The sequence below is a fragment of the Takifugu flavidus genome, chromosome 2 (assembly GCF_003711565.1).
Source record: "Takifugu flavidus isolate HTHZ2018 chromosome 2, ASM371156v2, whole genome shotgun sequence".
Lineage (NCBI taxonomy): Eukaryota > Metazoa > Chordata > Actinopteri > Tetraodontiformes > Tetraodontidae > Takifugu > Takifugu flavidus.
In genome coordinates, this window is record NC_079521.1 from 15,375,554 (window position 1) to 15,496,063 (window position 120,510).

A 120,510-nucleotide genomic window follows, 5' to 3' on the forward strand; every position below is an offset into this window, starting at 1 on the left:
GAGACTGGGAGTTCCCCGAGTTGTCTTTTATTCACGATTCTTTCTGTGAAACTGGATGAAATGGTGGCCAAACAAGTGCATACATCCCGGACACACAGGGCGTTTATTTCTCCTAAAATTATACTTCACACCCAAAATCTCCTTTTGGCCTTTGTATTTCTGATCTATTTTAGTTATTTCCATTAGATTAATAGTTAAGAGGACACTTCACTCTAGTGGTCATTCTATAGGACTGCACCCGAGACACGTTTTACAGATTATGATTTTAAAAAAAGACAAAAACACCCCTTAAAAGCTATGTTTCAAAAAGATTGGATTTCTTTTCATGGGAATATAAACATTTCTTATCTCATAATATCAGGAAGCTGCGAAGCAAACATATGAGATTAATGTTATAACTTCAAGAAAATACAGTGGCAGAGCTGAACAGTGATGACAGAGCAGCAGGAATTGGGTTTCACATGATACTAAAAGCTCTGGAATGCATTCTTAGGAGCTGAAACACCAAATAAGTCAACTCTCACCAGTGTTTGTGGCGTCTCAGAGGGAAAATCCCGAATTCCAAAATCTTTAGGTGGCAGAGAAGTAAAAAATACCGAATTTCCAGGATATTATAAATTATTATACAAACAAATTGCAAGCTTAATATATTTGTGATCCCTTAAACATTGGAGAATTAGCCATCATTATTTTGGCTGAAACGTGTCATACAAATAAAACAATTAAAAAGCTTCTCTAGTTCCCCAAAAAACTCAGCGAAACTAAAACGTGTTATAGAATTACACCGATATTTAAAATAACAGAAAGAAAGATATTGTCAGTAAAATAATGCACTTGTAACATTATGACATCCTAATCATAATTTATGAATAAATGTCAATACCAGTCCAAAAATTATGATGAGAAGAATCATTTTCATCGTTTTCTTTTTGTCTTTAAGTTGAATGCTGCCCTCTACTGGACACATTTTACAATTTAAAGTCGTGATGAACAGAATCAACAGTTCTTTCGGACGTTGTAGCAATTATATGTAAATATGTGTGAGCAACATAGAAATTATATTATTTATAGTCATCTTTCTTACGAATAACGTTTATTAATTATTTTTTTAATTTATTTTACAACATCTACGGGAAAGCTACGAACCTACTTAAAACATGTGGGCGGCTCGAATTCCTACGCAACGTACGGGTCTTTGAACGCCACGCGCCCTGTGCCGCTTGTAAGAGGGCGGGGCCAGTGGTGGCTAAGAAACAGGGCCTTGCCTTTGTGGCTGTTGAAAGAGAAGATGGCTCCCGTTTTGGAGAAGCGGCACCCGGGCGCAGCCGGGACAGGCGAAAACAACAACGAAGATGAGGAAGGACAAAACCTTTGGCAAGTCCCGCTATTTTTTTTTCGCAAACGTATGCATGCGCTGGTGCTTTTATGTGAAAGCACGGCCGTTATGCTTTGTCACTACCGGTGCCTCACAATTAAACACCGGCCCGGCTAGCAGCGACGTTAGCACTAACTAAAGCTGGACGGTCAGTGTGCTAGCAGCTAAATTGACGTCAATTCTGCTGAAAGAACTAGCACTTAACATTAGAGGCGTCTAACCAAACGGCAATTGACAAGAGACCTGCATAACTCCGGTTTTTGTAAACTTTCCAGTCTGGCTTGATAAAGCCATTTACTTTAGTAGGTGTCAAGACACCACCCAAGTACCAAACGTTAGCGTCTCTGGGCAAAAGAAGCTAGCAGAAACGCTGTCATAAATGTTTACAGACAAGCGTTAATGCAACAATCATACAGTCAAAACAAGCAGGAAAACAATGTGAGCCTAATCCAAAGCCAGTCATCTGAATTAACTCCTAAATCTTTCTAACTCCTGGCTAACTAGTGCCAGAGTACCGGTCAGTGGAGGTGACATCATTTCCTGACGTTTTGGACATGGAATTGGTGTAGCGGTGGAATAGACGTGATGTTTAAGCTTAAAGCATTTGACTAACTAACTTTATGGTTTGAGCCAATGTGTCCGTCGATGTGCCTCATGACCCGGTGTAATGGCTCAAACCTTACGTCATTGTGTGTCCGTTTTTCTCAATGTGCCATTGTGTAGGTCGTCGATACTGAGTGAGGTTTCAACTCGATCCAGTTCAAAGTTGCCTTCGGGGAAAAATATCCTGGTGTTTGGTAAGGATTCAAGAATCCCCCGCGTAAATGTCTGTGTTTGTGCCGTGTTTTCACCGTACTGGTCAGCCCAGCTCACGGAGGGTTTCAGACTGCAACGCTCAAGTCATATTAGGGATTTTCTGACCCCTCAACACCCACTTCTGATCTTCCACTTGTTCTTCTTCCTCTGGCAACGGTGACACAATAAACAAAATATCATTTCACTAAGTAGGTTGTTTGTCAAAGTCTAGACGCATTTGCAGCCTTCTAAATGAGGGTAATAAAGCAAGACATGCTGTGTCTGACAATTGAATAATGTGGCATTGTGGTGAATAACAAATCAATCCTGCAGGTGAGGATGGGTCTGGAAAAACAACACTTATGGCCAAACTTCAAGGAGCTGAACACAATAAGAAAGGAAGAGGACTGGAGTACCTGTACTTAAGTGTCCATGATGAGGACAGAGATGGTGAGTTTAACAGCCTTCTTCTTTCTGTGTGTCTTTCCTTTAAATGAACACCTATGTGTTGTTTTTTATCCCTGTGTAGACTTAACTCGCTGTAATGTCTGGATCCTGGATGGAGACTTGTACCACAAAGGCCTGCTCAAGTTTGCCGTTTCAGCCCAGTCACTGTCAGACTGCTTAGCTGTGTTTGTCGTGGATATGTCCCGGCCCTGGATCATCATGGACTCGCTGCAGAAGTGGTCCAGCGTGCTGCGAGACCATGTGGACAAGCTCAAGATTGAACCTGACGTCCTGAGAGAAATGGAGCAGAGGAGTGAGTCCGGGTTTATTTGTTGTCTTACGTGAATTTGCAAAACGCGCTTGACGCCGACTCCTGGGAAAGAAAGCTCTCGCCATTGAAGGAGAGCAGCGTGCATTGCACTTTTGCACGGATGATTCGAGGTCACCATCAGATGATCCTCAGCTGTGTGCTCTGACTGGAGGCTGCTTGTGCAGATCAATGGTACAGTGGTGTTATTCTGATTAATTTTAGAACTGGTTGTTTCTTGCTCATGAATAGTGTCTTGTGTTTGGAAAGGTTGTTGCATTTTAGACATGTTTGTTCAGCCTCCGTTCTTTTGGACATGAAGTTCTTCAGTCTGTAGCTTCTGCCTTCAGCTCTGACGTTACACTTGTGATTCAATCAAACTCTTGGTGCTTTGAGTTGAATGCGGTGGGACGGGTTCAAATGTCTCCTGTCATTGTTGCAGTGCAGTGAATAGAAATAACACACAATACGCTTTACCATTAAATATGTGGCATAAGGAAGTTTGCTAAGCAGTCGGTCTTATTTCCTCTTCCTAGCTCATCCAGATCGAATTAATTTTGTTTGTAGTTTGAAACAAAGAATGGTACTTCCTGGCGTTCGTCTTAGCATTAGCCTAAGGAGACATGCTTGCAGATAAAAACATCTCATACAATAAACTTTTTAGATTTTTCTGCAGCGCCTCTCTCTTGTTGACAGTTGCATAGTCACATTTCAACTTTAGCTTGAGCCCAATCAGCTTGATTAGTATCTGTGTGGTCGGGGAGTTGTTATTGGGCTCCCCATGGATCTGAGCATGTGAGCGAGAAAGACGGTGTGACCGTCCGTCTGTCTGGCGTCTGACCAGGAAGTCTTGCAGGCGTCTTGCATCATAGTCCCTCCCTCCCTCCCTCGCTCCCTCCCTCGTCCCGGCACCCAGTGTCAGGGATAGAATCCAAACCAGTCTGCCTGAAACGGGCAACGGGACAAATCTGACTCGGCTGTAGCAGAAATAGGCCAGCTGCTGGATTCATCCCAGGCTAAATTATAGGAGTGAAATATTGTTGCTGTGAAGCGTATCTGGAGAGGGTTTTTTGGGGGGGGTGCAAATTTAGATGAAATTTAAAATCGGGCATGTGTGACAACGTCATTAACCGCAGCATTTACTGCACAGTTGTACAGAATTTGGCATCAAGGAGTTCGGACATTTGCTTTATTGGAAAAAAAATAAAGGTTTCCATTTGTTGTGCTAGTGCACTCTGACCTCACCTCCTTTGTGAGCTCTGTCCATCTCAGCAGACAAAGCCCGTCACGTTAATGCCTTGATTTTGCGTGTTGTTTTGCAGGCTGTGTTACAGTCTCAGGGTTTACCTTTTAGGTTTCCACATGTACATATGCGCATGTGCTCAGGCAGGCCCAGTTCAAACTTCAAGTTTGATCAAGCTAACTGTACGTTACCTGTAATCCCACGTACAAGGAGTGGATTCTTGTAATTTTCAGTGTTTAATCCCGTGTTCAAAAGGGGGTCTGAACGCAGCGAGTCATTTTGTGTTTGTGGGCGGTTAACATTTCAGTTCCTAAGCTCCTCAGGAAGTAGGCCAAAGCTTCCTTCACACAGCCTCCCCAACACCCTAACCCCTGCTGTAAAAGTCTAGACAGCTGTAGGAGCAAAACCTAATAAAGGAACTACACCACTTCTTTATTCAGCCGTATTCACTGGTTACAGCTGAATCAGATCGTCATATTTTTTAGCAGTGAGCTGCGGCAGAATTGAGCTATGTCATGGTTAAAGCAGATCAGGTCAGACAATAACGACATTCCATCCATCCATCCTCTACCGCTTATCTGGGGTCTGGGGTAGAGACTCCAACCCCTCTCGAGAAGACTGGTTCCAGAGCCCTTGCCGTGCGTCGAGGTGAGGCCGACTATATCTAGTCGGAACTTCTCAACCTCGCGCACCAGCTCAGGCTCCTTTCCCACCAGAGAGGTGACATTCCATGTCCCTAGAGCCAGTTTATGCAGCCGAGGATCAGACCGCCAAGGTCCCTGCCTTCGGCCGCTACCCAACACACAATGCACCCGACCCCCTGGCCCCTCCTGCAGGTGGTGAGCCCACGGGAAGGGGGTCCCGTGTTGCCTTTTCGGGCTGTGCCCGTCCGGACTCCATGGGCAGAGGTCCGGCCACCAGGCCACCCTACCCCCAGGCCTGGCTCCAGGAAGGGCCCCCGGTGACCCGCATCCGGCAAGGGAAACGTAGGACCAATGTTATTTATCTTCATTAGGGGGTCCTGGGCTACGCTTTGTCTGATCCCTCACCTAGGACCATGGGTGGCCCTACCAGGGGCATAAAGCCCCAGACAACGGAGCTCCCAGGATCATTGGGACACGCAAACCCCTCCACCACGATAAGGTGGTAGCCCAGGAGGGGAATAACGACAGTGTCATGTGATTTTTGTTTTTGTTTCACTTTCACTGAGATGGGCTGCTGAATATTTTATGACATGGACTCTTTATTTGGTAACAACCAGGGAAGGACTTGTTTGGCAAGGACCTGACTCAAGTCCACAACTGTAGTTAAGTGAGCTGTGGTCAGTCTCTCTGGAAACAGAGTACACCTAAACTTATTAGCTTTTCTTATCCTGTGTTAAATAATTTCTCCAAAACTCTATGTAATATAATGTATGTTGTTGGTTTTATACAGTTTTTTTTAATGTAGCTAAGCGATTCAAATAAACGAAAATATATATACAAAAGTAAATTATTCAAATTCAGTTTCTGCTGGCTCATATTTCAGCCCATAATTATATTAGAGGACTGAATTTCTTTCTCTTCTGTCCCCTTTATCTGCCCTCCAGTGGTGAAAGCGTTTCAAGAATACTCTGAACCTGAGGATGCCAACTCGTCCTCCCCGCAGAGACGGGCCCCAACAGCGGGAGAAGACGAAGCCGTTGTCCTCCCCCTCGGAGAAAACACCCTTACACACAACCTGGGCGTTCCAGTACTAGTAGTTTGCACAAAGGCAAGTAAATACTCACAGCCCATGTTATCTATTCATTACTGATAAGGGTTTAATCTTGTGTTTTATCTATGTTTGAGTTGTGCTTTTTTTTTAAGAAGGTCCCTCTTTAACAAAACACAGCCATTTTGTTGGACACAATGAGCTAAAAATAGTGCAGAAAAAATGTGTTATAACCGTCAGCAGCGCTTCACATGTTAGCTGTGACTAAAAAAAGATGAATATGCTTTTTCTTCTGTGGTGTCTGTGCACAAACCTCATTAGAGCACAGTATTGACTTCGGCATCAAAATAAAAAACACTGTTAAAGCAGCGTGTTACAAGTTTCCTTTGCTAAAGTTGGTAAAAATGACATATTTTGATTCTAAAACTTACAACACCACTATAATTTCCATGCAGTTGCATTATTTCTGTAATGAACACGTTTGACAATTGCCCGTTTTCCCTTTTCAACATTTACTTGTGCAGTGTGATGCAGTCAGTGTTCTTGAGAAGGAGCACGATTATAAGGAGGAGCAATTCGACTTCATCCAGTCCCACATCAGGAGGTTTTGCCTACAGTGTATCCTTTCATGAGGTCATTTACAGAAAATACTCACCTAATGCTGTATAGTTTGATACTATAGTTTTGTCTGTTTAAACTGTTGTATCCTTAGCTGAAAAAACAGATGGCGCTGGCCTCTTCTATACTTCAGTCAAAGAGGAAAAGAACCTGGATCTCTTATATAAATATATTGTACATAAGTTGTATGACTTCCAGTTCACCACATCTGCATTAGTGGTAGAGAAGGATGCAGTGTTCATGTAAGTAATATTTCAGGTGCACTACTAGTGTTTAAGAAACTACTTCACACCGCTCGCCATAAGAGATTGGTTCAGCTGAGTCCCTGCCCATTTGGTTTTTATCTGTCGCTCTGCAGAGGTGCCAGAGTCACCATAGAATTTAGAATTTAGCATTTGAATATGCTGCTCCACTAACAAGCCAACCCCATGTAGATGGTGCCGGCTGTGTAAATCTATGCTAAAATGTCCCGCTTCCTCCTTTTACTCTGCCTAATATAATAATGACATGAAAATGTAATGTAGGTACAGTCGAAATACAGGTTTTGTTCTGTGTTTTAGCTACCTTGTAGAATTTCCTACTCATTACTATGAATAAAAGGTCAGTTTTTGTCACAAATTGAGTTCTGCCTTGGTGGTCAAAAGCTGGATCCTCTTCAGATATCCTCATCACTGACAATGAAAACAGTCCATTCCTATTAATTACCATTCAACAGTCTTTTATTGATATTTTTCTTCCAGTCCGTCTGGATGGGATAATGAGAAGAAAATTGCAATACTGCATGAAAACTTATCAACAGTCAGACCCGAAGATCCATTTGAGGATTTTATTACCAAACCTCCAGTCAGAAAGGTAAGACGAGGTTAAAGGTCTTAAATATTGGCTTTCCTGTCCAAAGTGCTAATTCAAGCCCTGCTATCTTTTTCTTCATAGCTGGTTCATGACAAAGAGATAAATGCAGAGGATGAGCAGGTGTTCCTGATGAAGCAGCAGGTGTGCCACTGATTTCTAGTCTTTAAAATCTTTTTCTTGATTGTTTTAATGGCAGGAAAATCTTTTTTTATTCCATGTGATAAATGTTGAGTGTCTCGTCACATGTATCCTTTGTTTTTGGTAACCACGTCCATCATACCATTTGTTGTCTGCAGTCTTTGTTAGCAAAGCAGCCAGTTACGCCAACAAGAGGAGCAGCAGTAAGTCACCTGACCTTCCTTCACGTGCAGAATTTTGAACAAGGCGGCGATACATGTTTTTCTTCACCATCTCGGTTTGATTTGTTTTGCAGGACTCTCCGGGACGGACAACCTCAGGATCACCCAGGCCCGCTGGACGTGCCGGCCCAACGACGGTGACCGTGGCTCGCCAATGGCTTCTGTTAAAAAGCCCGACCCCAACATTAAAGGTACCAACTCTGGGGGCGTTACAAAGATGGCCCAGTCTTTTAGTTTGGGTTGCTGTTATGCCACAAATTTTATTTTAGGTTTCATCTTGTGACTCAGTGTTTTGAAGTGCTGCAAAGAAGCCCCCAATAGGTTTCACTTGGAATAATCTATGTAACAGTATTTATGAGAGGACAGCGTCACGATCATGTTTTTAATAAGATTCTCTTTAGTCTGGGGAAAAACCGTTTTTCATACTTGTCCGTTAACCAATTCCTGCTGTGGTTTTAAGTATAACAGCAAAGCTTGTCTTATGATTCTGGCTTTGTTTCTTGCTTTCCAAGATGAAGACATGGTTTTGATTTTCTAACACAAATCAAATAGTTTACAATGAAAACAAGGTAAAGCAGGGCTTGTCTCCTTTGCTCAATTGGCATCATTATAAGATTTCGGATGAAAGTAAAACAGTCTGTCAATCAGCAGTTTTGTTAATAAAAAGCAGAATTCTGTTTCGTCGTTATTGTCGCAATTAAAGCAGGTTTCTGCTCTGATTCTCCTGCAGCAGGGGCTGCCAGTGAGGGAGTGCTGGCTAACTTCTTCAACAGCCTTTTGAGTAAAAAGACTGGATCCCCTGGGAGCCCAGGAAGCGGAGCAGTTGGAGCTGGAGTTCAAGGGTCTGCCAAGAAAACAGGTATAACCTCTAATACCAGCGTTCACTGTGTGTTCCTGTTTTTCAACTTTCTTCCAAACAGGCCAGCAGATGTTCTGTAGCTCCCTTTCAGCAAATACACACTGTAAGCCCAGAGGAGGTAGAAGGTATTGTTTCTTGAGGCTTTGTGCTGTTTTTCTGTTACGTTTTGCCTTTGTGCACAGCCTGAAACAAACAGGTAAAAAGGAGAATTAGTCCTTTTTGACTGAACCACTGCTTGTATGCCAAAGCCTCTGATCATAAGTCTCCTCCATAAAATCATCGTCCTTCAGTCCACGTAACTGTTTTCCTGCTCATCTCTCCACTCACATGGTTTTTTCTAGCACTGAGACGTGCTAACACCTTTGTCAGGCCTAACTGAAAATGGCTGCATGAGCACGTTCCCCTTGTCTGACAATTAGTTTTGCATGAGTCGACCGTGGCAGCAAGCCGCCATTTTTTAGCATAACCTTTCATCCACCAGCTTGCTCGCCATAGATGACTTTTATTCATGAATACACACAGAGGCTACAGGAGATTACTTTGGGCTTTGTCTCCCGTTTTTCCAAGGGCAGAAGCCGGGTTTGACTGACGTCCAAGCCGAGTTGGACAGAATGACTCGCAAACACGACTCCATGGTTTCGGCTAACAACGTATCGCCGCCAACAGAGAACGAAGCGTGAAGGCAACACAAACGGCTGCATCGTCCACTGCATTGATACTCTGGAACTGTACACGTACATTTGAGCAGGAAAATTGACCAAATCCCCAACGTCTGTCATCGCACACAGTGGTTTCACCAAAATGATTTTCGTATGCTTTCAGATATTTTGGTGTTCTGGTGGGATGGGAAGAGGGTGTGTGGAAGTTTGAATGAGAGAAGTACTGGAGCCTTGGCTTTGTTTTTGTGCTTTCTTCCATTGTGAGTGTTATTTTGTGAGGGGCATCAGCTTATGGAAATATGGCCACACTACCTGGCAGCCAGGCCGATGTGCTGAGCTGCTGGCCCCGCTCTCCAGGTTATTACTCCTCCCTCCTGGTGTGGAAATATTACTGGTCCTGTGGCTTCTGGTTCAACATATCTCACGGAAGGAATTTTGTTAAGATTGGGAAGGTATTTAAACACAAGTAATTGAAATACTTGGAGACATATAGTATGTAAAAACAAATGTTGACTATGAGACTGATGTATTTATACAAATTTCCTCCATTTTATTTTATTTGTGCAAAATTTATTGATTTAAGAAAACAGTCCCGTTGTATCCATAACATGTTAAAATGCCACTGATGTCATGACTCTAATATAAATCCAGATGGGTGACAGCATATCTCATCATTTGCCAAGATCATCTAAAAGGATTCTGTAAATATAAATGCGAGGAAAAAAAAAATCTATTCAGGTTGACTTTGATTTTGTATAAAGGCGATTTTGCCCATCTTCAGAAAAATAGCTTCTTTGATTAAATGTGTCTAGCTGGGATTTGTTGAGCTTGGAGGTTACAACGTGACTTCTTTAGCTGCAGGTGTGTATGTTTAGGGAGGGGGCTGGGCAGCAGCTTTCCTACTAGAACTCCTAAGTGCCTCGCTCAGTTAACTGTCTGTGATGGAGAGGAGGTGCTGGCCTTTATTAGAGGAAATCCACTGTGGCACCATCATTGAAAAGGTCTACCCCCCCCCCCCCCTCCTAATTTATTTTACAAATTTGCTAATGCACAGGAAGCAATCTGTTATGTGTCAGGAGAAACCGTTTCTGTGGCCTGGTTGATGGCGTTCAGCCGAGCTCTGGATTGAACACCTTCAAACTGTAGATATTAAAAAATAGAAACCAGGAGGAGTAGTTTTTGGGAGGCGTTAAACGCTTAACAGCCAAAACGCACATGGAGATTTGTGTGTTGAACAAAATATCGTATCCTTCAACGTTTGACAGCACTGCCCCCCCCCCCCCCCCATTGTACCTCACGTCAGTTGAAACATTCCTAGTGTCTACGCAGATCACCTGTAGAAAACACTTCCTTTTGGAAACCTGCTTATCCATTAAGGTCTTTTATAACACTCTTTCAGTGCCCATTTAAATCTACAAACTTTGCCTTTAATGTACAGCTCGTCACTGAACACCCTGCCTTTAAAGGAATGTTCCTTATTCATGTGTGTCCTTAAGGGGTAGCTTAGTAGTCTTATGTAATTCCTCTCTTGCCAGAGGAAAACCATTCATCTGTACCATATCAAGTATCTGTAATATGTATGGATTCCGGACTGCATAATCCAATCAGACCTTAGTGTACATTAGATTAATTCTATATGCAAGGCCCGAATTAATCGTATGGATATGTAGCTTTTATAGAATCGGTGGCAAGTGTGAAGAGAACAGGCTTTTGCTATTAGTTTAGTAGCAAAGCAGGTAAACTGGAAAGATTTGGAACCCGGAACCAAAGATGCACATTAACATTTCTGTTTATGTGGTTTGGAATCATCCATGAGATTAATCTGATGCCATTTTGTCCTCACGTTGGGAGCCCTTGCATTCCAAGTGTCAGACCTGCCAGTGATGTTTTGTTTTAAGTCATGAAAACAAAACCCCAAATCCCAGGTGTGGACATGGTAAATCCTCACAACTGGTCTGTTGCTAAGGTTTCGCTTCAAATTTTACTCTGTAAGGGAATAACCACAGATTGATGTACAGTCAACATATGAGTTGTTGTCCAGATGATGCTACTCGTGTCTTTAAAATCTGCTACGGTTCAAAATGAAGCTCTTCATATTTCTTGTTCATTCTATGTGTGTTTGGAAAGTGCACCTGAGAATCTGATGCCGAAGTGGATGAAGCACAATGTAACAACCAGGCGTTAAAATTAAGCACTTTTCCTCATCTCGATTGTATCAGTTATTTGTTGGTTCAGGTAGTGATACAAACTGCATTTTTTTTATTTGCCTTGCCTTTTTAGCATTTAATAATTCAACTCCATTATTTATCTTTATTTGCTGCTTGAGTTGTGGACTGCGCCCCTGGTGGTTAACAGTGGAATAATGCTGACAATAATGGACATTTAATATCAATCAAATAGAGACGTTTTCTTTTGACATTTAGAAAAAAAAATTAAATGGATAATGCAGTTTGATTCAACTTTAAATGCCCCCCTTGTGTTTACATTTTTGGCACTCTCTGATGTAAAGTATAGCTTGTGACCATGGACTTTCTGTTTTAAAAAGGACATGAACATGTCACCCAAACCTGACAGATTTCCTCAGAGTGCTCCCAAACATAATTAAAATTTGGCTTTTGAAATTTGGAATGAAGTGCTCTCATGCTGCTTGGTTTCAAAGTTGCACTTACTGTTTGTAAAGTGTTGCTCCCAAGATTAAATATTATACTGTTGTAACTTTTTGTACTCCGATATCAGTGGAAAGCAACTGAAATGCCTTCGACCACTAGCGACAGTCTGGTCTATGCGAGTTAAAGCTTCTGCTTCCAGTCCCTTTTGTATTCAGGATCCCGGGACATTGTGAGCGGGTGACTGGCTGCAGTTTTGTATCCTGAATGAATGCAGAAGTTTGATTGTATGACTTTAACACAATTCTGTGGCCTCTAATCCGCCATGTGAACTCTTTGCTTCTTATGCTGACAAAGATAAGGAAAATGTTCATCAAACCCCTGGCTTCAATAAAACAAGGAATCTACATGATGGTTGATGTGTTGGCTTTGTTTTTAAACATGAGCAGTGTACAATCGTATCATTATTGTAGCCACCGTTTTGAGTGTTGGTGTGTCCGTCAGGGGCATTAAAAGAGGAACTATAGATTTTTTAAAAAGCCCTCCAATGTTCATCTACACTACTCATCACATCAGCAGCAAGGCATCTCATCTTCAGTCACCTAGGCAACCTCTGACAGCACCACCACTAGAGGGCGACAGCGAGTTACGCACTCATAAAATTGGGCTGATCCCTAAATTCTTAGTTTAATTACACAATATCTGATGAAGTCCAGGACGTTATGCTGTCACACCCGTGTACACATTCGTTCAAACCAGTAACAATATAATACCCTCTAGGCTTGTTTTAATTTGAACGCAAATTTTGGTCTTAAATTTGACTATAACCACAGCACAAACTTCGTAAAAACTCAACACTCCCGCATGGAAATCTCTAGAAATCAAATGATTTCCCCAGCTCGGATTGAAACTAAATTTGCTGATTGAAAAAAGATGGAAAGACTAGAGGAGGGGGGGAAAAAAACACAGCGGAACTGAGTTCTGTCACCGTGGTTCCGACTGGATTCTTGTTCCTGGCTGTTTGAGAATGGTCTAAACGGGCACAGATCCTGTCATGGAGCCCGCACAAGAATGTGCCGTTTTCGGAGGGGCGGAGACAAGCTCGGCCCGCATCTATAGCGAGTAAAGCGAGCTGCGTTCGGGGAGGCTCGCTTCGGGCTGCCGCGGACACTATTCTGCGCGTCACAATAGCGCCCAGCGCGGCTCTCTCTGGGTTCTTCTGGGCCACAATGGGCGGACATTCTCACGGCCGTGGCGGCAAAAGGCGCAGCGTTTTTACCGAGTGCTGCTGAACTCGCCGGAACCGTCCGCGGATGAAGTGACACTCGGAACAAGTGACCCGCCTAACATCGGGATAACTCCGGCTAATTTAGAGAGAGGCGACGGTAGTGGCCGGGGACAGAACCCGAACCGGGTTCGCGAACGTTCAAGCAGACTCCGAAGGGCTTTTTCTCCGCCGCATGTTGACGAGCCCCCTCCGCGGCCGCCGTTTGCCCGTGGGGTGGCTGTGAAAAGTGGACAGTCTGGTTCGCTTTCTCCATCCACTTCCAGCCTGCATGGGAACAAAGTGTGCTCCATGACACAACCTGCGTCGTGAGTGAGTAGGAAACTGAGGCTTTAAAATAAAGAAATTACATGCGGTGGTGTTATTGAAGTATCTGGGAATCATCATGAGGACCACCGAGGAGACGGAGGGCTTTGATGGAGAGGCCTCCAACACTTCCATGATCTCCGGGGCCAGCAGCCCCTATCAACCCACCACCGAGCCCGTCCACTCCATGGGCGGTTGGAGGGGACTGAGGTGGGACGTGGAGTACCTGAAGTCCTACTTTGGAATTCTAAAGTTGGTGGAAGTGGTGAGTTTCTGCACGACCCACGCATCGCTGTCATGTTTTGGAATTAAAATTCAAGCAGAGTGAGGGAGGGGGGGGAAATGCCGTTGGTGGATAATCTACTTAGTCACAACCATATGGACAGATTAGAACTAATTTGGAAAGCTGACAGCGTTGCTTTGTCTCCTGTACATTAGCACAGGAGTTATTAAACGTGTCCCTGGGGTCCACCAGGTCCTGGATTACTGTTTAGGTTCTGTGTATCCACATCACTGATGGTTCCTAAAGTTGTCAGTCATGCTGGGCACAGAATACCAAATGTAAACATGGGGGACATGTAGGGATGCTAAAATCACACAAAAGTTTCAATTGTGTTGTCTGAAATCAAGAAATCTGGTCTGGAAATGCAGCAAAGGTGCATAATTTGCAACTGAATGAGAAAACGCACAACCAAAAACACAGGATTTAATGATTATTACATTAGCGCAGCTTTATTTATTACTTTATTTTTGTCTGGTGGCGTGGGCCTCCTCTGAAAATACTCGCCCCTGCAAATGAATGCGCTCTTATTTCACTGGCATCACTGCCGCTGCAGCGAGATGCACGGAGAAATGGGCAGCGGCAAAGTTAAACGGGGACGCAAATACTTCTGACAATTATGCAGGAGAGGAAACGTCTCTCGAACCAGACCAGTTTTCTTCTTTTGTGGTGCCAGACGCTCGCTCAGACACAGGCCCGCTGGCTCACATGGAATCATCTGTCCACAACAGGAGAAACCATGGCGATGTGGAAAACGGCTTTTACCCCTAACAATGTTAGCAGGCCAACCAAAAGTCTGAACTGCTGACGCTTGTTTTGCTGACTTTTATTTCCGAAACTGTAAAAACACTCGTGTTTAACCGCATTACTTGTGCTGTTCGTGCTGCTGTGGGTGGCTGAGGCTGTGCAGATGAGCACATTTGGGCTCATTAAACACCTGGGATGTTTTCCTCTTTTTTCCTGTGGGAAGTGTAGGTTGGCCTCCATCTGTCATCAGTGTGGGAGAGGTTCGAAGATTCGTATCTGCAGTCTTGTTTCCCAGCAAGCACGAAGCCGCAGCTGCACGCGTCACTGGTGTGCATCTGTGATGGCGATGGTTCACTATTATTGAGGAATCTTCCCCTCAAACCTGCGAATATCATTCAATACTCCTTTTCCACTTTAGTTGAATCGTTTGTTTCGAGTTTCAAAGAGACCGCATTCCTTTTTCTTAAAATTAGGGCTAAATAATGCATATATGTAAATGTTATTGCTTCCCGCTTAGCTCCGGCTTTGTTCAAGTTAATTCAGCCATGGGGTGGTTTAATTGGATTTTTCTTTTTTTCCCCCACTGCATCAACGTTCACAGGTGGAACGTTTAGTGCTACTGGATTAGCACTCCCCATTCTGCAACAGTGTTTGAGCTAAGCTAATTAGCGGAGAGAAGCATCAATGGGTTTAAAAGAAGGCCGCATATGTGTTAAGGTCCGTGGCAAGTGCAGATCAACTTGTGGCATATCTGAGGAGCTGTAGGAGTCTTGACGATCCCTATGCACTCTTCCGCCTTCAATATTGTGCCAGTCATGAGTCAAACATTTGTAAACCTACATGCCACACCCACGCTCTCATTCTAAATGCTTCCAGAGAACTTTGTCAAGACAATAACACTATTTCACCGTTGCTGACCTTTGTATCCCCGTTGTTCAGGTTTAGTAAAAAAAAAAAAAAGAAAGTTGTTTCAAAATAAAGCTCCTGCATCCTCCTGTTGAGCCTGTGCTGATCGGTAACCACCCCCAGCAGGATGTAACCTGAGCAAGGCGTGTCTGCGCCAACGGCCTCTTTTCTGTGACTAGGTCAACAAAAGTCCCAACTTGATATTCATCTAACGTCCCGGTGCGTTGGCGGTAATTTGACACCTCGCGGGGCCTTTGTCTCCTCAAACAAGCCTCACCTTTTCATGAGGAGCGGCAGGTCTGCCCGCGAAGGCGTGCGGACACCTGGTTCCTCTCTAATAAGTCGCACTTTAACTTTATTCTGAGTTGTTCTTCGATGATGTGTAATGAGGTTAGCAGATGCTCCCTGATGTTAAGTGAGCACTTCCTGCCACATGCTCCGTTCTGTCCTGGTTGAAACATTACTGATCCAGAAACGCAATGCCAACAAGAAAGTTCAGGAAATGCCGGAGACACGCTCACGCCATATCTTCAACCTTATCTCGAAGTGACCTTCAAACTGCACTTCCTTTATTTGCCATTCTTGTAAGGCACCGCGGGCTGCTGCACAAAGATGATTAACGTTTTCTTTTGTTGTTGTTCTTGCAAGAAGTCCAATAGTACTCGTTTTGAAGCATATAATATGGCATATTCCCTCCAGTGAGGCCTCATTTTCCCTCCATTTATTTTTTTGGCAACAGCAGATGTATAGAAAGGGGTTTCAGGCTTGGGAGGCCTTTAAGGAGGCAACCAATAATGAACATATTCCCACTGTTAGGGATGAACTGCAGCTTATGTAAACACGAGCCCCCGTGACTGCCCGACACCTGCAGGATGGAGTCATTCAGAGACCAGATTTGATTGTTTTTTTTAATAACCTGGCATCATTTCTGGCTTCCTTATTCCCATGTTGGACTGTCTGTGAATTGTCTCAATGCTATTTACATCCTGCCCATTCTTTAATCAGAGGTGCACAGCGACACAGAAGGAGCCTTTTTGGTTTTTTGCCCCTTTTTCTGCGACTGCTCTTCATTCCTGGATTGTTGTGTTTTCTTTGTGGCAGAAAGGATTTCGGCGCTGCCAGAGACAATATTTGGTGCCCATTAAAGCAGATAAACCGGGTTGACCGTTGAGCTTCTGAGCGAGGGGGCGAGGAGGAGGGCTGTGTGTGCTGATGTCACACTGTCCTCAGACGCTTTTGTCCAACCACAGAAAAGGATCTAGCTGTGGTTTGATTCAGAGTATTTTCCGAGAGACCTCTCCCAGTGTGTCATCTCTTCACGTGACATCTTCCTGTTTTTGAAAATCAAAACCAAATATAAAGGGTCGTGTTCGCGGGTGGCCTCTTCGATGCTGAGGCGTTTAAGTCCTTGTGTGTTTGTGTTTCGCTGCCACCTCCAACATCAAACCCATCTTAAGCCTGAAGGGAAGAGCGGTCCTGATAACTCATGAGTTTTGATAACTTTGTATCTCTTAAAGGGATGTTCTGCAACATCAACTTTCCCTAATAGGATGCAAGTGAAACGAATCTCACGTGGAGAATCCTCAATAATGCATTCATCTATGCAAAAGTGGCTCTTTGAATAAGTAAATCAAATTTTAAAAAAAGACACCCCTGCGATGCCGGACACAAGGAAGAAACGTCTCAAATCTTTCGTCGCAATAAAAGTTTGAGGAATAACAAGCTTGGTAAATACAGTATAACTCTGAATTGTGCAGCGGTTGTGTTTTTGTCATACACTTTAACCTCCAGTCATCTCCAAAATGTATTCTAACAGCGTTTATTAAAAATAATAACCCCTTCTCAAGCGGGCGGTTTTGTCTTAAATAGGTTTGAATTCAGGTCTAAATCTGGAGCGGTGGCGTTTTCTGCGAGGCTGTTATGTCTCTGGGTCTGGGGCCACTCTCAACCAATTGGTAGTCTGTGTGTGGTTTTGTGAGGATCTCAATGGCAGCAGAACACCTAAATAGCAGAATTTTTTCCCATGCTGTGGTTTGGCTGGACGGCGGTTCTTCACAGGCTGCCAGGAGTGGGGTTCACAAGATCTGCTCTGTTCATAAGACAGTCACGTCCCCAGATTGGAAATCTTGGAATTTGGACCGTAATGCACAGATTTACGGCGAAGACTTGACCTACAATTGAAGTTATGGTTCTATTTGTCACAAATAAAGTCGTGTGAGCTTCAGGAGGATGTTGAGACTTCGCATTAATCTGTGTACTGGTCCTTTAATTTTTCTCCTTCTTGTCTGGGACTCTCCCTTCAGGTCTTAGCACTTATTGGATTCATCTGCATAGAGACTATCATGATGTGTTCGCCCTGTGGAGGCGTCTACTTCTTCGAGTTTGTCAGCTGCAGTGCCTTCGTCGTGACAGGCGTCCTCCTCATCATCTTCTGCCTCAACCTGCACATCAGGGTGCCCCATATCAACTGGAGCCTGACGGTAGGTACAGGGAGACCGAGCGGTCCCTTTTATCCCCTTTTTAAGGTATCTACAAAGACTGGCATCAGTGGAAACGCTCAAAGGAACTGGGTGAGTGGAGGGCCTGTGGAAGGTTGCAGGGACCAGAGATGGTACGATCTAAATGTTTAATGGTGGAGGTGTGACATTGCTTCACATTTAATAAGCCATGTCCTGGAGAACAGCTCTCTAAGGTCGGGTTGTCCAGTGACTGATAAAGATCCCGAGGTCACGAGCCAAAGCCTGATTACCTGATGATCCGGAGGTTGGCAGGGTAGTGCTGCCAAGCCTGTTCATTTGTCAAGTTGAGCAGAAACGCGTTATATAAATGAACGGGCCCGTCCAAGGGTTCGAAAGGCATTTCTCCACTTTACGTTCAGCCAGTTAAGGAAAGCCACATGGGAGAAATGTGATCTCATTTCGGTTCATGTAGGCACATGTGCAGCATTATTCTGGATCAGCTGGAGACTCTTCACAGAGGTTTTATAGCGGCTCGGCATTAAATAGTTAAACGTGTAGACTGCATATTCTGCATACTTTAGTGCAGCCGATCAAGCTCTATCCACCCTGTTCCGTTAAGGGTTTAATGGATGTCCTATTTAAGGTCCATCAGAGCTTCAGGGTCTCTAGGCAGAAATGTAGCAGCTTCAACTGCATTCTCTTAGCTTTATTTTTTGGGTATTTCTTTTTGTATATAGATATGTGTATATGAATATATATATAAAGTGAATGCACTGACCATTTGCCAGCATGGAACTTGTTTTCAGTGCGTTGTCAGCCGTAGTGCTCCGAGCTGCAATCATGCCTCCTCTGCTGAAGAGAGTGGAAAAACAGTGTTTCCAGAGGCTGCGCTGCTCAAGTACTGTAGTGGAGTAAAAACACTAGATGTTAAACCAGATGTCCAACCCAACCATAACTATCAGATTGCTTTACGGTATCCTAGGTACAGTGTTCCACCTCGGACATGACGAGAGGGCCTGCCTTCAGCTCTTAAAAGATTTTTACAGTCCCCGAGGGGCAGTTCGTGTAATCTAAAGCCCTCCTGTACTGCTGTCTTTGGAGAACATCCACTCTTTTCTTTCAAACATCTCTGAGGTGCAGCTGTGAATGTATGTATACCTTTTTTTCTGTTTTAAAAATATAAAATGTCTATAGAAGAATTCAATTTGTTTAGGACAGTTGTGGCGAACGCGTCCTGCAGACGATTGGCTGGAGGCATTCTACTTTTCATAGCTTCCGCAGACGCCAAACTGTTGGGAACTAGATGCTCAGCTCAGATCCACAGTTGTTGGCTGCACCTCATGTTGTTTATGTCTGTTAAGATCAAGGCGGTTCCAATCACGCTGCTCCCCCGGGAATGTCCCCAGCACTGACCACTGGCTGTTAACCCACTGTTAACCCTTCGGGGGCCGGCTTCACAGCCTAAACTGACAGTTTTTCCTCCTTAGTAGCCACTTTATGGCCAAACGTAGTTCCTTGTACATTGGTACCTGGAGCTAAAGGGTGTTCCTGTGCTCTGTGTTGCCTGCAAAGGTTTTCAGACCCAGGAATGAAGCGGAAACAAACTGAAAATCTTTGTCCAATCAGCACGAGCCCTCAGCCAAAGTCCCTGAACCTGAGGACAGTACTGTTCCCTAAAGGGGAACTTTCCTCCAGGGACAAGCCTCCAGCTAATTTTAAACTGTAGTTCCTGAGCAGTAAATATGTAGACTTTTTCTAATGGATCCCAGTTCTTCTTTATGAAGACATCAGACGTTCGTACACCCACTGGGTGACTTCCTATTACTGAGTTGAACTTGAGGGTTTAGTTCTGCATGAATGAGTTTGTTTTCCACAACCGATGAGACACAAAGGCCGAGCTCTCGACGCCTCGTTCTAATTCCCACAGCCAGACAGACATTCGGAGGGGTTCTGTGACAGAAATGGGACGACCGTGAGACCAGTGAGGGGCGTTCACAGACTGGTATTAGTGGAGAGGGGTCGAAGAGAACCAACCAGGCTGTCCAGTATATTCTGGTTGTTTTGTTCTGGGAACAGACAGTATCTCATCCCAGTTAATGCATCATTAACTTTACTTTGGACGGGGATGTTTACTGGGCACAGTGACGGAACCCATTACAGCCACCATTAAGTGAGATTTATGTCTGTATTGACAGAAAATGTTAGGACTGTCCATCATCTTTATGTTTAAATATAGCTCCCAAAATTATGCGCAATTTTCAGATATTTATTCGTTCCTTGGGATGATGTTGTGTTTATTTGGGTGATAAAACATCCTTTGGCTAAAAGCTTATTCATAGTACACTGTTTAATTATGAGAAAATACAGCTTCAGTACATGGATCTGACCTAAGCCGGCACAAAAGCCATTATTATTACTGCAAATTAGGAATCTAATGTCACAAAGGAAAGAAATAGAGTAGCTGCATTGATCTATTACCATCAATGTTCATCCAGAAACCGGTCTGTGTTGTTGATATGAAAACACAACTGTTACTTCTCCCCGTGGTTGTGATTTGGCCGTTTATTGTCAGAGGTTGATCTGTCCACATTTCCACATTTCTGTCTGATAATGATCTACGTCCCCGTCGAATCTGCTCACAAGCAGCCGAGCTTCCTCTTTGCTTCGCAGCCATTTGTCATCAATCTCTCATCAGTTCAGACCAGGCACCACATCACTCGTGTTATATTTACTCCGTCCGCCGGTGGAATCCAGTAAAAGCTTTTTACGGTTCTGACGGCTAAATTCTGCCACCCAGGCAGCGCCACAAAGAGAGAAAACATTTTTCTTTCACTTCTATTCACGGAGGAGCTGCAGCACGCAGGTGACAGCAGGAGAGATGTTTTCCTCTATTCCTGTGTGGCACGCAGGGGCTCTCAGGAGAATAGCATTAACGTTCTGTGGCATCCTTCTGGTTTCTATGGTTGCAGCCATTTTAGTGTTTTTAGTGTTTATCTCCAGGGCCGAGTTGATAAAACCACAGTTAAACGAGACATTTCCTTTTTATTTTATCGCCTTGACTTGATAATTTTGCTCTTATTGTAACAGGATCTAAACTTGTTTCATGTTTTCAGTCCGGCTAGATAGAGAGAGGATCGTAAAGCTATAACAGGAGCTAATAATAAGTCAGAGACCTGCGGTTTGTTCCAGAATGTGCTTGTGTTGTTAGGGGTTTTACAGAGTCCTGGCCTGGTTAAAAATGAGGAATGTGTAAAAGAGCGAGGAGCTGAGCTGACTGATGCAGAGAGAAGACAGGATCTGAAAACTGCTGGAAAGAACCAACACGAGGAGAACATTAGAATGGGAATATGGAGTATTTCCTGTTTAACCAGTTGGACGAGATACGTAGACAGCCCGTGTGTGTGTGTGTGTGTGTGTGTGTGTGTGTGTGTGTGTGTGCGTGTGCGTACACATTAACCTGGTATTGTTACTGATTAACCCCCCCCCCACACACACACCCTGCACAAGTGTGATTCTGTTGATCATTGCGGGTCATATGAGAGACCATGTCTGCCGTGATCACAATCACGCATCTGATCACGAGGGCCGTGTCCCAGTCACGCTGAGAGACCTGGTCATTAACCCGTTCCTCCCCGCCTGCTGCGCTTGAACGCAGGAGAGTCAAAGATCAAAAGAGGAGAAGCTCTTATTTCCCCTCTGGAGTCAGAAATCTGCGATGTCGTGCGTAACGTGAGGCTCCAGGGGGTTCAGCTGTGTTGTAAGGCTTTTTTTTAAAGCCTCCTGCAGTTTTAAGCTCATGATTAAACACCAGGACCAGGTCTGGCTGCTTGTTTGTTGGACACGGTGCAGTACCGTCCAGCGTCCTGTGGGACTTACGTACATCTGTCCTGCTGTGGGGTTTAATAGAGACATTTTTTGGAGAACTTTTTGCCAGTATTGATACACCCAATCCAGATTTTTTTTCATCTTATTTGTAAGAACTTTCTCACTTTTTAGAACACTTATTTTCTGTTTTTGCTTTACAGTTACATCATTGGCGCCTCCAGGGCTCATTGAACCCAAATGTCTGACATTTTGGATGTATTACACTTGTTTTAGCAACCTAATTTAATGTGGTTTTATTATTAGGATAGGATATTTGGTTTGAGCCCCCACCAAGTGTTAAAAACTCCAGACAAAGCACTGGGACAAGAGAGCAATGACTACTTTCTGATTTGTCTAAAATGAAACTGGTTAGATTCCCTAAACAAGTTTCAGAGGGAAGGAATCAACATTGCGCAATTTAAACCATACGTTTTGAAACAAATGTATTTTAAGCTAAATTTGGATCTGCCTGTGGTTCCGTTCCCTCCTGCAGGACCTGGTTAACACGGCTGTCAGCGCCTTCTTCTTCTTGTTGTCTTCTCTTGTGCTGGCCTTTATTAACCACAGGACTGGGGCGGAAATTGCTGCAGTGGTGAGTATTCTCTCTCATCTGCCCTCCACCCACTGATATGAAGACAAATCTCCTAAGAATAACAAGAATAATCATAATCTCCATGTTCCAAACTGTTCTGCTTCCTGTCCCCACTCATTCGCAGGTCTTTGGCTTCCTGGTGACGTGTGTGTACGGAGTAAACGCGTTTTTGGCGATACGGAGGTGGCGCCTCGGCAGCGGTTGTCAGGGCACGACTCAGTCCAACGAGTACATCAGAGCGCGCACGGCGTCTCGTGGCGAGATGGAAGCAAGACCGGAGCTTGTATGAGTGCCGGCCGCCAATCAGACAAACTGAGGGAAGGCGGCAGCGCGGGCAGCTACGGACCTCTGATCTCCTCACCCCCGCTGTGCTCTCCGTCTCTCCAGCCACCAAATATTTAAGATCATCCCAGCGGAGGACTTTGCCTCGCACCGACTCGCTCGACTAAAACGTCCCCAAAGCGAAGGGCTTGAGAAGCAATGAGGACATTTGCGTTTTGCTTTTGAGCGTGACGGAAGACTTCAAATGTTTGGTTCTTTGTTTTTTTTATAGAGAGTTCCATGATTCACTGTGAAAGATGTCATTTGAACAGAAGGTTAACGTCTGTGTAGCTTATTTCTCACCTCTGTGGCCACAAACAGGTGAAGCAACATGCAGTAGATGGTACCAAAGCCTGAGATATTCCCTTGGAAAGACCAGACATTTTCTGTGCATGGGGCTGGACTGTCTTCACTGGCATTGATACAGATCTAAATTTATTGTTTCAATGAAGATAGATCATTAAATAATAGAAACACAGAAGCACTCATCCAGCCACTCTTAGACAAAGGTGACGCTGACTTATTTAAATGATTCCAAATTCATGAAATTTTCCTGAAGTTCTGTAAATAGTTGCCTGATGTGGGATGATTGGATCTTCTTTTGCACATTGACCACCCTTCAGGTAATATACGACAGATACGACACTACTATCATTCTAATGGAATTTGCCATCAACTCAAAGCTTAAATTTAATGGTGAAACATCCAAAGCTTCACATCAGTGTGGCTGCTGTCATTATTGATACAGACATTTTGTCACAAGCAATACAGCCTTGGAAAATATTTGATATTTCGAAGACAATTGATTTTCTTATCCCTATAGGGATATTGTTTGGGGGGTTTTCCATAGACTGATCCTGGCAGCTTTAGGCTCAGCACAAAAACAGATCCACTATTTGAACATAAATCACAAAACTAAACTCCGATTGTAATTAAAATAGGAAGTTAACTATAGAGGATGTTGACAAATAAATGAGGGGGGAGAGTGGTTTTGGTGAAAATACTCTACAGTTTGTGATCTTAACAGTTTATACCGTGTTAGTAAATGTATCTACAGTAATTAATTGCACACTTCATTCCCAGTGGAATCTCACACTGCTGCAGCTTTTAACTCCCAACAAAGTGAAAAATCCTCCCAGTTTTTCTGCTCGGCCAGTGTTGGTAGTTCAATCTTAAAATGTTTGATGTTGCTTGTTTTTGTACTAATTCTTTTCTGCATTAATGTATTGAATGTGTTGAATTCGTCGCTTCTTCGGGGTCTTTCTCTTTTCTCTGGCGCCGCCTGCTGGTGTTTTGTCTGTAATGCAGCCGTTGTTGCTTCGAGGGTTTGACGTAATCTTTAGAAGTTTGTAGACTAAATGCAGATGACGAATGAATATTTTACTCATTTTAACAGACACCAGATTAAACTGTAATTCTAATCTGTAAACTGTAAAGTAGTTGTGTGGATAGACAATCATATTTGTTCTTCTGTCACTTATGTTGAGGGACTTGTACAAATCTCCACTTAAACATTTGTACAGCAAACATTGCAGCACAATCGGCACAGTCTCGTAGTTCATTTTCTCTATTCGAGCTCTTTATAGTTCTTTTTCTATGATGCATTATATTACCAATTTCCAGATGGGTTATTAATATTGAACCCAATCAGTCTTACTGTTTGGATGAAGTGATGGGTGAGATGTTTAATTTGTGTGTATTTAAAACAATGACAAATGGCTTCCTGTCAGTTTATAATGACAGTCTCAATAAAATGATTTGGATATCGTTAACCTACAACCAGTTTGAGCTACATTTAACCTGCATATGCATAGAAAGCTGCAATTTATCACTTTTAAGTAAGATTTGTTTATTAAGGAAAGTCACAAAAAGGTACCGAGTGCTGACAAAGTGCAGAATGTACGGCATAAACAGTCGGTGTGGCGTTCAAGTGCTTCCACTGTGTCACCAGTGGCAGGACTGACAATGCAACAGTTAAGAGGTCAAATGGAATTTAGCATTTATCAAAATAAGAAATGGCTTCAATGCAGCAAGCAGACTGGAGATTAAGTATTTTAATTCAACCCATAAACGACTGTATTTTACGTACATTGTATTGATCATAGTACATCATTGATGAATCAATACCCTAAAAGCAAATATTCCCAAAAGCACACAGGATTATGGGATGGAGGTTGAATCCAGCCGACCTCCAATCATTCAACTCTTCTATATACTGTACACTATTATAGTAAAGCTGCTCAGAACTCTCTGTACAGATGAATTCATTGCAATTTCAGAAGTAGTGTTTTGATGTCTGTGAAGGAGCCACAGGGCACAACCGGAACTCAATTAATCATTTTTTTTCAGATTGTGGCATTTGCTCCCAGTAAATTTCACAGCTTTATGTTCAATTCAGTATCATAAATCATGTTGTCCCAAAACTTTCAGGTGTGGCAAATGAACATAACAGGAGAAATGGGCTTTCAACTTGTCCTGAGAAGGTCAACACGTCTGTACTTTTCAGTTTTTGCAGAAAAAAAAAATCTGTTCCCTCATTCTGCATTTCAAAAACAAAACAGAGGTGCACAAAAAAAATACAGCAATCGAGTGAGACAAGGATGCCGTTTAAATAGTCAGAAACAAGTATCTCTGCAGCCCAGCGGACGCAGATTGTTGCACCAGTTGATTCACTCGAGTCACAATGGATCCACGTGGTCTCAGTCAGAATCCGAGTCTGAAAAATCATCTGGAAAAAAAAAGAAGAAGTGATGTTAGAACAAAACATCCATGTGGACACGTTAGTACAGCTTTGTGTTGCCGCATCGATGGGTCAGTGGTGAAAGTGCTAAATCCACTTTATATTGTGTGGAAGTTTACTGTATCTGATATACACCCATAATATCCAGCCTTACCTTATCCACCAATCAGACCCTATATTGAAATGTCATGTGATCAATCTGCTCTGACCAATCAGGACAGAAAGCGGGCGTCTGTGGGACATGCTAATGTCACATCCATCAATGTTGCGGCTGACCCCCCCATCACGCTGCACGCGCTGGTTTGTGGCGTTACCTCGCTGCCGTGATGGCTCAGCCTCAGTTTGTCCTCCGTCCTTCAGGAAAGTGGCCAGCTCGTTGAAGATGAGATAAAAGTCTAAAGCGAACGCGATGGTGGCGATGAAACCAAATATCTGCGGAAAGAAGGAGGGCTGGCGTCAGGGCGGCACAGAAACGAAGCGGTCGAGATGGGAATCACGAGGATAAATCTACCCCAGCGGCCTTGGAGGAGCCGTCGACGTATCTGGACACGGCCATGATGGACACGATGAAATAGATGATGGAGGCAGTCACGCATCTCAGAAAATCCTGGGAAAGTACATGTGAATAAAGTTTAGCCGTGCGCTCGTCCACCGTTGAAGCGTTTCCCAACACAAAGCTCTCCTCACCATAAGAGGCCAGAGGAAGCCCTTGAACCGCTCGTTGAATTTCATGGAGTAGGCGAAGAGCAAGAAGAGCGCCCCCAGGAATTCCAGCAGAGGGACCGTCACGAAAGCGGCCGCGGTGGACGCGGCGAAGCAGATGAACGACACAAACGACAGGACCTGCGGGGGTGAGGGGAAGGGTTTCGTCAAGAGGAAGGGGAAACAGCATCTTCTCCCACTGAGGTCAGCTTTCTCTGCCCCAGAGCTGCGATTGGGACTGAGTTACAGCTCCGGGCTCACGTCCTGTAAGCAGACCCAGCTGTAAAAAGATAATGTTTATCTCCACAGGCTTGTAGACTGTAACGCTGAACCCCTCTCGCTCAAACATTCCAGCAGAAACATCCAGACATAAACCCGCAGACCGAAACGGGACGTTAAAATGAGCCAAAGCGGCGCGGATCTGAGCTCTGAACGTGAGATAGAGCCTAAAACCAGGCTCAGACCCTGTGACCTCAGAAACGGGCACGGCCACCTCCTCGTTCAAGTCTGACTGGAACTCCCCCCTGACTGAACCCAAACCTGCTGCATCTGCTGTTCTTTAAAAACCCTGCAAGTGAGCAGCTTCCTGTCAGAGATCTGCAGACTGTTTATGGAAAATAAAGCCTGGGATTTCCACGAAAAACACGCTGTCCTGCACCACAGCGTGAGCTCTGGGGGTAGGAGGGGGGGTGCATTTTCATTTTTGCAACATTGTTCATGATTTCAAGGCAAAAGCTGGGTCTCTGAATCCAGTCACGCTGTGCGTGGACGTCAGCAGGCGTGCAGTAATGATCCCTCTGTGGCGAGCTGTTGTTGGACTCACACACACACATAAACAGCCGTTCCCCGAACACAACAGAGTTTTGTTGGGGGGTTTTGGGCTATTTGGGCACTGCTGATTGGCTGTTGCCAGGTAGCGTGTGTGAGGTCAAATGTGTGTGGCGATGGTAGTGTTTCCTTCAGCGTGTGTGTGTGTGTCCTGTAAACAACATTTAAGCTCATGTGCAGCCTAAAAGAAAGAGAAAAAGTTAAATTCACATGCGGCAGCAGCAGCTCTTCTTAACGTCTTCTTGTCTGAATCTTTGCTTTCAGCATCAAGTTTGGTTCCCTTTTGACTGATTGTAGTCCGACAACTAGGGGAAACAAAAAGGACAAAAGGGAAAGTGCGGCGCAGTGAGGGTGCACAGTCAGCAGGATCTGTGTGACTAACACCGTCCGGAATGGTGAAGTTAGTAACTGCAGGGCTCAGGCACGACACAACAGGAGAAAGAGGCCAGAAATCTGACAGAAACATCTACAGTGTAACCATAAACGGCCTGCACACACACACACACACGCACACACACACACACACCACACACACACACACACACACACACACACACACACACACACACACACAACATAACTTATAAATGATGACTATTTCACTTGGCCAGAATGGCTATTACTACTAAAAAAGTTGTGTAGCGACCTGTATATGTCATTTATGCAAATAGAATGATTTTAATTAAACTGAACTGACATTATTTTAACTTCATTTACTCTATAATGTTATTATGGATGCTCACATTTGAGCCTTTATAATAAATAACCAGACAAATAAGCTGAAAAAAACCACCAGTTGCACCACAGCCCACAACTGTTGGCATAACATTACCTCAGACTCACCACACACACACACACACACACTTGCACACACACACATAGGAGGGGAGTTCCCCTCAGAAGGAACGGAGTTATGTGTTGCGATGCATCTTGTCTCTAGGTTGATATAAAGAGCCTGATGAGACCAGCAGTGGGGATTGTGGAGCTGGAATCACTTCTTCACTTCTAGTTTGTGACTCTACAACTTGCAGCCTTCCCAAATGGCCTTAAACCTCAACCAATGTGGGCTTTTAAATCCAGATGTGCACGTCAGAGTTGAGCTGCTGGATTGTTACTGGTTCATCCCACAAAGGCATTTGAGCCCCAGGCCGGAGTCTCGGTTCAAGGCAGTAAAGAGGTGATTCTGTGTGCACGAGGGACTGCTGAGCTCTGCTCCAGGCTCTGGTCTACAAGCAGAGTGAAAGATGTCACTGTGGGGGAGCTGAATGCTCCCACAGTCTGACCTTAAGCGAACGCCTCATGACACACATGTGATTGCATTCTTCACACACTTCCTGCACAGATGATTCTCCATATAAGACATGCACACTGGTCCTGCACCCCAGAGCTGCTGCTGCTGCATAAATCTACATGTGTGTGGAAAAAGATGACATTGCAAGTGGCTATAAGTGTTTAGAGTGTGTCCTACTGTCGCATGCACTCTCTCCGTGCTCTGTAATCAAGCCTGTAGTTACATACTTTCAAAACCACATCATCTTACTATACATCATAAACGCTCCTCCCTTGCCTAATGGAAACCTTGTGGTGGCAAAAGTCTGACCTATATTCAGATTAGTCGGGGACAATGTGGAGGAAAAACACAAAAAGTTGAAGGTTGGAGTATCCAAAAGCGCATAAAGCGCGCAAACTTTGGAGAGGTTAGGGGGAAGCAACGGCTTCATCTGTTCCACGAGGGATTCCTCTGGTTTCTTACCACTTCTGCGATGAGCAGCATGCCTTTCCTGGAGGTTGCGAACTCTTTGCTTGGAAGAACGGAGAGCAAGACAGTCTGGCGCGGCCGATTGGAGTCGGATGCCTCAATGTCCCCCATGGTGGCGGAAGAAAGACGGTTTAATGAAACAGCGGAGAACGCGGAGGGGGGGAAAGTAACGGTTTCACGACCAAACAAAGCAAAAGAAAAAAAAATGATGTGGGGGCGTGAGGCTTCTTCTACGAGGTGGAAGCGGAAACAATGATGACAGCGCGGAAACGCGCAGGACAGGGAAAAAAGCGCAACATCTGTCTTGTGTAGAAAGTCGCGCCTCCTCCGAACCCGAGACACAAAAACGACACAAAAGCACAAGAAACAAACATAATCGACACATTATCCCTGTGGCTCTTCAACGAGCGTTTTGTTGTTGTTGTTGTTTTTAAAAATGTGACCATAGTTGCAACAAAAGTAAAAGCTCATTTATTAGGATTGCGCAGGAAAAGGGAGCGAATCACTCAGTAACTAATTCGATTATTCATCGATTACATCCTGACTGTTGTAAGTGGGCTGGTTGGTTAAATCCTGACTGTTGTAACCTGGCTGGTTGGTTAAATCCTGACTGTTGTAACCTGGCTGGTTGGTCAAATCCTGACTGTTGTAACCTGGCTGGTTGGTTAAATCCTGACTGTTGTAACCTGGCTGGTTGGTCAAATCCTGACTGTTGTAACCTGGCTGGTTGGTCAAATCCTGACTGTTGTAAGTGGGCTGGTTGGTCACATCTTGACTGTTGTAACTTGGCTGGTTGGTTAAATCTGGATTCCTGGTTTCGCTGCTCGACTGGTTCAGTGTGATGTTCTTGAAGAGCAGGAAGCCGTCTGCACACAGTAGCCCGACCACCACAAGACCCAGGATCTGCAAACAGATTTCAAAAACCAAAACTTTACAATGCTGCACTGCAACTCTAGGGGGGAACTGTGAATGTTGCACAGTGTAGCGTGTCAAAGGTCTCTGACCCCTCCAAGTAATGCGCCTACAACCCTCTGTGTGGACAGAACCATCAGACTCAGAATGCAGAAGTAGATGGCTGCAAAGACGGAGTTGCAGACATCCTGGGGGAGGAAAAAGAAGGAGGAGTGACATGGGTGTGTGTGGTTAATGTTGCCAAAGAGGTTGTCAGACAGCTTCACTCACAACCAGGGGCCAGAAGAAGAAGGTGATGGTCTTGTTGAGCTTCAGGATGTAGAAAAGGACCATGAGAGCCGTGACGAGAAACTCCAACCCTGTGGCCGCCACGTATGTGGCTTTAACTGTCACAGCAAAACATACCAGGGCCACAAACAGGGTCCCCTAATAAAGAGCACACACACACACACCACACACACACACACACACACACACACACACAGAGAGAGTAAAGCCACATCTTTAAAAGTGTAGTTCACCTAAACAAATAATATTGAATCCAGGGGGCTTTGGCCCAGGCTTCAGGTTACCATGGTGACCAACATCTGCTACTGTTTTATTTGAATTGACCCTTTAACACCTGATTTCTACCAGGTCAAATCCAGTTTAAAGAAAACGGAACTAAGCTTCCACTTGTGTTTCACATCACCTCAGTTTCACAAGTCCCAGTTTCAGTTGTTTGTAGGCATTTAGCTTCTTTCTCTCTTGATATTATTTTAGCTAAAATGAAAAACCTAGTTTTGATATTAGGAGCATCCAGGGAATGTGTGACATTTCATATCACTGCCTCTTTGTCCCACAGTTTAAATAAAAATGGCAAACTCATGATGCTGTCAATACTCACCAGCTGGGACACTTTTAGGAGCCCCCTCTTGGATTTGAAAAAAGACACGTCCAAGTCTGCAAGCAGACCTCCATATTGACCCTCTGACATGATGGAGTGATTTACTTTCAAGAAGCAACCCACTGGCTGTTTCCTGAACCAAGCAGCTTCCTTTTATCTGCTTCGGAAATGACTGTTAGCAAGTTTTATGTGCAATGTTTTTACACAAGCACTCTCCTCAAACCAGCGTGCAGAATACACTATACACACAACACTGTCAGACAACAAGTAATGTAAAACACTTTTATTAGGGTTTGTTCCTTTTTTAAATGCTTAAAATAAAAAAGGGAATAAATAAAAAAAAAAGGCATCTTCATGCTTTGTTTTGTTCTTAATGTGGCCAGTCACACTTTGAGGGCTGAGAACTGGGGACTTTCAAACACTTGCCCAACATTTCACAGCCTGCCGGGGCCCAGTTCTGCAACAAAAAGATAAAAATAAGCAGCGATGACAAATCAGCTTTTATAAAATAAACAGCCATAGACTCTCCCCATCTTCCCAACTGCGAATGCGTATGTGTGAGACACAAAAAGAGAGACCCATGTCAGTGTAACCTCAGATTGTTATATTGAGTGATTCAAACTGCCTTTACCTCTCCCTCCACAAGAGGGCGATGTTAGACAACATATTAATTTACAGAGGCGCTACAAAAATAACAAAGACCACGCGTGTCTTATTTATATTTATAACTGTTAAATAAGAATGCCAAAGGTGTTTCTATGATGTCCAATGTTTATAGAGCGAGTAGAAGTGAGACGGAAACGCGAGAGTATCAACTGCTTTAAACTGAGAAGAACGTGTGATGAAGACAACAGATGGAGCAAAGCGATGCTGGCTGGCTTTGCAGGCTCCCAGCCAGAAACCAAACACGCGGATCCTGCTCTCGCTCCATGGACTTGGGCAAAACAGTTGCAATAAACCAGTAAAGCTTACCATCACAGCCACGTCGCACATATTGAGCTGAGGGATACCGGCCACCAGAGTGGACCTGTGCTTCTCCACGACAGGTGAGATCCAGCTGAGCACGTCCTGGTACTCTTTGGCTAAAACACTGAGAGCAGACAATGCACCCAGTCAGCTTCCCTTAGTAAAACTCTGGACAGTCTGAAAGCCTGTCAAGGATTAAAGTTGATATTATACATTCATGGTAATAAGCAGCATAATCGCCTTGCACAGTCTCACACACAAATTACCACAGATGTACACAGATGCTCCTTAATGTGTCTTTGGTAATGTTGCAGGGAAAACAGACACGTTCTTGAGTCCACCTGAGCGTCCTCTGGGAGAGCGCGGTGAGCCGTGTTACCCTCTGTCCTCTGTCCTCATCCCCTGTCTCTCAATTACTGCGGCTGGACGCCGGCGAGCAGCAGCACCTCTGTGCATTATTATATCCAGTGTGTAAAACACAGAGGCCCTGAAGGCTTTCAAAGGAACGCTCCTCTCAATAGGACCTGTAGGGTTAATGGGCTGTGTGTGCACACATCTGCGTGTGTGCGTGTGTACGGGGGGGGAGTGTTCGGCTGGTGGCGTGACACACGGAAGGACAAATATCAGCAGTGCAATTACACCCCTGATACGCTCGCCAGCAGCACCTGTGCCAGCCTTCCATCCTCCCTCCGATGCAGACCCAGCCCTCTGATTGGCCCCCGGGGACCATGTGCATGTGTGTGAGGTGAAGTGTCAATTAGAGTAATAACCCCAGGCCCTGTCCAGCTCACACCTACCCCCACCCTCCATTGATCTCCCACAGGGCAGCAAGGCTTCCTCCATCAGCCAGCACCTGCTCCTTTTCTTGATAGTCTCACTCTTTACTTTGCCCCACAATTACTCGACTGGTAGTGCGCCGGCTGCAATTAGTCTCTCTCCCGAAGCACCGCATTCGTCATGAGCTAACGGCTCGCTCTGACCCCGGCTGATAGGCAAAATCCCAATTACTCTCCTGGGTTAAAAATAAAACATTCACATTAAACTGATCGAAATCAGCAGGGGGCAAAAACAAGAGATCACTGCTGTGATCTATTTGTGATAAGTGATTATGCAAATGATTAAAGGGAAACTTAGGGGTTCCTTAGACTGTAGCTTTCAGATGGATTTGAGTTTAATTAAGAAGATTCAAAAACGCTCTTGGACTATGGACATCACGCGGCGCGGTGTTGTGACATCAGAGGTCGGTATGTCAGAGGGAACACGGGACATGCTCAGAGCATGCAGTCTTTGTTCATCCCCAAATTGAATATCCTCATTTCCAGTTCAGATCCTTTTAGCACAACTGCTGTTAGCATGTTGGGGACGCATTCGTGTTCCTAGCAGAGCAGTGCATCCCTGGACCGGTGCGGCGGCGTTAAAGCGAGTGTTTAAAGTTTCTTCCCACCGGTCTCCAAAGAAAGCAAAAGCCCGCGGCCAGAAAGCTCCTATTGTAAAAACTCGACAGTAAATCTTACAGTGCAGGACCCTAAATCATAAAGTAACAATATTATTTGTTTGCGCTCCTCCGCAAACAAATAATAAAAAGCCCACAGTCAGCAGAGCTCATTATCATGATTATAACCCTTAGTCTGCTGGTGGAGAGGCAAATTCTGGAATAATAAGCAGGCGCTATGCAAATGAAGTCTTTTGATTTATAATGTATGGCACCCAAGGGGGATGGGGGCATTGCTCAGGTGTGTCACCACTCTGATTACTGATTCATAACACTGTTCGTGGAGCTCTTTTTCTCTCTCTCTCTCACACACACACACACACACACACACACACACACACACACACACACACTCAGGCGCGAGCACACAGAGCGGCAGAAGGTGGATAACTGAGGAGACAATCAAATACATCTGTCCTGCCTACACCCCCCCCAACACACACACACACACACACACACACACACACACACACACACACACACACACACACACACACACACACACACACAGTCTCCTCCCTGGTGGAAATTGAGCACTTCAGTAAGGACTATTGATTGGGGACACAGGAGCTCGGTGTCAGCAGCAGATGAGGCCGGCCCGTGCTGGGGGGCTTCCTACGGTGCTTTGGGGTTGGGGACGCGCACTGAACGGCCAGGTGCCCCTGGGACACACGCTGAGGTGGATGGTGGGGGTAAAAAAAGAAACTGGTGTGTTAATCTCAGATCCCTAAGGGGCTGAAGTCTACATCCCAAACATCTGTGGTGTTATTTTATAGCACTATATCAGATAGACAGTAGCTAGATTAACATAAAACTATTAATGCCATAATACCGCACACCATAACTCTTGACATTGTACTGTGCAATAATAGATTAGAAATCATCTTTAGTGAGTTACCTGATCAACCCATATCATACATCATTTAAGACTTTACCATCCGTCCTCAACCTTCTACTGCCCTAATAATAATCTACACTATTCCATAGTGACTGTTCTGGATTAGGAATTATAAACATGTGCGTTCGTGGCTGCATCAGGCGCTGCAACAGTATGGAGGTATGTGCAGAGACGGGCCCTACATCATCTTAAGTGGCTCTTTAGCTGCAGACAGAGATTAATGACAGCCGGGCAGTCGGTCCAGCTGGGGGACCGAGCAGCGCACGGACACAAACGCACGCGTTTGTGTGCGCAGGGATGCTGAGTGATCAAGGCGGGGTGGAGAAATGGTGGTGACAGACAGAGCAGGTGAGAGTGGATACACAGAGGTCACCGTGGGGGGGTGGTTAAGGTCAGAGAGCCCAACAGGAGAGGGTATTTCTTACTCAGCACAACACATGGCTGCATACTGATTGGATTCTGATGGGGTTTAATGTTAAAAAGGTGGCCCGCAGAAAAACAGCATTAATGATTTATCATTCAATCTCACTCTTAAACTGAGCAAGAGGCAAAAAGGTGATGAGGCTGGGGCAAAAAACAAGCGAGATGGCTGAGGGAGATGAGGGGAAAAAACCAAACCAAAAACCACATCTCAGTCCTGGGGGCCAAAAAAAAGCAATAGCAGAAAATAGTTCCCCATCAAAGCAATCAGCATTATTGCCAATGAAAATGCACAAAACTAGAAGATGCTCCTCTGACTTTGGTTCCTTGTGTAGTGAAGCTCCTCAGCTTCAGCCAGTCTCTCCTATAGTGCATCTTCATCTTCTCAGGGATTCAGTCAGTCAAAAAAAACAGCACTCACTCTTAATTTAGACCTGAACCAATTATCCTGCAATTTTAACTGTTAAGGGAGGGGGCAGATAGGAATCTGTGAGGAGCTGTTTACAATCACACAGAGAAGGGTGTAATCAGGTTCAATCTGGCTGTGCTGATCAATCCGCCGCTCTCGTTCTCATGCCGGTGAATCGTCATTGATCTCTACACATTTAATTCTCTTTTCTATCATTTGCTCTAATCTCCGAGCGCTCGCGGCGAGCTAACCTGATGGGGTACTTTTCCCCTGGGTCACGCCCCAGGTGAAAGATGAGCGGCTCCATTGTGTGCTCCTTCTGCTCATGAGTGGTCACGTGTGGCACCTCCTGTCCCGGGCAAAAGTTGATACCCTGGAAGACACAGAAACAGACCAAATCCAAGTGTTTTCCCCCCTTTTTCACACAACAGTGATGCAAACATTTCACTCGGATTAGACAAACTCTGTTTGAGTTGAACAAATGCTGTTTTTTTTCCTTCCTGGAATGAGTTGATCTCCAACAGCTCCCTCACGCAGCCTCTGCAGCTGCGTCACAAAGCAGCCGACAGTGACGACGCTCTAACTTCACACCAAAATCCCCCTTGAGATCTTTTCCCACCACACAGACATTTTTTTTTTGATGAGCAGAACCAAGATTGAGAAAGCATTCATCTGTAAGACGCTGCTCACTTGATGGAGCGTCTCAGAGTACATATAGAAGAGTGAGTGGGGGGGGGGGGGTAGGCTCCTCACTGCCCTGCAGAGCCTCCTCTCATCCAAACGTGTCGTGTCTGCAGAAGCCGACAGCTTAGAAATAAAGATAAAAAGTCATCCTAGCGCAGCCAGAAAAGGCCCGCTGTGTGTATCTGAGCGGCTCCGTCGCTGGTACCCGCGACACAACAGCGAGGACGCCGTATCTCCCCTGACATTAATGCCTGGGACACAACCAGGCTGCATTCAGGCGGCCGCAGAGCTGCCACTGTTACAAGATAAGGCGGGAGCAGGAGAGGCAGCGTTAAAGATTTGGGAGAATATCTCTACTTTGGTCCAGAGGGAGGAGAATAAGAGGGTGATGGAGATAGTTGCAGGACAGTTTGTAAAAGTTTTAAAGATCTGTCCAGCACGTTTTGGATTTTTATCTTTATCAAACCTGGTCTAACAACACTACATCATCACTTAGCGCTGCATTCTGCCGACTACAGCGTTAATTTACGTCAATGTTCTATTTTCAGTTGAAATATTTGTGTATTCTTCCTTACTTCAAATCCAAGCAGAGGAAAAAAAAACGTGTTTAAACACGGTTGGTGCATTTTTTTCTTTTTAAATCTGAACCTGCATTGATTTTTCAGGATTCAACTTCGACTTGTCAATAACCCACTGCATGTGGAAAACAAGCCATTCTTCAGGCTTCATTCATTCACAGTGAAACATTCAACAGGGTTTCAGTCCTGCTGAAGGCCACCGAACCATCCACAAATAAAACCTTTTGAGAGTTTGACAATGTCTATTTACAGGAAAAGAATCATTATTTTCTACATGGTTGAGCTGCAGCAGAAGGGTGACTCTACCACCCTCATTTATCAAAGTTCATTCTATTTAGTTACCGGTATTTCTACAGGCCACATAATATCCCTTTTTCCCCAGTATTCAACCAGCTTGAGCACATTTCTTTTGGGTTGTTTGACTTCAGATGTGCGCACAGCGGAAACAGAAGCCTGAAACCGATGTGACACACATCATTCTGTTCATGGCCAAAGATGCTCCGAACAGCTTTGATGAGTGTTTGGAACAAGTGCTTCACATTCACGTTTAAGGCATCATCATTTTTTGCCGATAATTTTATACAGCCTGTCAGTTTAAACATGTTTAGATTTATACTTGCATTTATTACACATGCTAGGGAATTGGGGAAAAAAAGCCTTTACTACCTGGTAAGAGAAACTCAGTCTGACTGCATACAAGCATCTGTTTGCATTATTCATGCTTATAGCGACTATTACAGGCTGCATCAGCCGGACGGTTGATAAAATAACGCCACGCTTGGGTCACAGTTCATCATCTGTTGCTCCATAAAGCACAATCAAAAACACCGAGGACGCGCCCATGTGATGTCTCGTCTCGCCCTCCCTGCCTCCCTCGCGTCCACATACGCGCGCGAATCGATGTGCGACTCGCGGGCAATCAGAAGCCATTATTTGTGAAGTTCCACTTCAGTTCACATGAGTTGATAAAGGAGGCTGCTATTGATTCAGCGGCCCTGAAGGAGAGAGCAATTTAAGCGACCGATGGGGCATAAAACAAACCGAGTCGCAGGAAAGCCAGAGCCGTGGAGGGAGGACGGGAGGACATGTTTTTACAGGCGAAAAGAGCGGGGGAGGAGGAGCAACACTGGCCTGCCTCTGCATCGCATTTAACAATTTTCCTCGCACATTTAATCACCAGCGTGCTGATGTGATTACACTAAGAGATATTTGTACTTTCCATCTTCCTTTCTTTGTGATTAAAGAACGTCGGTATGGAAATGAAGACGAAGAAGAACTCTGCTGGAGTTTAAACAAACAAGCGAGCTGGCTGATGAATGATGCAAGTTTGCTGACGTGGGGGCTCTTCATTAATATTCATTACACTCTGATATACCCAGCAGTCAGCTGATGAGCCCCTTTTTTCCACGATAACACCAACAGTGACAGGGGTTGTGTGTTTGACTGAGATTAGACGGAAGGAAGAGCAGGGAGGGAGGGTGTAATGGTGCACATCAGAAGAGAAACATGAATGGGTCTCACCTTCTTCAGCTCCTCCCACGAGTTGCTCCAGGTCCAGTAGTGCGCTTTGTACTGGCCGAGCCTCACGGCCATCAGTTCGTTCCCACGGTAATAGAAGATCGGCCTGTTCGGCAAATGCAGACAGAGAATATCAGAAGTTTTCATGAGCTGATTATCACGCTGCTACCGTTATTCCTAAATACCGGTCAGGCTTAACGAAGCAGGATGGCGGAAACCAAGAATCAAAAAAGGCCGACAAAGTTGATGGCAACAGTTGAAAAAGTCGGGCGTGGAAAGATAACCAGCAGCTAAAAATGCCGTTTAATGCACTCACTTCTCAATGATTTGGAGAGATATAGTTAGCAATCATTAAATATGAAGTTGACATGTGACAGGAAAAAAAAATCCTCAAAGCCCCCAGTTATCACACAGCAAAAGCCTCCAAAACCTTCCAGTAAAGAGTGACTGAGCATGGTTCTTCTGGTCACTCACCGGCCCCTCAGGAAGTTCTTTACCCGGTGTTAGAACCACACATGCGCTCACCTGTCCAGGACAGTGTTAAGCAGCAGGACTGGTGTCAGGTCCATTCCGTCAATGGTTCTGTCATCAGGAGGGCTCATGCCTGCCAGAGCCAGACTGGTGGTGAACAGGTCCATCACGTTTGCCAACTGGAAGCTCACCTGCACAAGAAACACTGAAAAATGAGTTTTAAAAAAACTGCAGTTCTGAAAATTGAGGAGCAAAAAACGTCAATCATGTGATTCTGCTCAGTGTCCAGAACGGAGCATCTGAGCGGCCCACGCTTGCAGGATCTGTCTTTCTGAACCAGATAACAACCCAGTCACTACAGGCTGATCGGATGTGAGGCTACAGGTGACAAGTCTAGGGAGGAGGTGCGCTACAGCCGTCTCCTTGGCGATGGAGTTTTATTAGAAAAGCCTTCCAAACATCTCTTTTTGAAGAAGTTTTTATTTGGAGGGTGAAGAAGACGACGACGGGAGGAAGCAGGGAGAGGACAAGGCCCCGGCAAACAGGCGGCTGGAACTAGAGCGAATGGCTGTTTTATCTCCTTCTGCCAGTCCCAGTGAAAAAGCTTTATTTTATTTATAAACTTTGAACTATTTTCAGATAAAATGCCATTTTTTCGCTGTCATCCTTGATCTTCCGTTCCATTCTCTCCTGAGCGGGCCTTAGAGGGAGAAGGCACGCTCACAATCAGATAGCACTATCAGGCCTGCGCAGCTGCACCGCCGTGTGCCGCCGCGCTTCTATCGGCAGCCTGCACACATACAGATGCGGACGCACACACTAATGCACACAAGCTCCTCGGCGCAGAAATGAATCTTTTTACCCCCCCTTCCCCTGTATCCACAGAACGAGCCGCAGAAAAGGCTTTGCAGCGCATTCCATGATCTATCCAGACTCTAACAGATTTATTCCTTCACCTCATTTTTTTTTTTAAACCCCTCTCACGCAAACCATTAAATAGAAAACAAGACTGAGCGATACAACCTGACATTCTGCTGCTAATAATGCTCATTACCAGAAACTCCCGCGTTCCAGACCTGATAGTGGGGTTCCTCTCGCGAGGATGCATCTTTTATTTCTCGACTTTATTAACTCCGTTCCCTTTCAGTGTCCCTGTCAAACTTCATTATGTCACCTTTTGTTCTTGGCTTTATGACTGAGTCATCAGTCTCCGTTAATGCCTCGCTCTCCTTCCACCGACTTTCTCTCGCCTCTGCCTGTGCTGAGTGGTGACGGTGGTTATCAGAGGAGGCAGTCCTTCTGTCCTTGTCCCTGCCACTCTCCCTGTGTGTCTGCTGTCTGATAAAATGCAACAAAAGGGGATCGCGATGCCCGACACCCACCACCCACCTTCCCATCTTTGTTCTGAAGGCCACCGCCCCTTCCCACCTCCCGGCACTAGGAGAATGCTGAAAATGCCCCTCTCATTCCATTAGGCTCCCGCACCCTTGGAAAAATTGACAAAATAACCTTGAAAAACACATTATGCTTTTAAAATGTTTTAACTTGGAGTTTGACCTCACACGGTAATCTTAAAAACAGAACCACAGTTCTTTAAAAAACAACTTTGGGGCCTGCACAATTACATATCTCCAGCTTTTTGCTACGAGAGATAAAGGACTTAAAAGGCACAGATCAGTGGTTCATCCTCCCTACCAACACAGCTATAGGCTCAAGTATCAGTGTTGTGGCGGTAACAAAGTAGCTTCACAGAGGGTCTAATACTTGCAGAGTAGATGTTCTGATGCATTCAAAGTTTTTGTTCAACCTCTTTAACTTCTCTAAACTGCGATATTTCACACATAGACCCAAGCCAACAGACACAATCGTAGGTGCTGGAATACTGCCTGGCGTCAAATCATTTGTGTCGCTCTTTGGTTATGGACACATTTCAATCAAATCTAAAATGAAAGGCTCGGAGGTGCGGTGTTATTGACGATGGAAATGCCTCTATTATCCCAGCATGCTCAGGTAAGCCCTTAACAACACACTCAGACATACTTCAGTACGAAATCAACACTACCTGTGGAGTTCTGACTCCTTGATGGCGGTTTGATGGATCAGTGTGTTTTGATGATCACGCTGCGATAATCAAAGTATAAGCCGCTTTTTTTTCCTAATAATGCGACAAACTGCGCACATTTATGCAATCAAGAAGGTGTTGATATATATGAAATTCATATGATTCACAATAAGGTACAGGTGCCAGCATTCCTGGCACTGTGGCGGCACCCGCGTCTTGACTCTTCCTCCTTGCACCAGCCGCCGTCCCTTTCACGTCTTCCTCGCTTCCTTCCCTACACCCTCCCCGCCGTCCCTCCGTCCCTTTATCCCCAGCGCCTGGCATATTCAGATACTGAAGTCCTCATTACAGCTCAATCCAACCTCAGCAAACACACAAACAGATTAGCTGCCTAAGACGCTCCCAATCCCCCTCTCCCTCGCTACTCCGCTGCGCTATCAGGCCCCAGCACACCCCTGTGAGATGAGCCAGGGGCAAGGCTTACTGGCGTCTGCAGCCTCCGCGCGCTCCTCCACCAAATCTCTCTGCGTCACAGCCCTGTGTCACAGCTGCCCCTAATACAATTAAAAGTCATTTGCAGAACGCACAGGCTTAGAGGTTCACGGCGTGGGTGGGGGGTTAAATTTGGTGGGATGATGATGAAGGAGGGAGAGGGAAAGAGAGTTTAGGGCATTAATTCCAGCATTTTTGTGAAAAAAGGAACTCCCGCGGGGGCCGGGGCCGCAATCGGACTGTTCATCATCTTCCTTTTGTGGACTTCAGTCTCCCCACAGAAGAACAGTTGAGATTAGCCCGTTACGTCCACAAAAGAGCTCGCACATGTAAAGTGGTAAATGATACACGAAGAAATGGAAAAGCAACAATTACAGCGGAGAGAAGATTAGCCAAACAGCCAGTTGTTTACTCTGAACCTACAGAAAAGTGTTTCAGCTCCTGGTACCTGTTGATAGCTAGAAAATTAGCCAGCGACAATGGAGGGCAAATTCTTTAATCTCATCTCTCGGTAGAAGGATAGGGATTGCGCTAATGTCGGTCCAGGATTTTTCTCAGTGCTCTTTGGAAGGGACATTCTCACCGTGCCCTCCCGGATGTGTCCGGGCCACCAGGCGATGGCAGGTTCTCTCATGCCTCCTTCAAACGTGGTCTCCTTCCCACACAGGAACGGCCCGTTGCTGCCACCTGAGGGAGTACAAGTGTGAAAACACCAAATCCCAAGCACCGCATGCACACACGCGCGTGAGTGAAGACACACACACACAAACACACACACCACAAACAGAGACATTAAAGAATTCTAGGGGAGCACATACTCTCATTCGGGCCTGACATTAAAGCAGCTCCGTTGTCTGATGTAAAGAAGACGAAGGTATTGCTGTCAATGCCCAGACGGCGCAACAACGACAGGATCTTTCCGACGCTGTAGTCGAGCTCCATCACTGCATCGCCGTACCTGCAGTACATGGATAATCACCACTTAAATATAATAATTGCAGAATAAAACGGTCCCTCAATGATGGATTGAATACCGTCCACGTTGGCTCTTCCCCAAGAAGTCTTTAGAGGCGTATACGGGGGCGTGGGTGGCATCAGGGGTCCAGTAGAGGAAGAACGGTTTCTGGGCCTCTGCCTGTCTTTGTATGAAGTCGAGGCCTTCCTACAGTGGGACAGACAAAAACAAACCAGGGGATTTTAGTCTTAAATGTGTCATATTTTCTGCCATCTAAGTTTTACCGACACACAGTTGCAATAAAAACAGCAATTTATCCAAATTTTGCTTTAAACTACTTTAATTTTAGGTCGATTCCACTTTATGATTAACAGACAGGAAGCAGGTGATGGAATTTATGAACTTTGGTATGAGGCAGAGCTGAAATGTGAGGATTTATTCTGCAGGAGATATAAGCTACATCAACCATGCTAATATTAGCTTCACTAAGCTGTGCTTGACGCATCCATCCTCATCTTCGGATGCCATATTATACCTCTCAAATATATCCCTTTAGGTACAGAGTGGGTGGGCTGACGTAGGCAGCAGAGATAATCAGGAAGCTTTAGCTAACATTAACACTCCACTTCTTACACACGATATGCTACTGATGGCAAGTTTTAACACCTGAAACAGAAGCAGGTGAGCAACAACCTACCAGCAAGTACATTTGTGTGAGGTTGGACTCTCCCGTCTTCTTGTCAATTTTAAACTCCTCATAGTACCTGGAAAATAAGAGAGTTTGTCTGAGGTTTCAGGTCAAATATTCATTAAAAATGTGTGCATAAATCGATTGTGGCTAGCATGGAAGAAAGTTTTCCTCTCAGTGTGTTTTAGTGGAAGGATGTATTTAGGGAAACCTCAGCTGAGATGAGCAGAGGGAACTGTTATGAGGCGTTGCTGAAGCGTGGCGCACCGAGGAGGGAAGCAGTGACTGGCATCCTTCTTTCCTATGCTTCGCTTCCTCCAGGTGTCTCAGCATACAGCCAACACAACCTGCTGTCTCTGGAGGGCGTGTAGATGTGTGTGTCTGTCAGTGTGTGTTTATCTGTCCAGGGCTCAGGTATGCAGCGCTGATTAAACCCACAGCTAAGCGAGAAACATGCCAGGCTGCCAATTCCAATGACCCTGAATACGCATATGGCTGTTTTGGGGAAAACAAATGGGCGGAAAATGGAATACACAAGCACAGCTGGTACAGAGAAAGAAGAGGAGGGGAGAGACTCAAATCATCAAGTGCAGCAGCAAGACAAATTCCTCTGAGTCAGTGGATTTTTCTTTTAATAGATTATAGCTTTCTATCTGCTGGTACGTATATCTAGCACTCAGGTGTGACACTACCTGCCAAGCATCCAAGAGTTGCGGTAGACGGGGATGTTGGGTCGGACGCTGTTGTTGTAGGGCCCAAAGTGGCAGTTTGGTGCCCCGAACCATTCATCGAATCCATGCTCCAGAGGCAGGTACTGGGGTCTGTGGCCCAGATGCCTGCACGACGGTGCGAATAACAAACCAGTCATCATCACAGAGCAAATATAGAGGGTAAAATCAAATCAGCTCTTGCTTTAAAAACAATGTACTAGGGAAATAAAGTCCAGGACCAAATGCTTTAAAGTAGGTGTGACAGTGAGTAATATGAGCAAATATCATAACGTGTTATTTATCTAGACTCTAGGTTGTTAGGTAGATCGCTCAATAGATAGATACTCACCATTTACCAACAATCTTGTTGAAATAGCCCCTTTTCTTCAACATCCGGGGTAATAGAATTTCATCTTTAGAGATGCCTCCCACTATTTCCTGTGGAGTGTATGCTTTAGAAGATAAGACAATGTATTAAATGTTTCAAATCTTCCATTAATTCAGAACATAGCCAAGACAAAAAAAGAGATAAATGCAAAAACAATGTATACCATTTCTAGCATGACCATTAGTGGTGTAAAACCCATTTCTCACAGGCAGTCTCCCAGTCAGAAGTGCAGCTCTGGCTGTTGTTTAGGAAAAAAAGAATCAAAGAATCAAATTTTTACTCACGACGTATTGTGCTTTGTGGGTGCCTTATGTCACAAAACATGTCTAAGATTATTCTGATATGCAGTGTTGTGATAGCTCAGCCAACTAAACTCAAACTCAACTCGAAAAATACTTTAGTGAAGATAAAAATAACCCTTAGTAAGAATCTTATTGTATTTTCCAGACATACAGGGCGAACACAGAGGATTGGCAGTGTAGAAATTAAGAAGCAGCATGCCCTGGGCAGCCATGGCATCCAAGTTGGGGGTCTCTTTAGAGGGCTGGCCAAACGCTCCTAAATCTCCCCAACCCATCTGAAGAGCATAAGAAAAGGAGACGGTAATTCAAGTTAGGAGGCAGAAACTGTGCAGGTGTTGACGCACTCCAAGGTTTGCTCACAGAAGTTCGGAGGACACGATAAGAAAGCCCAGTCTCTTTAAAATCACGGCGTCACATGAAAAAAGAGAACTTACGTCGTCCATGAGCATGATGATGATGTTTGGAGATGAAACATTTCCTGGTTTTTGTGCCAGGCAACAACATGTTATGGTGCATAGAAGAATCAAAGTTTCAAACCCCATCACTCTTTGCTGGCAGCCCAGTAATGTACATAATATCTGCTGTACGTTGGAGGAAGTGGTTTGTTTACCGACGCGCGAGAGTTGCGTATCATTTACGCATACCAGCGTACCGAGTGTTTGCCAAAATGAATTTGGCTTTTGAAGAAAATTTAAACTAAACTTAGTTTATTTGTAGGATCACGAATGTGTTTGTTTCAAATATTCGTGAAATCTATAAAAGAGGGTGGGAAAACAAGCCTGGAACGATGGGTTAGAAGACGCCTTACTAAAAATTACTAACATAATTTAGAACTGCCTGAAAGTCTTAAACAACGATGGAAAAGCGTCAACTAACTTTATGACAACAATATGGTTAAATTGCTTTAAAGACAGATTTTAGATGTTGCGTTTTATACTTCCTGAATAAACAAGGAAGCGATTATTACAATTTTTCCAACAGCAATTGAATGCACCATATCACGTGACTACATCTGACAGCCGGAAACATAACATGGCGGTGTGCATAGCAGTTATTGCCAAAGAGGTAATGATTTCTCATCATTTTAAACCAACTGGTTATTTATTTGTGTCTATCGATATTCGGGGTTTATGCCATTGAATTAAAGCTATGACGTCTTTTTGGAAATCCCTTTTTGTTACAACAGTATGCACCGAAGGTGGAAAACCCCAAACAATGCTAAGGCTACGTTGTTAGCATTGGTGTACGCAAGCTGTTGTCACATTTTCCCTTGTATTATTTCTGTTTTGTTCTAGATTATCAAACGTGACACCGTTGCAAGGTGTGTATTGCATATCTGTGCTCTTCGTTTCTTCCCTGTAGAACTATCCACTGTACATTCGCTGCGTGCCCGTTCAAAATGAGTTGAAATTTCATTACACCGTCCACACCTCTCTGGATGTGGTCGAGGAGAAGATCTCCTCAGCGGGCAAGTCTATAGGAGACCAGAGAGAGCTGTACCTGGGGCTGCTCTATCCCACCGAAGACTACAAAGTGCATCCTTTTGGAAAAAAAAATGATGAGGGCCTATATTTTGCGTCATAGGCATTGTTTTGATCTTGTGGAGCTTCCAAAACAATAGGCCAAATCTTTATTGTTCAAAACAGCGACTGAATATCCTTAATTGCTTAACTAGATATGGCTTTGTAACCAACACCAAGGTGAAATTTGTCATAGTTGTGGACTCCTCAAACACATCACTCCGGGATAATGAGATCAGAAGTGTAAGTTGGTCTTAGATCTTTTTACGTTGAAGGAACCACAGCCATTCTCATTTGGTGTAATGTGAGGCTTTGTAATTGATTTTCAGATGTTCAGAAAATTGCACAACTCTTTCACGGATGTAATGTGCAACCCATTCCACATCCCAGGGGACACCATTAAGTCCAAGTAAGTTATATTCCAGTTACAAAGAACTGTTACTCCTCTGTTGCAACACTGATTGTTATTTTTCCCCCTCCAGGGCCTTTGACAGCATTGTATCTGGAATGATGGTACAGGCAGGCTGAAATCCATATAGCTTTTTCTTCCAAGTCCCCACTGTACAGCCATCCTGTCTTCTGTGTGTTGTCTGATTTCATATGTAAATAAAACTAGTCATTTTACCACAAATGAAGCACAGGGTCAATGTTTTATTTATTCACTTACATAGCAAAGAACTTAAGTTATAAAGAAGATTTAAACAAGAGTGCAAGCAGCAACAATACATTCACATTAGTATTGAAAGAAACTGGGAGAAATTACACTATTTCAAGGTTGTCCCATGCATTCACAGCAACACAACGAAACATCTTCACTTTACATCTCGCACACGTGAAGCACTGTAGGATGAATGCAGAGTCGTCTCCGAGTGTCCCGCTCCTGAACGATTTTAGTATAAAACTTATTTAAAATTAGTTCTCTCCTTCCGTCTCATGCTGCAAGTAGCGCTAGCGCTGTTGAGGGTAGTGCTGTCCACTGGACCCTGCCCCCAACTCCTCTGATGGTGGCGTGATGAGAAGAAGACATGGGTATCGTTTTGGCATCTGTTCGTGGTAATCCATGTGTCCCCACTGTCTCTTACCCACTGAGGGGCCTCCATAGTAAGGGTGGGGCGTCTGATGTTGAGGCCTGGTGGACTGGTACCGGAACCTCCCTCGGGAGCTGTTCTGGTATCGAGGAGGACGGAAACCACGACCTCTGCCTCTGGTGTGGCCACCTCTGTGTCCCCCCCTGTCTGTGGTGCTGATGCCTGGCAGATTAGTCCTCTTGGGCAAAACCTGCAAACCAAACACCACTAAATCTTTCCGAGAAATAACCAAATCCACATCTTTAATGGGTTTAATCCATGTGTTCCATCTCAGAAGTATTGTACAAAAAGTTCCAGTTGTATATTGTTAAACAACAAAACTCACCTTGAGAACTCTTCCTCTGAATAGCGTCTCATGCAAACCAATAGCGCTATTCACAGAGTCTCGGTCAGAGAACTCGATGTATGCAAAGCTGCAAAGAAGAAATAAAGTCAATATCCATATAGTTGTGTTCTTTCAGTTGAAGTATCACATAATTAGAGGTCAGCGCGGAAGGTCAGTATATCTTCATTACACAACAGAACATAATAGAAATCTGAGAAGTCTACAGCTCAACACCTCTAAAACAAAGGACTGGTTATTGACTTTGGGACATTAAAGAGACATTAAACCCACCCCTTAGGATGTCCAGAAAACCTATCACACAGAATGGTCACTCGATTTACCGGCCCGCAGCCATTGAAGTGGATCTCCAGCTCGTCTGCAGTGGCTCCGTAGTCTACCTGGATTTGGGAGGTTCAAAAGTGTTCAGATGGGGAGACGTTTTTCTATGAAGAAAAGCCAAAAAGTCATACATTTCCCACATAGACCGATCTGTTGTCGGCATCTATCCTCTCCTCGGGGGTCATATTGTAGAAAGGTCCTAGAAAAAAGAAGCATCATTACAGTGGGAGCAGAGAAGCTGGTTTAGGAATTCACCATCCACACAGGGGGCCACTACACAAAATGAATATTTACCGCTTTCATTCACTACTTGTATAATTTTTTTTCTGATAGAATGCATCAAAAAAAACAAAAAAAACAGCAGTATGCTCCCCTGCTATTTAAGCTCAAATTTGAGATGGAGGGGGCATGAAAACCTGCCAGGGGCAGCAAGGGCGATGCTGGGGCTCACTGCTGTTTTCACACTGGGCGGTGAAGAAGCACATGAAGTGCAGGTGTTGGCCAAACGGATGACGTGGCCACCGCTCACCTGCCTGCAGGCTCCAACGCCACCCAGCTGACCCAGAACAAGCTGCCGAGGCCTCTCAAAATACTTAATGAGCATTCAGATGCAACAACCAACCGATGGCCGGGCCGGGCTGTCTCACCGGGGCGAGGGCTGCAGGTCATGAGCTGCATCTCCCCTGCGTCGCACCTCTCGTCCTCCTTCAGCCGCTCCGTCTCTTCCTCCATCTCGAGCTCCTGAACCCTGGCCTTGATGGCTGTTAGCTCCTGAGGACACAAATGTGAAGTCAGACTGGCACAATCGCATCAAAGTGTTGTGTAAACGCCACCTGGCGGTAGGCTGTGGTAATACCAAAAGCCTCTCCCTCCCTCATTGTTAAAGATCAGATTTTTAAAGAAGTTGGAGAGATGTCTCTCTACCAGACGCCTTCTATCATTGTGTAATATAACTAGTAATACCCATCTTTATTCCAACTGATTGAAAAGACAATGAAAAGCCCGGATTAATCACTGCATGTATGGATTTTTGTGCAAAAGTTAAAAGCTGCCGTGTCATCAAAACTCAAGATTCATCTGGATTAGCAGTATTCCCCTCAGTGTTGAGGGGCAATTTTCCTTTGGCCACCGGCGACATGAGGGCAGAATCGTGTTTCAAATATCCCTTTTCCACTTATCCCTCCACTCCCAACCTCAACGGTCTCCAGAGGTGTTCTCATTTCAACAAATACTGCACCGAGAATCGGAGCGGTCACATTTAAACCTGCCCATATTGGAAGTCGTGCCTCCACGGCGATCCGCGTGCACCTCGTGAGCACGTCCCTCTGCGCGTTGCACCAGATTCGGCTCATCGATCTGCGCCGTTTTCAGCGCCACGACCCCAAACCCGCAGTTTATGCTAGGCTCGCGCTCCTCCGTGCAGAGTGACCACCGTCTGCAACTGGCGCGCGCACAAAAGCCCGCAAACAAACAAACAACACGGCAGCGTTCACCGCAAGGAGACGACATGCCGACACCCACCGGGTCTTCGGCGAAATGCTCGTCGATGGCCTCGTCCTCCAGGTAGTCGTAATCCAGATGGTTTCCAGCCATGCTCACAGCTCCAACATGGCCTCTCCGCGCCCGGACCGCAGCCTGCAGATAAACCGGCGAACAGAACCGCGTCGCGCGGTGCGGAAACGCTGATGGATCACAGGGGCGGCAGCCGAACGCATAGGAGGTCCGCTAATAGATATCACCTGGGACTGACAGCGGGGCGCGCGGGATGATTGACAGCAGCGCGAGAGGACGCGAGACGCAGCTGAAGGAAGGCGTCCACTGTCCAGGGGCGTGACAACACGGGGGGAACTCCGCGCGCCCACAGCCCACCCCACCTTACACATACCGTGGAAATAGATATTAATAATAATGCTAATTAGAGGAAAATGAGCATCTGCACGTGAAATTGAAAAAAAAGAAACGATTCCTTTGTGGATTTGGTCCTTTTGGGCTTTTTTCAGTTTCTATTTTTCTCAGAAATCATCCCCAATTCACTAAGTGGTGCTGTTTGAAAAATGTATTATCAACATCCCCATTATCTTTTCTTTCTATTTGGTCTTGAGTCCATTTGCATGTCTGATTGTTATCACCAGTGAGGCACATTATTCGGCTTATCTGCCCTCACCAACTGATTACAGGAAGAGGTGGGGGAAGGAGCAGAGAGGCAGCACAGCAGGTGCACCAGGACCTCAATAAATACACAGAAGTAAGAAATATCCACAAATGGATCATGTATTTTATTGCTCATTTGTGCTGTCTAACTTATTTTCCATTCTGACAAAAAGAGTTCAGTGGATCCTCATCAAAAAATAAAAGCATAAAACTAAGGAATTTTTACAAATAATAGGGTTTTTATGGTAAATATAAATCAGGGGTTGCTAATTATATCAGTTAAAGTATGAGGAATCCTGAGCATAATAAGAATGATGATATAGCAGTGTAATGAGTAGCTACAGTAGAATATATCTATTACTGCTTTTTTGTTCAGCGAGAGTAGATAATGTGGTTCCTCAAGTGTACATCATGACTCTGTGATAGTGATTATAAGAATCGATTGTTCTTGTCTCGTGTGTGCAAAAACAGGCAGTAAGGGAGCTGGAGACTCGTTTCATGTTTTAATTACACAGTTACATTGTTCAACACAGACAATAACCTGAATTAGAATGTTTTACAGCTTCACACATCCAACAGAGCGAACAGTTAAAGAGCGGTATTAGCAACAGGAAGGAAAGCATGCAAGAAATAAATACAAATCAGAGTTTAATTCTTCTGGCACAGTTAACTTCATCTAAAAACGGCAACAGGACCTTTCGAAGAGGGAGCGAAAACAAAAATGAGAAGAGTCTTCAAAGCGCCAACCTTTCCTACAGAAACAGTTTCTTTTTTCTGTAAGTAATGTATTGCACAGTACAGTAAAGAATGCTTCCCTACACATATAAAACCATAAACCTTTTTTTTTTTCTTCAAATCCATGTAAAGGTTAAAACAGGACCATCCTGAGCCATGGCTTTTGGGGGAAACAAGTGCTGGAGCCACTGTTTGCCACGTTAGCTTTCTGCCTAAGCTAATCTTCAGCACCTGTTTCACAGGACGGACGTGTCACCGACATATCAGATGAGCCTTGAAATGTCATCGAAAGAGTTAACATTTAGGATAGGGACAGACAAATGCCAACCTGCTAAAAATGTGTCACTTGTAAGCGTGCGCTTTGCCCATATCATGTACATAGTTGAACGGAGAAGTGGCTGATGTCGGAGACCCTTGGGTGGCGCTCTCAACAGCAGAGCCCTTATGCATTTGCCATATTTTCAGTCCATATGGGGGTTTGTCAAAGTAAACTGGACAGTTTACTCCATCTTCTGAAGCTCTGGTGCCCCATGAAACTCCTTCCTGCTGGGACATGGCATCTAAACTTCACTGAGACTGAAAGGTGAAGAGGAAAAGTTGCAGGTTTTGGTTGCGTTCTAGTCGTTTTGTAACAAGCCTATTGTGTTTGGTTTTGTTTCGTTTATCCGGGGGCTCGTGTGCAGACACGGAGGCACATGCAAAGCGATTGGATTTGAGAGGAATTGCCACAGCGGGGCTGTTAGGAGGACGATGGCGTGATGCATTACTGCACAAAGCTGTTTCTACTTAATGTGAGGTGATCTGCCACTACAGAATGTTTCATTAAAGCTCTGAAGGTTTCAAGTTTTTACAGAGACAAGAAAAAAGTTTCTCCTATAAAACACACACATGCACACACACACGCTGCCACCAAAAGGCAAAGACACAAAAACCACACATTCATTTTATCTCTGCAAGGCGTCGCAATTGTAAAGAGCCATCAGTGGGCTTTTCCCAGACCAGCCTCTCCTTTTTAATGAAGCACTGTTCCGTTTGGATACAACAACTCCAATTGCTTGAGTAAGAGTTCTACATTTTTGGAGCTCGGCTGCGTCGTTGACTGTGTATTTTATACACTTTGGTTGTTGTGAAGCTCCAACTTCAAGCCTTCCCTGGTCAACACAATGTGTCAAAGCCCACTATAGCAATGCAGTACTTTGGTCTGTGCTTTTATTGGTTTTGGACATCAAATGTAATGTTTGATTCTGTCATTTGGGTAAACTGCAGGTTTGACTCTATTGTGTTGGTGGATTGCAACACCGTCAGCTTGATTTATGGAATGAGACAATAGTCGCTATTCCGCGTCATGATGGCAGTTCCTTTCGATGTGTCAGAATTCCCTCGCCCCCACTTTTATGAGCCATTTTCCGTGTCTGCAGCGAGCCCAGCTTTTTCTGAAGTCCAGGTTAACTCTCCTGGTGGTTAGCTGTATGGTCGCAGGAGGTAGCTAGTGCGAGAGGAGTTACGATGAGGCGGCGCCAGTGGAGGAATTAGGTGTTTTGGAGAGAAAGGACACAAACGAGGCAGATGCCAAGGTAAATACAGAACATACAGAAATGCTACACACGGACGCAGGGTACCTCGCAGCTTACGCCATTTTAATTGCATTAGGAAAAAAAGAGAAAATATAGCAGGAGGAAAGTTTGGTCCAAGTTTGAGGCCAACCAAATTGTGTTGCTATTCCCGACGTTCCTGTAAATCCAGAGCGTTCTTTTAATAGGTGCGCGTGGAAAATGCTGAAACGATGATGTTTAAATATTCCTATGAACTATCCCACTCAAATTCCATCTTAATAAATAAATAATTTAAATTTTTTTTTGTTATTTTTTTTTTTTAATTTTTAGAGGATTCATTTAAATTCAATTAGAGATCCATTGTAGCTTAACACTGGTATAGGAGATATCCTAAATCCTACAGCAATGGCTTTTCCGGCACCATGAACAAAGAAACGACAGATTTTTCTTACCACAAACACTCTCACACACACATCCTCAAACACACCATGTGGGCCAGGGCGGGGGGCGACTCCAGCTTCATGTGGAAAGGATGGAAATGAACACGGCACTAAAAAATTAGAATCAAAATAAAGCTGAATGAATCAGAGAACTAAACCTTTCAGATATTGATTGATTTGTTAATGTTTGCTGTTGAGTTCCTCCCTGCAGGACGTAAACTGGGGTGACATTTAATTCGCCGTAAGCCTGATTGAACACCACTTTGACAAAAACAGGATTAATTGCATCCACCCTGTCAGTTCCTTTTCATGTCACCGCTTTACCTCTGATGCCAACGGTCTCCTTCACTGCCGGTCACGTGACACTTTGATTTGACGGAAATTTGCGTGAGAGAAATCATATTCTGGACATTGAATTTTTAAAAGGTTTCTGTTATTTGGCAAACACATTTTTGGACCTCTTTAAATACTATGTACATTCACATTAACTTACCGATGTTACTTTTAAATATATTTATATGTATCTATATTATATGACACCCTATGGGCAGTTGATGAGGTTCCATTCAGTAGCTGAATTCTCTTCATATTGCACCTCCGTCCTCTCACTGTCTTACAATGCGAGCCATACAAAATATTCTACAAGAGGGGTTTCATTTCATCAATATAGATACAACAAATCAAACAAGCAAAATACGGGGCTTCCTTTCATCGACAAGTGTCCTTTGCTCTGACTTTACTGCTCAGCCCAAACGTAAAGGAAATGAAAAAGGAAGAAACAAAACTAAAAGAACCAAAACAAAGTCCTTCTGTCTGGATATACACAAGGGCAGCACATATGGACATCAGCGACAAGAGACTATTGGAATCTGAAAGTAGGAACAATATCTACAAGCAGGTTTGTACCCTTCCCACGTGACTGCTGTGAGGCTCTGTTCGATGTGGGCTGAGGGTGCAGCGGGGTGGGGGGGGTGTTGGGGTGGGGGGACTAGAGTCAGGTAGTAAGGGAAGAGCGTGGGAGGGCCGTCAGCGGGCAGGGGAGGTAGAGAGAGAACCAAGTCTACGCCACCCTTCACGAGATTCTTCCGCCTGTTGCTTTGGGAAAAAAGTGATGATAAATGCAAAGGTAACAGCGATTCCTTGACAAAAAATTGTTGTGGAGCTGTAAAAGGGACTTGCCACCTTCCCACACTTGTTAGTTCCTTCTCAGGGCATTTTCACAGGTGTGTGGCAGCACAACTGCCATGTATCTTTTTTCCTTTGTCTCCTTTTGAGTCTTTCCTTCCCCTTTCCCCCTCTGTTACAGTCACACACACGCACACGCGCACACACACTCACAAACCGCACTGTGGCAGGGTTCCCATCCATTTCATTTAAGTCCAAGCAAGTTCACAGCATCGTCCATATTCACTAGTCTGGGCCATCGATGAGGGAATCGCTGTAGCTTCTTCCAGACTGCAGAGAGCAGCTGCAGGAACAGTTTCAGAAACGTCACGCTCCGCTAACTGCAGCTTCTCCACAACGTGGTCCTCTCGGGCCTGGCGTGTCTGCTGAGGAGGTGATGTTGCTTTGCATTTGGTTATGAGTGCTTCTCCTTATCGCTTACTTACTCACTTTGGCAGTGTATTACAAAGGTTTGGATCGTGTTATTTTTTTCATCTTTGAATTCATTTGGGTTCACAATGGTGCAGAGAGGTGAGTCCGGTGTAGTTTTTCTTGGCTCGCTAGCAAGGTAGTTAGCAGTTTAAACTTTACTTTCATATCATTATAGTTGTCATCAGCGTCACCATCATCATCTAGTATATTTGGACTTCTCTTTGTTTTCCTTTAAAGCCAGAACATTTAATAAATACTAAGCTGTGTTTTTGAGGAATTAATGGCAGACCCTTCCCACGTTTATTTGGAAAAAGGGTTGTTGTCTTTCTTTCTTGTCCCCGTATAATACTGTGGGATCCTGAAGTGCCACATTGAACTGGTCAGACTGGTAGTGCACGTGTTAGAGCCAGGTACTGATCGATCATTGGTGCTAAATTAAAGGGAATTCCAAGTGCTAATCATTTTCCTCCCGACCTAAGGTTGCTTTACCGCAGACCTTGACTGGTCCTTATTTGGACAGTGTTTAACAAGCTTGCCACACATTCATGTTTACAGCACACGTCTGATATGTTTCCGTGACAGAACACAGAGATAGGGAACCCTTTCCAGGACACTGAACACTAGGTTGGAATCCTTCTGTGGCTGCAGTTACAACAGAATATTTACTGGAAGGGCATAAAGGTAACAAGCTCCAAGAAAGGTCTATCATCAGCTGGTAGGGAAAGAGACTGCAGAGGAGCTCAGGACAAGACATGAGGACTGCTGTAGAGGAGTGGGGAGCAGTGTGCGATGAAGCTTCTTCAGTTTGGTTTTATGTAGAGTATCGGCACAGTCACATCAGTATGCAGGAAAGGGGCGGGGCTCTGACATCAGCGTGAGGTGGCGTCCAGTAGGGCGGGGGTGGCTGGGGTTGTGGAGCGAGAGGCACTGCTGGAACTGCTCTCCTTCGGGCTGGCAGAGACGCTGGTGCTGCCGCCGCCAGCCCCTCCCGTGATGCTGCTCTGGACTGCCAGGGACAAGGGTCCCGGAGGGGTGCTCTCTGAGTGAGTGGGGGGCGCGCCGGAAGATGCCAGGGAGCTTGAGGAGGACGAGGAGGAGGGGGTGCCCAGGGGGACGCCACCGCCCCCCGGCAGCCCCTGCAGGCCCTGACCGCAGACGTGGTGGTGCTTCTCCCAGTCTTTGTGCTGGCAGAAGGAGCCGCAGTAACGAGCTGTGTTGCAGCCGCTGCACGTCTCACTGGCTTTCCTCCCGCAGTTCCAGCAGCTCTGGTGAGACAGTGGGGAGAGATAAAAAATAAGTCTCTTTTTGTCCCAAAAAAAAGGGGGATTTTCTCTAGTATTTTTAACTTGTACGATAGAGAATAAGCTAAGGGCAGGCTGTTTGCGCATATATTTAAAAAAAAATAGAATGGAAATAAAATTATGGATAAATCAGGATTATATCCTACATATCGCTCCAAGCTAAATCATTTGTTGCTGGATCGGAACTGTCCTTATGGGAAGGATTTTAAGAATATCTTAATTTCTCTGTGAGTCCTTTAGGAGGTTTTGCTTCACACACTGGTTTGTGTTACCAGCAGGTGGTGGTCAACTACACTATAATGGCCTGAGTCTGGTGCTCTGCTCCAGCCATCTGTGTCCCCCCTTCTTTTATGAACACACACAACTGGACTGCTTGTACAGTAATCATAACACCGCCATCCATGCCAAACCAAGAGCAGCCGGCTGCTTACAGAAGATAACTCGGAGGATAAAGGAAACAAAGTGAAGGGTAATAGATGACATGGGAGAGTGCTGCAGAGGAGTCTAAAGAGAGAGGGGTAAAATACGGGCGGCCGCAGGGGTCTGTGGTAGGTACTCACTTCGCTGGAGTCCTCCTGCTGGTTGATGATTGTAAGTGCATCCTCCGAGGCTTGCCTCTTCGCCTCGGCCAGGGCCCGTTCCATTTTTGAGCGCTCTGCCGAGATCATCTCGTGAGCCTTCCTCTCAGCGTCCGAGACGGCTTTCTGTAGCTCCGACATCGCCTGCCGCTTAACCTCGTTCACCGCCTCCTCTGATGGCACAAAGGGAGAGAAAGAAAGGAGCATTAGTGCTTTGACCACAGTCCCACGCTGTCAGCTCCATCGTTCTTCTCTTATCCATCATGTTGCCGAACAGATGTCAAATCATTTTAAACTCCCAGATAAGAAAAACCAGCCCGACTTCAATAATTGAATCAAGCCTGGTCACAATAATTTCTGGTGCACATGTTTTTTTCACCTACTTGTTTTGTTTTATTTTTTCCCCCATCCAAGATCCTGGATTAACGTGGTGTTTAAAACAACTTTAATAGAAACTGTTAGGATAAGATGAATAATTTTCAGCTTCCTGCGGAGTAGTTTTTTTTTTATCACCCTGGCTACGTGTTCTCCCAGCAGGAGCAGAAAGAGTGAAGAGGCTGTGTTTTTACAGCAGGCAGGTGCATAGACTCCTGTCCAGATGGCAGGCAAAAATAGAAACTTCCCATATTCTCTTCTCAGTAAGTGGCAGGAGTGATTGTAATGTGCCACCTCTCACTACTGACCTCAACATACGCAACACCTGTAGAAGCCTCTCATATCACAACCATGTAAACATCTTAGATAGCACTTAGTTTAGCTGCTTTTAATAGATTTTAAAAAATTCTCTTTCTTATGTCCTTTCCTTAGTGTAGGTCGCTGATGATATTCATTATTATTAAGTATTCTATACTTTTATTCTGTCATTTATTCAGACATATATTTCCATATATACATCTTTCATAGAAACAGACCTCTGCAGGTAGGTCAGGCCAACCGATGCTGTGCTTTTGTTTTTTTTCCATAGCTCCCAGTTTTATCACATAGGTGTTTCAGATTCAATCCATAATAACTGTCAGTTTTTCTTTCAGATCCACTCCAGCTGTTTTGGACCACATGCAGGCGACGCTTCCACTCCTCTCGTGTACATGGTTGTGTACACAGCTCGCAGCTCATCTTCTTAAAAGCTGGAATTCTGTCAATCCCGTCACACAGACGGTCACGCTCAGACATATGTTCCAATGCTTCTCCTCATCTCATCTCTACCTTTAAGTCCCGCTCTGTCACATCCCTCCTTCTTGTTTTTCATCTCTCCATTGCAAACACTATCTGCATTATCTCCAGCTCCTCGATTATCTGCCCTAATGCGTGCACCACTAAGATTAGTTTGCAAATTTAATTAATCCTTATCGAGAAGACTGCATAGCAGATGCTGGGGCAATTAGCACTTAATGGAAAAACATGGGGGCAGCAATATTAATGTTTTAATTCCGCAGGGATTTGGCAAGTGCGTTACGTCTGTCCGCGTTTTCACTCTTAAGATCTTATTTTTCAAAAGCACTGCAGTCTCTCTACCTGAATCAGAGCCTCACATGTGTGGTTATAATTTGTAAGAAGAGGTGCCAGAGCATGATCGTGATACCTAGCAGACGCTAACACGTACACACAGCAGAGGTGAGACTTCGTGAGTGAGATATTTTTACTCACCCTGCCTGTTTTGAAGGTGCTTTAATGCTGGGGAGAGCGGGATGCTTGTGGTACCTGTATGAAAAACAACTGCAATTAAAAGAGCCTTTTTTACCCCGCTGGTGAAAATGCAGCGCAGTATTTTGCCGACAGCAGCAGCATTTTTCCTCTGCAGGGAATTAGAGTATGATGGTAATATACAGTAACAATACTGGGCGGAACGGGGCAGAGCCAGATGACTCCTGGGATTGGCTCTATCTTACATGCAGTGTGTGAGAATGCCCATGCAAGCATGAAACTCCCACCATCCATCCACTGGCTCCATTCTGAGCCCAAAGTTTCAGAGATATTTTGCAGTAAACCACATTAAAAAACGGAGGACAATAAATCTCGTTGAGTCGAGCTGCACTGCTGCGGCCTGCTTTGAGCCAGGTGACTGCATTTTCACTGCTGGTTTAACTGCAGTGGCCTTTCATAGTGGTGACAGATGGCAGACATTTAGCCTTAATGACACAGAAAGCCTCCAATCCTCTGCCCTGATGGACCCTTGTGGCAATAACACCTCTGTTCTGTTTGTCTCTATAGCCGGGGCAGGGGCCTTGAAGACTGGCTGTGGCGGGTGTGCTTGTGTTTGTGTGTTTTGTTAGTCTGTTAGGACACTCAAGAAGAATATAAAGAGAACTTTGCACTTACCAGCTTTCCTCCAGATTTCCTCTGGCAGGTATCCCGAAGGAGGCCTGTGTAGGAAGTCTCTGTGGATCTCTGAAACACACAAGCAGGCAAAATACTGAGACTCGATCTCACGCACACACATGCACACACTTAAACATCATCACTTGTGGCATAAATAAAGCTCTTTTTCAACCATTTCTGGCCAGAAAAGGAGTGTGACGTGACTAGAGAATAATCGATGAGCTTTCTGCAGGCGTAAGACTGCAAATAGTTGTTTAAACGTGCAAATAATCCATTGTTTTATGAACGTTCACATACAAAAACATTTGGAACGGCTGCTTTCTTAACCTCTATACTCGACATAAAAATATATCTGCATCTCTACAACATGTGTGTGTTTGTTCTGTAATTGCACACGCTCAGAATGGACAAAGCAGGGGTCCAGGCCCCCCATGCTGGAGCTCTTGATCTAACTGCCTGTTTCTGTCTGGCCCTACCTTGCTGTCAGTGTTTGCCAGAAATACCCTGTGAGTGTTTGTCTACCTGTCTGTCTGCCTGTCTGCCTTTCGGCAGCCGAGGGCGTTCCTACGGGCAGTGACTCGCTGCTGTTAGCTGTGTTGGAAGAGGAGCTGTGGTGAGTAGAGGGAGGAGGAAGAGGAGAAGGAGGAAGGCAGTGCAGTCCGTTGCTCCCACCTTTTTTCATCTCTTCCACGTCGCTGTAGCGTCGGATCCAGTGGTTCATTTCCTCCCGGTCGGCCTCCTGGCAGCGGCGCAGCACTGTCAGAGAGCGGCGCGTCTTCTCTACCATGTCCATGATGCAGTTCAAGAGCTGCAACAGACGAGGTTGATTGTCAGTTAAAGTGGTTGATCTGGACATATGTAGCTCTCAAAAAAAAAAAAAATCAAATCCCAAACAAAACACAGACAAAAATCAGTTTGATTCCTGTCAGCAAATTTATAGTCAGTCAAAGAGCACTACAGCAAGGATAATGTAACAGCTGGGCTGCTGATAAAAATGTGCCAATTCCTTTCTACCCTTCTGGTCTGATCTCTGCCAGCTCAACAGATTTCTCTTTTTTCCTCTCCTTTCTCCACTCTGTTGCAGTCACTTTCCTCCCCAACAGTGTCCTGTGTTTCCACACCAGGCCTGTCGATTAAATAAGTTTACATCTTCGACATTCAACCCATAACATTATTTCCATTCACTGTTTGCCCCTCTTCTCTGTCCCAGCTTTGCTAACCCCTCCCTCCTCTCTCTGAGTTCGCTATATTTATTTCAGCAAAGTGTTTCTAATTTGGCGTGCGGCCAGGCCTGGCCGGTTCTCTCCATGACTGCAGCTCTTGTCTCAGCTGCTCTCCCCAGCTGGAGCTGCTCTCTGCTGGGCCCCGAGCTCCATCTGGAGCTCTGTTTCAGTGTGAGTCTGTGGTATACACGTCTACATGTCTATTGACGTGATTTTGTCCTCACGGCACTGACCGGCAGGTAGACACAGAGGTGCTGCCTCATTTTGGATTTTGTTTTTAACTAAAACACTGACACAACAACAATCACTTGTCTTTAGGATGCGTCCCAGACGGGAGGGAAGTTGTCTGTAACCTGCAAACATCCTTATTTCTGTGTTGTAAATGGGGCAGTGGGGCATTTAACACATATCTACCACGCCGATGCATACGTTATCAAGGTGCTTCCATTCCTCTGCCCACTCTCGATCCGTGAGACGGTGGTCAATCACCTCCTCTTGGCGGGCTCCATGCACTGCTGAAGGAAGCACAAATAGATCTTTGATTCAGAGCCTTCACCTCACAATTTCTTCCACTTTTTTATGTTTTTCTCACTTTAAATCCCATTTTAAGGGCTTTATTCTGCTCAGAAAGCAGAAGTCCATATGTTACAGATTGTAGAGATTGCAAAAGACCATCACTAGGAGCACATTCATCCAACATAAGTCACCTGTTATTATTTTTAATTGTGGAAGGGGGTTGATGTCACCTGTCCTGATGAGAGTGAGATGAGGCCCATTCCGCACTACTTACATCCCTTAATATTAAAATGTTATTTCTGTGCTTTTGTTCCCAATACTGTAGATTTCAAATTTTTAAAAATAGCTTTATATACTCAAGGTTCACATGTAATTCAACCCTTTCCTTTTGGGAACACAGAAGGACAGCATATATGGTTGCCACAGTTGTAACACATGGACATGTATGGTTTGTTCTTTATATAGATGCACTGCCAGAAGGATTATCACACAAGACAGACAACTGGCCTTTGTTCTCTACATATATCTCACTTTCCTGTGCATGAGCACATGTTCTATCCTCTGGGGACTGACGGCCGATAGATTGTTGTGCAGCTATCCTACCTGTCTGCCGGTGTCTGTCTCGTTCACTGTGTCTGTAGGCGTCTCTGTACTGGTGTGCAAGGGCCATGTCTTCTAAGCGGTAGTGCTGAGGTCCCATCTGAGGGTTGGGAGGGTGGGACAGTCCATTCGGAGGGTGTGTGGGGAGGCCGTTGGGAGGCGGGTGAGCAGGAAGACCCGTGCTGGGGCTAAAACGCTGGCTGGGGCTGATGGTGCAGGGCCTCTTAGCTAGGTGCTCCGGGTGCAATCCGTCTCTCTCTGAGCTGTCTTTGGTCCTGTAAAAGATGTTAGAGAGATTAGTGACCAGAAGTTTAAACACACTAAAATTTAGATTTGTTTTGCAGCTGCTTCAGTCGGCACAATTGACTTATGAGAGTCTGTTTAAACACTGTCTTTCTTGTTATTTCTGCAGCTCCTCCATAGTGGGTGTGAACAAAGAAACTCACATATGTCTCCCTGCTGAGAATTGCTTGTTGTTCAGTTGCAGCATGGCAGCGGCTCTCCAAAGCTTTTGCACAGCTGTACACCATATGCATTGAACAAGTCCAAGTGTTCACCCTGCATCTCAAGCTCCTAATCTGAATATCCCTCAGCCTACTCTTAGATTGCAAGTATTTCTCAGCTCTCCCTCCCACCCTGCTCCCAGGCTTAAGGGGCAATATGGACCGAATACTGTGTGTTTGGCAGATGTTTGGTGACGCTCATTTGTGTCTGTGTGCTTAAGTCAGTCTGTGTGCCTGTGTGTGTGTGTGTGTGCGCATGTGTGCTCGCACGAGGTTGTTTTTTCCAGCCATCTGGATAGTTTAAATGGTAGTGTTGATGTTAATCTGTTTAGTTGGATGACCATCCATCCATCCATCCATCCATCCATCCATCCATCCATCCATCTATCTATCTATCTATCTATCTATCTATCTATCTATCTATCTATCTATCTATCTCTATCTATCTATCTATCTATCTATCTATCTATCTATCTATCTAATACACATCGCATATATACCCTAGAAATTAGAGGAACAGCTGGTCCTGGCCCAGCCTAACCCCTCCCCCCTTACGTCTGTGCCTACATTATAAGCCCCAGGTCTGGAGACAGAGGTGTGGGGATTAAAGTGGGATTGCACACTGGGCTTCAACTACACCCATCCCCACCAACTCCCCACTCAGGATGTGCTCTGCATTGCGGTCAGCACATCACCATCTGGACAGATCCCTGACATATGGGCAGCTGCTGGGAGGCAGCAGGTCACAGACACTTGGAAAGGGAACGAGTGAAGAAGGTGATGAAGCACTGTGGATACATTGCCAGAAATAGAGGAGGGCAACAGTGGAAAAAATAGAGGAAATGCCAGGTAATTTTTTTATGCCGCCTTTGTAGTGACTGAATGAAGCAGAGGCGAAATGATAGACAAAAAAACCCCAGTGCACTCATACGTAGGGTTTGCTGGGGAGAACTGCTGTATTACACCCCCTCTGCTCTGTCTGAGTTCCCCTCTCAGATGTTCTCCTTTTCTCATTGCATTTATCATCTGTCCCTGCCAAATAAAGCCTGGCACAGAATAATGGATGTTCAGGCATCAAGCACAAAGGATTTATAGACTACACTTATTGTTGGCACTTTATTACCTTGAAACAATGCCTATAATAAAAAATAAATAAATCAGAATTCATTTTCCACAGTTCATTGAATGTGCTAGAGATTGTTTCTGAGCGCGCTTTAATGTGGAGCCGTTACCTGTCAGGGGTCCTCCTCTTGCCGTGCTCATTCATCTCCAACATAATCTCAGAGGAGTCAAGCGGTGAGCTGGCATTGGCGTCCAGGAGAAGCTGCTCATGCTGGGCCAGATACTGAGCTGGAGTCTGCTTGGCCAACCGGGCGCAGTGGAGCAGCTCTCTCTGCAGCAGGGGGAGGTTTGCCTTCAGTGGTAAAAACAAGTGAGACAGACATCTCTGCATTAGGAAAGAAATAAATCGTAGTCGGGAGGGTATAGATTTTTCTTGCTGATGTAAATGTAGAGAAGAGTGTTAAGCAGAGACCGTTTGAGTGGAAAATTGTGACTGAACAACAGATAAGGCGAGTGAGAGTGAATGATTAGAGAGAACGGAAAAGAAAGTGATAGATGAAGAGACGGGATGAGATAAGACAGGTCCCTTGACACTTTCCTCTGCCATGTTTCTCTCTCTCTGGTTCTCTCTCTGCAGGGTGTGCTGATAACCTACACTGTGTGTGTGTGTGTGTGTATTTGAGATTCTGCATGTGTGTCATCACTGTCAAATAACTCTCAAACCTGTCTGGTTGATATAACACAGGCAATGCTGTAAGGTCCCAGATGTGAGGGATCATCACACACCAGGAGGTCTGACATATTCACACAAACCACTTTTAATGGACACTCACATATGCCATGCCTTTTCTCCATAGCACTATGCAGCGCAGACCTGTATGTTTCCAATCGAAAAGCTATTTGCAGAATGGGTACCGCATCCAGACGCATATGGAGACGCAGTGATGAATGCTGATGATACGTGTAGCTGCTGTCAATTTCAAGCTCGCTGACATGACTCAAGGGCGCGAGGGCTTACCTTCAGGAAGGGAATGACGAATGGTCTCAGAGGGAAGTTGGTGGCCTCGTGGAGTTTCGAGTGAAAATCTTCGATGGTGAGAGTGGAGTTCTGGGCAAAGGCACGAGAGTTGCTTATTTACTTATCGCCTTATTCTCTTGTCATTCTTTCAGTGGCGTCTTTTCAGAATTTTCTTCTGAACTCACCACCAGCCCCAGCACGAGGCTGCGCACTCTCTCTCCGATCTCAGGCGATATGTCGTTGCCAAACTGCTGCAGTGTGGTCAGAAAGCGCTTCAACTTGCAGAGCTGCCGGGCACCGCAAGCTGGCGGGAGCTGCTGGTTGGAAAGGGAGGCAGTTGAGGACATGGCCGGCCCATTACTGAAGCCGTTAGGAGTGGATGGAGCACCATTAAGCGATGTAGGAGAGTGACTGCTCCCATTCAGCACTGCCAAGAGACAGAATGGAGGGATGACATGAATCCGCTGTTTTGTTGAAGTGTGAGGGGTATGTGACAGATCTGAGGGTGTGATGATGCCAGAAGCTCCTTAACACCATACATAGTACAGATAACCCACAACACAAATAAAACATGTATTTAAGTCAAATCTGACAGCCCTGCCACAGAACAACATGCACTTAATGACCCCAACATGCAATTTCCTGTCATTTCTTTTGTACGCGTGTGCCTGTGCATGCACATGCACAACGTCAGCTGTTTTCCAACTGTTACTATCCGACCCTCCCTCCAATCTCCCTCCATATCATATCTATTCCACGTTGCTCCTCGCAGTGTCCCCTCTCTCTTGGACACAACTATAAGAGGAACTTGTTAAAGAGGTGCCAAAAATAGTCCTGAAGCCTGTGTTACTTTTATTCCAATAGCAGGTGTGTGGCTAAATCCGGTCCTACACATGTCCGCCAGCTGAGAGTAGATTTGCAGCTTTATGGTTCAGAATAGAAGCAGCAGGCAGCACACATATAAGATCAGTCGTATAAACTCTATAATGCAGGCACAAATTACCGGGAGCTCAGATGTCCAATTTTGTCCTTCCATTTGTTTTTCGAGTCGCACACACAATTTGCATGAACATTGAAAAATATTTTACATATACACTCCAACATCCTCCATCACTTCATTCAGTACAGCTATGTGCAGCATATTGGAGTTGAAACCAGATTGTACTGCCTTCACGACTGTTGTTAAATTATCTACACATTCATGTCCTTTGTAGTTAATAACAACTTTATCAATATGTAAATCAAACGAGGCATTTAGTGTCAGTACACAACACATAACATTGACATTTACAGTGTGTTTAACAGCGTGTGGTCTACTCGAACACAATAGGAGGTTTGGGCAGTAATCTCATTCCTGTAGTTCCTCCCAGCCATAGTTACTGCTCAGTCAAGGGTCTAAACACATATGGACTGGACCATGTGATCGCAACAGGCAGCACTTGTGTTCTGGTTTTAGAGAGAGGGTTGCAAGGAGAGAGCTACTGACCGCCCGCCACGACAGGTGAAACAACATGTCCTGTCATTGCTATATAGGGAAGAAAGTAGTGTACACACATTGCATGGTTGCTCTAGCTGCTGCCGCCTCAACCAGCTGGTAAACAACACAGATACACATATACCGCCACAGCCGCCCTTTGCACACGCACCCAAAGACACTTGACTCAAAAGCAAAGGGCATTCTCTAGACCAAAAGGGACAGGGACACAGTATATGCTTGGAGACACACACCTGACACTCAAGCGACTTAAGCACTTGTTCAGCAGCACGGAGAAGAAACAAATATTTCAAATCCCTCTGAATTTAAGAAGCCATTGTTCATGCACACGTTGAGAGAAGGACAACTTTCATGCAAAACATCAGCAATTATTACGCCTTGAAGGGCAGGAGTTTCCCTTTGTTTATCACTGAGTGTAAAAGTGTAAACTCCGGAACCACCGTGAATGCTGGGCATCTGGTCGGCCCAATTTAGCAGAGTTTGAGCTTGGATGTCAAAACGGGGTTTGACCTACAAATGACTGTGCGTAGATATCCGTGTCAACACAGTGGGGATGCCTTCCTTGCAGTGTTGCGCAGATGTCGTCTCAGGTCTCTACAGCTACCTTAAAAGACTAGCTGTTTCTTTTATGTGGGCACATGCTGCAGGTAACTTGTTTTCACTAAACACACACATAAAACCTGCCTGGTTTTACCCTAACCGCCACCCTCTGATCACACAACTCGCCACAGACAGGTCATATTTCTGTGTAAGGCCTTACATGTGGCTAGACATGGTGGTTCTACAAGTTACGTACAAATAATCATAGAAAACCCTGGGATCTTACTTGATTTACTGGTAGTTGGGGTAAATGAAGCATTGCGATTTGTTGCTTGGCTGACAGCTGGAGGTGGAGGAGGCATGGCGGGTGGGGTGGACCTGGGCTGGGTTTTCACATCCGCAGGTGAATCTGGCATTGTGCCAACTGTTTGCACTCTGCTACCTGTAACGTGAAGGGGAAAGGGGAAGAGGCAAAAAACAGACAGTCATCAACATGGAGCACTTGCATGGATGGAAAAGAAACTTACTTTCAAAGTGGAGACAGCTGGTTAAGGAGGAGAGCACTGACATTTTCACCAAGGCAACCATCGATTGCTTCCTTGGACCAAAAGCCCCATAAAAAGACGCAAAACAAATCAATGCACGGAGTGGAAATGAATCCAAAGTTGTATTGTGTCTCTCTTGGAGATCCGTGGGCCTTTGAGACATACAGTCACACCTGCTCACTCGTTCAGCTGCTGCTGACTGAGCCCTCCCTCCCTCCCTCTCTCTCTCTCTCTCTCTCTCTCTCGCTTTGTCTCTCTCTCTCTCTCCCTCTCCTCCATGCAGATACCCTCTATGTAGCTCTGACATCCCAATCAGTGGCCCTCCAGTACAACCTCAACCCCCACACACACTCACACACACACAAATTCACATGTGCACAGTTCTCACTCCACCCCGCCTGTCCCCTCTCGTCCCCGAGTTCAGACAGCCGGCTTGACAGCCAGTGACAAGTGCAGCTGGATCTGCTGCTGTCCATCACGCTGGACTGGCTTTCAACAGAGCTCCATGCTGCTACCAGGATCTTCACTGTCCTCTGCCAGACACCCTGCGAGGACCAAACAAGGCCATGCCGGGTCTGTGGCACGAAGGGGATGAAAATTATGGCAAGGGACACGAGAAGAAAACATGACACTTGTTGAATCTTGCGCTGCTGCACTGTGATGAGTTCTGCCTCATATTTTGTCAGTCTATACAAACAATGCAATTTATGATTCAGTGAGTGTTGACTGTGTCCGTCTGTCTCTGCAGCTGCTGAACTACATCTTTTTGCCATGTCAACCTGAGCTGAGAGGTGTGAGGGCTTTTGCAGCCTGTGAGAAAATAGCTTTAGAGTCTGTCTCTGTGTGTGAATGGCAGAGAGTGCAAATATGTGCATGGATGAATGAATAAAACAGATTTGCAGCACAGCTGATATTTTGATAAATCGTGATCAAATGTGTGCATTTCTGTACCTGCGTTAAATAAATATATTCAGTATTAAAACAAAAGAAAATGGTATGAGGAAATGTGTAAACATGCGCTTAATGGTGAATATATTGACTCTCAATCTTCTATGTTTTGCTTTTAGATGATCCTTAATGCACCAAAATATAAATATTTCGTTCTTCCAACCATGACCCCTAGAATTAGGGTGTACACACACACACACACACACACACATACAAACAAAAGATTAATGATGCAGTGGAAAATAGAGGGAATGAGTATGAATAATGTAATAACCTAATGTAATAAACGTACCAATAAACCAGCATTTTCACCATCAAATCATTGTTTTTTTAATAGTGATCCATTCCCAAGTTATGATCCACTGTTTTCCTTGATATAACTCACTCTTGCTTCTGTTGGACTCAGGCTGGCGTTCGCTTATTTCTGAGAGCTCATGTTGATGCGTTCAACAGCTGGTGTCTGTATTTAAAGAGCGCCACTCTGAGCATACTGAACGAGGGCCATTGACACAGTGATCTTCAAGAACATGAGGAGCATGCCACTGTTTGCCCCATGCGAGGCTCTCTGAAGATAAACACACAAGGTTGCAGATCGAGGCTGCTCGAAATAGATGCAGTCATTCTCCTCTAAAGAGTCCTAAACACACAAACAAGCTCCCCATGCTTCTGAATGGGTTGCCTGCTGCCTTCAGTAAGAAGGGTTTTTGTTTCAATCAACCTCCTCTTTGATCAAAAATAGTGTCTCGCTGCTTCCAATCAACACTGTGGGGCACACATGACAACACTCATCCTAACATGCATTATTATGCATGCTACAAGCTGCTTGGTCAATTTGTCTCCGTATTGATTCACTGACTAAGGAGAGAGGGAGAGGAGAGAGGAGGACAAGGATAAAGGGACTGTCCTGTCTTTTTGTGCGCTACCACCCGACATGGGATTACAGACAGACAGATGTTTAATCTGGGTAGGGGACAGGGAGCACACATAGCCACCAGGCTCTGGATTTCACTTTTAATACATTGAAAAGACCGCTTGGTCTGATACATCTGTGTCTGTTTGTGCTGTGTCACCAAGGACAAAAAAATAAAAACCAAGACAGGCAAAAAGAGGAGAGACATGGAAAATCTTGTGGAATAACAGGTAAACAAAATCTGGTTAAAAAAAAAATGGTTGTGAGCATGTATGTGTGTGTAGTTGATCTGTAATGGCTGCATCCTCCTGAGCCAAATCGGATCAGGACGATACAAACAACTGAATTAAGTTGGGAAAAATACTAATGATTAAAACGAAATTGCTGCTGTCTGTATCATTTTCTTGTTTCTTTAACTCCAAATATCTGAACATGTGACGTAACTGGGGTTAAAAGATTGCCCACCAGAGAAACAGTCTGCAGTCTGAGTTCTAAAAATGTTCTCGGTCTTCTGCTTTCCCCCTTGTGCCATGATGAAACATGATGAAAAGCAATTCTCTCTGAGCCACACAAAACCACAGGTCACAGACTGTACAAGTGCACGGCGAGAGAAGGAGAGATTTTGAATCTTTTCTGTTCGTACATTACAAACCTCAACAACATCCTTCTGGACAAATGTTCAGAAAAATAAAGTCAGCATGCAGGATATGACACAAACATCACAAGCACGTGAGTTTGTTTGTGTCTATTAGATGAAATGCTCTCTGCATGTGCGTCCATTCCTCCTCTAATGATACAGCTGCAAATTATTATACAGCTCACCCCTGCAGAACGGTCCCCTCGAATCCCTCCCATCTATTCAATCTGTTGGACTCTAGAAAGACTCTTCAGTGACCGCAGAGCCTTAAAACTCTCCCTGTGTCTCTGGCTCCTTCCCTCCCTCCTTCCTTCCCCGCCTGCCTCTCTCTCTCTCACTGTAATTCCCCCAGTCTCCAGGAATGCTGTTGTTTTTAATTTCTCCCAGCTGCTCTGGCTGGCTGCCCAGCCGCCTGCCTTCCCACATCTGTTCCCCATCAGGCCGCTGAGGAGTCCACACAAACAGAGCCTGAGCCTCTGGCCCCCAGCCTCCCACCAGGTCTCCATATCAAAACATGGGGATTTTAAGCTCTGTGCCCTGGATCATTGAAGAAGGCATACAGCGCCAACAGAACCCATAAAATTACCAACCCAAAGGCCATTCCTAGAGACAGAACCGCTACCATTGGGACCACAAAAACAATGATTCACCTTCCTGTGGTGCAGCAACACCAGCAAAAAGTGCTTCTGTGTGCCTTTAGATTCTGGTATATGCATTTTTTTTCCTATGCATCGGAACTGTGTCATGACTAAGAAGGATTTGGATGCATCTGTGTGTTTGTGCGTGTGTGTACTTCTGCAGACAACTCCCAGACTCCACTTCATCTTGAGCTGATTTAGAGTTCAGAGGCTTTAAAGTTTGCACTAATGACAGGGCAGGAGACGGGACTGCACAGTGCATGCGAGAACAGATGAATGCACACATGCTCAAACGTTTGCTGTCTGCATATGCTCACGCTGTGGACACAAACAAATATTTTCCCTCTATGTTACTTGAGAATGCCTGTGATAGCGCACATGCAGCGCCGGCTGAGCAAACATGTTCAAAAAAATGGGGGCTGGTTGTTGGAGGGGGTTCTCTCTTAATGGGCTCTGACAAAAGCCGTCCTGCCTTTGATTATATTACTCAGAGCAAATCAACAAGTCACCGTTCTCTCGCCCCAAGTCAAATATCATCACACGGTTTCTTTAAATTTGGTTAACTGCAAAGAAAAGCCCGGATAGCTTGAACACAGATGGGGAGTGAGGATGCACTGATGGCAATTTATCCTGAGCCAGAGGTGCTAAGAGTAGAGGAGTAGTACTTCTGTCGCTCTAAGCTGCAGGGATCCTGTCATACAGTGCTTATATCTGTGAAAGCTGTTATTGATGTAATTGTATTGAAGTTCTAACGACCATCTGTTCTCCGCTGGGAGGACCCGGCTCCTCTTGTCGGTGGTGAAGTGGTTATGTGCGGCATATCGCTGCTTGCGAGGAAAAAAACAAACTTCCTTTTTAGATTTTTCCCAACGGCTGATAATAAAATCCAGATGCTGTGTTGGAGCGGTTTCTGCCTCACTCTTTCACCACTGTCCCTTCTCTCCTCTCTCGCCTTACCCACCCCTTTGCACCTTTCTACTCCTCCATCCTTCCACGAGCTAACAATTTATTTTCTCTTTTCATCTACATCTTCTCTTTCAGCCCCTTCCCTCCTCGCTCTGGGATTCATCTGTCCTCACCTCCTTCTTCCACTCCAGCCACTACTCACCAGAGCTGTTCCTAAATAACGGAAAGTATTTGTGACATTCGGCCGAGGCAGCTGTGCCAAGAGCAACTGCCTTGGCTAGCCAGACACATCTGGAGTGTGTCTGCGCTGGGCACAGCGACTAATGTTGGCTGTCCTGCACAAAAAAAAACAGTCATAAATTCTACAGAAATCATGCACAAACAACACTGTCGTACGCCTGTTGTTTTTTCTTTAGCAGACTGATAACTGTTGCTCGCTAGAGCCTGGGAGCCATATGCGTAAAATCTCCCCTGTCCTTGTTACTTTGTTGAAAGACAGCTCCTCGGCAACGTGCGTAAGAATACAGACTTCTGTTTATGCATGTGAACAACCACAGAGTGTATACATGCGTGCGCATCGTGCTTCTATGTTTATCTGTAGCCACGTATGCATGTGTGTCGCTCCAGGGTCTCTGTGTGAGAGGAGTTGAACACCTGAACATCAATAACTGTCATGTGGGCCACCTGGGACCCCGCAGCCAGCTTGCACCATGGGCACAGAGCCATCACCAGCACAGCTGCCACAGAGTGCAGAAGAGGGAGGGGAGTGGAGGGGGGCATATGAGGGAGGAAGTGGAAGACAAGAAACACACAGTTGATTGTGCATATACATCTGGGAATGGATCTGAGAGACAGAAATGCAGACGGACATGAATAGGGAGACGGATTCACGTGTAACCTCGGCGCTACATGATAACGCTCTGTGTTGTCTCTCATCTACATCTTTATTTATTTCTGCTTGTCCTGTCAGCCATGAGTCTAATTTTGCCAGCTGAGAGCTAAGCCTCGGGCTGCCACGTTTCAACATCCGACATCAGACTCTCTGTTGTTAGTCCTCTTTCAGATGAGCTCAGCTATTAAATATGACATAATGTTATGAAATGGAGCATCGTGTGGGGATAAACCTGACTGGTTAGCCAAAATTTCAATACCTCCTTAAAATAATAATAATGCAATTAAGGGCTTAAGGGAGGTCATAGGGACTTGATTTTTCATTGCACTCTTTGGATAGGTCTGTTTTCGCAGCAACAGAGCTCATTTTTAAAGTGAATAAATCTCAGCATTATCCTATAGCTACAGTAGTCGGATCTGCAGTATTACCACAAGATTACGCAACACTAATGTACATCTCACTCTGTTATTGTTTACAAGCTTTAAATTGAGTTGTAATTCCTCACATTTTTGCTGAGGTTTGAAATATTATTGCTCCAGCATGAGTATTTAGCACTTTATATGTGAAAACCAGTGCTTCATTTCTCTCGGATTTTATTAATAAAACGTCAGTCTTTAAGGGTGATCCAAGACTGAATGAAAACTGGCATGAAATAGTCAAGATTAACGTACTGACCATGTTAATCAATGACCAAACCACACGTAGACTTCAACGATAATACCCTCATATCGTTATGGGGTATTCAGTGTGAGTGTACTTGCCTTAATAGGCATCCGTACCAAACACCTGCAGCCTCACCCTGCACCAAATAGCTCATCAGGCTTTTAATTACGCTGTTAATTGCATACAGGCAGCATGAAGGACAGCCTGGGAATAGGGGGGGCTCCTGAGGACCCAACCTGACAAGCCTGACAAACAGAGAAACGTATTTCTACCAACAGTAACCACAACAACGTCACTCCGGAGGGTTGAGACAGAAGCTCCATGTGCCTTATTATCACACAACATCGCTTCCTGTGATGGTCACTTGCTAACCATCAAATCGGTGAAATAGTTGGAATGAAGGAGCTGGTCACAAAGCGATAATTTTGTGCGTTCGTCTGCGAACGAGCACCGACATCTGGATTAACTCATGTCGGTCATAGGCGGGGTTGGGTGGGGCAGCTGAGACAGGCTAGCGTGGGAATGTCCTACTGTTGAGTTTATGTGGGAGAGTTAGGCTCAAGTCTCCACTGAGTGACCTGTCTGTCAGGGAGCTCCGCCATAACACAAACATCCTCTTAACTTGGATGCACAAGCAAGAAGGATTGTATGAAGAAATGCAACCCGGGCATGAGAATCTGTGGGTTTATTTTCAAAACACATAATTTTCATTTTTTATTATTACAGAAATCCGCACTTGATTATTCATTCTAATACATCTTTTTAAAACCTACCTCTGTGTCTCTTCCTTGGAGCAGATGTCCTCCCTCTAATTCTACTAGGAACAGTGTTTGAGGAAGGGTATCCAGGAAACAGTGGCCAGCGCTTACTTCCTGTGTGACAGGTGTGCGATGGAGGCCTAACAGCTGCTGTCCTGCTCTCTCCTTTCCTCCCTGTGTTCCTCTCTCCTGTTTCTCTCTCGTTCAGGCCAGCTGCAGCAGAGAGAAGCTCTATTTGTTCTTACGTCACCACCACTGTCTGCTGATTTATGAGGTACAAAAGATTTAGATTTGACCCTAGCAACACGCATATATGCACATACACCCTTTTTAACCTTAACCCCTGACTCTCGATGCATGTCTTAGTGTATATTTCTCTTCTGTGTTAAGATCCCCACACTGGTGTGTCTTTTATTAGGGAAAACTACCAGAAGCTTAGCCATTCGCCTACTTGATGTCGTGTATTTCATTTCACTCGGTGTCAAATGCCTGTTCTGTCACTATGAAGCTGACAAAGATGTCTGCAGCCTGCTTCCCTGGGATCGCTCATGCCTCTTCATTGGACCCTCAGGGACAGCAACAATGGCTCCTGACATTACCCAGGCACAGAGAAGGTGCTCTGTATTATCCTGCAGGACCCCCAAAGATGTCACACATACACACGCTGACCACGAGGAAACAAACTGTGGCTGGTGGAGAGTATGGTGGGGGGCAGCATTCATGTGACAAGGCTCTGACAGTTTCTCTATTTAGCTTACAGCCAGCTCACGTTGGAACCTGCTGAAATAAATACCAGCTAACCCCTCTGGGACACCAGCCGACTGTGGGACGCGGTCACAAATACAGCAAGCAGGTGAAGAGTGTGGCTGCAGTGCCAGTAACATGCTGATAATGTGAGCTAATTGACAAATTAAGATGCTGTCCTCCAACTGGACAGAAAAGAGAGCTGCCGCTGTTATAAAAATCTCTTCGATTGGATGATTATTTGCTACTAGCAATAGCATTGCAGTTTCCTCTCCAAAAGTCCTGCAGAGGTACAGATAAACCTCTCCATAATGTAAGAGGTCAGAGCACATTACTAATCTATGTCTTAAAAGATCATTAAACATGCACCCTGCTGAGCCTCCTTCTGACTTAAAATGCCAGACAACCACCCAGTCCTCTAAGATTCCACTGTTCTCATACACTAAAACTGCCAGCCTTCCGAAAATATTACTATACAATCAATGCTATACTGTATGTCTCTATGTGTGTGTAAGAGAGAGAGAGAGAGGCAGAGGAAGGAAGGCTGGAGCCGAGATTATGGTCTGTACACTGGTAACACAACGGCACTCAATGGCTCAGTATCCCATTTGAAGGGAGAGACGGAACCATCTGTGTGGCACAGGATCTGTTTCCAGGAGATAACGGCCTTTTTCCCCCTTCAGATTTCTCAACTACTGTACATAGGAGGAGGCCGAGAAAAAAAAAGACAGGGAGAGTGAATGAAAGAGCGGTGCCTTCCTTCCCAATCTCTGCCTGCATGTTCTTCCTCAGACGTCTACACAGAACTGCTGTGGACTCGAGGCCTTAATAACTTCAGCCCGTGTGTTCCTTTGTGCTTGTTTACCTCCTGCCAGTGATAAAGGCCCCGCCGTGGGTCAAAAGGAAAGGGAGGGATTCATTATATCAGGTAGCGGCGGTGATATGAACTTCCCATTTTCTCTGTTGGCCTGTCAAATTGGTCTGATTAAAACAGAGCTCTGACCTCCTGGAGATTAGTCCAGCTGTTTCCCATGTCTGACGCTTGTCGGAACAGACTTCCTACCATGAGGCGCGGGGACTTTGAGGTGAGAAGGTGCCGTGGGCAGAACGGGACAGGCGGGCGAAGAGGGTTTAAAAAAAGGGCTAGGGGTCAGAGGGCAGGTGAGGAAGGTGGAAAAAAGCAAGAGCTGCAAGAGAAAGAGACACAACCGAAGGAAGGGAGGAGGAGGAAGGCATGTTTTCTGTTTTGGCTGAAACTGACAGCAATTCTGCGATAGGCACGCACGCTGCGTGCGATGTTGCGACATTTGTTTGCAAAGGCATTGACGGCGGAGTAGGTGCGCACTCTGAAACGCGCCTTCCTTTTGAAATGCATAATTGAGGATGCAATTTTGTTGGTCCTCTATACGTTGAAGTGAAATGAGGATTCAATTCAACAAATTATTTCTGCAAATACTCAGCTATAAATGTCAGAGCAAGAATATCTGACCCATTCCGTATTCCATAAAAGAAACCGATAATGTGAGTGGATGCAAAACAGTATTATGACTAACAGCGCCTAAATGCGTGTTATCCTTGGGAGGCCGATTTTGTGTTTGCAAGTGCGGAGAAGCCGACGAACAAATAAAAAAAGGGGGGAAAGAGTGATATTTCACACACATTTGGGGTTTTTTACTTGGCCTCCACCCTTTGCTCTGCTCCCACGCTGTGGAGACGCAGGCCAGCCATCCAACCAGTGTGTTTCTCATTCCATCCAGATGTTGGGAAGCTGTTCGCTTCTCCGCTCTAGTCTCTGACATTCTCCATCTCCCCTGAGAGGCTGGGCAGCCTTGTCACAGTAATGTCAAACACATGTGGAACAGACCAGGGCAGAGTACACACACACACACACACACACTCACCCCCCCACACACACACAGAGTCACAAACACTCACCCTTCCCAGTGTGTATGAGGATAAACAACAGAGAAACCATAGAGATGCAGAACCAGAAAATACTTCATTTCACCCACGATGACACTTCGGCTCCCATATTCAAATGGAAACATACATTTGCTGCATCATTAACCATACTGTTAATGCACATACATGTACAGAAGCAATAGAACCACCACAAAGAAATCAAATCATATTCACACGCAAGACGTTGCTGTCTGATACTTAAAAGCTATTTTTGCTGCTACTGTAAATACACAGGCACTGAGAGGGTCCGAACACTTAAATCAGCACCAATTATGGCCTCTTTGTTTTCCACTGTGATAGACTTTTAGTGGCTTTCTGTTGTCTGCAGTGCAAATTAACCAGAGGCTTTGCCCCGCGTTCGCGTTCTCGAAGCCTCTTCACCTATCTGCAGATGATCTGAGGAAGGAAGGAAAAGCTCAATTCTGCCATAACAAAAAAAAAAAGGGACCGTCAAATACATTAATTATAAGATAATTATGAGTGTGCTGTTCCGATGACGTGCACGGACGCATGAGGGCCCAGGTGTCCGTGGTCGCGCTGACCACCTGACCGGCTCACTGTGCACTGGCAGCTCCCGCCCACCCGAGGCCATCTGCTCGCCTCATTAATTAGGAGACAGCCGGTTTCACCTGCACTGCCTGCATTTAGATTAGAATAATTACCACACACACACAAAGCATGCTCAACAAGCCCACACACTTGTACAGTAAACACGTAAACACAGCGCCCGGGTCAGCCAGCACTGACTCGCAGTGCCTCCACTTTGAATATTTTCCCCTCAGACGTGTGACTGATTAATGGTGTAGCACGGGGAAGCGAAGGATACATTTTCTGCTGACTTGTTGCTTTGCCTGCTATTGTTCATTCAAAACAGCTTCATTCAATTCTTTGTTCCTTCTGTACACGAAAAAAGGCCTCTGTGCTGGACCTGAATAATTTCACACGGAGTGCTGGGGTCATCGTGATTGGACAGGCTTTTAAAGGAGCTACTTAACGATGAAGTGGGGACATCTGCCCGGGCGTGCGGCTGCCCACGGTAAATGGAGCGATGGGATGGTCAGGGCGGAAGATGCTTGCTGAAGGAGGCATAAAATGTGCGGTGAAGCAGGGGTGTCTGCACTGCGGTTTCACCTCTGCAACCTCCTGTCCATTGTTCAAGACTATTATCAGCTGTTCAATAATTCAGGCGATATTTACCAGGGCCAATTATGTAGGGCTGTGTCATGCAGAGAAAATGGCCTGAGTGTTATACTGTTGCACTCCCAGGCTGGAAATGAGAGGCTGTTCAACTGGGTACCTGCTTTCACAGGGAGTGTCGCCACATTCGGTCACAAGGTTTGATATGAATGCACAATTTCACCTTTCAAGCTCAGTTTTCAGTTCAAACTCGTTCGACCTCCATTCTTACTGCGCCTGCAGGTCAACGCGACCACAGAACTACACCGACCGAACTCGAAGGGTCTTTCAGAAGCAGCACAGGACTTCATTGAGGCTAAATGTCAACAGTGCTCATCACAACGTCACCTCTGATTGGTTCAGGTGCGCACCAAGTTCAAAGACAATAATGATTCATCACTTTGTCTTCAGACGGTTCATCTGCCTCCCCCTTGCTTTCCTGCTTTTACACTGAATATCACAGTTTCCAGCACTGTCAATGTCATTGCATTTACATTAATAGCAATTCTCGCCTGCATTAAAAAAAAGGTGTTATTTCCATCATAAATATTAATTATTAAATATTGGTTTACAAAAATAGCACTCTTGGCATTCACCTTCACTACTTTGCTGCTCTATTCTCGCACATTTCAGACAATTTAAGTTTAATGTGGAGCTGTTGCCTTTGAAATGAAACAGCACTTTATAATATAATGACACGCTGTAGTCTTGCATTCCCAACAAGATGAATTTAAAAGCAACGCACATGATAACAGACGTGCTGTGGTAGTTTGCAGGTACTTACTTCGTGAAGGTCGAGGTCAAACTGAGGTAATTGTAGCGGTGATAATCCACCGAATCGGTTCTGAAACTGGTTCTATACCGTCTCGATCCTCGTCATTATTTGGGTTTTAAAGCCTTTGCAGAAGAGTCCAGGGAAACACACGTGTTGTCCCCCTTTTTTATTTAGTTTGTCGAGCAGGCGATTAAGAGGAGAACGAACAACAGAGTCCATATAGAATAAAATGCAAAACTTTCCTTCAAAATGAAAGCGGGAGTCTAGACTTTCAATCTTCTAATAAATTATGAGGTATTTGAATTCTCGGAACAGTAAAACAAAAATCAAAGCCTTGGGTCCTTAAGAACACGAATGTCTTTGGTTTTGCAGCCTGTTTTTTGTTCGTTTGAAGACAGTAAACAGCTTTTGGTGTTGACTGTGATTTGAAGGGAGTGAGAGAAAGAAAAATCACAACTTGTCCCAGTCGCGTAAATCCGCTCTTTTGCTCATTTTACATCCCAGATCATAAAAAACAACACTACAAAAATACACCTTTGAATTCAAAGACGTCCTTTCTTTCCGCAGTCCGAATCTGTCTGCTAAAACAGACAGAACTACTCGTCGGTTTCTATTTTGCGAATAAGTCCACAAATCCTGGCGTCCCCATGGACACTCACACGTTCAGGATGCGGATCCTCTTGTCCGCGCGGTGCGCCTATATTATTCCTGCAGTAACAACTTTAGAACCCTCTTCTGTTCGGCCAGGAATACGTCCCGACAGGCTCCGTTGAGACCAGTTCTTCTTTCTTTCAGTTTCTTTACATCAGTCAGCTTCTGCACAACCACGGTCTATGTGTGGTCCTGCGCCTCCGACGCGCCGCTCCTCCGCCGTCCTGTCTCTAGAAAAGATTCACTTCTCCCGGACAGAACCACTCTCGCTCGGTCAGTTAGGTAGATTTTAAGCGCTCTTTCCTTGCACTAAACAAATGTCGTGTTTTCAGCCGGGCGTTTATTCTCTTCTCTTCACTGATGAGTGAAGTAAAAGGGCCCAGTGCGCGTAGCTCTCTCCTCCTCCTCCTCTCTCTGTGTCCTGGCTGTAGCCTTCTGTCTGCGTTTAAACACCATCTGGAGCTCCTAACCTCTCTCTCTCTCTCTCTCTCTCTCGCTCTCTCTCTCTCTCTCTCTCTCTCTCCTCTCTCTCTCTCTCTCTCTTTCTCTCCCCCCCCCTCTCTCTCCCTCTCTCCGTCAATGCCAAAGGAATCCTCTGTGAGATTGCAATAGATCAAAACGGAAGAATGTAAAACATGTTATTGCAATTGCGCAAAGTTATTAACAATACGTTTACGGAGGGTGTAAACCTGGAATACCTTACAGAGGAAATGAAGGTTTACTTTATCACCTTATTAGCCGAAACAATTTACCATACGGTTACGTAATTACTACACACGTTTTACAATTTCTACCGTTAATTTCGGATACATGAAGAAAGCACTAAAAGCGGAGTTTACTGTTTCACTGTTCCCGCTGTCTGCCTGTAGGGGCCGCTGTTTCCTCATATCCCGACGAAGACCACAACAAACGCTGACCGTAATTCGCGCGCGCGCACATGCACGCGCACAAATTTTGTTTAAAAATCAAATGGTGACCAAACAAAACTGAATGCATATCACATAAACTGACTTTAAATGCGGTCTGGATGGGCTTGTAAAATGGATGTGTGGGGTCTTTTGATAAAATGCTGTCAGGATAAATACAGATTTTTTTCTTTTTTTTTAGGTCATCTCTTTATTATAGGTCTTTTTTCACATTAAAAATGACTGTCAAACAGGCCAGGGCTGGCCAAAAGATAAGGATATGATGCTTATTTCAGCAAGTTGTAGATAAGTTTATATGATTTTCTCGTCTGCATCCGTTGTTACTAAACATCTCACTATGAATGTATAACAATTGTTGACCTTTAGTGAACTCTGACTAAGAAATAGGCATATAGGACACAGAGGAAAAGACGGCATAAGAGGTAGATTTAAAATAGGAGCATTACACCTGTCTACACACTGCAGTCTGTCTGTTAGATGCATGCAAGTACGCACACATGCATGCACGCACACACACACACACACACACACAAATATAAAGTGAACAAAGCCAACACACCACTCGTAAATGTACCAGCTACAGTCCCACCTGACCTACTGAAAACTGATGAATGAAGGTCGTCAACTGGAATCAAATAATTCCTCCATCTGACCAATTAGACCTGTATGCAGGTCTAAAATGGTCAAACACAAGTGGTATGCACAAGTGGATATGCACAAAGGCAATGATCATTATTTGGCGACTCCACCGTGTTTGTATTTATGAAAGACAGGGTGTACTCCTTTTCTCCATTTTTCCTCATTTTCTCTCTCCCACCCATTGCCCCAACACTGTACATATGCTTTCATTGGTAAGGCTCTTTTTTTATTGAGAACATGTGGATACGTAGATGTGTGTGGCCTTGGGTGACAGAGAGGTTGGTGATGGGGGTTGTATCCGGGACAGGATTCCTGTCAAGGTGACATCTCCAGGATTGACAGGATGCTATTCTCTGCTGGAACAGCGTCAGTCAACCTGCCAGCCTCTCTGCGCGACAGCCTCTTACTCCTCTTAATTTGGCCTTTTGTTGAGCGGTCACAGGGTTACAGGCAACACTCCATGTGGCCATCCTGATAAACTGCACTATAAACCCAAACGCAGTGGGAACTTACGATGATGGATTCTCCTCGCTGTGATGCAGATATAAACGACCTTTGTCCTCTTTTTCTTTTGTTCCTCTATCTTTCTCTCACCACACAGCTTCGTATTTACCTCTATAACACTCTGTGCCTTCTGAATCATTAGAACCAGATCTGGGTTTTGTGCTAGTAATGAAATGACCTTTTTTCAGTATGAAATTGGAAAAAAACAACAACTTGGTAACATTTCGTCTGCACACACATTATAAATCCTTTCTTTTAGTGGCAGTCAAAGACTTGTGTTAAAATGAGATAAGGCTCTGAGTTGACTGAAAGACATTCTAGACCTATTGTGTCTGCGCGCTTCTCTTTTCTTCCTTCCTCTCTGTTTTAATGCACTTCCAACAGACAACAGTCCTATGTTAGAGTCCCCATAAAAGTCATGATTGAAGGCTCTGCTCATGAAAAGGGGAAGTGCGAATGTCTCTCAGTGATTTTTTCCCCCTTTAAGGCCAATTGAATCACTGATATACATGGGTCTCGTCCACCTGTATATGAGTTTTGGACTTTAAACACAGCTTCTGGTTCTGCTCTGAAGAGGATCTCCTCTCACTTTGCGTTAATGTACAAGAGCTGGTCCTCAAAAGCTTCTACAACAGTATGAAAGGGGATGTAAAAGAGAGGCTTGTGGTAATATGGCGTGGCGTAACAGATGATTGACCCACCCTCTCGAGCATGTTCACCAGTACGCTACTTTGACAAATTGGACCCATAGACTCCCCCAAACCCTCCCGGCATTTTGCTCGCACTCACGCAGCAGAGTGTTGGTTGTTTGAATCATACAGACATGATGGGATTTCAAAATTCAATCCACTCTCTTCAGGAGGGAAAAGTCCTTTGTGATGCTCGACCCTGAGTATTGTTTCACTGCAGGTCGGTGGAAATAAAGGTTCCACAGCTGATGTTTTAGGTCTTTGTTCCAGCATGCGTGGCTCTTTCTATTAAAAATATAGACTGGCATTACTTTTTCAAGCAGATTTCTAATGTTCTTTAATATAAACGTAGAAGATCTTCAGCATGCGTCACCCTGCAAACGAGCATAATAAATGGCTGCGCCTAGCATCTCAAAGACAAGGTGATAAAAATGTCGTGGCTGAACTAGAGAAGTGCAAAATGGAAAAAAAAAGGAAGTAACACCAGATTCTATCAAGTGTTTACTCTAAAAACGGGACATGCAGCCTGGACTCAGAGGGAAATGGACAGTAAAAAGTCCTCAGCTTGCAGGTAAATACACCCAATACAGAAGTGAGCCTGAGTGAGACTCTGTGTGTGTGTGTGTGTCCGCGCACGTGCGTGTAGACAGTTGGTTGTGCTGGCACCAGAGATAGTGAGTGGAGGGGGATGAGGCACTGTATCAAGTTGTGAACATCTGTTCCTCGTAGAAACCGCAAAGCTGGTGCCGAGGAAATAGAAAGGGTAACTTTAACACTCGCTCTCTATCCCGCCTTCTCTCTCATCATCACCTCTCCTCTCCACCCACACATGCCCTTCACTTAATTTTTCTTCCCGATTCACTGTTTCTCCACCGTCGCCACCAGTATCTCCTAAAATCTCACAATTACAATCTCTGCTGCATTGATTTGCTTGCAGTTGTGTTTCTTTGAGATTAGTTCATTTTATTCGTGGACGATTCAAATCTTCACAGACAGCGAATAATTAAGTGCGAATTAGGCCGGTCACCAAGTCGGTGAAAACAGGGGAAGTCGAGGAAACATTCTAAATCAATTTTCTGACTTTTTTTCTTCCCAAGCAATTAAGGTGGGCCTTAACGGACCTGGACCAATTCTGTTTGACCAGAAACTCACAGGACTGACACAGAAACCAACATTGCCAGAGAAAATGGTGAAATATAGCCCGTTCTGAGCTATAGAGGATTAGGATTGGCACAAAGTTACGGCGTCTGTGATACAGCAGACATGAGCCAAAGCTTTGTAAGGGATTCACTGCACCTTCTCCCTCAAAGTCCCTTTATTTAGTCCTTGCTCCTTTTCTTCCTCTCTCCATCTCTTTTATTGCCTTCCTCACTCTATCAGGGCTTGCTGTGAGGGTGTGCTAGTGCTGGGTGGCAGTTCCTTATTGTACTGGTCTACATAAGAGCGCATGTGTGTGTGTGTGTGTGTGGTGTGTGTGTGTGTGTGTGTGTGTGTGTGCATGGCTGATAAGACCCAGGGAGAAGAGCCAGCGTGCCGACATATTCTTGCCACCACAGTTATCGCTCGTCGCAGCTGTGCCTGAGCTCTGCGACATCTGCTCCCTCACAGGAAGCCTATACTGCAGCTCACAACACCTCTCCCGCTCGCTCTCTAACACACACTAATGCATGCACGCTCTTCCTCCCACATTACTACGACCTCTCCATTCAATCTGAACACACTGCCGGACCGTCCCTGCCCCGAATACACACACGGCCGCATGCACATAATGCTACATTCGATGAAGACAGTGCTGTGTTTACGGTTAAAATTCAGAATTCCTTTGTGCACACGCGCAGAGATGAATACTTTCGGAGCGGCGGCACCAAAGTTCTACTGGGTTTTTATCACAGAATTACAGCAGGGATGCTTATGACTAAGCCTAATTATGGAGGCCTTATCACTGCAACGTTCACAAAGCTCATTACCGCCAAGAGACGGCAGACTCTGCAGGTAATTCACTCTGTTGGGTATTAGTCTTCACTCCAGCTTACAGTTTCTACATATTTAGAGTCGACAAAAAATGGGCCTTTAATGTCTGATTCTTAATGTATCTCTCTCTTTCCTTGAACCCTTGACTGATTCAAGTGAAGACTTTCAGCTAACGGCGCTGCTTCGGTGTTTCCGGACTTTGAGAATCAATTACTTTTTTTCCCCTCTACATTTTATTCTAAGTGTCTTTTTTAAAATCCACATTTGGTCTGATGCATTGACTTGACCTCTGTGTGCAGTATGGAGAATGTAACAATGAGACTCCAGGACCTTGTTTTGTCCCAAACAGCTTCATGGGGAAATCCAGAGGAAGGCTCACACAGCAACCCACCCACAGTGCCTGAAAGAACTCTTCCCTTCCTTGCTTGTGACACAAGACAAATATGCCACATTTATCTCTTCTAATGGATAATACTGACTTGCACTTGGTGACCAATTTAACTGGCTTTTCTTAAGGGACAGATTTCAGGAAAATAGTAGACAAAATCACTTTGCACAACTCCGCACATCATCCTCGCACTCAAAACATTTCTTCAGTCATCAGATTTCACATCAAATTGCCATTATAGCATGATGCACTAAGTCAACACAAGCTGATTAAGCGTCAATCATTCCAAATTAATGAGCAGACTTGACAGCAGTGGGACCCTCCATCACTCATCGCTGCCAGTCTGCTTTCATAAAATAGGTCCTTTAAGAAGACAAACTCCTACCTTCGCTGTATCTGTAGTGGCTCCTGTTTACCAGACTCGAGTCGAACCTTCCCAGTTGGAGCTGGTGGGCACCTCGTTTGTCCCTCGGGTTGCGGTGGCTGATCAGCGTGACCGTGGGCACATGTGGAGCGAACGCTGAAGCAGGGGACGTCTCAGCTCTGAGGTCGGCTTTCCTTTGGTGTTCCGGGTAAACCTCACAAGACATGTTTGTCCTTCAAAATCGCAGCTGCGAATATCTTAATAGCTTCTCAAACTATGTTGTAATGCAAGGACCTTCAAACTGAGGATAAGATGTAAATGTTGAGCACGTTACGATGGTGTTCAGGTGCAAGCGGTGCAATAAATAGAAGGCAGTCAGACTCCACAAGTTCCACTATATTATACGAGTCTACTGATGGACCGTCTCCTCCTTGTGTCCTTCAGGCATTGTGGTTTCCCTCTGACATGACCTAACAACTTAGTCTTTGGGAGCAGATCACTGTATGACCCACTGGAACTGCAGGGACAAGGACCTACAACTATAAACAGAGAAAACAAGCAAAAAAAAATCAAGGTTATTTCCACTTCTGTCTTTCACCTCTTCATCATGTTGGTCCTTGTCTTATTCCTGGGTTCCTCAGGTAGTTTAACTACAGTTAATGAACATTAGGGAGCATGTGTTGGATCACATCAGCAGTCTTCAGTCTTCTTTTGATGCCTCCTTTTACGGCACTTGGCTCCTGTTTTGGGTAAATCTTCTCTCATCTTTTTCACACAGGTATAACTCTTTGCAGCAGTGCCTTCCAGCAATAAGTGTGTGTGAAAGAGTGTGTGTCATAGTAGGTCAGCCAGTCTCGTGTCGGTTGGCTGAGGGGCTGTGCTCTCATCGCAACCCTCCTACAACGCTGCCTGAAAAGAGAAGTGTGTGTTCATGTGGTACACTCAGTATCGGTGTTTGTGCGTGTTGCAGGACGACACTCCCTCCACCCCCACCGACGTGCAACAGCTCTGGCTGCTGTGATAGTGGTAGACAGCAGGACCTGGGCCTCCATCTGGGCTTCCTCTGTCAGGAAACAGCTGTTTCTCTCTTCCCTCCTTCCAGGATCCTCTTCTTCTGTGCACCTTGCTCGGGGGCCAGAGTGATGGTTTCGTTTACCCCAGCTTAAGTCTGAATAATCAAGATGGCCCAATGACCCACTGATGCAATCATTTTCTTGAATATATGTATGAATACATTATTGTTTGATGGTGTATTTGATAAAAAGAAAGAAACTACATTGGCTGAAACAAAGAAGCAAATGTCATCAACATTATTTGTAGAGAAATGTGTAAATAAAAACAGGAACAGTTCAAGAAAATACTTGATGGCATTGACAAAACTGTGCCTCTTTAAAATCAAAGGAAACAAGCTGTCTTCTTGGCAATATATAAATATATATATACACACAATTTTTGTCTTTACAATTAGCGAAATCAAAGCAAACACTCCAAAGCTGGGACAGCTGAAAGCAGCTTTCAGGTGAGCTCACGTAACACATTTGCCATCACCTTCTTGACTTCTGACCCTGACCTCTAAGGACTCATTAACCCAGGATTCTGGTGAAGTGGTCTTTGAATATGACAACACACACATACACGTACACACACGAGCCAGTGCAACAAACCTTTCACTGCTGGCTTCCACCTAATTTCCAGGTCATGGCCATGAAGTCAGTACGTCAATATCGCAGCAAATTTATGTGTAACCCCAAACCAAGGTGCTGAAAACTTCCGGCACCAGTCAGTCAAGTCAGTTAGACCACAAATAATGAGTGAAATACCAGTGTTTGGGCTTGCGTATGTACAAAAACAAACCCGCAAACACATACGCAAACATAACGCTCGCATATTTTTGTGTGTTGAGAGAAGTGAGAGAGGATGTGAACACACAGATGTGCCATGCGCCTGGTGAAACCAACACGCACGGTCATCAGCAGTGAGGAAGTGAGACAAGAGTATGTTCCTCTCAATCTTTGGGTGTCAAACAGAGAGCGATGGGGGGTATTTATCCCTGTATAAATCCAGGATGCTGCTAAGAATTTAGATACCATTTGCGTAATCAGTAAGTTCACCCCACATCGCTCTGTTAAATATCTTAAAATGTCCATAAATCTTTACAACAGTCACAGTAAAGTTATGATTTAAATTCCTGGAGAGCTCAATAACCCGATTGATTAAATGAAGAAACCTTGTAAGTACGATACTGAAGAAAACGAGAATGATGAAATCAACTGCTCGGCAGAAACAGGTGGCAGGGCAGCCCTTTATAATACAAAGAGAATAAATACGCAACGAACCGGTCTGCTTGCGGTGCAATTGACAAACATGAAAGTGTTTGAAGTTCACACTATGTGAAACCATGTCTCCGGTTCCGAGTATCAGTTATTTTCCAGTTCACACGAAAAGACCGAGAGGTGAGACGTCACGCTGTTTCTAAAAAAAGTCCTTTTTCTTCTCGTTTTTACCTGTCATAATATAAGGAGGGAGGAACGTCACTCATACGATCACTTCGCACTTAATCAACCTCAGAGCAGACCTGAGCTTTTGATTTAAAAAAAAGAAGAAAATATTCCAAAAATCTCCACATCCTCATCACATTTTCAGGAATCAAATGAGTATTTCATAACAAACTACAGCTTTATTTTAATGTGTCAATATTTTCTCATAAGCCTAATTGGTGACTCCATTGAAGGCCAATCTGGCTCTGATCTGGGCTTTTGTCAACAGGCTAAAACATTTGCCAAGAGTGACAGATTGTACTAAAAGTCATGTAGCGTTAAACAGACTTCACATTAATTAACTTCTTTCTCCCCTCACACTGGAAACATGCCTGCTCGCGCTGTGTTCCTCCCACTGTCCATAAATGTGCACGCTTAATTAGCGACTCTGAACTGCTCGTGGGCATGTGAATGGTGTGTGTATCATCTGTGTGACCTGTCCAGGTGTATTCTCACCTAGTGGCTGCTGGGATAGGATCCAGCACCCCCTGCAACTTCTGATGGGGATAAATGGCGTTCAATAAAAGATTTATTCACAGATAATTATCATCATAACGTTACCTTTAGCGCGCTTTACATAAACAAAGATAAAAATCAACCCACAAAATCAACTCAATTTATCAATTAACCGTTGACATGCATCAAACTCAGTGGTGAGTTAAAAATAGATTATCAACTATACACTGTACCTGCACAGTAACCTGTCCCTGTTTCCATCCATGTATGCACACACACACACACACACACAATTATGTTATGTGTTATAGAAGCCTGTGCTCCTTTGCCCCCTCCTCTCAAATGTTGGCAGGTATAGAATGAGTTTTTGGGTAGGGAGAGATAATGATTCCCCCATAATCACCAGAGGCCAGCTCTGGTTCTGGCAGGTGCTATCACAGAAGCGACCCAGTGGTGCCTTCTCCCCTGAGATGAGGTCAGGAGGATGATGGGGGGAGAATGGGTGGAGAGAGAGAGAGAGAGAGAGAGAGAGAGAGAGAGAGCACGAAGTGGGAAAGGAGGAGAGAACTGGGGAGAGAGGGGCAAAACATGCTTTACAGGCGAGTGGCTAGCCTCGTCTTATCTCCCCCCAGCGGCTGCCGCTACTGGCTTCCAGATGCGATGGGCTAGAGCAGCCGTGTCAAAGAGATCCCTCTATCAATGACATACAGGCTCCCCTCACCAAATACAGATCCAGCAGCACGACACACCAGGACTTCATTATAACTCACATCAGCATGCAGGAGAGAATTAAAATAACTAGCAACTTTGTCGGCGTATCAAAAATGCAGAGGAACAACACACTTTTCTTTCTAGACTCCATTAACTGTCCTATTATTAAGTAAGCACAATTCCTGAATGCCACTGAAAAGAAGTTCTTCCACTGTGTCGGTCGCAGTGTAGGCTGAATGTAACCTTTCACTGGGAACACTAAAAGGAACGCATGTGAAAGTCAGCAGTTGGGACAGCTGGCATCTGGCGATGAGAAACCTGCCATATGGACTCGTCTACCTGGGAGACACATGGCCACCGTTTACTGGCTGAACTCCTCAACCCTGCAGCCATCAGTATAGCCTTCGGAGGAAACACTCACTGCGGGGTTGTTCCAGATTTAGAGGCACTTAAAGGCTTTACTTCTTATAGGGCTGATGATTTTAACCACAGTTTATATGTCCACAACCTTAAGAGAACTGGTGGAAATGGGGGGAAATAGATTAAATTGTGCTTTGTCCAACAGAGGAGGAGATTCAGACTTGTTAGAGTGGTTTTCATACAGTTAACACACTTTGTTGCCAACAGGGTAAAGTGATTATAATTATATAATTATAATACCTATCTGCAATTTATTCAAATATCTGCATTTTACCTTCTTTTTTTTTAAACCCAGATCTATTTTACTTGCTCCTGGGATCTAACTCCAAGTGAGGGCCATGGCTGAGGATCTTGGAAGCAATGTATAAGCTACAGAGTTAGCATGTTGATTATGGATGCTAAATGGAAGAATGTAAACACCTTTGATGTCATTACTTTCTGGTGATCTAGGAAAGACTTTCGATTGAAGGGGGGGGGGGGGGGGGGGGGGGGTGTATCGAGCACGATCTTTGGACGGTAAGGAATTTGGTCACCTATGAGCAATGCAGACCTACTGTATGTTTAGAGAGCAAACAAACCACCTCGCACCCAAACTGTGTGAACAAACGGATGTGGAGAACTGCCAGCAGGAACTGTGTCATGACATTTGCCTGTGCTGCAGCGCTCAAACAGTTAAGTTCTCGGTCAATAAGACTGTCTGTGGTTGAGGAGGCCAACCAGAACACTGCCTCTTCTTGACTTGCAACGTCAAGTTTTTAAAGGCCAGGTTTTAGTTTTTCATTTGAAATCCTTCATACTGGTGTACGCCCAACAATTTAGTAGTTTACTTAGTATATAAACTGTAACCTTAACTGTTCCAAGTTCCAAAACTTCAAAAACGGTTGTAGGTTTTTTTCCCTCTAAGCCTTGTTGCTATTCTGTTTAATCTGCTGAGACAAACAAGAATTATTACAGTTGTGTTGGCTACAAATAACTGCCAGACTAAGCATTAGCCATATTGTTAATGCTGTAATTACTGTTATGTCCTCCATATCTTGGCCTGCAAAATATTGTACAGTTCAGCAAACACCTCACTTTTTGAAAGGTCCAACAGTAAACCAGGAAACTTCAACACGAACCGGATCACTGAATCATTGACCTTCTGCTGACAACAAAGGGTGAAAATGCTCAGTGTGCAAAAAAAAGAAAGAACTCAAAGTAATTAAAAAGAAAAAAAACCTTGGTATTATACTTGCAAACTGCTTCCATCTATCATGAGAAGTGCTAGACAAATAAGTCAGTCGAGGCTTGTTCACCTTCCCTCTCGGTGGTGTTTTTAGAATACACACCTGTTTGGCACAGACAGCATTAGAAAAACCTCCAGCTCCTAACAGAACTCTATAAGTTAAACCGTCCCCATCTGTCACAGTTGAGCTCCACGCAGATGCACACTGAGTGCCTCCTCTCCCTTATCCTTCCTACAGCAGACTTGGCACTCATTCAAGAACTGTCAAAGCACACCTGCTAAATTAAGCTGGTTCTCATACCGGGCGCAGACGCGAGCTCTGGAACGAGCGGTGCGTACAAACGTGCACAGGCGGCTGCACATGGTCATGCATGCACAGTACACTCGCTGTGATAATAAACTGACGTGGGCTGATAGGGTTCAAAGCAATGTTGTTGAGTTGTATAGTTAATGTTGGAAACCGGCGTGTCTAAATCCTCGTATTCATAATCTTAACTTTTGTAGCGGTTGAAAAGGTTCTGTTTTAACACTACTTCAAGGACACTACGTGCAAATCAACTGAAAACAAAGAGAAAAATGTGTTAAAGTGAAAAGAAAATTGAACCTGATGTCAAAGTAAATAAAATCTTGTGGCCCTAAACTTTAAACACGAGTCGTACGGATCTCTTGATCTTGACCCCCTTAAAACAGGCCTCACCCCGCCTTTTTTGGCTTGTGGCATGCACAGCCGCTGAGCTGCTCTAAATAGGTGCCACTTTGAATTGGAGACAGATGGAAACGAAGGTTCCCCACAGAGTGGTTCCCCCGCAGCTGTGCCATGTACCCGGTGCAAGCGAGTGATGACAGCTCAGCGAGGGTGCGCCCAGAGATACGGGAGAAAGCACCATCTTGGCCTCACTCTCTCCCTTACAGACGCACAAACGCATTTGCACACCGGGCCAAGGTGCAAATAGGAAGGGTGTTAGCTCCAATAGCAGCCTCTAGGAATGTGAAAGTAGAGATTTAAGTGAGGAGACAAGCGATAGACTGCTCCAAGACATCATGTTTCCACTGCTCCATGATAACAAAGAAAAAACATGCAAACTGCTACAAACAGGTCTTATACATTAGCTATTAGCAGACTCTGATGTCTAAATTGCACAATATTTCGTAAAGTGTTGACACCTATTGACAATCATTGTAGCTAATCTGTCATTTTTTTAATTACAGAACTCTAAATAAAAATCAGTAGACTAAATGTTTATAAATTGATTTTAATTAATTACATAGCTAAATCCAAAAAATTTGATCAAACTTGATTATATAATATTTTAAGAGACAGATCATGTGTTTTGATTCCATTTAGAACCTTCACTGTGTCCCTTTTGCGAAGTACAGTGAAAGCTTACTCTCCCTGGTCAATGACACTGTAATTTGGCTCAAAATGTTCCAGTTTTGAGGCTGTGGGTATACGAGAAGGATGTATATAGCTAAGGGGAGATCAAGACCTTTGGAATTTACCTGGAGCTAATTAGCCTTGTCTAGCTGCCTGACATATTGTGTTTAGGGTCATGTATATTTCATGAGCAAAGCCTTCCTGTAAAGGTCATTGTGGAAAATTCAAATGTAGAGACACACTTTTTCATCATGTCTATTTGTTTGAATTATCGGCATATCATTTGGACCAAATGCAAGCTATGACAGTGCATTGAAGGTTGTTAGCGTGTTTGGAATCGTTGGAATTAGCATATCCTTTTTTCTACTAATTGAAGATACCTTGGATTACTTTCTGCATATCCCTGCGTGTGATCATGTTTCTGTCAGTTTTGTGCTGAGGGGGATGAATGGTGTGGAGAGATTAGGGTGAGATTCGGAAAGTTTCAGAGTGCTGCTGCTCATTAGAGCTGTATTTTACACATAGAAAGCAGTCGAGGGAGTACTTCTGTTTGATCTGCTTTGCATAAACCAATCCAGTCTAACCCAGCTAGTGAGGAAAAATCAATTAAATTCCCTGTAATTGGGCTGACAGTGCACTCCAAAGCAGAACAACAATCAATATTAAAGATGAAAAATGAAGCCAAAGGGCATCTCATGCCATTGATTTGCACAGAGAGGAGGTGGGATCCAAATATTATTGCCACATAGGAATATGAGCTATTGAGCTCTGTAATGTTGTTATTGTCTAAGGATTGAAATGGATAGGTTGGAAGTGAGTATGGGCTGACAGCATCAATTAAGGTGCACTGATCTGTAAACAGACTTGGGTCAAGCATTATTCCCAAATACTTTCTGTGCTTTGTTTATTTTTCTTTGCAGCCATAAAGTGTGCTTCAAATTCACCCAGTGATTCTTCATTCCAACCTCAGTATTCTGTTCCTAGGTTTGACAATGTGTTTGGGTAAATGAGTGGTCATGGAAGAGAAGGGCAGAGTAACAGCTGCAGTCTGTGACACACCAAGGGATGGATGGATGGATGGATGGATGGATGGATGGATGGATGGATGGATGGATGGATGGATGGATGGATGGATGGATGGATGGATGGATGGATGGACAAATAGTAAACATGCTGCAGATGGTGGCGGTTGCAGCGTTCTGTGTGGTTTAACAGTTGTTTCCAGCATCCCTGATGGTCGCCAGATCAATAGTCTTGGACACAAACCATGATCGTGCGATAATGTTTCCAGCCAGGATCCTCTCCACTGTTCCGCTGTAAATCAAAAACTTAATGTAGCCCAGGAAATTAGATAATTAATGAGCTATTAGCATCCAGAGAGGGAAAACACCCTCCAGCCCTGAGAGTCTTCCATCCCCGCAGCCATAACCCACTCTTTCCACCTCTTGTGTCCTCTCCTGCCTGTCAGCTTATCAGGTTCCAGGCAGACACTCTGATCAGGGTTGCTAGGTGCTACCCAGATGTTTGTTTGCTTCTTATCCCTCCTTGTGGCGTTGCATGCAGCATAGCGAGCCTGAAGCCCCTCGGTGTACCCTGTGTGGAGGAGAGAGATAAAATAAACAGTCCATGAAGATTGAAGTCAGAGAAGAGGCAGTCGTCACCAGAACAATGTGAATGCCCTTCCCTCCAGAGAGGAGACAGTCAGACCCTAATGGAACAGAAAAAGTTCCAGTCATGGGTGTCCCACCTCATTTTCCTCACGTTTTCATTGACCTGTTGACTTCCAGACCTACTTTTCACCTTTTCATTTGCCAGGAGAGTTTCACCATGTTGTCAATGGAGAGGTAGAAAAATATCTTTGGCAATATTAACTGTACTTTCTTGGTATGAATTTTAAATTCCAAAGTTAACAGTTAAATGAGCATTAATGATCTCAATGCAATCAAAGTTTTGAACAAGGTTTTCCCGGTGATGACTCCCCCCGCTGCATACGGCATCGAGCAGTGACCTCATCACGCATTAGCTATTTAAGCTATTTGCTCCTTGATGGACAAATCCGTGTCTGCAACTTCATGTACCGGAAAAGGTCAGGGGGAAAAAAAACCCACAAAAGGACACAAAAATGAAATGAAAAAGAAGGAAACACTGGCACAGAAAGGCAAAGAGACAGCACAGACTGTAGTAGAGGGAGGGAGGAGAAGGAAGAAGCGAGTAAATAGTCAGCAGCTCTAATAGGAATATCAAACCAGTGAAAGGTAAACAGGCTTCTCCGGGCAGATACAAAGGGAATGTGGCGGCTTTGAGAGAGCTGGAGTGCCGGCACGCCACTGTGGCACCGCGATAACGGCCCCGGGCCTGCCTGCATCCCAGAGATAAGGCCGAGCACTGGCATGTGTCGCCCCTGATCCCAATTTCACAGTCAATATTCATCCAGCCCGACAAACAAGCAACATTTAAGATAAAAAATAAATATAGAGTCCTTCTGCTATTATCTTCTGTTTATTAATCTGCACACAGCACCCACTGCCTTTTAAATAGTAGTAAACACCCAGCCCTCCCCTCCATGCTCCCCCCTCCTCTGTCAAACCCCCTCCCCTTCCCTCCTTCCAGGCACTCCACTCCTCCTCCCAGTCCCCCCTTTCTCATCTCCCCCCCTGTCATCCTGCACATCTGGGGATTTGCATGGCTTCGCTCATTCTTCTGCGATGGCTGGAGGCATATGTGTCTTTGCATGTGCGTGTGTGTGTGTGTGTAAGTCTCATACACCTGCATATGCATATATACATAATGTTGTTCCCCGATCTCCCTCAGATATGACAGATCTTATAGAAATGGCTGTAAAGACTCTATTCCCCTCCCTGTTGCAGCAGCAGGTGTGTTTCAAGCATCTTTGTGAATGATGTTTTCACACTCGCACGTTCACATTTTCCGTCTGGCCCCAGCTGTGGACTCGAGCCCCTCTCCCCTTCCCTCTTTGCATTCTCCATCCCTCACCTGGCACACACAGACGCCATGACGACAAGACAGACTAAGAAGTGAAAAATGTAAAAAGAAAATGTAAAAAGGTTGTTTTTATCATTGAATATACAACAAACTGGGTTTATAATGGTTTGGGGAGGGGGGGATTATTTGGAATTTATTTGTATAGTCCCAATAAAATAAAGTTCAGTACTGGATTAAATGTCTTGGTAAGATTAATATTATTTTCAAGTAAAAGCCTTAAGCTGCTGCAGACGGGCCAGCTGGGCTCCGATTACCATCTGCAACAATCACAGAGGAGGAAACCAGTAGCTTCTGGCCAGCTTGTATTATTTCTCTGGCAGGAGTAGCTGCTCTCCTCTACAGTCACATTCGGTCCGATGCAGGTACAGTAACAGCCAGAACAAACCCTTTGTAGTTCCCCTTCTGCCGGTCCCTCTATTCTCCAGCAGCTGGACCACTATCAGTCTGATCAGGACTCTTCATTTCTCCCCGACTGCCAATCCTCAGCTCACCCATCATCCTTAATATTACACCTGACCCCCGCCACAGCTCGCTCGCTCATCTCCTCCCGTCTCTGCGGACCTCCCCTGCCCTTCCTTTCTCTCCCTGGTACGGACCTGTCCATGGCTGGCCAGCTGGCCATATCCCTTTAAATCTGGCCCAGGCTGAGCCGCTGTCTCCAGGAGATTACTGCACACTCTCCGAGGCTCCACAGATGGGAGAGACAGGCTGCCAGCTGGCACTGGGACGCTCTCCATCCTCACTGGAGGCTGGCCAACAGGCCTGGCTCTCTGCTCTGCACTCTGCCCATTCACACTCCTGGTAGTTCTCCTCACATATCTCCACTCTCTCCGCTTCCCTCCACCGCCCCCATTTCACTTAAAATTCTCAGGGATGAGAGGAAGACACATACCTCAAATTAAAACCTGCATAAAAACACACATATATATCACACATTCTCACATTAACAGAACATGAAGGCATCTAATGTGACTGATATTTTAATAGTGCTTTTGTTTTAGGTGTCAGAGAGTTATCAGGAGACGATCGGGTCTGTTGACAATGGAAATATATGACAGGATGTCAAACATTACACTGTTAAGCTTGACAGATGTACCTCATAGAACGGACACAATGTTAACCAGATATTTGAGAGAGCGTTTGTTTTAGGCTACACGTGATGTTAGCGGTGCAAACAGTTAATGTTTGAAGTGATTAAATGCATTACAACTATAACTGCTGTGGGAAGGTGCCTTCTTTTTATTCTGAAATGCAAACATGCTTATGGACTGAATGCTGAATTTGAATAGAAACTCTAACAAAACTCTTCTAATGCGTGGCACTGTGCCTAATATACATTATATATACTTTCACACTCTCACATAGAAAACCTTGAACCGCTGAAGACCACCTTCTCCCTCTCTTCCAGTCACTTCCTGGGCTCTTCTGGTGTTTTCACACACATGGACGCACGGGCGCACACGCACATGTACGCACATGTATATAATCTTCCAGGATTGGACAAGTTCATCATCCCCGTGTGTGGCGCCACGATAAGACCCAGACCTTCCAGTGTGGCAAAGAAGAAAGCCGAGGTAGAATAAAAGAATATATATATATCATTATCCTCTCTGTCCTGTTATCTGCCGACTTCCATTACAGGGAAATAAGACGCTTTCATCCCGGAGGAAAAACATCAGGAAATGTGTTTTGTGATGGCGTGACGACACGCTGTTTCACCTCGCACCATTAATGCGTCCCTGCACGGCTGAGACCGAGATGTCTGCCGCTCACAGTTGCCATTCGTACAAAGCCAGACGGACCCCGTATGAGTTAAATACACGTATTTGCCGACGTGGACGGACGGCATTAGTAGCGGAGAGAAAACGTGGGGAAACTTTTCTCCCTGTCCTTCTGCCAGACCACCTGCTGCGTACTGAGATGATTACAGTGCGAGATTGCTGCGCCAGATTACTGTGACCCTGAGGACCCCTCCAGATGGACACACACAAACACACACAGACACACACACCCACACACACACACAAACACCTGGCATCTCATTTTAGGACACTATGTTGCCACCATAACTTCTTATACACATTGCATACTTTGCATTTTTACAACCCTCCTGTTGTCTGTTGTGGGCAGTTCCCACATAAATGAGTTCTGGGTCATATGTACACAGCAGAGAGACATATGGAGCCTTTGGGGTAAAGGGGCAAAGTAGGAGTGTGTCCATTAGGAACCATAGCTGTTTACTGTGCACTGAATCCTTATCGGGTGTGTTCTGTAAATCGTTTAGTCATCCATAGGTTAAAAATAAAAGTTCTGATATAAGGTCAGCTATAAGCTGCATTGGATGATTGCAACAGAATGTTTTAGTCCCACTCTTGGGTCACTTTGATTATTATTCGTAGATGTTTCGTGTTACCTCTAGGCGTAGCCACGCATTTTGTTTTAATCACATGCATTCTGCATCACCGTAGCTCAAAATGTCATTAAAAGACAAGCGAATTACAGCCATAAAGAAGATATGACACTAAATACAAAATAAGTACAGATAATAAATTACTCACTCACAAAATTAACATAAAATCATAATTATATACAATATTATATAATAGCCTTGTGCTATATAGTGTGAAGTATTATTATGCTATGCATGTAGTTCCTTTATGGAAGTTTGTCTTGCATCACACCAAATAATTCCATAACTACATTTGTATAGCTAAAGCACAGATAATGTCAGATGCTATGCAATATTCTGCTATCCACCTATAAGGTGTTCTAATGGGAACAGTAACGAGCAAACCTCTCATTCCTAGATGAATGACACGGAAGCTTTAAAGAAAAGCTCGGAATTATTTCGGCATGTCCACTCTGAAAGCAACAGAGTACACGCTCAGGTGCACAGCAGAATGGCAGCCTATTGATATCCCCACCGATTCAATTGGCATGAAGAGAGGCAGGAGAGGAAAAAGCAGGGAAGAGGTCTCTGTTAACTGACATGACGGAGCATCACTTCACATCACACGTGATGGACTGTCATTACGCCTCACATCCAACTGCACATCTCTCCTCACCAGACTGTGGACGTCACATGATATCAGTGAAATGGAGAAGTTAACTGGAGGCTCTCTGTCTGTCCCTCCGTTCCATTTCTCCACCCTCGCCCTACGTGCCACCTCGCACTATCACCCCCGCCCCTGCTACCCACCCCTCCTCTCCTGCCATGTTTGCAATAGCGAGGGCTTTGGAGGGTGGCACTCTGATGGCGTGAAGCCAGATGGCAGCCACAAGGCAGGAGACGTGGTGCAGAGTAACGAAGGCTGCGCGCACGCACACACATACACACACACTCACTCATACAAATACACACACATGCAGACGCACTCACACAAGCGCACAGACACACACACTCTCAATCAGTCACTCACACTTTCTCTGCTTAATGAACAGCCATGAATTATTCATCACACACTTGCACACGTGCACGGCTCATACACAGCTCCCGTTAGCAACAGAAGGCTCTGAGACTTCGTTCTGTTTTATTATCATTTCTCCAGGCATTTTCCTTGGTTCTAAAGGAATACCAGGTGGTGCCCGACCCATCAAACTACCAACTCCTCCTCCATTTCCCCCACTGTGCACCTTGTCCCGAGTCCTTGTCATCTCTCAGCATGTTTTATACTTTTCTCTCCCTGCCTCCTACACCTCTGCTGCATGCCAGCCTACACAAGACAGACAAAATAAAGCAAAGCAGAAAGAGGAAGCTCAGAAGGCACCCTTATAGCAACTGTGCAGACGATTCACAAGGGTAAAGTCACAGTGTTTCACTCCGTTTTAAATTCTATAAATTAAAAGGTGTAAAATTGCTATCTTAAGGATACATTCCATACACCGACATATACATTTTATTGGAAAAAAAACTAGACAAAACTGACAAAACTCTTTTTTCATCAATGCATTTTCATAAATGAATTTTCCTTCAAATGAAATCCTTGAAAATTGTGTTACTAGAGAGAGCAGAGTATTGTTTTTTATTCCTTGAAAATTGAATTTCTTTTTTCTCCTGTTACAATTGTTGTTTATTTTTACTGCTTTAATCAGTGTTAAATATGAGTTGCACATCAATTCACATTAAATAGGGATAAGGTGAAGATTGTGAGATACATTTATGACAGTGCATGCATTTAATATTGTGACACTTCTTGATAAAATGATTTTTGATGAGATTCTTCTTTTGCCCCACATGGGGGATAAAAGCTGTGACGGATATTTGATAGATGGATAAATGAAAGCTTGCCCTCACTGTTAGACAGGTTCCGAAGAGGAAGGAGTGTATTGTTTGAACAGAGGAAAGAGCAGAGCTCTCTGGGGAGAGGGAAGGATGGGAGAGTGTGATAAGGTGTTTGAGGATGAGAGAAATGATGGAAGAAGAAGAAAAAAGAGAGAGGGGGAGGGGTGGGGGTTATAGAGTGTCAAGAGAAGAGGGACAGCCGGTGCTGTTGTAGTAAAGGTCACCAGCCTCCCCTGTGAGGTTGAGTGGTATTTGAACCTCACTTTTGCAGGTACAATGTCTATTCACTGTCATTCCTGTGCCTGTGTAGGTGGGTTTGGAACGTGTTTGTTTAGGAGAGCCAGACGGCACGGACCAGAGCGCAGTTTAATTGTCTGTAACAATGAATCCTTTAGGATCCATTGTGCACACACAAACACACGCGCACCTTTAGGCTGGGGACAGTCACGCTTTTCCACATGTTTATACATTAATGACACTAAGCTGTGTTATTTACTTCCTGGTCGAACAACAACAGCATTAGAATAAATCACAAAAAAATCTGCATCATTAACCTAAACGATGGCTTCTTTCATTGTGGGAGTATGAAACAAAGAGGGACCAGCGGGTTAATCCTGACTTTTATCAGTAGATGCTGTGTGATTAAAAACAAATGGCTGCACATTTATTTTGAATCCCGGTTTATTCCAGCCGACTCTCTTGTCCCTGAGCTTCATGTGGAATCTGAATGCAGCAGGAGAACCTCTGGAACGGCCCAAGGAGCAGCACGTGGAGCAGTCTGTGGGAGCGTTGATGATTACCACGCCAGCAGAAGAGAGTTATTAAGGCAAAGACTTTGACAAGATCTCATCCGGTTGGACAGATGGAGCGAGCCTGGAGTTTCTGACAGTGCTGAGTGAAAAAGCCCCAGCAGTCCTGAAAACAACAGGTACTGTGGGCACATATGAGCACGAGATAGATAAATAAATGAGCATTTGATGAGAGGTCTGATCTGGAAAAACTGATCTGATTCTGCAGCACAACTGTGAAATGCAGTGCATTACTGATCTGCAGGGGCGTTTTAATCAAGCCAGCATCTGTGTGATCAACTGTAGTCTACCCACTTTAATATGGCAAAAGCAAATCCATGAACAACAGAAAATGTCAAAGAGAGAGAGAAAATGTTTTCTTTGCGATAATGCTTGCATAGCTGCTTGTATTCTATGAATGATTTTATTCTTGCGTTTATTTTTGCATAGAACACAAGAAGAAAAGAATCCAGCATTTGCTTCACATTGTCTCTTGTGGGTTTTGTTTTTCTTCCGTGCCAAACCATCTGACAGGCAGTGACAGCTACAAGCAAATGCTTTTTGCCAGCATTCAAAGGACCGTAGAGGTGATGTCTGATAAATGAGCAAAATCCCCCCCCCCCCCCCCCCAAGTGTCAGATATTGTACAGTGCATCTTCAGATGGGCTTAATATTTAATACGCTGATTGTTTTACATTTAACATTTGAGCCCAACCGTCAGAGTTTGGCGTAGAAATTTTCCGTGTAGCATTTAAAAGACGCAGGACGCGGCTGTTTTTGCATCTTTATTCTAATCTTTGACTCAGTTTGAATATAGCAGTTTGATTACGGGTGGGGGTGGGGGTGGAGGCCATTGTTCCTCGTTCTTTATTTCTGTGAAAGTAAGTGTGACTAATTTTGAGAGACATGCAGAGGGTGGCCTGTGTGTGTGTGTGTGTGTGTGTGTGTGTGTGTGTGTGCGTGTGTGTGTGTGTGTGTTTAGCTGAGACAGAGGGAGCGATAGAATCAGAAAGCAGCGGGAGGTTTGGAGAGAAAGATATTTAAGACATGGAGGGGGCGCGGAGGCGACAGTCATTATCACCTGGGCTTGTCCCCCTGCAAACGATGCACACCTCATCTTCTTACCCTGCCAATCAATAGATCCTCTGTCTGATCCTTACGCCCGACCCTGCAAGAGGACCGCGGACCTGAGTGAAGACGCTGTCGGCTCTGCTTGTTCTATCTTCTGACATCAGTATCCCTCCGCTTTGCTCTTGCACATTTACATTTATAAAGAGCAAAAAGGTTCTTTGTGAGAGACATAAAGATCCTTTAAATATCTCTAATAAAGACTCTATTTTAGAATATTTCTATGGAGATAGGCTAAATAATGTCAAGTGATGCTCCTCAAATGATTTTTCAGTAGGTTCGAATGTAAGAAACTGGAGCTTGTGAATTTATTTATGTACATTTTGACGGTTTTAAATGAATCTGTGCTCTAAAAAAGGCAGAAAGAGCGATCAACTGGAGTCATACCTGGATTTCTGTGGGTAGCATTAATGCTAAATTAATGTAGAACTATAATAATAAAAGGAGGAAGAACAGCCTCTCAATTACAACCGTTAATGTGATTTTTACTCGATCTGGACACTAAAGCTTTTCTAAGCGAATTAAACAACCGATGTCTGTGAAAGTTGCGTCATAAAAACATAAGCAGAAAATTTAATGAGAGATTGAGAAAGGACAATAAATTGAAGTTAATTGGAATCTGAACTCCACTTCAAAGAGACTGAGTTACCAAACAGTGAACGGAATTCTTTCATAGACCGTCATTGTTAGTGTTCCATCAGGTGATGTTCTGGAATTCTTTAAGATGGAAAGTTAATATTAGATATGGTTAAAATCATTCTGGAGTTGCTCCATTTCATCTGGAGCAACACAATCATGAACTATTTTGTTCATCAAATTTAACAGGTTTGTTCCACTCGGCTCCATAACGAGGCTGCAGAGACCTGCCTCTCTGGGCCTCTGTCTTAAATGACAGTGTAATTGCGGGACTGCGGGTCGTGCCCCCCCCCCACCCGCAGTGCTGAGATGAGCGCATGACTGCATCAGTGCTGACCCCTTGATCCCGCCTCTCGTTTTGTCTCTTTCCCCCACTCTGCTCATTTTCTGTCTCCATCTCTGTCAGTGTGTCTACATCCAATCTGCCTGTCTGCCTCTCGCACACCTTAAAGCATCTGAACTCCTCGTGTCTGCAAGGATACATTTCTTTTCTGAAGTAAACGTCCCAGCGGGGAGGTGGACGCACGCTGGCTCGTTAATGCGCACAAGCGCTGCAGCCTCACTGCTGTCACCTTTAAAGCTCTAACAATGACATGGAATAAAGAGAGGAGTGGTGTGTAGCCGTCATTACACAACGTGCGATATCACAGCAATGACCCCTCTCTGCACAGATCAACACACCGGTGACTCTGCGCTGAACTAAAAGGGATTTTACATAACACAGCAGCTTCCTGCTATTAGCATAAATACGCAGCATTGGTTGAGCCTCCATTTGTAGTTTTTGTAAACATTGTGCTGCCGGACTAATACAAGCATTTATCGTATTGTGGTGAACAAACTTGGCCTTAAGTCAAGGGGCAGCTAGCGCCTCAAACATCATCCCAACTGCTTTCACCACCTTTGTTGTGCAGTGTGTGACAATATGACCAGCTGTACAGCTGTATGGCTGGATGGGAGACATGTGTGTAGGAGGAGGACTCAGAAGGACGGATCGCGTTTGGCTAGTTATTCACTCTCAGTTGGTACACTCAAAATACATTTTTTCCATTGTTTATTGCTAGCTGCTAACTGTTGTTAGCCTCCCAGCGGTGGGTTGCATCCATGACATGTTAATAGAAACTTTGCCTGGATGGATGCAGAACTCAACCCAGCAACTTCACATCCAAGCAGTTTATTTCCGAGCCCCGCCCCGCGCGTCACATCGTGTGGTCCGTAATCAAGGAGCAGCGATCCCAAGTTGTCGTCTTTGCTGTCTAGGTAAGAGCGGATGATGCGCAGGAAGCCTAATTTCTTTGTGTCTGTTGATCAATACACACGGTGGGCAATCTGTGGTGGATCAGTACGCTGATTACCGAGAAACAATTGTAATCAGTGACCAGCTGTTCAGGGGACTTCATCATTCCAGAGGTGAGCACCATATGCAGTATTTATTAAAGCCGGCTCTTCCTGCTTTATTGTGTACTGGGATGATCATTCAGGATGAGCTGCAGGACCAGGAACACACTCACCGGTACCCTGTGATCCTTTAATGGTAGTTACGCACTTGTAGGATCTCCTAATGTCCCACGTGAACAGAGACAAGTGTGAGAGATTTGTGCACGGCGAGGCATAACCCTTGTCGTGTGTGACCCCAGGAGGGGATGAGATGTCTCCATTCACACATCACCTCTGGCATGATGGAACGGCTTCCACTGAACTCACGAGTCTGTGTTGTCATTTCAAATTTACATGTGCATAAACTGCATAATTTTAAGTTTCAATATTTTGTGGTTGACAGACGGATGGACAGACGGACGGAAGGAGAGTACTGTGAGTTTACGAGGCTGGAGCAGGAGGAACTTAATGATCAGTTTCTTCTCCCCTGAACGCTCCTAAGAGAAATACCACCGTCACGTTAATTGGTCCCCTCCAAAATTCAGAGATTTAAAGGAAAAAGCCATGGAAAGCCATATTTGGTTTTAGAGCAGCTGTTTACATAATTACATGGGGGAGCTGCCAAATTAATTCCAAATTTAAGGCAAATTATAATGACTGACAGAGCCGCACTACTGGACACTCGTGTCCAAAGAAACTGTGCACGTCTGCAGCTCGCGCTGGCGTAAGGAGGAGCTCTGGCTAATGACGCCATGTTGAGAGGCTCGTGTTAGCAACGATGGCTACAAAAGTGAACCAGAATAGTCTCGACACAGCTCGTGTTATTTCAACATTTTCGTTTTGGTCCAGTGAGTTAAATGTTTTCCTTTGAAAGCAAATTTATTATTGGACCTTTCTGTTAGTCTGTAGTATCTATAATGTTACTAAGGATGTTTAAAATAGTAAAAATTCTAAATATTCTTTCAAGATTAAATATAATTTTTTATTTTGCTTAGCATATAGAACCTGGTGTTTCTGGCTTTGCATGATCTCATATTAGTGGGCTGTTTTGTCTTGTTCTGAACAAAATAACCGGGGAAACTGACTGTTTGGGTTTGTGTGCTGCATTTATGTATGTGATTGGCGCTAAAGCATAAAGCGCAGATTCTGTTTCAGCCGGTGTCACCACAACAATCTCACGAACTAATGTTTCAGAACACTTTCACGACATCTGCAGACGCATTTCGTGCTAACATCTGCTGCACCCGCAGTGAAAACACCCACCAACCCGCCGATTCTGCCGTCTTGAGCAGGTACGACTCATTGCACACATCAAACAAAATCATCCCATTTAGATTGCAATATTTAAGAAAAAAAAGCCACAACTGTAATAACAACTGTTGACGCGCTTCTGTCGGCAAGTAAAAAACTGAAAAGCTACAAATAGGAATCATGTGTTGAAATCATCTAATTAGTTGTCAGATTTGTCTGTAGCATGAACAATTTACAGATATTCTGTACTTGTGTTCGATGCATCTTTAATATATATCAGCACATAACACATTCTTTAATGTATAGTTATAGTTCAATTTCACATGAACTGATGAACACATAAACATATTGTTAAAAAAATCAACTTATTATCAAATGATATGTTTACTGCACCTGAATCCTAATGTGTATTATTCATTTTTACAACCACATTTAATATAGCTTAAGTTTTGTTTTTTTTACTGCTGTCTCACCAAATCCGTTTCAGTCATGTTAATCCCCACCGATTTAACACAATTTCTTTAGCAGGAAGCTGTTAAATCAATGTATTCACCTCCACTGACTTCATCTCATTCAGTTTGTTCAGAACTTTTAAAACACTTTTTTGCTTTTAGAGCTGCATTCATAGAAGGCCAACCAATCAGGAACATGGAGCTTTTAAAACCATGAAATTCACAACATCTGGTAAAAATGACCAGAAATTGGCAAATTTTAAAAGAAGCAACCTTGTCTGGCTACTAAAGCGAGTTGGTGAAATCATCCAAATCCTTTCACCTTTCCATCACAACCGTGACTGTTTCTAAGGATCGGGGTACATTCTACTACCTACATTTTGAGACAATAATGAAATTAAAACCAGTCAAAATCTGCGTGAAATACATTAAACACTAAACATGAAGGACAGATTCTCTTTCAGTTACACATATGTTTATAAAAAGAACAATTATACCAAGAAAAATTCACCTAATTATTCCAATGTTCTCCTCAACGCCTGTTACCCGCAGCATCACCTTGACATATGGAGCTTCCCAACCTCCACCCAAATTAAAACAAGGAGGGCAAAAATATATTTTCCAATTCGGCAGATGTGAGTCATTTCATCTTGTGATTCAAATGAGTTTGGTGTTTTGTGTGAACAGATGTCCGTATCCCACCTCCTTTATCAGCATTAGCTGATTGGGGTTTAGCATGCAGCTCGCCGTGCTTCTGCCTCACAGGTACGAACACACTAATCTGCCTCTGCACAGCTGTGCGATGGCAAAAAAAAAGGAGGGAGGAGAGAAGATGAGGAAAAAACACAGAGAAAGGGCACGATGTAAAAGAGAGGGAAACAATTAAAAGAGATGAATAAAGAAATGGAGAGGGGAGAGATGGTGGGTGGGCAAGACAGGTAGCCAGAGGGATGCTGGGGAAAAGAGGAGAAGAAAGACAGAAAATAAAGGGAAGAGCAAAAGAGCTTTAAGAATGAGAACCCATTCATCTGGGAGCACTGGGGCAGCAGTCACCTGTTTGTGTGACGCTGGTGACTCTCAGATAATCCCTCAACTCACCTGTAGGGGGAGGGGGGGTCATACTGTCTCCCTGCCAAAGGTGCGGGAGCTCCCAGGTACGTGCGCAGTGCAGACATGTCAAAGTCTGTCAAAGCACCTCACGCCAGAGACGTTACCTTTTCCCTGCGCGTTCTTTGATCGGTGTGTGTGTGTATGTGTGTGTGTGTGTGTGTGTGTGTGTGTGATGCGTTTGTTTCCCGCTAACAACGGGGCTCTTTCTGCCTGCGCACCTGTTCAGCAGCCCTGACATCAGCAGCACAAAGACCACCTCTGCACCCCAGTGCAGCGTGGCAGGGAGGGAAAATGAGTTGGGCTGGAGCAGACACGGCGGGGGATGCTGGGTAGCATCAGGGCGACGGCTGGAAATAGAAATCTCGGTATGAAAAATAACAAAAATGGGATGCGATGCTCGGCCCGCGATGACGAGGTGTAAGTGCGCTGGTGCCGCGTCCCCTGTGTCATTTTTCTCCACCCTGGGGAGTTGATCGTGTGCACTCAGCTTGTGGGCTCATTAAAAAGCACCCATTATCCCGACATTTGCACGCATCACATGCAAAACTAATTTACTTGTAAGAAATTAAAAGTTCATTTTAATTGAGCTCGCACTGCAGTATGCAAATTAGGAGTACATAATGTACATTGATGCGGAGCAGACAACACACTGAAAATGGACTTAACCCTTTCGTAAGAACATGGGCGGCAACGAAAATAGAAACAAAGAAACCCCAAGACGAACAGTGCAATTCATGAGAGGCGTGACAATTTATGTTTTTATTTGGTATTAATGAAAGCAGCAGTCTCGCACTTTGTGACTGATGTCAGCACAAGCATCACATTGTACTGTGTGTGTGTGTGTGTGTGTGTGTGTGTGTGTGTGTGTGTGTGTGTGTGTGGAGGTCAGAGGTGAGGGATAAAATCTGAGGTCAAGCAGTAAATAGAATGGAACAGGGCTTTCATCTTTTGTGTGGGTGCATGTTGTAGATAATACGTGCCTGTGTTTGCAGTCTTCTCCCGAGAGTTTGCCTGCTCGGCTTAAACGTCACGCTCTGACCTTCTTGACCCGCCATCGGCCCGTCAATAGCAAATAACATGTCAATAAACACAGTCACCTGCAGTGTTCCATTATAGAGGAGAAGGAAGGGGGGAAGGATGGGTGACAATAGTGTGTGAATGTGTGTGTGTGTGCGTGTGTGTCCTCACATTTAGTACATTGTGAGCACCTACATTCTCATTCTACCAGCAAAGTGGGACCAGATTTGTGGGCTTCACATGATCAAAGGACGTAATTTTATGGTTGAGGTGGGAACGCGGTTTACGCATGCCAATGCTTTAAAATTAGACATAACAATCCACAGAAATAAAACGTTTAACTTTTCATGTATCGTGGTTGAATGTTCTGCAAACAGGTGAGGCGCGAACGAGGCTGTTGCCAGCAGAAGAGAGCTTTTCCAGTATGAAACAGGAAGCAGGATTGCAGGATACCGCGTCTTACATCATTTCCCGACAGTTGCTTTTCCAGCAGAGAAGCCAGTGGGAGCCTCCGTCGAAGTGGGAGCATTGCGCGCCCGTGTTGCATTAAAGGCAGCGTGATATGCTGATTGGCTGCACATTACCCAAACTCACATCATGCAGAGTCTCTGGAGTCAGCCCTTACTCAGCAAGGCTTTCCCCCCCCCCACATGTGATTGTGTTTGGTAACGACAGGTGAGCGCGGCGCTAGCGTGGCGAAGCTGCTTGGCACGGGGGGCCGGAATCGAAGGCGGGCGCATTGTTAGCTGGCCCTTAATGAGCAAAGTGTTGATTTGGCGCTGATCCTAATAGGATCAAAGCTGTCATTTGGCTCCCTGGATGGCTGACAGGAGGCCAGGCCTGGCATGCCACCAAGAAGGAAGAGAGACAACATTGCTTTCACAGCCTACGTAAGTATACATAGACAGGCACTGCCTCGCTTCCTTTGGCATTCAGGTTTTTGGCACCGTTCTTCTGTTGCTTTCGATTTCCATTCTTCCATTTGCCTTCCTCTATGCTTTTTTTTAAATTTTGCACAATGCATAAAGCCAGCACAAAACTTACAAAGGAGCTAAAGTTCGCCACGGGAAATAACCTCTGTGCACCTAATGTGCAAAAAGAAGCTAAAAGCCGTTCTTTGGAAAAAAAACATGAGTCACCAACATCGGGGGCAAAAGGGGATTCTGGTTTTTTTGGCCGAATGTATTTGATATTATAATGTACTCCAGAGCGTCTCGGCAGGCTTCAGCTCATTTAGGAGAATGATTTATTGTGGAGAAAGTGGAGTTTATTTTGGCTTGGGAGCGCCTCGTGCCCTGAGGGCTCGTGATGGATTCACTCACAGACCTGTGCGCGATGTCACTTAGAGACGCACAAACACATAAGAACAGTTTTAAGATAAGTGCAGCCTAATTCTTGAAGGTTGCGCGGGACAAATTAAACTCTGCCTCAGAGGCAAAAGAGCCGGGAGAAAAGACAAAGATGCACGATCCTGAAAGCTCCTCCTCTGCTTCCAAATTAAAATTCTATTAAAAAAAAAATCATTATATGCCTCATCCTCTTCAGCCCACATTCCAAATCCACCCTTTGTGCCCTCCACCCACACCCTCCACCCCCACCCACACCCCCACCATCTCCTCCATCCTTTTGTCTCAAAATTAGTGAAGCAGAGTGCTCGGGCGGCTAATTATGTATTCAAATGAAAGAGGCTCGTTAATGTTGCACTGGGGAGAAGCAAGATGATTGGGAGAGGGTGATGGAATTGAAATGAGTGTTGGGGTGTCGCTCACTCGCTCCCTCGTTCGGGTGGCAGTGGGGGGAGAGGCAGGCAGTGGTGCATCTGGAACCAGCCAAGCACATCTCAGCAGATGTCACCTCCCGGGGGGTGACTGGAGAGCAAGGTGGGACAGAGCAAGAGCGAGAGAAGGAGAGAGAGACGGAGAGAGAGAGCGAGGGAGGATGGGGGTAAGGAAGGAAGGTTGAACGAGGGGGAAGAGGGACGCAAAGAGGGAGCGGCGAGGTGGGGTAAGGAGAAGGGGGAGTTCAGTCAGACAGGAGACGCACACTTTACAATGACAGGATGGGTGGAGAGTAGGGAGGGGAAGCGAGGCAGGGAAGGAGGAAGGGGTGATCTGAAGGAGGGGTGGGGGCATATGGCTTTGTTTCTACAAAGGACACACAAAGAAGCAAAATGGGATGGTTAATTTAGCCCGACAGAGACAGCGACAGCGAAAGAGGGAGAACATAAACAAAAATAAGCTAATGAGCATGTTGTTGTTGATCTTGTGTTTCCGTGCGCTGTTCTGCCTGCTGCAGCTCTTGCATGTGACAAATCAAGTAAAAAGGTCAAAAAACAATACACCTACACAAAAAGAGCGTGCAAAACATAATTTTCAGCACACCAGATGTAGCAAAGCAGAAAACTTGGCAGACAACATTGGGATGCCCAAAAACGAACATAAAATATGCTGTTTTGTCCGTCTGTGTGTGCATGCATGCTTGCATGAGTGTGTATGCGATGTGTACAGACTCAGGGATGGTTAGAGGTCCAGCCTGTGTGTGTGTGTGTGTGTGTGTGTGTGTGTGTGTGTGTGTGTGTGTGTGTGTGTGCCTGAAAAATGTAATGTTACAGAGAACTGCAGCATGAATGATGCACAAAGGCTGAGAGAGAGATAGGTTGAGGTGTCCATTCAGCCTCAGCAAGCCATCTGCTGTGTTTGTCCTTCAGCTGACATACTTCTCACCCATACTGGCCCATACAGACACACTGGACCTGTGGACTACAGACGCACACACACAGACAGACACACATACGCACATCCACTGTGTTCTCCAGTCTTATCCCGTATTCATGAGGGCTGCCCTGCCAGGTTGGTACCCCGAGGCCTCTGGCCCTGTGGCCTGCAGCTATCATTAGAGAGCTCTCATTATTGATCCCTGATAATGTTATGCATGCTCTGTCCCTATGGGGCACCTCTGGGACTGACCCCCCCGCACACACACACACACACACACACCACACACACAAACACACACACCAGAGCCACCAGCTCTGCATTATCACATGCCTATCTGTCTGTCTGTCTGTCTGTCTGTCTGTCTGTCTGACTCCACCTGCCCATCCATCCATCCATCCATCCATCCATCTATCTATCTATCTATCTATCTATCTATCTATCTATCTATCTATCTATCTATCTATCTATCTATCTATCTATCTATCTATCTATCTATCTATCTATCTATCTATCTATCCATCCATCCATCCATCCATCCATTTATCCATCCATCCATCCATTTATCCATCTATCTATCTATCTATCTATCTATCTATCTATCTATCTATCTATCTATCTATCTATCTATCTATCTATCTATCTATCTATCTATCTATCTATCTATCTATCTATCTATCTATCTATCTATCTATCTATCTATCTATCTATCTATCTCCTTCTTTCTGTTTCTCCATCCCCTCCCTTCTCTGTTATTCTCTGACGGAGATGCATGGTGTTTCTAATTTGGCATGCAGACATTAATTCCAGCACAGCTGCTGCCTCCTCCTCCTCCTCCTCCTCCTCCTCCCTCCTTCCCTCCCTCCCTTCCACCACCACGGTCCCCCACCAGCCCCACATCTCGTCCCCCACCTCCTCCCTCTCCCTCTCCCCGAAGGCTTCTCTCTAATGTGCAGCTTCAGAGAGGCGCAGCAAATTAACACCATTTGTTCTGCGGAGCATGCCTGCTTCTCAACACTACAAGCATATCTTATGAGGTTTGTCTAAATGTGAGAGGGCGAGGAAAAAGAAAGAGTCAGAAATTTTAGGACATTGTTTTCGACTCTCCCCCTTCTTACCAGCCACATCTACAGCTCAGACGAGCCGTAAGAACAAATACTTTTAAAATGATACCTGTGAAGGTGTCTCAACAATAGTCACCACGACAACATTCCTCTTCACTTAAACTCCACTGTGAGCTAATGTCCATTCTTTTAGAAGAATGATGATTGATTTTGTGGCCTGCATGTGAGGGACAGAACAGAAGTGGGGGAGGAGAGGTGTGAAGTGGCAGGAGCATCTGTATCCACCCAGACAGGTTTGTTTGGTGATCACAGTTCAGGATGGCAGTTATATTGAAAAAGGCAGACTTAGCTTTGCATATAGTGCACAAAAACAGACAGCTGCATGCACAGACTCACACAGGACTCTCTCCCTCTCACTTCTTGTCTCTTCTGTGCCTTTTTTCCTTCTTTTTGGGTCTTTTATCATGGACTGCGCCACTCCCCTCTCATATCTTAACTCACACCTTCTCCCTCCCCTTTTCTCCTGCTTGCCTCCCAGATAACAGCATTATTAACTGGCCTATTTGACCTACACTCCTGATAAACTCATCCCACCAAGGATCCCTGCTTTTCTTCGCCTGCTGTTGAGCAGGGATTACTATCTCCTGGACCACAGGAGACCTTGAAGATTGAGTGATCAAAAAAAAAGACCTGGGAACAGAGTCAAGATACAGACACACACTAATTACTGGAGAAAATGAAAATGAAAAAAGGGAATACTCTGGGTATTTCTGTAAGGCTGATAACTGTGGAAGGCCTAACACAACTATATAACTAATAAAACTATATATAACTAATAATATATATAGTTACATGTATTTAAATTCATCATTTTAATGAGCAATGTACTTAAGTGTGTTTGCTGCCTTTTGGAACTTCTTCTGCTTTTAGACACTGATGCAAACTGCTGCCGTTTGTTTTTTCAATAAAAAGTGTTTTTGGAGGGCAGCATTTTGTTACACTTAATTATTTTTAATCATACTAAATAATGAGAGAAAGCTGCTAATTAGCTACTGATGTTAGAAACCAGTTTTGGTGCCGGATGCGCGCCAGATCGTTGTGTTTCTCAGCTGGCAGAGAGCTGAATAAGCTCTTTACAACAGGTGCATGCTGGGAGGCTGCAGAAGGTTCATTCTGTGAAATGCAACAAATGCCATGGGATTATTCTGTTGTTGTTGTTCATGACAAACATCAGTGTTTTGCTCTTATGAATAACGTACGTGAAAGTGGAAACATTAAGAGGTTTGTAGCGGCTAATATGATTTTACAGGTGGATGAGTCCGAAATTCACATGCAGGTAGGCAGCACAGAGGGACCGGGGAGCAGGAGTGAAATTAAGTATTTTGGAAAGTTGCCGCCACATCTGCTCGCCCATGATGTCAGCGCAGCAGCCGTCAGCTGTCATTTTGGACCACAGTCAAGTGAAGCAGAGGTACCTCCCGGCTCCCTGCCTCTCAGCCTCCTTTTGTGCTCAAAGAGATGGTTTTCTTTACACTGCTCCAAGACGGATGCAACCCTCTTGTTTTGTGCCTGACCCCAAATGGCCTGTTTTTGTTTTCCTTTATTTCTGTGTGTTTTGTTCGGGAGAGGGCTAAAGTGTTTTCCACTGCTCGGTCGCTGAGTCAAAATACAAATGGGTGTGTGCGGACTTACTGAGAAGTAATGGCCTCAAAACCTCTGTCCAAACAACAAGCCGATCCATCATGAAAAAACATGCCACTAACAGCCAAACAGGATACATTACTGTGGAACATTTAGCCCAATTATCACCAGCAAACAAAGAATTGAAGTGTCCCAATGCATTAGGCAGGGTTGTAAATAATGGCATTGTATTTAAGCGCTACCATTAGGCATCGCAGACAAACATCAGTTATTCAGCACTCCATTCACACTCCACCCATCTGCCTAATAAAATTGTGGGGTGGAGGGACAGTGCAAAATCATAAAAGAGTGCAAAAAGGAGGGAGACGATCCATCAATGTGCCCATAAACATGGACTTGTTTATGAATTTTGTCTAGAAAAAGAAACAGGAATGCAGCGAGTGCCTCAAAGAGAAAACAGAGAGGGGAGAAGATCCTCTATGTTCAACTGTTGTGCATCAGAAAGCCAGGCAGCAGGGTGATGAAATTAATAAATAAGGGGGCTCTGGTCTGTGCGGCACGGTGCTGTGCTGCGGTGCCTGGTTGCCCATGAATATTCCATGAGGCAGAGAGTGGGGAAGTGTGCTGCCTGGAACATCTGGTCGAGTCCACAGGGACCCTTGTGGCGAGAAAGCTGCAACTTCAGGAGGGAAGGAGGGAAAAAATGCCAATAAAAATGAAGGGGGGGGGGGGAGAGAACAGCAGCAATCAGCAAGCCTCCGCATCATATGGTTGATTTGTTTTGCTAATTTGATTTTAAGACTGGCGGCCCCAGCTAGGACAAAACAAACCCAACAATGAATGGCTTCAAGTCAGCAAAATAAATCCAACACATCACCAGGGTCATTTCCCCCCCTTTGGCATTCTCTTTGATCAAATACATATTTCAGAATGCAAAACCACACTTGAGGCATGTTTGCAATCTGACAAATTTGCATTCAAATTGTCAAGTCTCATTACAGGTATACAGTATAGGAGCTGTTATGCTGCTGTGCAGCTTTTATTCAGAAGCTGCTCTGAATTGAGTGTATTACATGTGTGATTAGGTACTGCGGAGTTGTCCACCGCCAGTGTGAGCGCGAGGGGGGATGCGTGATGAAAAACAACCCTGTTCTGTAGGTAATGTGAAGATGATGAAGAGGTACAAAGTGTGCCATTAGCATAGCACACGTGGCAGAATGCAATGCAAAGTGGCACAATGACTGTGGCCTTGTTCCACTGATGGCATTGTAGGAAATCTGAGGAGCTTTTCTGATCTGCAAGGTTGGAAAAGAACGTATCTGACGACACTGGACGTTGTCTCCTACACACAAAACTAAATATCTTGGAGGGTTTGGGTGGATGTTTGATGCTGAAGCGACCTGAACATGCTTAACCGATGTCCTCCTCCCCATTCAAACTGGATTTTTGTTTTTTCAAAATATCAATCGTAATTTTTTAAAGACCTCAACTACAAACATCAGTGCAGACTTACAAGCACATAGAAGAGTTTTGTGCACGCTTGTTCCGCAGCAGTTGATGTCTTTTATGATTGAAAAATAATCCATTGAATAGCATCATTCAGACTAGAAGAAAATGCTCAGAAAGGTGTAATGAAATTTCCGCTGAAACACCTCAAGGTTTTTTTGCTTTGGAAAAACATTTAATATGAAGAACAAAAATACCAACTCGTGTTTTTTTTTTTTTTTTTTTTGGCAATAAAGTAGCTGCAAGGTTACCACAGTTATATAAAAAAAAAGACCCTGTGCAAACCGTGTTGAATGGAGCCTTCCAAGACACAAAACACAGCCTGCGGAACTTAATTAATTTGTTTGACTTGCTGCGACTCCATTTTTAATCTCTGTGAAAGTAAAACGTGTGTTTTTTTCCACTCTGGTAAATCTGCGGAGTTCATTTATGTGATATTTTCCTTATTTTCTCATTCATTACTTTATTCCCTGATAAAGGAAGTGAATATGCACACACACACACACACACACACACACACACACACACACACACACACACAAATAATCACATAATTCATTCTTCAGTGTTATTTGGTCAGTAATTTAGGAGGGTTTATTTATTTATTTGGCAAGTGACAGCGAGAGAGCCAGAGAATTATTGCACTTTCATTTGCAGTTCTTCCTATTGGTACCTTTTTGTTGTTGTTGTTGTTAGTTAGTCGTGGTGAGATCTCACATCATCAGTTATTTCAATTTTAAAATCACCACACTGGTAATAAAATCGAGTTGAGGTCAGGTACAAGTAGCATGCAATGAGCCCTTATGGCGGAGAGCCGGGGGGAGGATGAGGGTCAGGGCGCTCTGTCCTAGATACAGGTTCAAGGAGATCCCCTCATTAGGCAGAGTCGAACCTGTGATGATTGGCCTTCACCAGCGAGCACCTGAGCACTGCTCGCTGGGTCGGCTCAGCCAGTCAGTGTACCACGGGGAAGGTTCAGCTGACATGGCTGCCGTGCACTGCTCAAACATTTCATTATGTAAACCTATGAGGCAACTAATTGTTCTTTTTTGTTAGTGTTTTGAATCATTTTACTGCATCATTTTCTTTGGTATTCATAGTTGCCTGTCCTTTCACCACTGATATAGAATTTTAATGAGCCACGTGTCACGTTGCGCCATTAAATGTTTGTATCTGTTGTTGGTTAATACAAAGGACGTGCATTTTGGACGTGCACACATCAACATATTTGTTATTGTTATAGGATGAGTAGAGAGCACAGCATGGAGGTGAGTAGAGGCATCCTCTGGTCCACTACGCACTGATGGATTGTCTGTTTGACCATAATATCTGTGGTGAGAGCCCACATGAGTACACCTCATCAATCACACACACACACACACACACCTACACACACACACACACACACACACGCATCACTTCAGCCCTCATATTTCCTTTTCCACCTGAGACCATATATTCAGAACAAAAAGGAACACACGCATCTGTCCTTTACCCCTCCTCCACAACAGAAATGACCCCTTCATCTTCACCTTTACTCCTTTTCACACCCACACACAGCAGAGCAGGGAGAATCGCCATGTCCTCCCCCCTCCCAACCATGGCTTTGTCAGTGCTTTATAAAACTCATAAGCACTATATGGCACTCCAGTGCATTTGGAAGCATGTCCTTGAGCTATTTACATCTAGGTTTACTAATTATCACCTCTGCCATGGAGGCTGTGTCACATATGTCTGACTGACTGTCTAACTTAGCAAAATAATTTGAAAAGTTATGAATGGACTCTAATGACAATTTCAGGAAACGTAGTGGGCCCAAAAAAAGGCTCATTACAATCTGGTGATGTTCAGGATTCTGAAAGCACTTTGACCTTTGATCTTCATAAAGCAACCTACTATGTTATGCAACCTTGTGCTATTGACAGCTTCCACTAAAGGACTAGAGGACGATGGAATACCTACCCCCCAAGTCAAAAATATGGGAAAATGAGCTGCATTGACGAAGGTCTCCGCTCTCCGAGTGCTTTTTATTCATTTACAAGCCAAAAAATGTAAACATAGTGAATTCCACAAAGACAATTTTAATCTGCTGCAAGGCTAGTTCCAGAAAGTATTCATTGCTTTTACTGTGGATGATAATGTTGAATATTATATTGAGGTATAAAATGTAGTAATTGCTTACAATAAAGCTGCCAGTTCAAATGGCACTATTTATGAGAGGCTTTCAAAGATATCCTCCCCACAAACTCTAAGCTCGGCTATAATTTTGCTATCTCTACGTGCAAATGTACCAATCAAACACAGTTTTCCAACAGTAGCCATTTAGTGGCAAGTGCTCTCTTGTTTTAGCTTTGAGAATGAACCAAAAATCACAAATGAGAGAATTTTATGCCACACAGGAGAAGAATTTGTAGTTGTGAGGCAGAAATTCCCAGTTTTCAGCGATGTGCCTCACACACATTGTGTAATGTGCAGCATAAACTGTGTGCACAATGCAACACTCTCCTTCATTTCTCCCTGTAGTCTCTGTATTGAATCAGCAATTTAGATGGGATGTTTTCACAGCAGACGCAAGGAGTAAATTAAAAGCAGTGGATGACAGAGAAACATATGGTCTCCTTCTCTGCAAGAGGAAAAACACAACAAAGATTAATTGATAATAGCTAGCACTTCCACCACCTCCAACGGGGATAGTGGTGTGTATGTGTGTGTGTGTGTATGTGTGTGTGTGCACACGTGTACGCACACACGTGTGTGCAGACAGATTTCAAACAGCATGCTGATATTAAAAGGCCCATGAGGGGAACCTGTCAGACAAAATTGTTTGTATTGTTTGTCTGTAGCATCAAAATGCCTACATTTTTAAACTTGCCATCACGGAACAGAAGAACATTACTCATACATGAGAGCTTTCAGGCACTTTTAGATTTAATTTTTTTTGTTGAATTTGTGTCTGTTTGACTGAGGCTGTCTCTTGTTGTTTGTATTTGCATGTAGCCGGCAGCCCAGAGGAATGTGGGGGAATGCAGTGTTAAAACAACTCCTGAGCATGATTAAACACTTTGAAAAGGCAGGGTTGTACAAGATATTCCCCGAAATAAAAATCAAATTTTTTTCCGCATGCGTACTGGAGTAGCCCAGAGGTCAGTGACCCCTTCAGCCCACAACTGGATGATATTAAACTGGGACATCAGGCAAGCAGAAGCGCCCTGCAGGAAGAAGCAGTGCTGGAGGGGGAAGCAAGGGCAGAGAGGGATTCTCTTTGATTGGATGGACAGATACTGTAGTGAAAGTAAAGGGGAAAGAAGGAGAGAGAGAGGGAGAGAGAGAGAGAGACCACTCAGGGGAAATCAGCTCTCTCCACTCATAAACAGATTCATCATCAGCTCTGACAAACCACATACAGCATAACGATGAGCTTAAGTGCATAGAGCAAGAGAGAGGAAGTGAGATCGAGACAACGACAGATAGCAAGAAAACTGGTAATATAAGTGTGTTTATGGTAAATGTGCACTGGAAGGTCTTTTCAATGCATCCATGCACAACGTTGCAAAGTACAGAAATCAGCTTGTGCAAAGTGTGCACATGCTGATGAGGGCCAGACATATTAAGAGGTTTGAGCATTTTAGCTTTAGTGCACTGAGGGTGGCGAACTATAGGTGCTGTGTTAAGGTCCGTGATAATGTGAGTGATAATGGATGTTGATGCTATCTGGGTGTGGTAGCGAACAGAGAACATGGATTCATGAGATGGAGGAGCAGAGAGGGTGCTATGAGCCGGACTGACAGGCCATAATTACCGCTCATTTTCAGTCATTAATCCATGGAGTGTGAGCTCTCACACTTCGGGAAGGATCCTGATTAATAATGAAGCCCCCTCTCCTTCAACCACACAACTACGGTAAGATGTGCACCAGTGGACACGTCCTGCGAGGTTCACAAGTATTCCTGAAACACGTTTTAGCTTCAAAAAAGGATCGATCGACCAGTTTTAGTGTATTTATTAGGCAGCCATGAAAAAGAAAAACATTTTTTTTATAAAGAAAAATATTTAAATGAGGCACTGCATACTTATTAATTCCCATTCTCCCATCTAGTTCCCCTCAATCTGATCTTCTTCCTTCTTCCGCCCTGGGAGTCTGTGTCTCCTTTGAACTCCTACACCAGCCCCCTGCGATGATCAAACTTGCGGCTCCTTGCCATCTAATATTTACCACAGAGTGGGGATGTATTCAGTCTTGTTGGTGCAAAGGTGCAACATGAAAGAATGGAAAATGAGGGTACACAAAGACCGTTGCGAGGCGGAAACCTTACTTTTTGACCAGATGATAGCAACAGAGCACGATTACTCCGTTATAATTTTACCGAATGATGTAATATTTTGGCAAAGTATAAATAATGCATCTTGTTCCCGATGCACAGTAAGGGGAGGAGGAAAATGTCAAACAGATGGAACATGAAAGAGTTCTTACTGTCACCCAAACAAATCTCACAGTACTTCATGCTGCCATCCGGCATGTTTTCTATTCAAATCCATGTCACGAGTATGCAAAACTACTATGTTTAAATTACCCCAAGTACCACAGATGAAAATGTGAACTTCTGTTGATGTTGAAGCAAGCATCAAATGAGGGTGTAAATATTAGATAAGAAGCCTCATCATGAGACACCAACCCTGGATCTGTCAGCGTTGACTTGAAAAAGAAACAAAGGAGCAGCCGCATGCAAATCCCCTATTCTCAGGTGAGCGTTTCAAAGACTGAACCCGAGCAGAAAACACCTCTGCCACCCCGGCACCGTCACTGCAGGCTTCCCTCACCGCCCCGAAACAACACACGCATACAGCAGCACCAGCAGCACCAGCAGGGACAGAGCTGGGACAGAGCTGGTTGGTCCCAGCTGGTCCCTGCTAACACATTCCACTGCACCCTAATGACAGCGGGCCCCCCAGCTTCTGTGACCCTGGCCCTAACACCCCTTCATGGGCCCCCAGGGATCCTGCAGGTCCAGGAGGGGTGAGGAAGGGGGGAAAATGAGGGGAGGAGGAGAGGAGAGGAGTGACACGGATGAGGGAGGACACTCCAGGTGGCGGGACAGCTCTGAGGGAATTGGAAGTCATGAATATATTAACTGACAGGAGGGGGAGTAATGAATTCAAATTAAATTATATGTGCCGAGCGCCACACGAACACGCGCAAACACACTGGGGATATTTCAAGGGGGCCGACATAATTACACCTTTCAAGAAATTTGATAAAAGAGAAATATGTGTAAGACAATCAGGGATGCAAAACACAGCTGCCAAACTTGAAAAGCGGAAAGAAAAGTATTTACGGTGTGTTTATTCAGCAGTTTCTCTTTTGACTTAAAAGTCTTTTGCCTATTTACTGCAACCATTTTGGGAAGTTCTGTCTGTAGATTTACTGTATAGACGAGGTGATAAATATCTTAATTGTAAATAAATGTATATTTGGTCGTAGTCCCAGAGGTTTCTATTTTTTTCCTGTTAATTGGGCCGTTCATTAGACCCGCTGACCACAAGAATAGATGCTGTTCGTGTTACAGGCCAGGGATTTGATCCTTATAGTAAACAGGACTGACACCCCCACAAGCCAGAAGGTTAGAGGGAGTCCAGCTGTCTCCAAGGGCTCAAGCCCACTGAGGCAGCCATGCAGCCATGCCCTCTCCCTGTCCCATCACCCACTTTGTCCCTCAGTCTGTTTTTGCTTTGCCAGGGGCAACTGTCATCCCAAAATCCCCTCTGCTGTGGTGTGGGGCCAGGTGACCAGAGGGCAGGCAGCACTGGAGGATGATTAGTCTACAACAACAATCAGGACATGCAGCCCATGAGATTGTCCGTGACTGCGAAGGTGAAGGGGACGGATGGGGGGGCAAGAAGAAAGGGACGGAGGACGAGAGAGAAATATGTTGGCTTGACGGAGGAGAGGGGGAGAGGTGGGCAGTTCTCTGCCCTGCCTGAGGCCAAATGGAGAACAGAGAGGAGAGTTCCCTCGGCCCCCTGCTCAGCTGATCCCATAAACATTATTCCAATCCTTGAAATTTGTTAAGTATTACATTATCAATAAAATACGAATATCTAACTAAACAGGCCCCAGCATCTCCTGAGAGCGCAAACATCTCGAAACTGGATGTTTTAGATACTTTTTTCACGTATTCTCTGCACAAGACAAGCACGTGGGGGGTGGGGATTAATGCAGATTTGCATTGTCAGTGTGAATTAAAGCTCTAAAATGCACTAATGGCCAGCAGTTTGTTTTTTGCACATTGAAACAGAGTGTTAATTATGGATTCTGGAGACCAATTAAAAACCACAGTCACACTGGCCTTTGTTTCAAGGTTTCTATTATTTTCAAGAGGCTGGGAGATAAGGCGCAAGGCAGCCCAAGATAAACGCATGCTGAGATGGTGCAAGGATAACCAGTTATCTCAGCTTTCACATGCCTTCAGCTTTGTCCTTCTTTTACCCCACTTCCCGCTCAGCTTTTCTATCACTTTCAGATCTTTCACAAGCAATCTGTTTTTTTTTTCGTGCCCTCTTTCAATATAACATGCTTATACTGGAATGCTGGACGGAATATCTCCGCATCTCTTCACGCCTCCTTTCTCTTTCTTCTCTCTCTCTCTCCTCAGGTCTTTCTGCCTGTTGTCTTCAGCTGGCCACTATCTTGATGAGAACAGGCTGCCTCACGCCGCGGAAAATAGACGAGGATCCGAGTGCACAGAAAATATTTAAAAAGCATTTCAATGAGTCAGTCGCCATAACACATTAATACCTATTTTGTAGCATAAATATCCAACAAATCCAGGAGTATGCATTTCAAGAGTTTTTTAAAAGTGGATCAAAAGAAAGGGGTCCTTTGTGTTTCGACGAGGGGGGGTGGTGGAGGGGGGGGGTCTCAATGTACTTTAATTCTCTACAAATGCGAATCTTTGATACTCAAAAAAAGCAGACAGACCTGAACTAAATATTTATCCTGAAGTATTTTTTTCTATCATTGTGACTGTGGCAGTGTGTGTGTGTGTCTGTGCACGTGCATGTGTGTGTGTGTTTGTGCACGTGCATGCGTGTGTTCTTTACGATGATGATTAGAAGGTGCGAGACGGCAGATGGGTGTATGTCTTAAAAAGGCCCAAGGATCAAATCAGCCACTGCAGTTGGAGAATGACGTTGAGATGGCAAATGACTTCATCGCCACACATCCGAACGGATTATTAGCAACGGAAATCACAGCATGGTCAGACATCCCATGCCTTTGAACCTGGCCTGAGCTGCCAATAGGTGAGATAAAATTTCCGTCAACATTTCAAAAGCTGGCAAAATAAATGATTTCTGTTTCCGAATGTTTGAGGAAAACCTGCCTGTGTTTCAGTGGGACAGCTTCTCATTCAAGCTCATCTCTCCATCATAAATAAGTATACAACCATATCTTGCTGTGTCAGTTCTGTGTGTGCGTGTGTGTGTGTCACAGATGAACACAGACTTGTGTATAAGTAGAGTGGCTGATCACAATGACAGGACTTGATGAGCAGATCTAGCCCACTGCTGATGCCCTGACCATATGGACGGGTATTGTTGTACCTCCCCCTCACTGCCACAGATGGTGCCCGCAGCAACACAGCACAACAAAACCTAAGCCATTGTTTTACCGGTAGCAATCATAACAGGGGAAGGAAGAGAGAGAGAGACGAGAAGAAATAATTACTCCTGCAGCCAGGGAAAAAAAATGTGTCCATCTCAAGAACTGGTGTCCAGAAGGGCAGATTCCTGAGAGAAAGCACCCAGAGTGGTTGTTGATAATTGACTGATATGGTAATGAGCGCCTAATTATACCCAGCGCAGGGGCGCGAAGGGCTGCCTACACAGTGACTGCCCCATGACCCGCTTTCTGACAAACTGTCACTTCATCTTGCCACATCACTCAAGGGCTTATCAAACGTGACCCCGAAATAGGCAAGTAATAATGCACACAGACAGAAACACACACTTTGGCAAGCGCGTACACACATTGACGTACTTTGCTGTACACTTTAACAATTCAGTGTGTGTGTGTTTGTGTGTGTGTGTGTGTGTGTGAAGTTGACAAAAAAGTAATAAGCATTAAGGCAAAGGCAAATCTCTGCTGGGAGTCTGTTATCGTCGCTTGTCAGAGGCCTGAGAGCAATACTATCAGTTGCATAACTACAATGCAATAATAATTGCGCCTAAAGTTTTGAGTTTTTAACATCACGTGGAGGAAAGATTTACACAGACAATAAATAAATAAATAAACAAGCAAACAAACCTTGCTTTCTTTGTATAATTTACGCAGGTGCGCTAATCCTTTTATTCTTTCAATGTCATAATGCTAAAGGTCTTTTCCTTCATTCAAAAGCTCTCCCCATTGTTCTCGTGGAGCCGTCTGTTTCTGACAGTAATGTGAATGTTATTTAAACTTACTCTGTGGGGGGACAAATTAGGAGCTGTGCTGACCAAAAAGAACTGTAACTCAGCTGAGACCCCGACGCTCTGAAGAAATTATAATGCAGCCATGATGAATTAAATTATTGTTGAGGGGAAAAGTCAAGGAAAGCCTATGAAACAGCACTGAGATGATAAGTAATCTTATATTAAAAATATGAGCCACCATAGAAAACTGCTGGGCCTTTAGTGGCTGTACTGTATCGGCTGGGGTGAGAATAGTTTTCATGCCACAGACTTCAAGTAAGCTTACACAATAATATAAAAGATGAGGCCATAATGCACATGTAATATAAAAAAGATATGAAATGATCCGCATATACATCATCATTCAAATGCAACTTAGAAATAGCCATTTTATTTAACATATATTTCTAATATCTTATTGCAAAATTAGAGTTGCATCTAATTTATTAGGAGTATAATTACAGATATGAGAAAAAGGTAACTGTTCAACCTGAAGATCACCTACTGTTAGACTGCTTTTATCATTTTAAAGTCATTTGGATCATCATCAATAAAAACAACAACCAATATATGACATGATGGAGGTCACACACAGAGAGAGATTTTTAGTTTTAAACTTTCTTTAAAGAAAAGTTTGAGTCTCCTGCCACCTCCTCTCTCACATGCACATGCACGTGTGAATATTTTTTGTCAAAAATAAATTAAATAGGATGGTTTGCAACACAGTGTAAAATTCAACAGGAAAATAATTCATTAACACAATTTCGAAATTGTCTCCTTCTGAAGAAATATGGCAATTAACACCATCAGAAGGACTTCTGTGCATCTTGAATCAAACTGCTTTCAATTTTACTCAATCAAGGCAGAAAACTCACACATTTGGAGCAAAAAACGGTGAAAACGATGTGTTGTGGCTAAGAAAAAGAGGGACAGAGAAACGGGCAGATGGAGAGAGGGCCGAGCATGACACACACACGGGTCACTTCCTGTCATGTGGTGTGATCATGTATCATTGGTCAGCAAGCTGGGTCAGAGCCTTCAGAATAAGTCCAGAGAGCAGGCCCAGCCTCCAGATGGCCAAGGTCCAACAGGTGGTCCCACAGTGGGGGCGGGGCTGAGAGATCTGACATCTGCCATCCACAGCTAACCCACACACACACGCGCGCGCACACACACACACACACACACACTCGTGAGCTCTTGAGTTAGTAGCATCACTCTTAACTCCTCGCTCTACGCTATCTGCTGCACAGAGATCTCTTGGCCTGGGGCCTCAGTCTCCTACTGTCTGCCTGTTTCCTCTATCAGATTTCACACCCGCTGCAGCTGAGTTTGCGATCGTTTCCATGGATCAGTCC

The 120,510-nt window shown here is 44.6% G+C and overlaps 8 protein-coding genes and 1 long non-coding RNA gene across 15 annotated transcripts; 4 read left to right on the top strand and 5 right to left on the bottom strand.

Moving 5' to 3' along the window:
* The first annotated feature begins 1,211 nt into the window (after positions 1-1,211).
* Positions 1,212-12,224, top strand: dync1li2 (dynein, cytoplasmic 1, light intermediate chain 2). Its single transcript, XM_057025660.1, is given in 14 exon segments — positions 1,212-1,374; positions 2,099-2,172; positions 2,504-2,620; positions 2,700-2,930; positions 5,756-5,919; positions 6,384-6,477; positions 6,584-6,719; positions 7,218-7,329; positions 7,411-7,470; positions 7,626-7,670; positions 7,763-7,832; positions 7,835-7,879; positions 8,419-8,547; positions 9,115-12,224. Coding segments are annotated over 14 exon segments (1,476 nt in total). The 5' UTR covers positions 1,212-1,288; the 3' UTR covers positions 9,228-12,224.
* A 388-nt stretch (positions 12,225-12,612) lies between these two features.
* cmtm4 (CKLF-like MARVEL transmembrane domain containing 4) lies at positions 12,613-24,351 on the top strand. The gene is made up of 4 exons (XM_057025673.1): positions 12,613-13,668; positions 17,640-17,816; positions 22,153-22,251; positions 22,376-24,351. Exons 1-4 carry the CDS (start codon positions 13,483-13,485, stop codon positions 22,538-22,540), a joined length of 627 nt encoding a protein of 208 aa, XP_056881653.1. The 5' UTR covers positions 12,613-13,482; the 3' UTR covers positions 22,541-24,351.
* Positions 24,352-24,611: 260 nt separating this feature from the next.
* On the bottom strand, positions 24,612-28,858 carry cmtm3 (CKLF-like MARVEL transmembrane domain containing 3). Its single transcript, XM_057025679.1, has 5 exons — positions 28,596-28,858; positions 26,000-26,155; positions 25,824-25,919; positions 25,627-25,744; positions 24,612-25,300 (listed from the first exon to the last, which is right to left on the bottom strand). The coding sequence occupies exons 1-5, from the start codon at positions 28,710-28,712 to the stop codon at positions 25,272-25,274; spliced, it is 516 nt and encodes a 171-aa protein (XP_056881659.1). The 5' UTR covers positions 28,713-28,858; the 3' UTR covers positions 24,612-25,271.
* A 191-nt stretch (positions 28,859-29,049) lies between these two features.
* LOC130521841 (chemokine-like factor) lies at positions 29,050-30,657 on the bottom strand. The gene is made up of 4 exons (XM_057025672.1): positions 30,400-30,657; positions 29,784-29,939; positions 29,606-29,701; positions 29,050-29,504 (listed from the first exon to the last, which is right to left on the bottom strand). The coding sequence occupies exons 1-4, from the start codon at positions 30,487-30,489 to the stop codon at positions 29,124-29,126; spliced, it is 723 nt and encodes a 240-aa protein (XP_056881652.1). The 5' UTR covers positions 30,490-30,657; the 3' UTR covers positions 29,050-29,123.
* A 10-nt stretch (positions 30,658-30,667) lies between these two features.
* Positions 30,668-44,275, bottom strand: galns (galactosamine (N-acetyl)-6-sulfatase). 4 transcript variants are annotated; one of them, XM_057025655.1, is made up of 14 exons: positions 43,867-44,275; positions 43,584-43,707; positions 43,294-43,368; positions 43,092-43,194; positions 42,725-42,868; positions 42,042-42,108; positions 41,424-41,551; positions 41,208-41,347; positions 40,973-41,076; positions 37,890-38,026; positions 37,368-37,470; positions 34,836-34,957; positions 31,372-31,489; positions 30,668-30,856 (listed from the first exon to the last, which is right to left on the bottom strand). In XM_057025655.1, the coding sequence occupies exons 1-14, from the start codon at positions 43,972-43,974 to the stop codon at positions 30,770-30,772; spliced, it is 1,560 nt and encodes a 519-aa protein (XP_056881635.1). In that variant the 5' UTR covers positions 43,975-44,275; the 3' UTR covers positions 30,668-30,769. The 4 variants fall into 4 exon arrangements, with proteins under 4 accessions (XP_056881635.1, XP_056881636.1, XP_056881638.1 ...); XM_057025656.1 differs by having other exon boundaries at positions 43,793-44,024; XM_057025658.1 differs by lacking the exon at positions 43,294-43,368 and having other exon boundaries at positions 43,415-43,707; positions 43,867-44,023.
* A 138-nt stretch (positions 44,276-44,413) lies between these two features.
* Positions 44,414-45,587, top strand: trappc2l (trafficking protein particle complex subunit 2L). Its single transcript, XM_057025674.1, has 5 exons — positions 44,414-44,497; positions 44,795-44,967; positions 45,108-45,195; positions 45,282-45,361; positions 45,435-45,587. Exons 1-5 carry the CDS (start codon positions 44,465-44,467, stop codon positions 45,478-45,480), a joined length of 420 nt encoding a protein of 139 aa, XP_056881654.1. The 5' UTR covers positions 44,414-44,464; the 3' UTR covers positions 45,481-45,587.
* On the bottom strand, positions 45,584-48,536 carry pabpn1l (PABPN1 like, cytoplasmic). Of its 2 annotated transcripts, XM_057025669.1 has the most exons (7): positions 48,226-48,536; positions 47,352-47,475; positions 46,836-46,903; positions 46,657-46,763; positions 46,366-46,453; positions 46,035-46,230; positions 45,584-45,950 (listed from the first exon to the last, which is right to left on the bottom strand). In XM_057025669.1, the coding sequence occupies exons 1-7, from the start codon at positions 48,295-48,297 to the stop codon at positions 45,901-45,903; spliced, it is 705 nt and encodes a 234-aa protein (XP_056881649.1). In that variant the 5' UTR covers positions 48,298-48,536; the 3' UTR covers positions 45,584-45,900. The 2 variants fall into 2 exon arrangements, with proteins under 2 accessions (XP_056881649.1, XP_056881648.1); XM_057025668.1 differs by having other exon boundaries at positions 45,584-46,230; positions 48,226-48,534.
* Positions 48,537-49,345: 809 nt separating this feature from the next.
* Positions 49,346-82,941, bottom strand: cbfa2t3 (CBFA2/RUNX1 partner transcriptional co-repressor 3). Of its 3 annotated transcripts, XM_057025642.1 has the most exons (12): positions 82,039-82,939; positions 64,618-64,773; positions 62,482-62,723; positions 62,297-62,386; positions 61,449-61,630; positions 59,717-59,988; positions 59,027-59,112; positions 57,897-58,182; positions 57,375-57,443; positions 56,703-56,756; positions 55,041-55,231; positions 49,346-54,444 (listed from the first exon to the last, which is right to left on the bottom strand). In XM_057025642.1, exons 1-12 carry the CDS (start codon positions 82,241-82,243, stop codon positions 54,049-54,051), a joined length of 2,229 nt encoding a protein of 742 aa, XP_056881622.1. In that variant the 5' UTR covers positions 82,244-82,939; the 3' UTR covers positions 49,346-54,048. The 3 variants fall into 3 exon arrangements, with proteins under 3 accessions (XP_056881622.1, XP_056881624.1, XP_056881623.1); XM_057025644.1 differs by lacking the exon at positions 56,703-56,756 and having other exon boundaries at positions 59,027-59,109; positions 82,039-82,941; XM_057025643.1 differs by lacking the exon at positions 56,703-56,756 and having other exon boundaries at positions 82,039-82,940.
* On the top strand, positions 81,298-83,375 carry LOC130521848 (uncharacterized). Its single transcript, XR_008949465.1, has 2 exons — positions 81,298-82,225; positions 82,988-83,375. It is a non-coding gene; the product is annotated as an uncharacterized LOC130521848 (long non-coding RNA).
* Positions 83,376-120,510: the final 37,135 nt, after the last annotated feature.

Coding starts and splice junctions, on each gene's coding strand:
- trappc2l (XM_057025674.1), top strand. CDS start 44,465: ATGGCGGTGTGCATAGCAGTTATTGCCAAAGAG. Junction 44,498..44,794: donor TAGCAGTTATTGCCAAAGAG/GTAATGATTTCT, acceptor TCTTCCCTGTAG/AACTATCCACTGTACATTCG. Junction 45,196..45,281: donor GGGATAATGAGATCAGAAGT/GTAAGTTGGTCT, acceptor ATTGATTTTCAG/ATGTTCAGAAAATTGCACAA.
- cbfa2t3 (XM_057025642.1), bottom strand. CDS start 82,243: ATGTCTTGTGAGGTTTACCCGGAACACCAAAGGAAAGCCGACCTCAGA. Junction 62,724..64,617: donor CCCAACTACCAGTAAATCAA/GTAAGATCCCAG, acceptor GTCTCTTGGCAG/TGCTGAATGGGAGCAGTCAC. Junction 55,232..56,702: donor GCACCTTCAAAACAGGCAGG/GTGAGTAAAAAT, acceptor TTGTGCCATCAG/AGGAGGCGGTGAACGAGGTT.
- galns (XM_057025655.1), bottom strand. CDS start 43,974: ATGGGGTTTGAAACTTTGATTCTTCTATGCACCATAACATGTTGTTGC. Junction 43,708..43,866: donor TCATCATGCTCATGGACGAC/GTAAGTTCTCTT, acceptor TATGCTCTTCAG/ATGGGTTGGGGAGATTTAGG. Junction 41,348..41,423: donor GGGAAGAGCCAACGTGGACG/GTATTCAATCCA, acceptor CATGTACTGCAG/GTACGGCGATGCAGTGATGG.
- cmtm3 (XM_057025679.1), bottom strand. CDS start 28,712: ATGGGGGACATTGAGGCATCCGACTCCAATCGGCCGCGCCAGACTGTC. Junction 25,920..25,999: donor GCTTCCTCTGGCCTCTTATG/GTGAGGAGAGCT, acceptor GTACTTTCCCAG/GATTTTCTGAGATGCGTGAC. Junction 25,745..25,823: donor GCTCCTCCAAGGCCGCTGGG/GTAGATTTATCC, acceptor TTCTTTCCGCAG/ATATTTGGTTTCATCGCCAC.
- pabpn1l (XM_057025668.1), bottom strand. CDS start 48,297: ATGGCTGGAAACCATCTGGATTACGACTACCTGGAGGACGAGGCCATC. Junction 47,476..48,225: donor AGCATTTCGCCGAAGACCCG/GTGGGTGTCGGC, acceptor TTGTGTCCTCAG/GAGCTAACAGCCATCAAGGC. Junction 46,904..47,351: donor GACCTGCAGCCCTCGCCCCG/GTGAGACAGCCC, acceptor TCTTTTTTCTAG/GACCTTTCTACAATATGACC.
- cmtm4 (XM_057025673.1), top strand. CDS start 13,483: ATGAGGACCACCGAGGAGACGGAGGGCTTTGATGGAGAGGCCTCCAAC. Junction 17,817..22,152: donor ATATCAACTGGAGCCTGACG/GTAGGTACAGGG, acceptor TCCCTCCTGCAG/GACCTGGTTAACACGGCTGT. Junction 22,252..22,375: donor GGGCGGAAATTGCTGCAGTG/GTGAGTATTCTC, acceptor ACTCATTCGCAG/GTCTTTGGCTTCCTGGTGAC.
- LOC130521841 (XM_057025672.1), bottom strand. CDS start 30,489: ATGTCAGAGGGTCAATATGGAGGTCTGCTTGCAGACTTGGACGTGTCT. Junction 29,702..29,783: donor TCTTCTTCTGGCCCCTGGTT/GTGAGTGAAGCT, acceptor TTCCTCCCCCAG/GATGTCTGCAACTCCGTCTT. Junction 29,505..29,605: donor TAGGCGCATTACTTGGAGGG/GTCAGAGACCTT, acceptor ATCTGTTTGCAG/ATCCTGGGTCTTGTGGTGGT.